Here is a 144,179-nt window from a genome sequence, read left to right on the forward strand (position 1 = left end):
ATTGCTCGGCGGGATTTGAAGCCAGAGGGGTCTGACTCAAAAATCCCTAACTCTTGACTTTAGGACACTCTCTATTATTCTAAGGCAGGTTCTGTCCGAACTGCCTACACATTCATACAATGTATACAAACGACAAACATCTAAAAGGGCTTGTGAAGTAAAATTCGTATTTTATGACAAGACAAGAGAAATTTAAACATAAAAATTTTTCTCTGCCCTTTGGCCTCCTCTCTCCCCACACTGTGCGTTGCGTATCTGCATTAGGCATCGACCAAACCTCTCCCATCGGCAGAAATACCTGCTCGACCATGAAGAGACGCATCCTCCTAGCATCAATAAGACAACTCCTTAAAAGATAACATTCCCGGGCTTCCCTGGTGGTACAGTGGTTAAGAATCTGCCTGCCAATGCAGGGGACACGGGTTCGAGCCCTGGTCTGGGAAGATCCCACATGCCGCGGGCAACTAGGCCCGTGAGCCACAACTACTGAGCCTGCGCGTCTGGAGCCTGTGCTCCGCAACAAGAGAGGCCGCGATAGTGAGAGGCCCGCGCGCCGCGGTGAAGAGCGGCCCCCGCTCGCCGCAACTGGAGAGAAAGCACTCGCACAGAAACGAAGACCCAACACAGCCATAAATAAATAAATTTTAAAAATTAAAAAAAAAAAAAAAGATAACATTCCTTCCTGATCTTGTAAGGGGTCACATGACCCACCACGATGACGCTTAGATCTGGATTATGTGAACTGTCAATAATACATCATTTGATGTACAGCCCTCTTTCTCAAAAAACTTATATAATGGACGGAACAGTTCTCAGAGCTTTCCGAGAAGCTCTTCTTGGGTCATAATCTTAAAACTGGGCTGGAATAAAATTTTCCATTTCTTTCTTAGATCGACGGATTAATTTTTCATCGACAGGCTAAAACACAAGGAGAAATCATGAGCCCTCTAACGTATGATTTGCCACATCTGTGGCTAAAAGAAGCCTCTTCCAGAATTGTGTGTGTCGGGGGAGGATCATTTCTAAATCTCATCACCCGTTACACTTCCTCACCTGGCCCTTTCTCAGAGTCGGGAACTACATGCCTCACTGCAGCAACACCTCCATTCTGGGCTCAAAAGAGGGAACCTTGAGGGAACGGGGCATTTGCCTGTTTCAGACTCTTGAGGAAGATCTCTGACGTTCATTTTCCCTTTCTAAGTGCTTCTACTGAGGTCTGGGAATGAAAAGCCCCAGGCTTCCCTGAAGTGTCACAGAGTTAGTCAGCCCTTCCTGAAAGCAAAAGGTACTCCCATTGAAGAGTCACTAGGCGGAATCACCTGCTATTAGCACTTTCTAAAAGGAAGTGCCTGCAGACAAGTGCCTTCATTTGCAGAAACCACTGGTGTTTGTTTTGGAGACTGCTTTCTCCAGAAACTCTGAGGAAACTAGCCTTGGACTAAACACTCTCTAACAACCTGTTACAGTTTCTGGTACACTGACTTCCTGACTTGGGGGCTGTGGTTTTGATGGCTTTTTTAACGTTGAAATCGGAGTGACAAAGTGGTCACATGTTTCCATCTTGCAAAGTTATTTCCCATGAATGGAACAATGCTACCCTTTACTTGCTTCTTACCTTAGAGACTAAGATTTGATAACCTTATGAGAAAGTTCATCACCCATAAATTTTGGATGTGTGATGGTGATTTCTGGTTTCATTAGACACTGACAGAAATTAGAATAATGTTTTTTTTAGAGCCTGGAAGTATATTTAAACTATAACAGTATCGGCTTTGTAGGCTGTCCATCTCCAATTAAAGTCATATATTTTATATTCTGACATCCACGTACTATGGTTAAGTACCAAAGCTGGTACTGTGTCTCATTCTGTGAAAGACTTGAGTCAGCTTGCAAAATTGCAAGGGAAAAATTTAGATTGGAATATAAGATTGAACTTGTGGGGAGAGTAAGAAAACAGCCTCGTGACTGATGGGGGTGGAAAATGTGTCTTGACTGAAAGCCTGTGCCCTGCAACGAGAGAAGCCGCGACAGTGAAAGGCCTGCGCACCGCGATGAAGAGTGGCCCCCGCTTGCTGCAACTAGAGAAAGCCCTCGCACAGAAACGAAGACCCAACACAGCCATAAATAAATAAATAAATAAATAAATAAATTTATTAAAAAAAAAAAAGAAGAAAAGATGGACATACGGGAAACTGGTCAAAAATGACCTATGGCAGTAAATAAAAGTTTCAGAATTGAAAGCAGTGACTTGAAGAGATATTTGTACATCCATGTTCATAGTGGCATTGTCCTCAGCAGCCAAAAGGTGACAGCAACTCAAGTGTCCCTGAACAGATAAATGGATGAATGGATAATCAAAATGTGGTCCTTGCACACAGTGAGATATTACTCAGCCTTTCAAAGGAAGGAAATTTTGACAAATGCTACAACATGAGCAAACCTTGACGTGCTAAGTGCAATAAATCAGTCATGAAAGAACAAACACTGTATGATTTCACCTATATGAGTAATTAAAGTCATAGAGACAGAAAGTGGAATGGCGGTTGCCAGGGCCTGTGGGGAGGGGAGATGGGGGGTTATTGTTTAATAGAGATGGAGTTTCAGTTTTGCAAAATGAAAAGAGATCTGTGGATGGGTGATTAAGATGGATTACTCAGCCATAAAAAAGAATGAAATAATGCCATTTGCAGCAATATAGATGGACCTAGACATTATCATACTAAGTGAACTAAGTCAGACAAAGATAAATATTATATGATATCACTTATATGTAAAATCTAAAAAAATGATACAAGTGAACTTATTTACAAAACAGAAACAGACTCACAGACATAGAAAACAAACTTACGGTTACCAAAGGGGAAAGGGGAGGGGAAGGGTAAACTAGGAGTTTGGGATTAGCAGATACAAACCACGATATATAAAATGAAGAGCAAGCACTACTGTATAGCATAGGGAACTAGACTCAATATCCTGTAATAATTTATAATGGAAAACAGTCTGGAAAAGTATATATATATACACTTTTTTAAGAATACTCATATATGTATATGAATCACTTTACTGTACACCAGAAACTAACACAACATGGTAAATCAACTGTACTTCAATTAAAAAAAAAAAGTTTAGGATGGTAAATTTGATGTGTGTATTTTATCACAATTTAAAAAAATAATTGAGTTCATAAAGCAAGGACAAAGATCTTGGTTGGTGTGAGGTCTGCAGGAGCCGTGGGGAAGGCAGCCCTGTGTCAGAAGAGATGCTTTGCTGGAGGTAGTTCTGGTTCTCCAGTTCCAGTGGTGGCCTCCCTGCAAAGCCATGGGACCAGGACAGTCACATCCATAGCCAGCTTTTCCTTTGTCAGCAGCCAAGGCGATTTTTCTGTGCTACAAAACAGAATTACGTCTCCTCTTTCTAAAAAAATGTCCTCGAGTCCCTCTTGCCCTCCAGATAAAGTCACACCCCCGATACTGCTCCAAGGTCTTTTGTCATCAGAACCCTGGGGACCTCTAGGTCCTGCCCTCTCCTGCCTTTCCCACCCCTCACTCCCTAACTCCTCACTCCAGCCCTCTTGGACTGTGTTCAGATCCTTAGTTATATTATGTTCCTTTAGATCTCTGCTGGGCCTTCGCAAGCTTCAGGTCCCCTCTCTCCCCACACCGCTCCATCAGCCCTTGTTGAAACACTCCTTTCCCTGTTCACCAGGCTAACTCTTCATCTTCCTGAAGGACTCCGCCTAGACATCGCGTCTTCCAGGAAGCTTTTCTTGAGCCCCCTCAAGCTTGAATAATGTGCTCCTATCTGCATGCCTATAGTACCTTGTACTTACTCCATCATGGCTACGCTTCTGCTGTAACTACACTCCATTAAACTTCCTTTCTTTTTTTGATTTATATCATCCAACAGACTACAAGCTCCATGAGAATGAGAACTATATCGGTCTTATTTACTGTCCTATCTTTAATGTTTAGCATAGATTCTGACATGTAGTAGGCAGGCATTCAATAATATTGGTGGAATAAATAAATTCAGTGTATAATACTGTTTGGTTTTATGCAGATATCTACACAAGCACTTTCTCATTTTGTTCTCTTAAAACTTCTGCCAGCGAGATCGAACAGATCTTACAGATTTCATTTCACAGACATGGAAATTGAGATCTAAAAAAACTCAGGCAACAGTGTAGAGCCTCAAAGAAAGAAAGCAGTGGAGTGACTACTCGTTACATCGCAAGCGCCTTGTTTATATCACAACACTTCTTGTCCTGGCTTCCTCTTTGATACAACAGAAATTCCTCCTCTCTGGGTATCTCTTCAAATGCAAATTTTGTGTGTATCTGCTGACGGCAGCAGACACTACTGATGGCACAATTCCCTGTCCCCATGGCCCACCTCTGAGTCCACTGTGGTGGCAGTAGACAGCTTCCAGAATGTTGAGAACTTTCCACCTCAAGCCCCTCCATGTCTCTTCCCCTCTGCCCCGGGATTTCTTTGGCACCCCATGTGCTCGCTCTCTGCATACCAGTGCAACCCAGCAGTGTGTGGAAGGGGTTTCAGTGACCTTGGGAGCAACCCCCAATTAATGGGGATGGAAGCTGCTGGATACATCATGCAAGCTTCCACACTCTGGTGGCACAGGTCTGAGGTGAGTTCCCTCCTCATGGTTCCTTACAGGGTCTCCATGGGGGTGGAGCCCAGCCGCCTGCAGAGTTGAACCCCCACAATAGTGCACCTCTTAATGGTCATCACTCTCTAATTTGTGCTTCTAGAGATTACTTCACAGATAAATCACTGGCACCCGAGCCTTTGCCTCAGGGACTTCTTTTGGAGAAAACCAATCCAAGATATTGATAAATCCGTAACAAGTAGGAAGGACATGGGGAAAGAAGGACACTATCCCACCATGTTCCCCACCTGCCTCCTTATCAGATGATCTTTCGGGACCCCTTTCATCTCTGAAAGGTCACCCATTCTACCCTGGGCCCTCCTTGTCCATCAAATGCCAAGCTTGGAGATAATTGTCCTTCCCCATGCGGTGTTCCTATAGATGCCCAGGCCCCCTCAGGGCACTGGCCTGTGGCAGCCTGGTAACTGGCACAGAGCAAGCAATTTCCAACCTCTGTGCCAGTTCTCTTTGTCCTTTGTTTATCAGAACTGGCTGGAATTACTGCCTAGATACCCGTGGGAGGACAGACATTGCAAACAGCCATGGCCATCACCACTTCAAGAGCTGAAGCAGACAGAGCCGGCAGCACAAGAGAGCATTAACTTCCAGACGTACACATTTAGTTGCAGAGAGTCTATGAACAAGGGTAGAGGATGCACAGGAGAAAACATCCCCACGCAGCAAAACGCCAAGCAGCGGCACACCAACCGTCCTGGGTCAACTCTTGCACAACGGGTTTCTGAAACCAGTGTTCCCAGAGTTGCTGAAATGTTTGTTTGTTCAAGGCGCCTTTCTCTAAATTCCAAAGGTCAATTTCGTTGATGCATGTCGGTGCCATCTCCACCACGAGATGTGTGCTTCTGACTTGCGTCCTCCTCTCCCCTCTCCCCGGGGATAAGGGTGGCTACCTGCTTAGCGCCACTGGGCACCAGCTTACTCTCTTCTTCACCCCCAACTACCTTAACTGACTCTTTGAACCCTGCTCCACCACGCACCTGGCCCCAGCAGGAAGAAATCGCAGGCACAAGGAGGCAAATGAGTTTTATAGGCAGTGCGTTACATTGGATCAAACTTTGGGCATCTGAGTAAATTTGTTTTCGTTATCTTCATATCCCTTTCGTAAGTAGAGGCTCTGGCACTTAGCAGATGCTCATTAAATACGTGTGGATGCACGCAGGAGTGGATTCATGAATATATGCATAATTCTTTCAGTTTGAAGGATTGGGGCTAATGCTCTGAATGTATTTCCTGAATAATTAGCTTTGTGCATAGTGGGTGCTCCATAAATGTGAATGAATGGATCAATAATGTGCCTAGAGAAGAACAAATCACTACGGACGCCTGTGGATATGCTCCCACCTTGCTGTTGGAGGACTTCACGCTGTACCCCCTGAGTGATTATAGTCTCGTGTAAGTGATTTTCATGGTAGTTTGCACTTCTGAGACTGGGAAAGCATCATTTGAGTTGGGCTTTCAATTTTGGCATATACCCTTTTTCCATATCCTGTTCTATATTAGTCTTTTGAGGCATCTAGGAAAAATTAGATAGTGGGGGAAGATCAGGGCTATAAAGGGCTATAAGTAGGTTCCAGACAAATTCCCTAATTGAATAAGAGTTTGTCTGTGATAGTAAGTGTAGGCAGTTAGTCCCCATGGGCAAGTACCAACTATGTTATCTATAGTACACTGTGGGCACACAATACATTTTATAAAACCATAATAGAGTAATGGGTACAATCATTCATTGTTATCTTTATCCATTTAAAGCTGTTTCAAAGTGTCATATCAAATACAGTTTCTTTTTTTCACTTTATAACAATATTGTAGAATTGAGATAAATTTTTCTCCTCTCATATAGCATTGAATATTTCCAGAAAGTTGTATAGCTTGAGTCAACCTCTCTTATGGAATAATAATAATGATAGTGCTAGCAGCTGCCATTTTTGAGCCTTTATTATGTGTTAGACTCTGTACTAAATGTTTTATATATGCATCATCTTATTTATTCCTTGAATTAAGCTTCTGAAGCATTTATCATAATTTTCAGTTTACGTATGAGGAAATGGAAATTTAGAGCAGTAAGTAATTTGATCAGTATCTTATAGTTGGTAAATAGAAGTCTGTTTGATTCGAAATCCTTTGCTGTTAATTACCTTACTAACATGCATGCAGGAATACGTTACAGAAGGCTGAAATTAGGACCATCATTTTAAAAACTGGCACTTGGACTAACAACAGCTGTCATAAGATGCTGTGCTATTATGTAACTTGTCTCAGTTAAAATTTAGGCTGTGTGCCTAATAAATTAGGTACTATAGCCCCTTTATACAGATGAGAAAATTGGAGCTCCTAAAGGTCATGTGATTTGCTACAGACAACCAGAAACTAGGTAGTAGAACTGTGACCTACGCCAACTCTGTCTGACCTTGCAGCTGTATCAGCACCCTGATAACACTCTACTGCATCTAATTGCCAAAGCATCTATCTAATAGACATCTGTCATTTTTTTGTCTGTATAGCATCTGTTCCCCCTTCTTATCAATGCCTTGATTTTGCATTTTATTTTTTTGTGGCGGATTACCTCTTCTCATGTATCTGGAGCTGTTGGGATAGTGAACCCATGTTTCTACCTTTTACTAAAGAAGCTGAAAGGACCAGATTTTACCTTCAATCAACTCATGTTGACAAAATGTGGACAGAAGATCTAACTTGACAATTGGAATACGTTTTGTTTGTTTGTTTGTTTTTTCAGGAACTTGAATCTTGACAGTCTGATGCAGGTAGTGGAGACATTGTTGGAATGTGTTAATCTCACGTCTTTTCCATCAAGTTTCCCTGCTATGAGATTATTCTTGTGATTCCCACATCACTTTAACTTCACTCTGGCATAGCCCTGAAGCATAATGAAAAAAAAAAATACTTCCATGAGCCGAATTCTAAAGAGCTCATTTCATCAGCTTTGATTAGGAGAGATGGTCTGAGACAAGACCCTGCCTTAAACATGGGCAGTGGCTAATAGTCTGCTCAGACAATGAGGACCTTGGAAGGATCCTGGTTAGGGAATTGATGACAAGGACCTTTTGAGAAGTATGTGGATGGATCTTGATGAATAGATCCTATATTACATATTTAGGATTAGTTGCAGCTTACTACAACAGAAAACCCTACAAAACAGTAACCAAACAACATGGAAAGTCATTTTTTGGTTTGCTTTGTTTTCTGTTCACATATAAAAGAAGTTGAAGGTGGGTGGCCAGGACTGATATAACTGCTCCACGGTCATCATGGTTACTTCCTGGTCCAAGATGTCTGCTGGAACTCCAGCCATCATGATGGAAAGAAAGAAGAGGAGAAAAGCAAAAAGGGAAGCACGTCTCAATTGAGTCAACTTCTGTTAAGCAATCTTCCTGGATATTCCATATGGTATTTCCATTTCCATCTCATTGGCCAGAATTTAGTTACATGGCTACACTTAGATACAATGGTAGCTAGGAAGTATAGTTTTGTCAGGTAGATGGTTTGATACTCTAAATAAAATCAACATTCTATTTCACATAAATTATCACCAGCAATTCACCACTGCAAAAGGGAATCTTAATAATCAGGTGGACAAACTTGTTTTGTACAATGCTAAGTTCCTTTACTGGTCACCCCAATTTGCTCAGTACACTCTTGAGCAATGACCAATTTCTTGAAAAGCATAAACCATCCAGTGGTTTAAGTTGAAAAGCACAACTCATCCAATAGAAAATATATTTTAAGGATAATTGAATATCCCTATAACTATTAAGGAAATCAGTTACCAAAAACAAAACAAACCACTCAAATAGAAATCTCTAGGTCCAGGTGGTTTTACCAGAGAATTCTATCAAATATTTAAAAATTTTATTTTCTACATAATCTGCTCCAGAAAATAAAATAAGAGGGAACACTACGCAATTATTTTATGAAGCCGGTATTAACCTAAAACCAAAATCAGACAAAGCCTGTACCAAAAAACAAAGCAAACAAACAAACAAAAAAGACCCTCAAATTATAGAACCTGTATAAAGATTGTTCCTAGCAGCTTTATTTGTAATAGCCAAGAACCAGAAACAGTTAACATCACCCACAATGAGTGGATGATTAAGCAAACTGTGGTCCATCAGTATAATGGAATACTACACAGCAATCCAAAGAAATTAGCTTTTGACAAACAACAACTTTGATGGATCTTAGGGACATTATGCTGAGTGAAAAAAGCCCATCTTAAAGGGCCACATAACGTGTGATTCCATTTATATAACAATTTTGAAAAGACAAAATTATAGAGATGGAAGACAGGTAAGTGACTTTGGGGGGTTAGGGATGTTGAGGGGGGGATGAGTGTGACCATAAAAAGAAATAAAAGGAATCCCTTGGTGGCGACTGAATAGTTCTGTATCTTAATTGCAGTGGTGGTTGCATGAATTTACGTAGTACCATACCAATATGCCAATTTCAATTTTCTGTTTCAATATGTTGTGCTATTAATTACATAAGATGTAACCTTTGAGGGAAACTGGGTGTAGGTTACATAGAACCTTTCTGTACTACCTTTGCAACTTTTTGTGACTCTGTGAGTATATACATAAAGTTTTGACAGAGCTGGTTATCTAGCCTTCCTTCAGTTCCATAAATTCCTAATATCTTTTCAATAAATCCCTCTTTTGCTTAATATAGCATGTCTTGCTTTCATCTGAATTATCCTGATATGCAACATTTATATAAGTGATTCATCTTACCCTTGGAAGGATGAGTAAGAAAAAAACTTCTAGAAGATATGCATTGGAAAAAGGGATCAGAAATCACCTGTCTCTTTCTTCTAAGTCAGGTTGTGTTAAATTTGACTTGTGTTTTCCTTTCTGCTGAACACAATTATACATTTCACGCACACACCCTCACCGCCAGTTCCCACCCCATGCCACTGTGTCTTCATCTGTTGGGATAATCAGAATCATCTTTATCTTTGGTAAAGAAGACACTACATTTTTATAACACTTACTGGACTTTTATGGTTGGTTGCAAGGGACAGAGAGTCACCAAGCTAGGTAAGCACCAGGAGCTCAGTAGGAGAATATTAATTTCTTTCGTGTAGAGTAGTTTGGGAAATGGACTTTCCATAGATATCCAAAATCAGGATCTTCAAACTGTATTTTTTGAGTCAAAGTGATTATTCACAGACTTTCTTTGAAATTGTCTAGTGTTCCTTCTTCAGCATGAGTTAAATATTCAAAATGTAGGTGCTTCTCTCTGTCTTTTCTACTGTCACCTGTTTGACTCTGGATCCCAAGAGGACAGGGTGACACAGTACAAAACATGGCCCGTTAGTTAGAAGGAACCATAGGTGGAGCAGATTTCCTTAGAAGGGAATGTGAACAGAGCAGGAAATGACCAACATCACACAAGTGGCTTTGCTTGGAGAAGCCTGGGAAAGCTTCCAACCCCGCTGACCTGTCGCACTGCTTGAAATCTCATCTGTACTCCTTTACAGTTTAACACATCTTGGGTTTCAGAATGCAGACGTACCGCTGGAGTACTAATGTGGACATACTCCTTCAATTAGGGCGTTTTCTTTTTGAGGGTTACCTGATATTCTCAATGGGGATTCAATCTCATCTGTCCATGCATAGACACAGTCTGTGTGCTTTCAGGACAAGTGAGAAAAGTAAAGAAAACCGGGAATGGGATGAGATAGAATGTGAGCTTAAATGGGCTGGTGGGCTTAAATGGGCTGGGGTCATGGGGGCAAGTGAGACTCGAAAGCATACTTATGAAGGAAAAACAGAGCCAAGGGCATGGTCAGCATGAGAAACCTGTTTACCACCAGGGAGGATATAAAACCTTATCCTGGAATCTGTGAGTGTGAAATTCTGTTGATAGCTTTGAGGTCACATCTAGCAGAGTTTAAGAAAGAAGCCAGGTACAAATTCCAGGACAGGTACATAGTGAGGAGAAATAGCTGTAGACAGTAGTTCATTGTGTCTAGGCTTTTTTTTTTTTTTTTTAATGTAATGTAATTTATTGGCTTAGGTAACTGGGAAGGCCAAGGGCAGAGCTGGCTTCAGTTGCTATGGCTTGGAAGGTGTTTTCTAGGCTCACTCTCTCTCCCTCCCACTTCTTCACGCCCTCCCCCCCTTGACTCCCCTCTCTGCTTTTGTTGGTTTTGTTCTCAGACAGGCTCTTTCCACAGCCATCCCCAAAGTGACTTTTCCATTAATTTCTCTCAGCACCCAGATATCTAAAGTAAGAAAAGTGTCCATTGACCCTGTGGGTCCCAGGCCTATCCCCATGGCCTGGGTAACAGAACACTCTGTTGAAATGTGATCACGTCACCTATCCGCCTCTGTGGGCAGGAGAATTGGAATTGGCTCCATTGTAATACATGAAATGGAAAAAAGCCACTCTCACCTTGACCTTAAAGAACTCATGGCACTGGAAGGTGCTCTTACAGGTAAGATAAAGCCAGGCTGGGGAACTAGGACTTGGGCGTAAAAGCATTAAAATGCTTGAGGGATGACATAAAAGTAAACATAGATGGGGGAGGGCACTGCAGACCAAAAACATTTCCTTCAGCGTTTTGTCGGAAAAGATGTGTGTGGGAGTGAAACCGTGCAACTCAGATTGGGACTTGAACCCACATTCTTTTAACTGAGATCACACACCTGGTCTCAGGACTTAATGAAGCTCAGGTTCTTGATGTCCAGTCTCAGAAAGAATTCAGTGAGAGACAAAGTGATAGGTAAGGAGTGGATTTATTTAGAGAGAAGCACACTCCGCAGACAGAGTGTGGGCCATCTAGAAGGCCCCCATGGTATGGGGTTGTCAGTTTTTATAGGAGTGGGCCATTTCATAAGCTAATGAGTGGGAAGAGTATTCCAGCTATTTTGGGGAAAGGGTGGGGATTTCCAGAAATTGGGCCACCGCCCACTTTTTGACCTTTATGGTCAGCCTTGCAACTGTCATGGCACCTGTGGGTATGTCATTTAGCATGCTGATGTGTTGCAATGAGCAGATACTATGGCTCAAGGTCTAGTGGAAGTCGATTCGTCCTCCATCTTGGACTTATTTGTTTCTAATCAGTTTATATTGTGTCCTCAGGCTATGTCATTCTTTTAAATGTTGTGCCCTGCCCCCTTCCCTCCTCTTTCAGGAGGAGGCCACACATGGAACAATTTTGACATACAGATGCCATATTGGGATAGTGACACAGAAGGTCAAAGGAGGAAACATGGGAGCTCTGTTTCCCTGTGTCCACACCAGGCTGTCTCTGCACTTAACAGTTACCCCTAGGGAGAGCTGACATGGAGTAAAAGTCATCCAACTCAGGAAGAAATGGAAAACAGATGTGCTAGGTCAGCCTGGAATACTCCTCAGCACTTAAGTGAAGAAACTGAAAATCTGGACCCTGGAATAGCTTTTAGCTATGCTTAAAACATGAGTGAAATAGCAAAGGAACAGGCCAGGAGTATAGCTCATATAGCAAGTCCTATTAAAATAGTACTCATGGAGTGATGGATGTTTTGGAGCTTTTCACCTGGTAACAACACCAAAAGCTAAAGCATCATTTTATGCCTGAATCTCATGGTTTTTAGATACAAGACAAGGCACAGAGTTAGTTCTGGTGTTTTGAAAGTTGCCCTGTAACACTAGTAGTTGATCCACAGTCTTTTTTTTTTTTTTTTAAATATATTAATTGGAGTATAATTGCTTTAGATCCACACTCTTTATCTGACTTTCTGTGTAGGATCACAGCTCTTTGAGGACATGTCTTGAGACTATGCTATATGTATAGAGTATAGAATGTATATAGTCTAGTGCCTGACATGTAAAAGGTGCTCTAATATTTATCATAAGATGATATAGAAATGAATGCTCTAACGACAGGCATCTGAAGTATGTCTTTGGTTTGGAAGCATAAAATCTAGTGTCTATTGTTTTTATCCCTTTCTAAAACCACAAAATGATTTTACTGGGCTCTATATGAAAGATTATATGCTGACACTGATTCAGCCCCTTAGCTGTAAACAGCACCCACATCAGACGGCTCTTTGACAGTGTGGCTGAGAATTTCAGTCTAGGATCTACCCCTCTGTGCTTGGGACAGGAAATCAAGCCTTCCTTTCCTCTTTGGACAGAATAATCAAGGTATATAGCTTTTTGATAATACCATTAGGGTTTCAGAAATGGGCACTAAATGAAACCATGCAGAACCCTGTGGGGCTCCTGGGCACAGAAGTCTTTCAAACAGTCACTAATCAGGAAAGGGAGGGGATGCAGAGGCAAGGGAGGAGCAGTCAAGAAACAATAGTGCAGGCTTGGGACAATGTCCTGGTTCCGCCTCAAGGGATACACATGACAATGTCTTGGAGCTCTTCTGTAGCACAAAACCCCCCACCAGATGGAAGATGTTCAAGAGAGAAGGTCACAGTTTGATAAACACAAGAAGCTCATCAGGAGACCACCTGAGGTCAGACTAAAGGAGTGCAGGCCCTGCACACACCCTGATCCTTATCAGCAACCTTGCCCTTGAACCATTGCTATGAAACTCCTCACCAAATCCCCCCAAGTTGGACACAGAGTTTTGAGAGGCACAAGCCTGCTGTGTCCCCCCTTTGCCTGGCAAAGCAATAAAGTTATTCTTTTCTACTTCGTCCAAAACTCTGTCTCCAAGATTCAATTCAGCTCTGCTGCACAGAGGCCGAGTTTTTGGTATCATAAAGAAGCACCAAACCAAATCTTGTTCTGCTTTCTCCACCCAGGGCAGCCCTATTGAAAGCTGGGGAACATATTTCAAAGCCACATCTGTGGAATTCCTCTGTCACTGCTGCAATAAAGGATGATTTATGGTTGATGCCTGTCCTTGGTTTATCCCAGAGCTAGGAGGACAGATTACAAAGGCACTTTGTATTACTACCTCTCTCACCATCGAGGAGTCCTGGAGGTGACCACAAGAATGGGCATGGTGGAGAAGATGCTATATTAATGGTGATTTTTATTGAGAACAAAAGGGGACCTTTGCTTTCCTTTTCTGTTCTCTTTTCTCTCTGTAAGGGGACTTCTGGCAATTGGCATTGTCATTGCTCCTGACTTTTAAATGAAAGACTTCTGAAGTAACTGGCACCATTTATGGAGTATGAATTAAAGATGGAGTTAAGTGGCCTGACTCACTGGCGATTGATGGGTGATTCACTGCAGGGGAATCACTCCCCAAAGCCCTTAGTGTAGAGTCACCAATTAGGGCCATCACGTTGGGACCCTGTGTCTCTGTGTTTTGGAGGCCAGAGCAGCACAGAAACTCAGAAATGGACATTGGGACAGGAGAAAAAGCTACAGAAAGCTGAGGCTAATGGACTGGGTTTAAAATAAAGAATGTTGCAAAAGACAAGGAAGGACAGTACATAATGATCAAGGGATCAATCCAGGAAGGAGATATAACAATTATAAATATATATTCACCCAACATAGGAGCACCTCAATACATAAGGCAACTGCTAGCAGCTATAAAAGAGGAAATCGACAATAACACAATAATAGTGGGGGACTTTAACACCTCACTTACACCAATGGACAGATCATCCAACAGAAAATTAATAAGGAAACACAAGCTTTAAATGACACAATAGACCAGATAGATTTAATTGATATTTATAAGACATTCCATCCAAAAACAGCAGATTACACTTTCTTCTCAAGTGCACATGGAACATTCTCCAGGATAGATCACATCTTGGGTCACAAATCAAGCCTCAGTAAATTTAAGAAAATTGAAATCATATCAAGCATCTTTTCCTACCACAACACTATGAAATGAGAAATCAATTACAGGGAAAAAAACGTAAAAAACACAAACACATGGAGGCTAAACAATACATTACTAAATAACCAAGAGATCCCTGAAGAAATCAAAGAGGAAATCAAAAAATACCTAGAGACAAATGACAATGAAAACACAACAATCCAAAACCTACGGGATGCAGCAAAAGCAGTTCTAAGAGGGAAGTTTATAACAATAAAAGCCTACCTCAAGAAACAAGAAAAATCTAAAATAAACAATCTAACCTTACACTAAAGGAGCTAGAGAAAGAAGAATAAACAAAACCTAAAGTTAGTAGAAGGAAAGAAATCATAAAGATCAGAGCAGAAATAAATGAAATAGAAACAAAGAAAAGAATAGCAAAGATCAATAAAACTAAAAGCTGGTTCTTTGAGAAGATAAACAAAATTGATAAACCTTTAGCGAGACTCATCAAGAAAAAGAGGGAGAGGACTCAAATCAATAAAATTAGAAATGAAAAAGGAGAAGTTACAACAGACACCACAGAAATACAAAGCATCATAAGAGACTACTACAAGCAACTATATGCCAATAAAATGGACAACCTGGAAGAAATGGACAAATTCTTAGAAAGGTGTAACCTTCGAAGACTGTACCAGGAAGAAATAGAAAATATGAGCAGATCAATCATAAGTAATGAAATTGACACTGTGATTAAAAATCTTCCAACAAACAAAAGTCCAGGACCAGATGGCTTCACAGGTGAATTCTACCAAACATTTACAGACGAGCTAACACCCATCCTTCTCAAACTCCTCCAAAAAATTGCAGAGGAAGAAACACTCCCAAACTCATTCTATGAGGCCACCATCACCCTGATACCAAAACCAGACAAAGATACTACAAAAAAAGAAAATTACAGACCAATATCACTGATGAATAAAGATGCAAAAATCCTCAATAAAATACTAGCACACAGAATCCAACGACACATTAAACGGATCACACACCATGATCAAGTGGGATTTATCCCAGGGATGCAAGGATTCTTCAATATACGCAAATCAATCAATGTGATACACCATATTAACAAATTAAAGAATAAAAACCATACGATCACCTCAATAGATGCAGGAAAAGCTTTTGACAAAATTCAACACCCATTTATGATAAAAACTCTCCAGAAAGTGGGCATAGAGGGAACCTACCTCAACATAATAAAGACCATATATGACAAACCCACAGCCAACATCATTCTCAACTGTGAAAAACTGAAAGCATTTCCTCTAAGATCAGGAACAAGACAAGGATGTCCTCTCTTGCCACTATTACTCAACAAAGTTTTGGAAGTCCTAGCCACGGCAATCAGAGAAGAAAAAGAAATAAAAACAATACAAATTGGAAAAGAAGAAGTAAAGTTGTCACTGTTTGCAGATGACATGATACTATACATAGAGAATCCTAAAGATGCCACCAGAAAGCTACTACAGCTAATCAATGAATTTGGTAAAGTTGCAAGATAAAAAATTAGTGCACAGAAATCTCTTGCATTCTTATACACTAACGAAAGATAAGAAAGAGAAATTTATGAAACAATCCCATTCACAATTGCAACAACAATAATAAAATACCTAGGAATAAACCTACCTAAGGAGGTAAAAGACCTGTACTCAGAAAACTATAAGACGCTGATGGAAGAAATCAAAGATGACACAAATAGAGAGATATACCATGTTCTTGGATTGGAAGAGTCAATATTGTGAAAATGACTATACTACCCAAAGAAAGCCTCAGATTCAATGCAATCCCTATCAAATTACTAGTGGCATTTTTTACAGAACTAGAACAAAAAAATCTTAAAATTTGTATGGAAACACAAAAGACCTTGAATAGCCAAAGCAGTCTTGCAGGAAAAAAAATGGAGCTGGAGGAATCAGACTCCCTGACTTCAGACTATACTACAAAGCTACAGTAATCAAGACAATATGGTACTGGCATAAAAATGGAAATATAGATCAATGGAACAGGATAGAAGACCCAGAGATAAACCCATGCACCTATGGTCAACTAATCTATGACAAAGGAGGCAAGGATATAGTCTCTTCAAGAAGAGGTGCTGGGGAAACTGGACAGCTACATGTAAAAGAATGAAATTAGAACACTCCTTAACACCATACACAAAAATAAACTCAAAATGGATTAGCGACCTAAATGTAAGACTGGACACTATAAAACTCTTAGAGGAAAACATAGGAAGAACACTCTTTGACATAAATCACAGGAAGACTTTTTTGATCCACCTCCTAGAGTAATGGAAATAAAAACAAAAATAAACAAATGGGACCTAATGAAACTTAAAAGCTTTTGCAAAGCAAAGGAAACTACAAACAAGAGGAAAAGACAACCCTCAGAATGGGAGAAAATATTTGCAAACAAATCAATGGACAAAGGATTAATCTCCAAAATATATAAACAGCTCATGCAGCTCAATATTAAAAAAACAAACACCCCAGTCCAAAAATGAGCAGAAGACCTAAATAGACATTTCTCCAAAGAATACATACAGATGGCGAAGAAGCACATGAAAAGCTGCTCAGCATCACCAATTATTAGAGAAATGCAAATCAAAACCACAATGAGGTATCACCTCACACCAGTTAGAATGGGCATCATCAGAAAATCTACAAACAACAAATGCTGGAGAGGGTGTGGAGAAAAGGAACCCTCTTGCACTGTTGGTGGGAATGTAAATTGATACAGCCACTATGGAGAACTGTATAGAGGTTCCTTAAAAAACTAAAAATATAACTACCATATGACCCAGCAGTCCCACTACTGGGCATATACCCAGAGAAAACCATAATGCAAAAAAACACATGCACCCCAATGTTCATTGCAGCACTATTTGCAATAGCCAGGTCATGGAAGCAACCTAAATGCCCATCAACAGATGAATGTGTAAAGAAGATGGTAAGTTTCATTAAGTTTCATTAGGTCCCATTTGTTTATTTTTGTGGTACATATATACAATGGAGTATTATTCAGCCATAGAAAGGAACGAAATTGGGTCATTTGTAGAGATGTGGCTGGATCTAGAGACTGTCATAAAGAGTAAAGTAGGTCAGAAAGAGAAAAACAAATATCGTATATTAATGTATATATGTGGAACCTAGAAAAATGGTACAGATGAACCGGTTTGCAGGACAGAAATAGGGACACAGATGTAGAGAGCAAACGTAAGGACACCAAGGGGGGAAAGTGGGGTGAGGTGGTGGTGGGATGAATTGGGAGATCGGGATTGACATATATACACTAATATGTATAAAATGGATAACTAATAAGAACCTGCTGTATAAAAAATAAATAAAATAAAATTCAAAAATTCAAAAAAAAAAATAAAAAAAGAATTAATTCCCTGTACACTGAGCACAGGATCATCAATTGCACACTCATTAGAGAATCATTGAATGTTAGAAAAGAAAGAAACCTTGTAGATCTTCCAGCCCAGCTCACTCTCTTCACAATTGAAGACCCTGAGTCTCAGTGAGGAGGGGTGACTGGCCTATGATGGGCAGACAGAGGGAAGTAATACAACCATCCCAGCATGCAGTTTATATTTATTCGCAGAAGAATCCTGATTTATATGGAATATTTTTCCAGTGCTGTCTTTTCTCACTAACTTTTTCTTTTTTAATTTTTACTTTATATTGGAGTATGGTCGATTTACAATGTTGTATTAGTTTCAGGTGTACAGCAAATTGATTCAGTTTTATATATATGTGTATATATATATATAATATATATATATATATATATATATATATATATATATATATATATATATGCACACATCCATTCTTTTTCAGAATCTTTTCCCATATAGGTTAATATAGAGTATTGAGCAGAGTTCCCTGTGTTATACAGTAGGTCCTTGTTGTTTATTTTACATATAGTGTGAATCCCAAACTCCTAATTTATCCCTCTCCCCCCTACCCCCCCTTTCCCCTTTGGTAATGATAAGTTTGTTTTCTGTCTGTGAGTCTGTTTCTGTTTTGTAAATAAGTTCATTTGTATCATTTTTTAGATTCCACATATAAGTGATATCATATGATATTTGTCTTTCTCTGTCTGAACTTTTGAAGGCGTATTTTATCCATTAATTTTAGCACCACTTAAGAAATATGCCAAATTTGTTTCAACTCAAGTCCCAGAATCAGTCTCTCCTCAGATACAATCATGGTTAGTCAGCAGTTGATTTGGAATTTTGCCATTTTGAGGAAACTCTTCATCTCCTTTCCTGTGTCTTTTGGCCCAAGCTGTCTTGCATTTTTTGCTATGTCCTTCGTTTAACAATAGTATTGTTTTTTTCTTTTTTTTCCTGAAACTTGAATTTGTGTTCTATTTCAATTGAAACTTAATGGTGCAAGAGAATGATCAGAAAAAATTGCCTTTTTATATCATAAAGACAAACACTTTTATGCAAGTTTTTGGAGAGGGATGGGTAGCTGGGCCATCAGAAGAGACTTGGGCATTTTTTGCTTCTTATTCGGATGTTGATAAAGAATTTATGTTTTCCCCTTCAGAAAGCAAAACTCTTTTTCATTAAATGTGAGGTGAATTATAGGTCATGGTTCATGGTATCCTTGCCAACAAGGGAAAGGGGAGAACGCCATTAACCAGTGGGTCTCAAACTTTAGCTTATAATGCCGTCACCTGGAAACTTGTTGGAAAAGCAAATGATCAGGTTGAACCCCAAATCTACAGATCAGAAACCCTGGGAGTGCTCCAACCCCACGTTTTATCAAATTCCAGGCAATTCTGATGTAAGCCTAAAGTTTGAGATATACTGGGTCAGCCAAAAAGTTCGTTCAGTTTTAAGTAAAAATAAAAGATGCATTTTTCATTTTCACAAAGAACTTTACTGAACACCATATTCACTAACCGAACGAACTTTTTGACCAACCCAATAGATGGCTGGAAACTTAAGGAATACAACCCATTTAAGAATTTACTCCTGACTATGAGAACAGGTAGAATTTCTTCCAATCTGAGAGCAGCTATTTTACCGAGGCAGGACCTTTTCCATATCAATGTAGCTGCAAGTTGAAGATAATATTACAGCCTTTAGTGCAGGCTGACTGGCCCGAGGGGAGGAGTGAGTCGTCGTTGTGCTGTGATTTCATACTCTGCTCCTAGCAAACACTGCCTCTGCTTCCTGTATTTGCCTCTCCCTCCCTTGAAAGTTTACTAGTAACGTTTAATAACTATACTTAAGGCTTTAATCCTATTATACGTCAAATACCTTAGGGAGGAATACTTTCATCCTTTACCAATCTCTTATACAATGAACTGAGTTTTGGACTCCTTTCTGAGGAAAAGTTTTGAGAACCATGAAAGACACAGAGAAAATTAGACTATTTAAGGAAGGTATAATAAAAATATGTCTTGTTGCCTACCTCAACAGGCATTCATGCCTTCTTCCTTTTTTAACAGAATTCTATTTTTTGCTAGGTATACAGCAATTCTGCCTCTGTTGTAGCTGGGAAAGCTATGAGATTACGATACAGTCAACAGAAAGTAAAATATCCATAGAAGACTTCTTGGAAGTCTTCTAAAAAAAGAAATTGTCTGTATTTCCCTTTTTCTTCCCATCACCTGGAAGGCAGATATAAAGGCTGGAGCTCCAGCAACCATCTTAAACCATGAGGCAGAAGAACCATCCTGAGATGTCTGAGTGGAGAGAGAGCAGCCTGAATTATTAATGACTGAATGGAACCACCATTCCATTCCTAGATATGTTAAAACATGAGAGAGAAACAAACTTCAATTCTTGGGATTTTGTTTTTGGATTATATAAAATACAACATGATAGAAGAGATGGCACCAAGATGGGGGTGGACAGCACAGAAAGGGGAGATTAGGAGTGTAGAAGCTAAACTTTCCTACTTACAGCTTAGCCAACCCTGTCAAGCAGTAGGGTATTAAATTCCTTCTCCCAGAAAATTAGCTCCCCCTTGCCAACAGGCTTATGAGTCTTTAACTCTGTAAATACTAGTTCTAGTTTTTCCAAATCTATAGTATCTCCACTTCCCTCAAAGAGTGTTGTAAGGTCTCACAACAACACTGACATGATTTTATTTATATGTTTTAAAGCTAGATATTTTATATCATTTAGAATATAGGAGTGTGATTGGAGAAGGTCTTTTATAGTGAACATGACAGTAATCAGAGTCAGAAAAATATTTCTCTAAAAAGATGACAATGTAATACCATAGAAATTTCTCAGTTTTCCCTGCGGCCTTCCTCTGGGGTTCTTAGGGCAAAAATTCCCTCCCAGGTGAACAGAAATGAACAGAACTCTTCTATGACGCTATGCCTCGGGTTTAAGAAAGCACGTTTCCTTCCATACTGTTCAGCTGTGTGTCTAACAGTCCCTGGAAATTCCTAATAGCACCAATCATAGCAGCAAGTAGTTACATGGTGTTTGCTCTTTGTAGACACTGGTCCAAATGTTTTATATACAGTATAGTAACTCATATAATCATCATACCCTATAACGTATGAATCATCATCACCCTGAAATTGACTCACAAAGATGTCACAAATACATTGAATGGAGGAACTGGAATTCGTACCCAGGCAAGTGACATAGAAAGGAGGATGTTATGAGGAGTTTTCTGTGGGTTTCATGCTCCGTATCGAAATCTCTAATCCCAAATTTGTTTACTACATGGCTACGGGGCATTTTGCAGCATAGAGTCTACATTTGCTTTTTTTCATTAGCTTCACATCAGAATTAATTCTCTGTTTTAATTCCTGTATTGGAAATTAATGGACAAGGGAGATGATAAATAAGGACTCTTTAAGTTTGTTTTCTTTTTATGCTTGTTTTGTATTTTAGAAGAAGGGTGAACGCGGTGACAATGAGCAGATCGGTTAGATGTCACATTGTCTGTTCCTTCTCCTGTCTCCGTCCACCAGAAAGTTCCCCTCCAGAGTCTGAATACAATTTCAGTGATTGCCCTGATAGGACATGTTTAAGTGAAGCGTCTATTTGCCTGTGCAGATTTCATCCCTGTGTTCTTACCACAGCAGGAATTCCGCAGGAGTCACACATGGCTCCGGATGCAGTGGATCGGGATGGGGGGTGAAGGAGACAAAGAGGAGAGAAATATGCAATCAGTGATGACATTTTTCTTTTCTTGTAGGCAAAGCCCAACTAGTCTCTTTCTAAACCCAAGGCAGTTATTTGGCTTTTCCTGTTTGTAGTATTTATGTGATCTTCCTTTTCAATCCTTAGTTGTGTTATTAATCTTCTTTTCACAATCTGCCAGCATTTAAGCTTCCCTGACAGTAAAGATTCTCATATAACAGTGGTCACTGAGGTAGGAAGAAGAATTCCTCTCCAACTTTCAAAACAACAGGGATTAGAGTTTTCTTTTTGATAAAGGAAACTCTTAAGAAGAGGAATCCAAGTTATCTACAGTTCTACCACCCAGAATATCCCTATTAAAAAATTTACAAATAAATAAAATAAGATTTGCTTTTATTTATTTTTATTTATTTATTTTTGGCTGTGTTGGGTCTTCATTGTTGTGCACGGGCTTTCTCTACTTGTGGTGAGCGGGAGCTACTCTTCGTTGCGGTGCGTGGGCTTCTCATTGGGGTGGCTTCTCTTGTGGCGGATTAAGGGCTCTAGGCGCACGGGCTTCAGTAGTTGTGGCTCGTGGGCTCTAGAGTGCAGGCTCAGTAGTTGTGGCGCATAGGCTTAGTTGCTCCGTGGCATGTGGGATCTTCCCGGACCAGGGCTCGAACCCGTGTCCCTTCATTGGCAGGCGGATTCTTAACCACTGCGCCACCAGGGAAGCCCTGATTTGCTTTTAGACACACAGAGAGCTGTCTGGATGGATTACTGTGGCTCTGTCTGGAGCCTTGGCCCTGGGGGATAACCTCTCAAAATTCCCCAAGTCCTACTGTGTAGAAAGAGATAATTCTAAAACATAGGAAAAGCTTTTGTGAGATAGTTGGGAAACCACCCTTGCTCGCGCTGGTGCTGTCTTGCCGGTCGCTGTTGCCCTCTGGTGGTGACAGAGCAGACTTGCAAGCAAAGTTTATACTTTTCAAGCCTGGGACAGAGCGAGGCAATCCCCACCCCTGATGTTTGCCAGGGACTTTGGGGTAAATGGACATCCACATTCCATGTCTACACATATGTAAAAGTGATAAATCAAGATAGCAAATTATTAAAAAAGGTTTCCATCACCCCACCTCGAAAAAGATACTTTCGTAATAAGCTGGGGGCCCATCTTCAAGTTAAAATTCCCAGACCCCTGAGAATCCCATTTGAAACCCGGAGGCCTGGAGACAGTGGGTGTCAGGCGTAGCTCACTCTTCCCAGCCCCGCTCTGTTGCACATCTCCAGGGACCGCACCATCACACCATGACACCCCAGCCTCCTGGCCAAGCACCAACCCCATCCCTGCTCTGGAAAGAGCCCCTCCTCCGCAAAGAGCCCCTCCTCCCCACGCACTTGCTGTGCGTCCACGGAATGAACAGCCCTGGCCCCATCAGGAGCAAACCCAGGAGAGGACTATGCAGGTTTCAGAAGCAGTCTTGGGACCCCTTGTGCAAGGATTCTGTGTTTCTCGTACCCAGAGCATGATCTAGAAGGTGGCAGTGGTGGAAGCGGTGTGGACCCTTGGGGGCAATTAGGGCGACCTGACTGGGGTCCTGCATCTGTCCTGCTCTCAACACTGAAGTTCCATGTCCTGAGAAACCCTTCATCGGGATGTGAAAAGTCTTGCGTCCAAAGATTAAAGGAGAAGGGCAAAATGCACATGACAGTCCCCCAAATAGGAGCTGAAAGTAACACTGTTTTCAACGTCAAAGCGATGTGTTGTAGATTATCCCTCTTCTACAGTCATGGTCACTGGTCACTGATGTTGGCAACTGTGGTTTGTGGTTCAACAAGGGACCACAACTCCGAGGGATGTGCCTTATAAACCCAAGTGTTCACAATCTGTCCAACTTTGCCTGTGGACTGACTATGGTGTCTTCTTTGTATTGAGATGGTAAGAGTTTGCTTTTTCACAATGTGACTGCTGTGATCATGTTTACTGAACCCTTCTGAAAAGTTTAGATAATTAAAGTGAGAATAATTACATATTATTGGTTTAATCAGTCCTACTCTTAACCACTACTATTGCCACAGTTAAGTGTATTTTTAATGATGCTTATGGTCAAGAACTCAGTTTTTTAATGTTGCAGGCAAGCAGATGCTAAACTGCAAAAATGAACTAGCGGTGGCATTTCAGAAAGCGATGATATCCGACTTCTTTATTAAGTTTACGGTTAAGTGAACAAAGAAAGAGAAAAACATTTCTCCCATTAGCAAAGCAAATAGGACGTCTGTGCACAAGGAAATGCAACCCACAATTCGGTGGGTGAAATTCATCGTAGTGGAAGGAATAATTGGCTTGTGGGTACAGAAAGTTTTCTATCCCAGATCTTAAATTGGATAAGATCTCACAGGCTTTAAACATTTCTTTGTTGTCATAGTTTAGTTTCATTTTGCTTTTAACCCTGGTTCGGAAACAACGGAAAGCAAATTACAGATTAACAGCGAGGAGAGGGGAACTCAGTCTCTGAACCTCTCTGTCTTGATATCCTATAAGTTAAGAGACCTTTGCATCCAAGTCTGACCTGAAGGCAGGCCAGGGATCAGGATGGCGTGGGGCTTGCGAGCCCACAGAGAGAGCGTGACATGTTAGCTGTGTTTGTTTCCTTGCAAAATCATTCCTGAGTCTTCAAGTCCTCCCTTTCAGGCACTGTTGCCGCTCTTTCTTCCGAAAAAGACAAAATTAAGTCTTGCCCCGAATAAATGCATCATTTTGAATGAAACAGTGGCTAATCCTTCATGTCCCTGAGGTCCTGTCTAAATAAAGACACTCATTTTTCAAAAATAAAAATAAAATTGTCATGACAAAAATAAATAAATAACCAACGCTTTGGGGGGATTACAAAACTTCCTGTAGTCTGAAAGCCTGAATCTTTAAAGTCTCTTTAAAAATTACCACATCCAGCCTAGCCAGACAAGGGCACAGGATGGAAAGGACTCAGTGCTTCCTTGTCACCAGGAGTGGTGGCTGGTGGCAGCTGTCAAAGGGAAGTTGAGTCTCGTGTACAAGGCTTAGCACTTGAAGGCCTCGTTCCTCCTCCTCAGGTGAAGACTTGTCCTACATTCTCAACCTCGGAGCAGTGGTTTTTTATTGTTATTAAGAGAAGCAATGGGGACTTCCCTGGTGGTCCAGTGGCTAAGACACTGGGCTCCCAAGGCAGGGGGCCCCAGGTTCGATCCCCGGTCAGGGACTGAGATCCCACACGCTGCAACTAAGACCTGGTGCAGCCAAATAAACAAACAAACTAACTAACAAGTAAATAAATAAGTAGAGGCAATGGTTCCATTCCACGCAGATCACCCAGCATATGGAGCCTTTAGCTGTGAACTAAGTCAGCTTTTTCTAGGTGGTGTCCCTTGCTTCTCCCTAGTGGCTTCTACCCAGTCCACTGCTGCATCCCTCCCTGGCATGTCTTAGAGGATAGCTCTACTTGGTACCATTTTTTACCTCCTTGCCATCATTACAAGGGAAGATTCTTCTGCTAATACAGGGTGTGGGGAGAGTGTGGCGTTAGACACCATAACTTCTCAAGGAAGCTGGAGATGGCTAATTTTATACATCCGCTTGGCTGGGCCATGATGCCCAGATATTTGGTCAAACACTCTTCTGGATGTTTCTGAGGGTGTTTGGGGATGAAATTAACATTCAATTCTGTGGACTTTGAGTAAAGCAGATTGCCCTAACCCTAGGTGGGTGGGCCTCATCCAATCAGGTGAAGGCCTGAATAGAACCAAAACGCTGATCTTCCCCTGAGAAAGAAGAAATTCTCCAACAGATGACCTTCAGACTTGAACCACAGCATTGGCTCTTCCCTGGGTCTTCAGCCTGGGATAGATATAGATGTAGATATAGGTACGGATACAGATATATATGTAGATGTAAGTATAGGTATAGATACAGATACAGATGTAGAAAGAGTTTCTAAGCCTACACTTTTGCCTCTTCTTCGAGCTTACATTAACTTCCTCACCTCATCAACATCATCATCAAATCATTTCTACCATTAGTTATTTTTCCCCACTGATATGGATTCCCTTTATCTCTAGAAATCTTGAGGAGAATGCATTCTCTTTTGTTCTGGAAGCTTTATTTTCACACTATGCCATAAAGCTGCAAATGGAACTCACTGGCCCTAGACATCAAAGCTTGAACATGAATTAGGAGTTGGTTCTTTGGCAAAGGAACTCTTTGGTTTGCATTGATTTCATTCTTGTGTAAAGACAACGAACAAACAAAACATTCTGAAAGCTTTGAAAGACTACACTTTGTTCACTTCCGTTTCAGCCCCCCTGTAATCTATCTGGTTTTCTAATTATTCAACATTTATTGAAAACCTGCTCAGAGTCAGGCCCTGTGGTCTCTTTGTGTGGACTTGGATCTGTTGAAAGGATACCAGGGAAGAGGAATCTCTGTTAATCCTGTCACTCTCAGGGAAAAAAATTTTTTTTAATTCATACGAACCTAGATTTAAAACCTATACTGAACTGGCCTCCTTTCTTAAGTTCTCAGTGAAAGGTCCTTATCATTATACTATTTCAAGAAAAGTCTATGTTCTGTCTCACTTTGCTTGCCTATTTTGAGGTCATGTTATCTCTTTTCTTTACCAAGTGCAGGGATAGAGACAACCAGGTCCAACTTCCCTTCTGGTTCTTAGGAAGCCCTAGACATGGTTCGCTCTAGTTCAAGGCCCCATACATGAGAATAAAAGTATCATAAGCACCATTTAGTTACTCTCTATATTAGCTCCCTTCCATGATGGCAAGGTTCCTTCTTTTACAAGTAAGTGAACCGCGGCTCTGAAACATTAGATAATTTGTGTCATGAAATGTGACAAAGCTGGAATACGAACCCAGGTTTTTTCAGCTCTTTAAGCCCACACTTTTCTTACTTTCTACTTTCTAGGATTCCCAAATGATAAATGGTCATTTTTTTGCCATGCAGACTCTGTGAATCCAAGAAGCTGGAGGACTGCCATGTTCTCTCTTGAACTGATGTCTGCACGATGCTCTGAGCCCAATCCCATAAACAAATAAACTTCTATTAATTTTTTTCCTCCAGAACAAGAACTATCCCTTCTGTGACTTATATCCTCCCCAAGACCGACCTGATCATCTTGATTGTTTAAGAAACAGGAAGCTGAGGATGAGGGATATTCTAAAATTGGTCAAAAACCACATTGTTAACAAATGAATGAACATAGATATATCCATGGATGTGTGTATGACTGAATCACTTTGCTGTACACCTGTAAATATTTACACAATATTGTAAATCGACTATACTTCAATTTAAAAAATAAATTAAAAAAAATGGAGAAGTCAGAATTCAAACACTAAATTCAGACATATTTTAAAGGTCACACATTCTTTTTACCCAAGAAGGACATCAAGAAGGGGTGATGTTTTGGACCTCTTTGGACTGTGGCGTACACACAGCCCAGGCAGTTAAGACAGCCTGGGCTTATTGATACCAAGTTAGAGCAGTTAGAAAAGCAAAGTAAAGAGAAATAAATATATCCATGCTCATTTTTTGAGTTTCACAGTCGACTTTTCAAACACAAGGACAGCCTGCGGAGTGAAAAGGCTTTTTGAGTGATGAGAACCTCGGTCTTCTGAGCTGAAACTCTGACTTAAACAGTAGGCAGAGAGGACCTCATCGGACCCAGAGTTTCCCTTGGTCCACTCAGACCAGATGCTCTTGGCCCCTTCATGCCCACCTCCCCATTTTTTTTACAAGGCCACGCCCTGGGAGAACGTGGGACAGTAGGAGCCTTCCTGGCACCCCAAGAAATATACTGGTTCGTGACTTCTTACCAAGGGTCCTGAGCATTGAGGAGAGTCCAGGAACCCCTGCCCCGCCCGCCATGGCACTGAAGAGTGGAGATTGTGCCTACACCACTGGGCAGATGCTCTGAGCCGGTCTGGTAGTCGCCCAACATTCCTGGGGGCTGTGGGAATAAGTCAATGCTTCTCCAGGTGGCGCGATAGGACCTTGAGGGCTGAGCATCTTTTCTGGCTTAGACAGGATGAGGCACGCTGAGGGCGCCATTAGACCACTACCCACGTAGGGAGGGGGCCTGCTTAGCAGATGCTAACTTGCCCACCTGCCCGATGATCAGTTGCCTCTCCCTGATGCTGTGATATAGATCAGCCCTCCGGAATTTAGAACCAGCCCAGGGACATGTGTGTGCACAGTGAGGGCAACCCTAAATTAATGGAATTCATCCTAAGATTAACGTTCTCTAGTTTTCTACTGCCAGGTGGAGTGAGAGCTTGAGATATAAACCAAGTCAATAAAAAGTGACATTTATTTGCACACGACACGTGTGGATTTCCCATGTATTCCCATTTCACTCATTTACTTCCAAAGGGTCAATTCGTTCATTTTACAAATGCAAACTTTCAGCGTAAGGAGAAAAAAATCATTCTTCTAAAAAGAAAGAAAGAAACCAAAATAGAAAGTACAAATTTCTGAACCTTGTGGCTAAGCCTCACCCGTTCCCATATCATTAACTTCTCGTTTCCACACTGGTGATTCTTATCATCAGCTTCCTCTTCCCTTCACGTCTCCACTGGAGCATCTCCAAACTTCTGTCCCCAAATTCTGCACACGTGGGGAGAGAGGACTGTTAAATCCCTGCTGTAACCCCTAAGCCAGGACTCAGTATGGGCTGAGTAAGTCAGTAAGTGAACCAACGAATGCAGGAATTTAAAAAAAATTTTTTTTTTTGAGAAATCAGCAAGGTGATCTGTCCACAAGCAATTTTATTTGATTTGTGAAATTATGTTGGTTTTCTATCACTTGACAAACAGAATAGGGGTACACTCACTCCTCTGTGGGGTTCTGAATGAGGGGCTATCCAGAACTGTTTGCTATTAACCAGTGATCAGGGAGGGAAAGACAAGTTCCTGGTCATGAAAATTCTCTCAACATAGGAAAAGATGGTGTTCTGTGGAGCGAGAACATGAACAGGTCTGAGGTCCCTTTCAGATTATTCCAGACTATTCCAGATTATTCCTGGTCCTCATTCCCCAGGCCCACCTGGTGTCCAGTGAAAGGAGGATAAGGAGAGACCTGGGTGGTATTGCTGGGGAGAAGGGCAGTCTCTTAGCCACTTTGGTGGAGGATCGCCTCTAAGGTCTTATCCCTGACACTCTTCAGGAATCTCACGACTGCCGTTCCACCTGTGCCCCTGTCTTCTAAGGCCTGAGGCGGCCCCGGGAGATGGCTCGTCCTCCTGCCCTTTGCTTTGGGTGCGGCCGTAATGAGGTACTTGGTCACCATGGCGAGGTGATAGCTGCGCAGGGCTGCCAGGGCCTCCACGCACTGGTTATGGGCTGTCAGAAGCTCGCTGTTTCCAGAGGACAGGATGTGGTCCCTCAGGGAAGGAGCGGAGTGAATTTCTTCTATGAAAGCCCTATGGGAAGGAGGCATGTAATCCCTCATTCTGTGCAGAAAATCAGCTGAAAGAAACAAGGCAGAACAATGTCATAAAACAAGGCAGAACGATGCTGTATCTCCACGTGGAAAGGTAAGAGAGCCTGTCCGCCTTTCCAGACATCAACACAGCAAATGCTGCTGTTCTTCTCCTAACTGTTCATCCTAATAGTGTCCAATCAACTTGGCTGGCTCTTTTGTGTACAGACATCAAATCCTCCAAATGTAGATCGGAGATGAGGAAGGAAAAGCAGCAAGCCCATCACAAATAACTAAGATGGAACTAGCTCTACCAGCCAAGGTATAAATATTTATCATCTACCAAATGTGGGCAACATATCTTGCTAGTGACATGAGGTATATCTACAAATGTAAGGCATGGACCCTTAAACTGCTGAGCTAAATACTCTGCTGAATTTTGTTTCCTGAGTGCTTCGTTTTGGAGGGAGTGCTAAGGAAGAGGAAAGTAATAGAGTTCCTAAGGACAGGAAGATAAAGAATGATCAACTGTTTCAGTAATAGCCTCTCGAAGTCAAATTGTTTAAAAATCAAATCAATAGATCTTTATGGGCAATACAGGTAGACGAGAGATCATTTATAGGAAACTCATTATGGGATTAATATTAGGCATGGTACGTCAACTACTAACCTCATCAAATCAAAAGTCCATGAAAAGTGATCATAGTTCTATAGAACAGACTTTTGTGGATGAGACTGGACCCTATGACACCGAATTCTAGTTATTTATTTTTTCTTAATCCAACTTGAAAACTCTGTACTAGGAAGTGCCTTTTTGCAGCTGTTGAACATTAGGCTTGATGCTGGCAGGTAAGGAAAAGAGCCATTTCAAGCTTGTAAAATGGCAGAACCCCTCTTCTGGTCTAAATAGCCTTGGCTTGAGGCCACACCATTTTTACGGAATGGGCTTCAGGGGAGGAGCCTATACCCATCCCCAGCTACATCCAGACGTGGCAACATAGTATCACAGCCCTGGATCTGCAGATCTCTCCCCCACTCCACAGAAGCAAGCTACTGCCTAAGGACCCAAACAAAGTTACAGGGAACAGCTGGAAATATAGGAATGTTTTAAGATTTGGAAATAAAACCCAATATTCAGCTGAGCTCTGATACTAATTGGCTTGACAGTCACAGATGGCAGGTGCACAGTCTCCTGGTTGATCTGGAGAAGTATAGACTTCCTGATAGTTTCATTTACACTTGGACGTATCAGTTGATAAAAACACCACTGTTCTTCCTCCCTGTTAAGGAAAAAACAAGAAAAAGAAAAACGTCCGACTTACCACTCTCCTTGCTGTGACGAACACCCAAGAATTCATCAAAGGCATGCAGCACTGAGCTCTGAGCAGCGCTCGCGCCAGAGTAATTCAGGGGCTCTTTGGAGACGCCTTCATATAACAACCCCGCAGGCATTGCTGGGTTATCCTTCCAGCTAGGCAAGAGTAAAAGTCAGAGAGAAGAAGTGGGTGCTAGGGGTTAAGAGTATATTTTCTGATATGGAAACAGAGATTAAGCAAGAAAGTGAACACAGTTTCAATGGCAACTTTAGGGCAAGAGGCTGCATATCTTTGTAGGATGTGTACTTAAGCATTATCTTGACCCAACTTCCTAACAGGCCAGCCCTTCTCTTTGCTCATATAAAGGACTGTTCCAGAGAAGTAAAAGATATTTAGAGAGAAATCGTTGGCATTGGTCCTACGACATATTTTTTGGAAAAATTCAATTATAAAGATGACCTCAGTGCTAATCAACAGGAACCATTAACATAGGTCACATTAAACTTCAGTTCTAAATACTACCTAACTTCATGGGAATGCCTTTATCAGATAGTTTGTTGATGGCAGGTGTTAATAATAAGAGTAGCAGCAAAGAGAACACAATACAGCTATGCAGGTCACCAGAATCTACAGTCAAGAACAGGAGGAAGGACCGGAATTAAGGCTCAGATTAAATGGTTTTTCCTTCCTTCTCTCTCCTCTCTTCTCTTCTTTTCTCTCCTCTTCTGTCGCCCTGATTCCATGTCTTCATCTTTTTGTCCTTGAGTCCCCCTCTTCCTGAGTCCCCAAGCCACTTTACTCAGTTCGCTGTCTGACTTTTTACAGGGTCTTGAACAGTCACAGACTGTATGTGGGTGACTCCACAATGAGGCAGTCAGCAGCGCCAAGAACACACCACATCTGCCCTCACGATGCTTTACAGTTTACATATCACATTCACATCCATTTTCTCGTTTGTCCTCTTTGGAGTAGATCAAGGCAGGCATTTTTAAATCCATTTTACAGATAAAGAAACAAAGACTCAAGGCACTAAGTCTCTAGGACCACGTTTTTAGAGAGAGAGGGAACCAGAACTTGACCCCCAAACTTGTCATTTTCTAGTTTCACTTCCCAAGACCACCGACGTGTACATTTCTACTTTTACTAAAGAACAGAATCTTTTTCTTTTATTGCCGGGAACCCTGCTGTTAATGGTTTTAAGTAACAGGCTTATGTTGATGTCTCTCCTTTTTCCTGTAATTCTACAAGTCATTCTGCTGGAGAGAAGGGAAATACACACATCACGCACACACAAAAGCCGCAGACAGACTGCTCAGCTCGCATCCATGACCTTTTCCAAATACTTCCCTGAGGTAGGAAATGCTATTGTTTTCATTGGGGGCTGTTTTGCGTTGCCTGTTCTGTGGTTTCACTGGATGAATATCGTAGTGGCCTTTGCAGTTGGAGCAATATCACCATGGAAAGAGATGACAGATGCACAGCAGGGCAGGGGACAATTTGGAGGAGACCAGGGAGGATTCTGAGTCTAAGATCACAACCTGCTGTAGCTCTTCGGAGAGGGCGCTCTATCTTAAGCAGATATGGAATGGAATCTCAGCTTTGATACTTAGTAACTCTGAGCCTTGGGTGAGTTAATTAACTTCCTGGAGCCTCAGTTTCCTCATCCGAGTAATATTAGTATCTACCTTACTGGGTTGTGAGAACGAATTAAAATAATACCTGCTCCGTGCCTGAAAAATATTAAGCATTTGATAAATATTAGCCATTTTATCATATTATTCACAGGGAATTTTAACCTCTGCTCCCTCCTTTCATTATTTTGTAACTTTGTACAAACCCTTCTGAGTCTCAGTTCTCCTGACTTGTACCTACTTCCTAAAGCTGCTGGAAGAATCAAGTGGATTCCACAAAGGTCTACTGACTCATCAGAGTTCAGGACACTGGTCCAATAAAATTTCTAAGCAACATTTTACGAGGCAGAAATATTGAAGACCAGACCACTGTTGTGTGGTTAGTGGACCAAACACAATGGCTGTACCGGTTCAGAGTTTTCTCTGTAATCCTGTTGATGGTCTCATAGAGTCACTCTGGTCTCCTTCTCTAGTTCCTTCCCTTCATGACCACTTCTAAGTGCTGGACACCCTCAGGACTCATTCCTTGGGCTTCTCACTACTCTCACTTCCCAAGTGATCTCATCTAAGTCTCTTGGATTTCAAAGCCAACTATATTAGGATTATTGACGAATGTGCACCTGGACCTGGATCTCTGCCCTATATTCCAGAGACGTGTATTCAACTGCCTACTAGACATCTCCATGGGAGGGGACACATCCCAAACTGACCTCTCGATTCCCCCCTTCCTTTTGCCAGACTTGCCCCTCCCCTGTCTCCACCTTCAGAGAAAGGAAAATGGCAGCTCCGTGCTTTCCATGGATCCGGACACACACCTAGAGTCCTCTCTGACGGACCTCGTTCTCTTCCATTCTACGTGCAATCCAAGAGCCGATAACTTCAATCCACAACCAGAACTGACTGTTTCTCAATGCCTCTGCTGCTCCTGCCCTAGTCCAGGCCACCACCCTGGATTGTCGTCAGAGTTTCTTAGGTGCTTCCCTTGGTCCATTCTATTCCCCACTCAGAAGACAGAGTGACGATTTGAAACGTAATACAGCTCATGTCATTCTTCTCAAAACTTGCCCATGCTGCTCATCTCACTCAGAAAAGGAGCCAACAAGCCTCTACATGATCTGGTCCCCCCATCGCTTGTATTTCTCATTCTCCCCACATTTACTCCACGAAAGCACTGCTGGGCTCGGTGCAACTCTTCCTCCAAGACTGCTCCCACCCCAGGGTCATTATGATGCTTGTTCCTTTCAGGCCGGGCAGGTAACTGGGTGTCTTGCTCCTCATCCTCCTCACCTCCTTCACATTTCTTCTTAAACATCCTTTAGAAACGTGGTATCCGCAGATCACAATAAATAAAGAAGAACTATGGCTACCACCTCTAACACTCCATAATGCTCTATGATCCTACTTTACATTTTCCTGTATCTCTTATTGTTGTAACACATAGAGTATGGTATTGCCTTTGTTATATTTATTTATTCATTATCTGTCTCCCGTGATTAAAATGTAAGCTCCACAGAAATGAAGTTGCTGTTTTTACTGCTCCATTCCCAGCACCTAGAACTGTGCCTGGCCTTTGGTCAGCCCTAGCTAAATATGTGATCAATGAATGAATGAAAAAATAGCATTCTAGAATTAGGTATTATAGATCTAGATTATGTAAATCCAAGTGTATTTGTTGAAAGGACCTGGCCAGCTTAAAAGAAGATGATAGAGAAAAAAAGAACGTGAAAGTTAAAAAAAATAAAAGGAAGGCATCTACTTTCAAAACCCATATTCTCCACCTATGATGAGATTAATATGAGGAAGAAAAATTGGGTTTCTCTGAATAGCCCAAGGATTGCTCCCATGCATTCCCAGGCCCAAACTGCTGTTTGTGAAGAAAAGGAATTATTTTCCTTACAAATCTCTGTAGGCAAGTTTATTTTTAACATTTCTTGCAGCATATTCCTAGCAAACCCCAGAAAAGGGGAAGTTTAAACAGAAAAAAAAAAAGAAAGGAAAAGAGATGACTTTTATCCATAGGGGCTAACTTCCCTGAGAAATTTGACGTGAGTGAGAAATAAAGTGACTATGTTTCATTTACAGATGGAATTTCGTAATGCTCCTAAATAAAAATGTTTTTTAAAAAGTCAACAAAAATAATAAGTCAAGCATAAGACAAATCAAGAACACAGGAGCAGATTTAGATTTTTTAAAACAACCCTACTGGGAACTCTCAACAATCCAGATGTTTTTGGCCACCAACACATTTAGGATTGGCTACTGGCCACTTAGCTTAGCTATGTGGGAAATAATTTTGAGGATCAGAAATAGAAAGGAGGCATTTATGTAGATCACAGATAAAATGCATCACTGACCCAGAACTTATCTTAATGAAAATGAAGTCACCCTTTGGTATCCATTTAACTATGATAGATGGAATTCTAAAAATGTCGTCCCAAAATTCCCATTCTAACTCCTAGAACTATTAATATGATAAGACAGCATGCCTGTCGATATGATATATTATAAGGCAAGGCAAAAGGGACCTTGCAGGTGTAATTAAGGTCACTAACGAGAGACCTTAACATAGGCAGTTATCCTGGATTATCTAGGGGAGCTTAATCTAATCACACAAGACCTTAAAAGCAGGGAGTTTTCTCTGGCTGATGACAGAAGGAGAACTCTGAGAGTTCTGAATTACCAGAAGGATTGGAAATATCATTGCTGAATTGGAAAGGATACTGGAGGCTTCTAGAAGCTGACAGCAGATTCTGCCAGGAAAGAATGAGAGACCTCAGTTCCCAACCCACAAAGAGCTGATTCTACCAAAGACCTGAATGAGTTTGGAAGTGAATTCTTCCCTAGATTCTCCAGATAAGAGCTCAAGCCCAGCAGATCCCGACTTCAGCCTTTTGAGACACTAAACAGAGAACCAAGCCGAGCTCACCCGGACTTGTGACCTACAGGATTGTGAGATAATAAATGAGCCTTGCTACGTTGTGGTAATTTGTTATGGAACAGTGGAAACTAACCCTAACTCAGAGAGCAAACTGAAGCACAAGGAGATTTTCCAGAATTAGGTCTTCCTAAAACGCAGTCTATTTAAAACGTTTTGGAAAAATGGCCTTTTTGTTCTCCCCTCTAATCCTACCAAAGCCTGTCTGCATGTTTTGCTTAATATTTGTTGCTAGAATCTCTATTTTACAATCAGATCTTTGTATTGACCCTGACTACATGCAAAAGATACGGAGAGCAAGAAGAGTTCTACAGGATGAATAATCCCTTTGTTGGGGTTTCAGGAGTGAAGGGTACATAGGAAGGTCTAAATTCTGAGATACGCTCTCAATTCCATTCCTTTGCTCTTTCCCTTTCCTTCTCTTTTCCCCATTAACCAGGTACCTGTTACTCTCAAGTTATTCTCTAGAAACTTTGCTTCCACTCACTACCCCTACAATGAGGAGTCCCCACCCAGGCTGGCCTCCCCTGAGACTGTCTCACACTACAGACCTACCCAATCTAGAGAAAATACTTAATACACATGGTCACTCCCTTCGTGCACCCATGGAATATACCACTAAATCTACTGATGAATCAATACATCTATTGATGTTGGAATTCGGCATGACTCTTGCTACATCCAGACACAGCTTCATATTCTTTCTACCAACAGCGTTTCAGGCACCTCCTAGTTATCAAGATGGTGCTCTAGATGATGTCTATTTCACATTTTCACCTCTTCCATCCATCACCTCCACCTTTCACTCTTCACCATTAAAACAAAAACAAAAACTTAGTTTCTCTCAGTTAATGTGAATAGGAAAGCAATCTCATTAAAACATGTCACATTATGACAAATGTATTTAAAATAAGACATGTATCTAAGAGTAGAGTTCTCTATCTGGAGAAATTGCAGGCCAGGTGACCAAAGAAGAATACCAGGAACATGAAAAAATGTCTTTGGGGTAGCTATTCCAGGAATGTTAGAAGGAAGCTTTTAAGCTACTGCCTATGCCTCCACCTGCCTGGATAACAGGCAGGAGAAAGGATATACATAATCGAGCTTTGTGGGTGGCACACCGGGCTTTTTTCCCCTCTGTCATCCAGTGGTTTTCTAAGAAAGGTGAATACATTGAATCTAAAGTGATGGCCTCAGGACAATTACTCTAAACTTAAATATTCATCCTTCAGTGTCATTTGTCATGCAAATGATACCCCACTTCTTTTATGCAAGAATGGATCCAGGTGATTCCTTTGTTAGCAAGGGTTACTTGGTGTGTTTCTTCCTCTGGGAAGTTTCTGTCTGTTTCTCCCCTCATAAATCTGGGAAAGGCTACAGATGCCTCATGCAGGAAAAGAGTTGAACTATACTTACCCAGAGAAGAAGATCCGGATGACTGAGTAAAATATGTCTGGATCTACATAATCTGGAGGAGCAATCAAAATGTGAACTTTACTACAGGCAAACTAAACAATTGGTTCCATATGCACGGGCTCTGCTGCCCTCCCGGGACACCCCCTCTATCTGATCTGCACAGAAACCTGGAGGGAACACAGCAGCAGGAGGGGGAGGAATGTTCCCTTTGGTCGCCCCCCTCACTGGCGGTGACGGGAGGGTTAAACGGTTCCAAATGCTGCCTTTTTCTATTTGTGGTTACTTCCCTCTTCTGCACTTAACAACAATCACCAAAAAGAGAGGTCAAGGCCATCTTCAAAAAATTAATATTTTAAACAGACAGAGAGAATGAAAGAATGTGGGAAGCAGAAAGGAGAAAAGCAGAGAGAAAGAATCTGCTCTCTTCAAGGCTTTCAGAAGACAGGACCACTGAAGCCCTGGGTGCATTTCTGTGTAGTCAATAAAGGGCAGAGAGTGGGGGATCCTCTGCTCAGGCTCTGCTACACTTGGTCGGACACAGGCTCACTCACCTGCATTCATTAGTCCGTGCAGCTCGTTGTGTGTGTGTGTGTGTGTGTGTGTTGTTGTTTTTGTTTTGGGGGGTTTTTCTTTTGACGGCGCCACATGTGGGATCTTAGTTCCCCAACCAGGGATCCAACCTGTGGCCTCTGCATTGGAACCACCTAGGCTTAACCGTTGGACCACAGGGAAGTCCCTGTGCAGCTCATTTTGAATCTAAGCCAATGCGTGGGGATAACTGATCCCACTAGCTTATTAACTTGTGTGTGTAAAGAACCACGTCCTCACATTTGCACCGAATTTCTTTTCATCCACTTTTGAACGTTATTCTCTCTTCTTCTTACAATGGGGCCCCTCTGGGAGCGGACATGTTTCTCTCATCCAGATTCCTGTCTCTGTCTCTTTGTTTCGGAGAAAAAAAGAAACATCTTTTTGATGAGACCTAAATAATGGCATCTCTATGCCATCAATTTACCTTTTCCACCGTCACACCTGGTCTCTGGTCCTCCACCTCTGTCTTCTCTGAAGCCCCCTGGGCTCAGGTAACTCACATCTCCCATCAGCCTCAGGGCTTCCCAGGGCCTCTGAGGGCCGTCACATCCTCCCTACTCCTTTGCGACAGCATCCCATGCGCTAGACTTTTCTCTGGGCCCTATTTCTGGGTCTTTCCCATTTGGTGCTCTGTTCCCACAAATATGCTAAGTACTGTGTACAAATTTTTGCTGAAGCAGTAATGACTGGAGATAATTTAATGTTTTACCCAACTTATCGTATTTAAGGAGGAAAAGCCAAATGATTATTTCAGTAAATGTGAGATAATTTTTTTTTTTTTTTTTGGCTGTACCACATGGCTTACAGAATCTTAGTTCCCTGACCAGGAACTGAATCCAGGCCCTCGGCAGTGAAAGCGCAGAGTCCTAACCACTGGACCGCCAGGAAATTCCCAAATGTGAGATAATTTTGATGTAAAATTTTCAATAGATATAAAAAATCCATTCATGATTAAGACAAACAAAACATTTTAGCTAATTAGGAATAGGAGGGAACATCCTTAAACTGATAAAAGGAATCCACAGAAAGCCTCCAGTACATGTTATACTTAATGTTGAAATATTAAAAAAGTCTTATAAAATGTCGGACAAAACCAAGTATCAGTAGGTCCATTCAACACTGTGTTAGGCATCCCCTCACCTGAAGAATAAGAATAAAAATTAAAAGAAAAAAGTTATAAGTATTGTAAATGAAAAAACAAAACAATGTTTTTGGAATTATTGGCTAGAAACAAAAATATAAAGTAACTATGAATAAAGCAAAATATATCTAAATCTCTTATCTTGAAATAAGCCAAAGTAATTTAAGAAAATGTGTGTTTGTTCACGGACAAGAAAACTCAGTATCAATATCTAGGAAAATAAATGTATCTAAAGAAGAGTTTTTTGTTCTGTTTTGTTTATTTTGTTTTTATTGTATATTCAAGTATTTAATGTAATTACTGATATATTTTGGTTATATATACACTTTTATTTATTTTCTCTTTGTCTCATACTCTCTGTTCCCTTTTTTCTTCTTTTTTGGCTTTCATGAATAAAATGTTTTAAATTATTTTATTTCCCCCCTTATTATCATTAGTTTCCCCCTCTTAATGCTATTCTTTTAGTGGTTATTCTTGAGATTACAACAGGTATCTTTGATTCAATAGATCCACTAAAATTAGTACTTTTACCACTTCCCAATCAATACAAGGTCTGTAGAATACTTTATTCTATTTAACCCCTTTGCCTTTTGTGCTATTGTTATCATTTATTTTATTTCTACATACATTTTAAACCTACATTATTATTGTTGTATAAAGTCAATAATCATTTGAATTTAACCACATAGTTACTGACCGTCCCTTGTTCTTCATTCTGTCCTGTATTTCTGTGCTTACATCTGGAATCTTTGTACTTTTGCCCAAAGAACTCAATTGAACATTTATTTTAGTGTGGGTCTTTTGGCAATAAGTTTTCAGAGTTTTTATTTGCCTGAAAATATCTTTGTTTTAATTTCAAATTTGAAAGATATTTTGGCTAGGTGTGTAATGCCAAATTGGAAGTTATTTTCTTTCTGCACTTCAGTGGTATCATTCCATTTTCTTGGTTTCTTTTTTTTCTGTTGACAAGTCTTCTTATTTCTTTAAACAAGAGTTTTCTATCTGGATAAATTTCAGGCCATGTGGGAAGAGAAGAACACCCAGCAACATGAAGACGTGATTCGGAGAGCACGTTAACGTCTTTACGTTAGTCTCCACCTGTCCATCTGCCCTGATCAGAGGACAGAAGGACCAGATAGAACATCAAAATCAGGTCATTTTTCTCCAAATTAATATACAGATTTAATGCAATTTGAGCGAAATTCTTAACAGAATTTTTTGTTGCGATTTAACAAGCTGATTCTAAGTTTATATTCAAAGCAAAGGGTCAAAGACAGGACGCGCGCCCCTGGAGAAGAGGAAGGTGAGGGGGATTTTCTCTACGTGAAAATGAGAAATACTATGAAGCTATGGTTCATTTAAGACCGATGGTTTTGGTGTGGGGAAAGACAAACAGATGATGAAACGGAATAGGGGGCCTGGAAAGAGATCCAATCATTTAAGAAAATCTGATGTAAGACAGTGTTAATATTGTAGACTACTGATTATTCACAGAAGGGAAATCGAATTTATTTCCTATGTCATACTGTATAGAGATAATAATCATATGTGTATTAAGGGGTGAAAGGTGAAAGACAGACAACATCAACTACAGAAAAAAATGTAGAAAAATATATCTATGACCTCTGATTATGAAATTATATCTTATGCCAGATTTCCTAAAAATAAACTGTTACAAAAGAAACGAGAAATACTTTGACTATATTCAGATTAAGAACTTCTGCTTTCAAAAGGCAGAATGAGACAAACCACAACGTTTGCAATCCATAACTAACAAAGATCACCCTCCAGAGTGTACCCAAAAACTCATTAAAGGCAATGAGTAAAAGATGAAAGACATTTCCAAAATTAAGGAAAGCCATGCATTTCACAAATCAGGGACACGCGTGATGAGCACGCAGGAGCACGGGCCCTTCCACCCCCATCCCAGACACACAGAGAGTTAACTCATTAGAAATCAGGGAAATGCAAGAGTGACATCATCAGCATGGCAGAATAAGAGTTTTCTACTGTCTTCCCCCCAAAGAACATTGATTTAGACAGTCACCCGTGGATAAGACAGCCTTTGTGGAAGTCCAGGAGTCCAGTGAAAGGTTCCAGAACACCGTTGGAGCAAAAAAAAAAAAAAAAAAAAAAAAAAAAAAATCTAAGATTGGATGCACTGAAGAGGGTAAGAAGAATATTTCACTTTACCCACATCACCCTTTCCCCAGGGCAGCACAGCACAGGGCCATGAGAGACCCTCTTGGCACACTCTTGAGGGTGGCAAGACTGAGCCTTTGCAGATAGGTAGCAAGCAGGTACAGTGGGACTCTGTGGGATTAGGAGAAAGCAAACACACTTGAGAGTTTAGCACTGCCCTAGGGGAAGCAAAGGAAGAATGTCAGCTCCTGGCCTGGCTTTGCAGGCTCAAAAGAAGGCATGCACGACGATGAGGACTAGGAATTCTGCCACTAGAGGGAGCAAGAAGACTGGAGCAGGTGTATCCATAGAAAGTGTGAAAAAGCCTCAGAATCCCTCCCTACCAGGGCTGACGGAAGGTATTTCTCTCCCTAAACCAGGTAGAGAACATCTATTAACGCGGGGCTGGTGAAGGACAAGAGCCACATAAAAACTCTTGCTTCTGGATCTGATGTGTGTACACTTGGGCTAAGAAGGGCAGTTCCTGAAAGCCAGTGTCATTATCCTACAGGGAGCATAGAAGATCCAAGCAGACACCTGAGTTAAGCCTCCCCCCTTTCCTTCCCTGTGCCTTCCTAGAGGAGTGGAAAAATGGCCCCATGGACGGCAGTTTCTGCCCCGATGGCCAAGCCCAGGTGCACTTAGTGGATGGGTCTAGATGTCTTCCACAGTTGCTGTTGCTATTGTTCAGAAAAACACAAAACATTTTGGTCAAGTATCTTGTTCTTTTAAATCTAAGTGACTCTCAAGAAAAATACAATGTCTGCTTTTGATTAGTTCACTCTCATCTCATGAACATTTTATCATAAGCATTATTTTTGTTTTGCTTGGAAAACCTAAGGAAACATGCTTTTTCAACTTTTCAGGGGTAGGGATTTAGGTTTTATACTGAGAAGTGGCCTTTAAACAAAACAAAACTCAGCAAATCCTTGCTTTGGGTCAGTACTAAAACCACAGACCCAGAATCACTGCAGTATTTTCACATGACATTATTAATGTTCATTATGGTCATCCCACTCAGGAAGGTAAGGCAGTCAATGCTCCATTACTGACACCTAAAACAAAGCACTGTAGGTGCATAATTGAACTATACATCTGATGGACCTGACCACCAAACTGTGTCTTTCTTGGGTAATTCCCACTTTTAAAGCCACATATTTCCACTGAATGTCTCACCATCACCTGAAATGTGACATGTTTCAAAGCAAGTATTGTTTCCTTTCCCCGTGTTCCCTATTTACGTTGAAAATCAATCTGCCAACCAAGCAGAACTTGATTCAGTCTTCCAAATAACAGATCTTTGCCAGAGGCCTCATGACTTTTTTCAACCAGCTTTGAAATCATACATATGTATATACCCTTGACCCCACCTCCTGCCTCGGCTCAGCCAATCCTCAGACCTTCTCCTTGGGGAGTCTTGTTTATTTCTCCTGTTGCAGTCACTGCTCCATCCCTTGCCCCATTCCTGGGTTTCGCAGCATTGCTGATAGGGTTTAAGCAGCTATATATGCCTGGATGAGACCAGGGCTTAAATCTGAGTGTAAACAGGAGTTAAGTAGGCGGAGGGTGAGTTAGGAAGAATGTCTGAAGCAGAAGGAATAGTGCGTACACAAGCCTTGAATTGGAAAAAGTTCTTTTCAGGAACTAAAAGCTAGTGTCAGAAAGAATAAGTGAAGGGAAAGATGATGTGAAATAAATTAAAATTAAAATAGCCTGGGGTCAGTTCATCTTGGGTCTTGCAGAATAGGTTAAGGATTTTGGCCTTATCCTTAGAATAATGGATAAACTAGTGCTTTCAGTTGAAACCTAATGTGATAGACACGTGTAGTTTTAAATTTTCTAGTAGCCATATTTCAAAAGGTAAAAAAAAAAAAAATGGAAAAATTAATATCAATACTCTATTTTAGTTAACTCCAAATATCCAAAATATTATCATTTCAGTATGTAATCAATATAAAAATTATTAATGTGGTTTTTAAAAATAATTATTTGAAATCCTGGGTATATTCTTATAGATTTAAAATTTATTTTATACTTAGAGTGCATTTTAATTCGGTTGCTGAATTTTCAACAGTTAAGTGAAAGGTAATCTTTCTAACAATGAAGCTGTGTCTAACAGAAAAGTATTTGACACTGATTCAGTTTTTTGACTTCAATTTCAATTAGTTAAATTTAAATACAATTAAAAATTTAGTTCCTCAGTCACACCGGCCATATAGCAAGTGTTCAGTGGCCGCGTGTGGCTAAAGGTTACCATATTGGACTGTGCCAAGAGGACAACTGGAGGGTTTTAAGAGTCAAAGTGTTGCAACCGATCTGCACTCCTAAAAGTTGATTCAGGCTTCTGTGCAGAGCATGGATTCGACTAGGTAAAGGACAGATGAGAGAAAGGATTGAGAAGGCCACTGCAGGAGTGCTGGCAGGAGATGAAGATAGCCAGGTGCAGAGGAAGTGATGGTGGAAACACAGGGAAAGGAAGAGATGCCAAAAGTACTCCGGAAAGAGACTTCCCTTTGTTGTAATGGAATGTTGTTTTACTTGGACCCATCCTTCCCTTGACAACAACAACAAAAAGCTGGATAAATGTGAAAACATCCTAAAGGCAATCAAAGAGCTCAAAAGACAGCAAGGAACCACCAAGCAAAAATTGCAAGGGAAAGCAGAAACCCAGGGAGGTAGAAAACAAGACCAGCAGAGAGAGTTTTCCCTGAAATCACTTGCCCATCCAGGTTCGCCAGGGCTCTGGTTTAGTGGCTTCTCTGTATGATGGGAGCCCTGGTCCCAGCTTTGGTGAGGAATTTTGCACCAGAACCTCCTCATATTATCCGCGGAGCCCCAAATGCCTATACTCACAACCTCCGAGTGAATCAGGGCCCCACTGTACCCCCGTTTGCCACAGGAGACAGAATTAGAACTAACTTTGGCACCAAGCCAAAGAGGATTAAAAAAATAATCTGTCCCTGAAAAGTTGTGACCTTTTCTTTGGCACATTTTTAGCCCAGGTTCAGTTGTCGGGTCCTTACTTGTTCAACATGATTTAAGATGATGCAGAATTTTAGAGTTCCAAAGAACCAGGAAGAACCAAATACAAATCTTTCTCTCTCCTAGTCCCCAAAACCTGCCTACAAATGATGTTTCAAAGGCAACGAACATTACAAGGTGAACACAAAATCAAGCATAGAAAAAAAAATGACAACCACCGTGAGGACTGAAAAAGAAAGAAAAGGTTAAAAACCAAGAAGGAAACAGAAACCAGTTTCAAATATTAGAATTACCACATCTTTAGGCGTGACTTTGAAAATTCCTGGAAAGGAGGGTTTATAGAGGAAGGGAGTACACAATTCGTGCTAAAGTTTGGCTCAGAAAGAGGAATCGTTGGGTAAGCTCCATCTGGGGGAGGAAAGCAGTGCAGCTGGGCTCTATTTATCAGGCAGAAGAAATTCAACAACCATACACCACAATCAATCACTAAAAAATCCGTGCGATTCCTTACACCTTGCAGTTTTTATTGTTTGTTATCATTTTTATAATTTCACCTTTCTGGTTACTGTGGCTGCATAAAAAACCACTCCAAACTCAGTGGCACAGAATAACCATCGTATTACGCTCATGGACTCAGGGCAGGAATTGGGGCGAGACACAGTGGAGATGGCCTGTCTCTGCTTCACAGTGGTTGGGTCCTCAGCTGAGGAGATGGAAGAGTAAGGATGCCTGGAAAGTGGGAACTTAAGACTCACCTGAGGGCTTATTCGCCCCTGTGCTAGGTGCTAAATGGAGCACCTACAGTTGGCCTCCCTGTGTGGTTTGACACCCTCATTCACAGCCATGGTGGCCACAGAGTAGATGGACTTTTTACACGGTGGCCCAGTATACAGGGTGGCAGCTGCATCACTTTTTCTAGCCTTGTCTGGGAGGTCACGCAGTGTCACTTCCGCTGAGTTCTACTGATCGTGAGCGTGTCACAAGCCCGCCTACGTCACAAGCCAGGACACAGGCTTTGACGAGAGGAATATCCAGGCCACGTTGTAAAGGAGCCCTGAGGATGGATGGTGTTGTGGCCATCTTTGAAAACCGCAGGCTGATACGTTCATCTATTTCACTGCAGTGACTAGTAGTGAAACCTTTAAAATACATGATGTCTGTGTGGGAAAATTTGCCTTTGGGGGACACAAGGGAAATCACCCCATCACCTGCCCAGGCCATCAGACCTCCTGCAGAGGATGATCAAGAAAGCATTAGGGTTGGCCTGCGCTGAATAAGTGACTTTGAAAATGAGTGCTAGGGAAGCGTGTGAGAGCCAGACAGGGCTGTGCCACTTTACTGGGACATGCCCCGTGACAGGGTGGAGGGCCTCCTGTGACCTTCCAAACCACTCACTTCTGCTTATTCGTACGATCTGAAGACCTTGCAATGTCCCTCTAGTGGTCTTGACATCCTGAGTAATAAACGCAGGGTATCTTGCAAAACTAAAATCCATCTCACTAAGCTGGGAGAGCTTGTTTGGCAGGAGACCTATTAGTGTGATCGGGAGGACTTTAAAATTAAAAATCAGGGAAATGGGGAGATGTGAGTCAAACATGTGAAACAGAGGCATTGAAATGGAAAGAATACATAACCCTGTGACTTCAGATGGACTTCCCAGAGAGTCTGGGATGACAAAGAAATCTATCCTTTTAATGAAAAGTCATAAAGCTGAGCACCATCCCGTCTCCGGCTCCCTCCCTCCTGTCCTGTTTCCTATAAGCACTCTCTTTTTCCAGAATCTGTTTTGTTTTCCAGTGAAGAAGGACTTAGGGAAACTGATACTTAGCTGCTTTTCCCTTGTTAAACCGATCACACCTATTTTCCCCCTTAAATTTTTGAGATTCTTCTGCTAGGGGAAGTTGAAGAGCTGCCCAGACATTGGAGAGGAAGGCAGTTGCCAAAATAATATGTAACCAGTTGCAGGAAGGGTGGGCCCCTTAAGTGGCCACAGTTGTGGTGACCCATCCTGCACCGGCCACAGAGGAGAACTGAAGAAGCCAAGGTCAGTCATGTCCTCCGGTACCAGGGTCACTGCTGGGTAAAGCAGGTACAGGCCATGTTGTGTGCCCCTCCCCTCCTCCCAAGCTTCGTGCAAGACCTCAACACACAAAGAAATACATGACAGCGGAAGAGAGGAAATTAGCCTAATCACAAGAAAATAGAAAGAAAGACTAAACCAGGAGAATATCCCTGCCAACTTAGAGATCATTTTCTAATAGTATGAGCGGCAGTTACCTAAAACAAAGCTAGCACAGCAGTGCCATCTCATGGACATTGCCAACCTCCAGGCCCTTTCTCCCCTGCAAGCGATCCCTCAGCCTTCAGGAACCCCTTACCATGCATTTGTCCCAAGGCTCTGGTGATGTCCTGAATGGAGATCCTCAGTCGCTGCAGGGCTTGGAGCAGGGAGTCTGGGCTGGGCAGCAAGACGGCATTCACTGCCTGAACAAGGGCCTGGGGATGACATTCGGTGTCACAATGCATTAGCTTTCACTGAAGGCCCATTGAGATGCAGTGAGCCTCAGAGATGGGGAATCCAGGAAGGGCAGCCCTCAGCCTGCCGGACTGTGTGACAGGGCTCCCCAGGGAGTGCTCCTAAACTACATTTGCCATGAGGTCCTTCTCAAAGGAGAATCTTCCTGGTCACCTCCCAGATGGACCTGGTTAGGTCTTTCTGGATCTTTCCACTGGCTGATCCTTCTTGTGCCTCTCAGGGGCCTCACTCTGTCATTTTCCTCCTTTCTGCTTCTTGAGTTATTACACATGAGGCTTCTTTCTACTCCTGCGTCTTGACTCAGGACGGCCTCACCCCTGAGCTCTGTCTCACAGAAAATCAGAATCTGTGGGGCCCTCAGCTCAGACCCCCCATTCATTAGCAGTCTCGACCTTATCTGAGCTATATTTGGAAGACCAGTATTTTATTCTGTATCTTTCTATGGAATAAACACACGGATGAGAAGTCAAGTGACCACATAGTTTCACTTCTCAGAGTGCAAGAGGGAGCTCTGATAATTGTAGCCCAATCTGGTCACCCTACAGTAGATAACAGTAGGCACCCAAACTATGCTTACCAGGGAAGGCGGTGAGAAGGACAGAAATCGAACTTCACTATCTTCAGGCAGGGCACGGATTCTCTGACAGACACCTGACCTTCCTGGGACCTGCCTGACCCCTAAAGGAGTTCAAGTTTACAACCCCCAGGGCTAGGTAATCTCAAGGATGGTTCACTTTAACTCAGAGCCCTTGTATGGTAGTTGCAGGCATCTGCATCTCTCTCTCTCTGTCTCTTGTCTCTCTGTCTCTCTCTCTCTCTGCTTAATTCCTTTACATTACTCAGGTATTAACTTTCAGACCTGTCATTTCCCTTGGAAAGCTTTGCCCGACCCTTCAAGTCTGAATTAGGTTTTAGACGTCTTTTCATGAAACACGGCACGTTTTTTTCATGTTACTCCCTATATCGATGCACCCTCCTCCACTGGATCCTGAGCCTTTGTGGAAGCCAGAGCAAGGTCTGTCTTATTCCCCCAGATCTCCCATCGCCTAGAACAATGCTTGTTTGTTGATGGGCAAACGGTCGACTGCGTGTTTTCAGTAGTTGAGGAAAGGTAGATACCTCTGTGGGCCAGAACTTAAATCTCTTTGCTCAACTAACCAAGTAAGATGAGGCCTATATTGATGAATTCACTGCAGGGAAAGGGCCTGGGTGGGAAGCAAAGCTCAGACTGACTTTTCATTTAGAAAAAAAAAAAGTCTGTGAGTGGGAAGATACCTTAATCCCGGGTACAGCTGCTTTCTCCACCAAAACAGTCACCAGTATAAAACCACGGAGGCTTTCTCCCCCAGGGAATAAGAAAATGGGGTCCAAGTTCCTTGGGAGGGAGATGACCATGTGGTTAGAAAGGTCTGGACACAGTGAGTACGCAGGGCCCAGCGGTGGCCTCGAGTCAGGGGGAACTGTTAGTCCAAGGTGGAACCAGAGGTTGACGTTCTCCTCTCCACAGGGCAGCCCGAGGATGGGCATGTTCCCTCCAACAACATTCAGGTAGGAAAGAGACAGATCTGCTCCAGCCCAGGTTCACCTGAGGACTCCCAAAGTCTAGCATGGCCCAGATGGTCCTAGATCATCGCCCTTCACCCCGTCCCCGCTCCTGCTGTGGAACTGCTAAAGCACGAGCGGACAAGTAGGGCTGATTCTTTACAGGGCCAGTCCGGGGCCCATCACACCCTTCCTGTTAGGAACACAGTGTCTTAATGCTGCAGTGACCACAGGCAACAGCTAATTCCATGCTCCTTTTTGCCCAAAGAAGCAAAATCGCTTCCCCATTTGCACCCAGCTGGTTAGTCACTGGACCTGGTCCAGAACAGTTTCATACCTCAGGCTGGTGCTCTCTCTAATTAGTCAATTTTTCCCCCAAATTCTGTATTATAATAGTGACAGGTGAAGACTGTTATAGAGGGATCATTCTTAAATGACCTGTTATCACACGGATTCAAATAGCCCAGAGGTGGATCCCTTCTACAAAACATAAAACCTCATTCCGTAAATCACTTCTGCCTCTAAAACGTGAGAAGACGTGAAAAACAAACACAAAAGATAACTCAGTCAGGGACCCCCGTAGTTTCAGCAGAGTCACATTAGTGTGGGAAATGGGGTCTTCATGCTTCATCTCTCCATCTTCTGAGCTACACCTTTTATACTGAGCCCCTTTATTGAGCTGAGGTTTGGTGACCGGAGAAGCAGTGTCAACTTAGAGGTTAACGGTGCTCCCTGGGGAAACAGGAGCCTAAGAACATCTGCACCAGACTTGCCCCACGAGCTCCAGTCTATGTAATATTTCAAAGGGATTCTGTAGCTGTAGCAACCACAGCCTGCAATTTGGCCTTTCAGAGAAGTTATAGTGAGACCAGAGATCTTTCTCAGATCATTAGACTTCAAAAAATCACAGAGAATTGGAGAACTGGTGAAGTTTTGGTGTTTGGGGGAGTTTTGGTTTGTTTTTTTGCTCTTCTTACATTGCATTTTACTTGTTTTATTATGTACAAATAGGAAAATGTAGTAAAGAAAATTAATCCCTTAATCTCTACAAAGCAGAGACAACTACTGTTAACTTTTGGGCTGTTGATTTGGGGCACATTTCCTTCTACTATTTTTTCATGCATTTTTATATGTTTTATGTACTATACATACAATGTGGTATGCTTTCTCTTTTTTTGCTTGTTGGTTTTATTGTAAGCTTTTACAGTTAGCAAGGATCCTAAAGTGAATGAAGGATTTCTGAGAACTTACCTGATTTCCAGGGGTCTAGTCCAATTTCAGTTATTGACAAAAGGAAAGAAAAAGAAAAGAACAAATCAGTTTGCAAACCTGATATGCCTTCTAGGGTCACGTGGACACAGGCATGCACACTTGTGTGCAAATGCACGTGCAGACACACACACATCGTGCACAGTTTGGATGTCGCGGGTTGTGACTAGACTGTGGGCCTGAGGGGAGCAGAATAGACCACCCCAAATATGCCACTTAGGTGTATTGATTATTTTGAATTAAAGGTACTTGAGAAACAGCAGGTGCCAAAAGGACACTCGGACCTCTTTGTGCCCCTGAAAGTAGGAAATAAATCTCCCATGTGAAGGCGCCCTCCCTGTACCAGGAAGTAGAGAGACAGCCTTATCACCAGAGACAGGAATTCAGGGCTGAGAAGCCTGTATAAACAAACCTTGTTACTTCTTCCCTAGTTAGCTAACCCAAGCCCAAAAGCCTGTGTCTTGTCAATTCTTCATAAATGCATTGCTTCCTCATCTAGAAGATATACAAGCTTCCGGCTTTAGTCGCATCTTCGAGTCTCATATTTTTGTGGGGCTCTAATACGTATAAAATTAAATTTGTTTTTCTCCTGTTCACCTATCTGATGTCAATTTGATTATTAGACCAGCTAAGCAGCCTAAATGGGAAGAAGGGCAAGGTTTTCCTCCCCTACAGTCCTCGGAGTGACAAAGAGGGAGATAGATCTCAACTTACATATCAGCCCCAGAGCATTTAGCCTGTGGCCATCCTGACCATTGATCGTGCTCCTTTTATATACTTGTAATTCACTGCCCCAATGTTTTCAGAGTGGGTTGAGAGGAAACTCCTGGGAACTGTGATTTTTGAACTTGTGTTCAAGTTCACCCCTTCTTTGGCACCATAAATCAGGTAATAAATATGAACATCTCTAATCACAAAATAGCTGACAAAGCCTGGCTTTTTCCTGCAGAGAGAAGGAAAAGTCAAGACTCTCCCTTACTCGGTTTTAATCTGTGCAAATCCCAAGCACCCTCTCCCGCTCTTACCTTCCCGGGTTCCTAGTAGCCCAGTTGGCCAGAACCAAGTCCGAGTGAAGCAGGATAGGAGGGAGCCCCAAGTTCCTGGAGACCTCGACCAAGGGAAGGGCAAGGGTTCTCGGCAGAACCTTGCAGATATAAATCCAGACAATTAGCACATTCTAGAAAGAATGCAGCAGAGGAAGCAATCTGTCTTTTATTCTGGCAATCTTGTGGTAGAGCAACGAGCCGGGGATAAAGCTGGAATTATGAGTGATCCATATGCACACACCTCACTCTCATGTTTATTCTGTTAACAACCTGGTGGATATATTGTTTATGAGTATGGTCTGAAATATATACGAAAATTACAAAACTGGAACACACACACTTACACATATAGTATAAAATAATCTCTGAATATTGTGCAGAGAAGAGCCTGAGCAAATGTTTAAGCATAAATGGGGGCTGAGTTGATGAGCAGTGGGAAAAAATCTCTCTCTCTATGTATACATATATCTCCAGATAAATAGATACATACAGATATGTAGCTATCTAGATATATGTGTGTTTTTGTGTATAGTCTTAGTTTTAGGAGCATATGCGTATGTGTTTGTATACACACGCGTGCGTGTGTGTGTGTGTATGTGTGTGTGTGTGTGTCCTCTCCTCAGGGAGAGGGATGGGAAGGATAGAACGCTTCATCAAACCCAATAACAACTTCAAGTAAGTCACCTCAAGACAGTCCCCATTCAACCCCTGAGTTATCCTAGGACACTCTAAAGAACCCTATATGCCCCCAAATCCAGAAAAACTAACCCGACCCATGGGGGTGCCAGTGGGAGACTCCAACCAACCACGAACAAGGCTAAATTAGTCCAGATCCAAAAGAACATTCTTATGCTTCCTGTCTCCCACTTCCATTTTCCTTCCCCTTAATCTACTCAGAGAAGTCCAGCTTCTGCCTTTGTTTTCCCTTAGATTTTTAGAGAGAGTTGGGACAGAACTGTTTCTCAGGTAGAAAACAATAAAGAGCTTTAAAGAGTTTTCAGATTCAAACCTAAGGCCAACTTCCCTTGGGGGGGCAGTGGATGAGGAGGGCAGCGCAGAAGTGAGGTGTCTCCACAGTGAAGAAGTTAAAGGAGGAGATACAAAGAAGGTAAGAGATGGCCCGAGGTGGGGGTGGGGTGTGACAGGGGGCTCCCACCCCTTCCCCTGATTGAGGATTGTGGTTTGGAGAACAGAAGGAGGAGGGAAGCCCATTGGGATGTCCTGTCACATGTGCCTAGATCTCAGACTTTCCAACATCTGACACATGACTCTTTTTAAAGAGTCTGAAGCAGCTCTATGCTTTCCTCTTCTCTCCTTTCTTACTTTGCTTTCTTTTTCTCACTGGGAGTCTCCTGTATTTACTTGAGAGAGAAAAGGCAGGATCAACCAAGCAAACAAAATAAGCACAGGCTGCTGACACAATCAGGAAGTACTAGAACAAGGGTAACACCCTAATTTCTGGAGAATGTCCATTTATAAGAAAATAAAACGAATAGGAATTTATACTGCAGTTAGTGAAACAAAGATTTCACATTTCAAGTTTCAGATTGAAACTAAAAAGTTATGAAAAGATTCAGAAGAGACTTACATGAAGTATTAAGAGACACAGACCAATATTTGGTAGATAGCAAGCAACATTAAAGAAAGTAAGATTAGTGTTATAAATGGCAATGTGTGCTTTTCCCCTCTGGGGAAAGAAGGTTACGTTAGTGAAATCAGAAGGTCTGAGTTGTGGTCCTGGATTTTCCACGAACTTGCCGTCTGACCTTGGGCAAGGAATTTAACTCCTGTAGTCCTCAGCCATCTGTAAAATGGGCACAGCATTGCTGTACTTACCTTATGGGATTGTGAACATTGACTGTGATTACGGGTGTGTATAAGAGCACAAACTGCTGTAAAATGGAAATCATTAAGTTTTCTAGGACACCTCAGAACTTGCCTTCAAATGCAGCTCTTCACAATTCTTGGAAGAGGGTGGGTGCCAGAAAAAACAAAATTCAAAAACTAATGAGAGGGCTACCAGTTCTAAGGAAAATTAACCTCCTGGCCAGGGGAAAAAGGTGTTTTCATTTAAATGGGCCCTTTGCCCTTCCTTCACCTCATACCCAAAGGAAAGAACAAGAAAGGACCCACTTTCCAGGCAAACAGTGTAGACAGCGTCCTCCAGGTGCAGAAGGCCTGCCAGATGACAAGACAGGTGTCCCTTTGTCCCTACCTCTTTGGGCTGTGCCTCTCCATCCTGCCAGACATATCCCATGGTAATAAAGGTTAGGACCAGGTGTGCCAGCCGCTGTTCCCGGTAACCCGTGAGGAACTGACAGTTCAAGAGGGGCATCTGTTCAAGAGAATTTCCAGAGATTACCAGCGGCAGGGGTGTGAAGGGTGTAGGGGTTCTGTGGCTTGAAGGGGTTATATTTCAGTGACACCCCCCTTTCTGCCCTGATCTTAGGACACTGTGGTAGAGGAGGTATCCCAGATGATATTGTTCACGAAGTACCTACACCAAATTGGCCCCATGGTTGTACCGGACACTGGCCACCATCACTGACCGCTTGGTTAGAGTGTTCTAGAATAACTCAGTCCCGAGACTGACATCATTTATTAAACGGGAGTCTCCCGGGGCAACTTTTACAATCCTGCCTTATCAAAGCACCTCTGCATAACGGGTACAATTTAACCCTAATAACAGCCCTGCTGCTGTGGGCGTTACTGTCTCTGTTTACTCTGTTTAATTGGTAGGTAAACGAGTACACGGATGCCAGTGGAGTTAGGAATCCGATCAAATCCCTTACCAAGAGGTTGTTCGGTTCTCGTCCGAACACTCTCCGTGACCCTGTGACCTCTCCACGCCCGCTCCCTCCCTGTCAAGATGCATCATAGACAGGTGTAAAGTTGATGTCGTTGAAAGCAACACCCTGTACACAAGTTGGTTATTACTGACAGCCTTGACTAAGCAAATATTACCAGTTTCTCAGTTTTGCCCCCGCCAGCCCTGGCTGTCTCGGTTGCCATCAACTGCCTCTGAGCTCCAGCTTCCCTGTACCTCCCCCTCGGCTTTCCTCCGTCCCCTATCCCTTTCCCAGCTCTAGACACAGTCTGATCTAGTTCTTCCCAGGTGCCCCTCTCCAGGGTCCGAAGCGCCAGAAGGGGCGGCGGTGGATGTGTGTATCTCTTTAAGCTCCGGGCTCTTAAACGATGAGTGACAAGTGGGCTGGGACCGCGGTTCCCTAAGCCCAGCGCCTGGCATCCGGAGCGGCAGCCTCCCCGATGGGGATCCTTCCTCCGCTGGCCCCTAGGGGGCAGCCTTTCTGAGTCTGTCCTCACTGTGCCAGACTGCTTATTTCGCCCTTAAAATTGGCTCTGAGATAGAATCGCGAAAGTTCTGTGCCTTAGGGTGTGTGTGTGTCTATTGGAGGGATTGCTGAGACGTTGCATTTTAACAGGAACTAGCCTGAGAATTATAACCACAGTTACAGTATATTCAGTTATTTCTTCAGTACTTATTCTAAGGCAATTACTAAAGTGTCCAAGGCATGGTGCGAAAAGCGTCCCAGGCAGGTTGGTACTCCATCTTCCCCCAAACCCACAGGCCAAAACTGAGGGTCAGAGAGGGTAAGATGTTTGCCCAGAGCCACAGAGCCAGGAAGGGACTGAGCCAGGGTGCTAGTTCAGTTCTGCTGACCACAGCCCTGCCCTCTGAAGTCAGCACTGCCCGAAAGAAATATGAGAGCCGTACTTGTCATTTTACATTTTCTATCAGCCACGTTTTAAAAATAGCAAAAAACAAAAAACAAAAAAGCCCCAGGTGGAATTAGTTTTAATAACATTTTATCTAGGCCAATGTATGCAAAATGTTTACACATAATCAATATTAAAAATATCGAGATTTTTGCCCTCTCTTTTTATAGTAAGTCTTCAAAATTCAGTGAGTATCTTACATGCCAATTTATCCTGGCCACATTTCAAGTGCTCAGTAGCCAGGAGTGGCTACTGGCTACCTACAATGCAGCCTCAAGGTAAAGGAGTAAGGTCCCAAGATGTTCTGGGGTCACCTTCTATTTTTCCCTGTTCTGGATTTATAATCAGCTCTTTCTCCGAGAAGCCCCAGTTCCATTTATTGGAAAAGAGTTCCAATAAATGGACACTGGGTTTGCTCTTTGCTACTGGAATGCCACTGTTTCTAGATCCTCACAGTGGGCAAAGCTAGGAAATGTGTGTGTGTGTCCTCTGTGTGTGTATACACATATTATGTACACATACGTATAATGTTTGTTTATCCATCTATATAGCCACAAAATGTGTGTGTGTGTGTGTGTGTGTGTGTGTGTGTGTATATATAGACGTTTTAGCATCATATGTATATATGATGCTAAAATGCTAAACGTCAGACGTCTCCAACTCTAATCTGGTGTCACAGGTTGATCTTATCTTTCGCCCCTTGCTAATTTCTAACTTTCATCTCTGATGGTGAAATATTATCCACCATTCGTTTACTTATTTACTTATTTATTCATCCTAACATTGGGTTGGCCAAAAAGTTCGTTTGGTTTTAAGTACAAATAAAAGACATTTTTCATTTTCACAAAGAACTCTATTGAACAACATAGTCACTAACCGAACGAACTTTTTGGCCAACCATATATTTTATATCTATATATAAATGTCACATGAATGGAATCATACAATATGTAGCCTTTTGGTTCTGACATGTTTCATTTAGCAAAATGTATTTAAGGTTCATCCATATGGTTGAATAAATCAATAGCTTATTTATTTTTGTCACTGTATAGCGTTCCAATGTATGAATACAGGAGTCTTCGTTCAGACTGCTGTAACAAAGTACCATAGACTAGATGGCTTATAAACAATGGAAATTTGATTCTTACAGTTTTGGAAGCTGCAAGTCCAAGATGAGGGTGCCAGCATGATTGGGTTCTGGTGAGAACCATTCTGCTGTCTTCTTGCTTCATCCTCACGTGACAGCAAAAGAGGGCCAGAGAGCCCTGGGGTCACTTTTATAAGGGCATTCATCGCATTTATGAATATCCCATTCCACTTTCATGACCTAATTACCTTCTGTGTTGGTCAATTTGATGTGTCAACTTGACTGGGCTAAGGAATGCCCAGATACATTATTTTTGGGTGTGTCTTTGAGGATGTTTCTGGAAGAGATTCCGGAAGAGACTGGGAGACTGAGTAAAGCACATCACCCTCACCAGTTCGGGTGGCATCATCCACCCTGTTTAGGGCCTGAATAGAACAAAAGAGTGGAAAAAGGGTGAATTTGCTCTCTGGTTTAACTGGGACAGCCATCTTCCCCCAACATTAGCACCCCTAGTCCTTGGATCTTCAGACTCGGACTGGCAATTGCACCACTGGCTCCTCTGGTTCTTGGCTTTCCTGGGCCTCCAACTTGCAGGTAGAAGGAAGATTGTGGGACTTCTCAGACTCCATAATCATAATCATGTGAGTCAATCACTCCTAATAAATCTCTTTCTATATATCTCTGTATCTCCCATTGGTTCTGTTTCTTGGGAGAACCCTGACTAATACACCTCCCAAAGGCCCCACTCCTAACAACATCATGTTGGGGATTAGGATTTCAACATATGAATTTGGGGACCACACAAACATTCAGGCCATTGTACTCAGTTTAACCATTCCCCTGTTGAGGGACATCTTGGTGGTTTCCGGCTTACGGGATCATTTACACACAAGCTTTTCCATGAACAGAAATTTTCAGTTTATTTGGGTAAATACTCAGGACTGTGATTGCTGGGTCATATGGTAAGTCGATGTTTGCCTTTAAAAGATTCTGCCAGACTATTTTGCATTCCCATCAGCAAACTGAAGTAGAGTCTCTTTTGGTATATAGCCTCACCAGTGTTTGATGTTGCCAGAGTTTTAAAAAAATGTTAGCTGTTCAAATAGGTTTTAAATTGCCTTTTAGTACTTATTAACATAGATACATAGTCCTATGTTTCTCTGGAAGTCACCTAGTTTCATTTTTCTTCCTTCCTGATTAAGACTTGCAAAACTTTCCTCTTATTCTAGAAACTCTGGAGTTTCACCAGGATATCTATGGGTGGTCTCCCGCCCCCATTGTCTTTCTGATAGAAATACTCCAATCTTTCATAAGATCTGAAAAATTTTGTTTTTATGTGTTTAAAGCTTTGCTTTTTCTTCACCCACACTAGTCTACTTGTGGGACTTCTATTTTGTGGAATTTAGATGATCCATTTCTCTTTTTCATATACTTTTATTTTTCTGATGCTGGCATTTAATTTTTGCTTTCTGATTTATAAAACCGTTTCAAGGAAGTCCCTAAATCACCATTATTTTTCTATAATCAATGTTTCCCTCATTTATTCGGGTTGATATTGAGCTTCTTGTTTATTTCTTTGCTTTCCAATAATTCCTTTTACAGAGCAACTTTATTTATTTTTATGAAGTACATATACTGAAGACATTAATTCAATTTTTAAAAGCACTGATCTCATCTTTTGGCTTCTCTCGGAGACCAAATGTCCTGTCTCTCCCTCGTCCTTCTTGACTTGCTTATTCTCTTCACATCGTTTGGTCATTTGGGGTTATCCATTCGTGTTCAGGAATGGAGGCCAGGGTTATCAGAATTAGTAACTAATAGAGCTTCCCTTATCATGTTTCCAGAATACTTGTGAGCTTCCTGTGAGCCCATCAGTTGTCTGTAGTGTTTTGTCCCAGAAGGCTGGAGAAGGGGGACCCTTCCTGGAAGAAGATGGTTGAGTCTAAGCCAGTTAACAAGTTTTTGTCTGTCTTGTTTTGTTTTTTACCAACATACGGATAGGGGCCTTGGGGGCTTTCTTAAGAGTAAGGTGGTTGGCCTGGAGGTACTGTGAGATTAGAAGTGTAAATTCACTTTCTGTCTTGTCTGTGCCAAGTAAAGGCCTCAAAAGGACAAATGTCTTAGTCTGTAGCTCTATGTGTGGTCCTGGAAGCCATAGTGTTTGCTTCTCGTGACGGTTTTCCAATTGATTCAGTCTCCATCTGTGGTGGTGAAGTCTAAAGAGTGGTTTTATCCAGTTAGTTGTTTTAGAACTAATTAGAAGCATAGAGACTGGCCACGGATGTTATATTAGTTTCCTAGGGCTGCCCCAAAGAAGGAACACAACAGAAATTTATGCTCTCACAATTCTGGGAGATGAAAGTCTGAAATTAAGGTGTTTGTGAGGTTTGTTCCTTCTGGAAGCTCTCGGGGGACAATCTGTTCCCTGTTTCAGTCCAAGTTTCAGGTGGTTGCCAGCAACTCTTGGGATACTTTAAGGGACCATAGATGCATCACTCCAGTCTCTGCCTCCACCTTCACATGATGTTCTAACCTGTGTATCTGTGTCCAAATTCCCTTCTTGCTCTAAGCCAGTCCTAGCGAACTTAGAGTGCACCCTAATACAACACACACGACCTTATTTAACTTGATGACATCTGTAGAGACCCTATTTCCAAATGAGGTCATCTTCACAGGTTCCAAGACACAATTTCTGGAGAGAAACTATTCAACACAGGAGGAGTATCAGGGGGATTAATTCCACTGCTGTACTGAGCTGTATCACCCATGCCCATGTTTACAGTGACCAGAAATTAGCTGGACACTCCTGGCCTTTCCTCGTTGACACTTAACATATGAGAAGCACCAATTCAACAAGTTCTTCACTTCGTGTGTGGAGGTTGAGTTACATAAAGCCCGAGGAAAGCCTTGTACAGAGGACTGTGAAGTTCACATATTGAACTTGAATCTACCTTCCTGCAAACTGCCCCTTGCCTCTGTGCCCTCTTACTCTGAGATGGGAGAGGGAGCCTCAGGTGTCTTCCTTTTGCTTTGGTTGAATGCTTGGCATGGGTACAATAGACTCATTTCTGGATCTGATATAATTTGATTAATATGGTACAAAAGTCCTTAAGGGTTTTATTCCATCATTTCTCTTGTTTTCCCTCACTCAGATATCTCCTTTTTTCTTCTTTTTGTATTTCTTTGGTCATATTAATGAGACTTTAGGCAGCAGGAAAATAAATTCTTAGGCTTAGTTTCCCATCTTCATAGACACTGAAGACAGTGTCTTACATCTCTTACAGGGTTTTAAACCTTGTGCTTGCACTTAGCAGACATTCCATAAGTATTTTTAAATGAATTTGTAATTATAGACATGAAATATGCATAAGTCAGTGAAGGAGAATTTTGGAGGGGAAAACCTCTTATATGTCTAAAATCACATGGCACGCCAACTGGTGAGATTAAAACAGATGAAGAAGAGACGAGAGGGAAGTGTAAATATATATATTGAACATGGTTGTGTGGCAGGAAATACAAAAGCACTATTGCAAAAGTCATTTAGTTTTCACAACAATTCTAGGGGCCCCGAATTTCTCCCATTTTATAAATATGGAAACAGAATAAGTAACTCGTTAAGTCAAAGTTTATAGCGACTACGTGATAAAACCAAGAGTCCAACTCAGGTCCTCCTGAGTCAAATCTATGTTCTTCCTATAACACCTTCTTCTTATTCCTGTGGGGTCATGTCAGTTCTCCCAGGATCAAGGAGTTTCACTGTTCCTTACATATTTTGGGGAAACATTGCTCATCTTGTCTCATATGTGGCATTTACAGACTTATCAATGATTTCTGAAGAATCCGCCAACTCTGACTTTATAACTGGGAAAGTCTCTTGACTCAACTATTCTGTGAAATGCCAACAGTAAATCAATGTGGCTTCACTCATGGGGAGGGGAGCCCTGACCACGTGGCTGGGCGTGAGGGCACTGAGAATTTTCACGCCTGTCCTTCCCCAGCTAGGTCTCATTCATCGGTTTCCTGACACCTCTCGACCAGACTGTCTTCCTTTTTTAAACACATGCTTGTTGAGTGCTCAGTAGGTTCCAGGAACTGTTCTGTGCAGGCTCTGGAAATTTTAGGGAAACACACTTGTCATACCAGGAGCAAGTGTCACTCTGCTCATCAGGAAGGGTGAGATAGTTTTAGTTTTGTGGATTAAACTCAACAGCAGTGATTGGTCAGCTGACCCACCTCCACAATGCTGAGAAAGGAAAATGGCGTGAGGATGAAAATAGGGTAGTGAGAAGGGGTTAAGGAGAAGAATACAAAAACGAGTTTTACCTCGTTCACTTGAGCTCGAAGCTGGTGACTCCCAATCAAGTGAGGAAGTCGGCTGGCAATTTCCATCCAAGGTCTATAGTGATCAGGGAGTTTTTTCTGCATTCAAAAAATAAAAATGTCTCAGTATTTTAGACCTCTCTGGGAAGCAGCTTCGTGTAGTAGCTGTTTTCAGATTTCAGTCTTAAGGCAGAATTCAGGTCAATTCCAATCAACAGATATTGAGAATTCACTATCTGCTGTACCCTATGCTAGGCACTGCAGATACACAGGTGACTAAAATACAGTCCTTGTAGTGAGGCAGCATGTGGTCTAGTAAGGGATAAATAAAATGTAATCAGACATACCCAATGCAGTATAATACGTTCAATTAAGGATATGTGTAAGCTTAGCAACCAGCTGAAGAGGAAGTGGTTAATTCCATCAACTGTGCTAGGGAATTAAAGGGAAATGTTCATAAAAATATGATAGTTGGGGCCAGTCGTAGGGTCTGAAAGTGACTTTTCTAGTAGGAACTTTTAAGATGGGAAGGCAGTGAAACAGAGGAGATAGTGGATAAATAGAGATAACTGCGCTTCTTGGGATTACAGATGATTCAGTGTCCCTAGAATATAAAGTTCAAGAGAAAGGATGATGGAAGATTTGACCAGAAAATCAGATCAAATATGCTTTTTATTGACTACATAAGAACTTTATTTTTATGTATGTTGGTGACATGGTTCAATCTGAATTTTAAGAAGATAACTTTGCTTTGGGATTTTAAGATATAAAGTCAGATTAGGAAGCCTTTGAAATATTGTCTAAAAATTAAGCTTAGGCAATGGCAGTGAATTTGGAAAGGAGAAGGTATGTATCCAAAAATATTTGGAAAATAAAATTGAAATAATTAAATTTAGAGGCAGGGATGGGGCTAAAGGCAAGATGATCCCTAGCCCAATAACACAGTTTATTTGCCCACTCTGGGTCCTTGGTTTAGCCAAGAAGAACACAGGTTGGATTTCAGCAACCCTGACTCTATCCCAAGAAATGGCAAACTGCAGCAAACTACACTCATTGTTGTAAATAAGCTTGTATTAGGACACAGCCAAGTTCATTTGTTTCCACATTGTCTACAGTGGCTGTCACCTTACAATGGCAGAGTTGCATAGTGGCAACAGAGACAATATGGTCTGCAAAGCTTAAAATATTTACTATTTGACCCTTTACAGAAAAAGTTTGCCAACTCATGACCTGTCCCCACCCTTTTACAGAGTACAGTCTGCAAGACTGAAATGTTGTGTCTCTGGGTTAAGAAGGAGAAGCGGTGAGGATGATTTCCATGTTTCTGAATCAGATGACTGAATGAATTGGTGAGAAGACAAATTGAAACAGAAATGCAGGTGCAAGTCAAAGAGAGGACATACAATAGTGAATTTGTTTTTAGATATGTCCAACCTAAAATATCTGTGGAATGTCAAGATATGGCTATATACTGGGCAGTTGGATATACAATTGGAAGCTCAGGAGAGAATTAATATTAGAAATATACAATCGGGAGGCATCACAGTAGTGCAAATTCCGCATTGTGGTAAAAACCACAAGTGGGGACAAGATCATTTGGGAGAAGTTTCCAAGTGAAAGGAGAAGGCTTAGATCAGCGCACTGGGGGGATACTTACAAGGCAGGCAGAGGAACTGAATCGAGCACAAAAAGACAGGTATAGAGGCTAAATGAGCCAGAAGAGAATCACCCTATAGAAGTCAAGACATTAGAGGATTTCTCGGAAGTAGGGATTCATCAGATGGCCAAATGCATCATTTAAGTAAAGTTACCCCTTTGGAAGACAAAACTAAATAGTCACTAATATATCAATATATACACCAGTCTTTCCACGTATATGGCATAGAAATTCAGGTCAGGGTCATGGAAACAGGGTTCAAATTTTAGTGTGCTGAGGAGAGAAGAAAACAGAGATTGAAACTGTGAATTACTTTTTTGGGAGAGCCATAAGCCGTAACAAGGGGACAGTTTGTGTTTAAGAGCTGTTCCCACTTTCGAATGGGAAACTTGAGCGGTTTACAGCCTGCTAGTGTAAGAGGCGGAGATTGAAGAGAAAGGAGAGAGGGAATAATTAAAAGTAAAGGGTCATGAGGCAGAGGAGGAGGAGAGGAAGAGCCCAAATGGAGCATCTGGCTGTGAAGAGCTGGAAGGAGAAAGTCTGGAGTTTGAGGGATTCATTTCTTATGACCTCAATTTCTCAGCAAATGGTGAAGATTCAGGTTATATGCCTTGGGGAGAGAGGTGGGTGCTAAATTAATTATCGGAGGGAAGGGAAGAGGAAATTAAACATAAAAAATGCAAATAAAATAATATATTGCAATATATAATATGTATATTATAATACATTATAATGACTTTAAAAACCCAGGGAAGTTTGAAAACTATAAGTTTGGAGTGCTGTAGATCTGTAAGTTACCAATAAGTCACTTGTTGGAGATCCTCTGTCTCTCAGAATCTAAAATAAAACTGGGTGAATCTAACATCCAACACACAATCTTTGAAAATTATAGACTTTATTTAATCCTCTGCTTCCTATCTTTGCCTCTGAATCAATTTAGGACAAATTGGGCACCCTTTACTAGCTTTCCCAACAAATCAAATTACACCAAACATCACAATTTAACATCTTTAATATAGATATTGTGCAGAAGGGGGACATGTTACCCTCTACTCCTCTTGAGTTCTTGCGTCAGGAGTCAATAAAATTGACACAAAACAGATTAACAGGAGAAAAAGAAAGAAATTTTAGTTTGTGTGTACAGAGGTCTCATAGAAATGGGACCTAAGAAGTGGCCAAAGCAGGCTTTTATACTTTGTAGACAAAGAGCCAATAAATCTGTGAGGAATGGACAAGACAAAGAAACTTAGGCTTCAGGTGCTTATCTAAACAGAGTTTGGTCTTGGGGTCATCAATTAAAGAAGTAACAGGGTTTTATTTATTCAGGCTTCTCGGCTTGAATTCCCTACCTCTGGTGGTAAGGGTGGTGTCCTATCTCCAGATGCGGGGAGGGTACCTTTCATAGGAGAGATTTATTTCCTGCTTTTAGGGAGACAGAGAAGAGGGTCAAATTTCCTCTTAAATTGACTGTTTCTTAAGTAACTTTCACCCAAAATAATCAATATGCATTGAGGCATATTGGGGGGTGACTTGTCCTGGGTCCCAACAATACAGATATTCACAAAGAGGAAATCACACCCTGTTCTCCTCATGCATTCCTCATCCAGTACCTCAGCTTCTGAGAGGTAGATAGAGTCCACTATGCTTCCCTACTCTTCTCCCAGAGAGAACATTTATAAGCATAATGGCATAATTTTCCCTAGCAGAGCTCAGCAGTCGTGCAGAATTGAAGAAAGCGGCTAATTGACCCAAGTTTGGGGATTTACAGAGCAGTGGCCCAGCTGAGAACGCTCGCACACATAAAGGCAGAGAGATTTATGGTAAACTGACTCTGAACTGGCAACTTGTTTTTCCTCTCATCTATATGATGCATATGTTTTATGAACAAAAACTGAATGCAGCTACAGAGACAAAGGAATATAATATTTATAAAAGAAAATCACAGAAGCAGACTCAGAGTATTCAGAAGGGCCTTTTAAAGTGGGTTTGTAGAAAAGCTGTAACTAAATCTGTCCTTCCTTCTTTGATGCCTAGAGAGGGGATTGTATTCTGAGAATTAAATTAGAGCATCCTGGGGAATTCCCTGGCAATCTAGTGGTTAGGACTTGGCACTTTCACTGCAGTGGCCCAGGTTCCATCCCTGTTTGGGGAACTACGATCCTGCAAGCCATGATGAACAGCCAAAAAAAAAAAAAAAAATTAAAGCATCCTGGATTTCTGCTTCCTGGCTTGCATGGGAATCCTTAAATACTACATTTTGCCTCAATCTAAGCAACACTCTATTCTTGAATATCTCTTTTTCTTTCCCCTTAGATTCCTAGAGGCTTCTTTTCCTTCCTCCTCTTCATCCTCTCCCTTCTTTAAACAGTTCTAGTCTTTGGACTCTGGTATCACCCCACAAATGTAAGAAAACCATGAGCTTTGAGAACCTCTGGGTTCTCCGAGTATGGTTCCCATCCAGCAGCAGCAGCATGATGTGGAAACTTGTTAGACATGCAAATTCTCGGGTTCTACCCCAGACTTACTGAACCTGAAACCAGCTGCCTGTGCTTTAGCAAGCCCTGTAGGTGAAGCTAATGTACCCCAAAGTTTGAAAACCACTGATGTGGGGACCCCGAAGGAAAGGGAGAAAGGATTTTAAAGCTAGTTCATAATCCATTAAAAATGTATTCACCCTAAGTGTCCATCGACAGATGAATGCATAAAGAAGAAGTGGCACATATATACAATGGAATATTACACAGCCATAAAAAGAAACGAAACTGAGTTATTTGTAGTGAGGTGGATGGACCTAGTGTCTGTCCTACAGAGTGAAGTAAGTCAGAAAGAGAAAAACAAATACCATATGCTAACACACATATATGGAATCTAAAAAAAAATGGTTCTGATGAACCTAGGGGCAGGACAGGAATAAAGACACAGGCGTAGAGAACGGACTTGAGGACGGGGAGGGAGAAGGGTAAGCTGGGACAAAGTGAGAGAGTGACATGGACATATATACGCTACCAAATGTAAAATAGATAGTGGGAAGCAGCTGCATAGCACAGGGAGATCAGCTCAGTGCTTTGTGACCACCTAGAGGGGTGGGATAGGGAGGGTGGGAGGGAGACACAAGAGGGAGGGGGAGATATGGGGATATATGTATACATATAGCTGATTCACTTTGTTATACAGCAGAAACTAACACAACATTGTAAAGCAATTATACTCCAATAAAGATGTTAAAAAATAAAATGTACTCACCCTTCCAATGGGATTTTCCTCTAGAGACTGAATAAAATATTGAATTATGTTACTTACTTTTTGATTGCCAGATTTTGTTTTAAGTTACAGTATGGGGGGACAGGATCAGCTGATGAGTTTTTCACTAAATAGCACCCCTTTTGGTATTAGTTAATACTTATCTATCACAGCTATTTCAAAACCTATATACAATTTCAATATTCTATTAATGAATATTGGTAATTGCTTACAATTTTTCACTATCATTAACAAGTTTGAAAGAGTCATCCTTATACATGTGTTTTTAGATGTTTTCTCATTATTAGGACAAATTTATAAACGTGGATTTACTGGATTAAAGATTTTGCACATGGAAAGGTTAAGAGCTACTTCTTGGTTATCTTACAGAAAAGTTACATGAATTTATAATCACATTTATAGTATGTAATATATAATGGGAGTGCCAGTTTATATATGAATCTAACAATAGAGCATCACCAAACATTTTTGTTATTTTTAAAGATATAATATGTATTATCTGCACTGAAATTCTATAATTATTTCAATATTTAATAACAATAAAAGAACCATCCAAAAATATACCTTTCTCAGAAATGATTAAAATAATGTAATCAGGGCTTCCCTGGTGGCACAGTGGTTGAGAATCTGCCTGCCAATGCGGGGGACACGGGTTCGAGCCCTGGTCTGGGAAGATCCCACATGCCGCGGAGCAGCTGGGCCCGTGAGCCACAATTACTGAGCCTGCGCGTCTGGAGCCTGTGCTCCGCAACAAAAGAGGCCGCGATAGTGAGAAGCCCGCGCACCACGATGAAGAGTGGCCCCCACTTGCCACAACTATAGAAAGCCCTCGCACAGAAATGAAGACCCAACACAGCCATAAATAAATAATTTTTTTTAAAAAAAAATAATGTAATCAATATTTATGGCAAGACAGTCAAAAAGCACAAAATTTATAAAGTGGAAAGTAAAATTATTCTTATTCTCATCCTCTCATCTAGCAATGATGACCCTTGGAAGTTTGAGTGGTTTTCCAGAAATTTTGTATGCTATCATTTTATTGTTTAAATGTACATTTCTGTGATTATTAATGAGTTTGAATATCTTGTCATGCTTTGGTCATTGCGTTCTGTGTGCGGGTGTGAAATGCCATTCATACCAGGGTAGTCAAATGAACCAACATTTTCATTTATGCCATTGGGTTTTCGATTATGCTTAGAAAGTTCTTCCCGTCCCAATATCGTTTCTTTTAGAGAATTTCTAGTTTAATTGTTGGTGCTTACATCTTTCATCTATCTACGCTTGTGTTGTGAGTTAGGATAGATTATCTCATTATTTCCATTTCAAAATAGAGGAAGTTCAAGCCAGAGAAGTTTTATAACTTTCCCGAGTTTACACATCTGGTCGGTGGTCAGGTCAAACCTCTTCTGACTCAGAGTTCAGTGTACTTTCCAGTACCTCCTGAGAGTAAACACATGGAGAATGGTGACTGCGGAGATGGTTAGTACAAGGGGACAAGAAATTGAAAGAAACTTTACATGTTTTTCTTCTCCTCATTCCAATAATCAGAAGACCCAGAAGTGGGATGGACACAAATAATAAAATCTATGGCCTTCTTTTCTATTTTTTCAGTTTCCTATTTGATGTTATTCTTTTTCTGCGCTTTTATATCTGTCAAAGTACAATTTTCAAAAAGTTAAAAAAAATGACTCATGCAAATATGGAATGTGTGTCCAAAATATATTTAGTTTATTAATGAGGAACTCAGAGGATGGTCCAGTTTGTTCAAAAGCACTTGATAAACTGAAGTGTTTAGAGTTTTGAAAAAAGAATGTTAAAATTAAATTGCTAAGGTAAAGACATAGTAATTGGTTAATGTCCTATACGGCAGAACAATCACAAGCTTTAGGGTTTTATTTTCTACTCAACAGAAATCACTGGCAGCTCTTTTGAACAAAAATCTGCAAGTTAATATGCAGCTTCAGAGATTCGGTCCTAATCAATAGTAAGCAGCATGTCAAAAAAGGAGCATCCCTTAGGTAATTAAGTCATCCTAAGGTGAGACTGCTTAGTTGGACAGGGTTCCGGATGGTACTAAATAAAACTCAGCCCTCTTTTTGCTCTATTTTGGATAATTCTTCTCAACACATTTATAATCTAGAAAAGAACAGACTTTTAAAAAAATAATGTATTTTATAGAAACAATAAACTGTATTAGCACTGATTAAGTTAATGAAACCAGCTTCTGGTTAAGAAAATAAAGTTTAAAAAATGAAAGTTTAAGTGAAATTAAAGCAGGCAAACGTCAACAAAGGAAAGTTGGGTGACAATATTATGATCATAAAAATTAGAATGTAAACTATGGGACAGAGTAGAATGTGAAGGAGAGGGTTTTAAGTGAAATAAAAGACAAGTTTCAATGGAAAGAGGCTGATGTGTAATCGCTGCAAACTAAAGAGGAGAAAGATATTAGATGACTTTGAAGAGATGGGTAAGCAGCATGAGAGGGCCTTGGAGGCTACACTAAAACATAGGATTTTGTTCTAAAGAGTGGAGTGATGTGATTTGATTTTTGTTTTAAAGGGTCACTCTGACTGCCATGCGGGGACTGTGTTATAGTTGGGCAAGAGGGGAAATAAGAAGACGGGTTACAAGGCAATAGTCCAGGGAGAAATAGTGGTGGATTGGACTAGGGTGGAAAAGAGAAAGGTGGGTAGCTAAAAGACAGTTTTCAGAGACAGGGCTGAACTCCTTAATTATCACATGAGTCATTTGAGAGTGAAGATTACTGTGAGACTCAAATGGGAAATGTGCAGTTAACACAAGGCCTAGCACAAAGTGAGCACCTATTAAATAATAATTACTACTCTTATTATATATTATAAGAAGGTTACCATAGGAAATAAGAAAAACTCCATTCTTAATGAAATATAGGAGAATGCTATCAATAAATTTTGCTAATACTTTGAAAATCTGAATTAAAACCCCACTTGGAAAATTTTAAAAGATGAATTTTTTTTTTTTTTTTTGCCTAGAAGTATGAAATCTAAATAGACCAATAAGCACAGAGGAAATGAAAAATATAATTAAAAACTTACCACCTAAAATTTTTCCAGTCTTAAGAATGGTGATATATTATCTGTTCCAGAGCATAGACACAGAGGACAAAGCACCTAATGCATCTTGTGAAGATAACAGACCCCCAGGACTAGCCCTTGACATAATAACACTACTGTGGTGTAAGAATACAAAAAGGCAATTCTTAAATAAAATAGTATCAAATTGAATTCAATAGCATATTGAAAGACAAATCCATATTGAGCATTACTATGAGTATATTTTGATATCGGGAAGTTATTACTATACATAAAATCAGAAAAACCCAGAAAAAGTATAGGAAAGGTTTGGAGAGAATATTTTGATAAGCTGCTTGAGGGCATACCAAAGTAACAATAAATGGTTGCTGAAATGCCTGCTAAGATGGAACTTGGCAATGATAAGGTTTTCTTTTCTTTACTTTTCCTCTTTTTTTGCTTTTTCCTGGGGGATGTAAACAGATTTGGGACTGAAGTTCAGTAGCTTTGGACAGCAGCTGTTACAGAGAGGGGTTCATCGCCTCTGCCACCACTCCACCCAGAATGAGAGCTCAAGTGTTTCTATAATAAAGCCTGGACAAATATTAAAAACTCTTCGTTGACACCAAATTAATTCATCCACCTAGGGGGCCCACATCTTTTGTTCTGGTCTCATCCTCTTTCAAAATTTTCTTTAGTCTGGGAGTACAGAGTTCACATTAATTCACATCTGTAACCTAAGTGCCCTTAAACATACAAAGTAGTGAAAAATATGCACTAGATTGAAACAATAAATAAAATTCCAGTGAAAAAATTGAAGAAATAGTAGATCGGGGCGGGACATTAATTTGACACTAGAGAAATAGAGTGAATGTCTGGAGGTTAGAATGAAGAATGGGGAAACATCCTAAACAAATGCCCTCAAAATTAGCTCATGATTACAAGTTACTTTTAAGAAGGAGATATGCAATTTTTGTGAGAACTATTTGGTTTGAATTAAAGCATCAGAAGTTTTATACATCAGCTGTATTCATAAAGCGAGAAAATTGAAATTAACTAAATGTCTAATGCCATTTAAATTGCAATGCTTTATCATGCAAGTGGGTTTTAATGAAACCATTAAAATTATATTATTAAGACTGATTAATTTCAGGCAAAGTTTTATTTTATAGCATTGAGTTAAAAAACGCACAATGCAGGTTTGGATATGCAACAGAATTACAATTTTGTAGCTTTGCAAACACACGGACACACACACATACACAAATACATACCCAAACATACACACCTTTAGATAAATTACCCCCAGACAACTAAGGTATTTTGATTTTGTGGTGGAGCTATGAATAATCAGTTTCCTACTTAAAAAATTTTTTCTACTTTGTATTTGATGTGAATTTATTAAGTTGGTAAGAAAATAGTCACATTTAGAATGTTTTTCGTAAAAATCTTGTGACTCATGGCGAGCCACCATATTTTAGCAGTCTCCCAATTTCTAAAGATTAATAATAAAGTAAATAATCGTAAAAAGAATTCTGAAGTAAGATTTCAAGCAGAGGATAGTCAATTTATGGTACACATTAACCTGATATTATATATAATGGAAAGATTTATTTTCATCAATAATGGGGTCATAAGATGTGATTAAAAGCAGTTGGGAGATATTTACAACAATTGTATGTTTCAAAATCAAATTAAGACACCTAGTATGATAAATATTGACATTATAATATGAAATGTGATAAAATATTCCTTCTCAAATTGGTCATGGTTTAGAAAATCTAGGTTGTATAGTAATAACTTATCCTCTTGTCAATAGGACCCAGAGCTGGACCTGACCTAGTATTTAGTTCTAGACTCAAACCACAGAGTGTCAGAATTATAAGGGGTTTTACGTGGTAGATTTCCTACTTTGATCTTCCTAGTATGCCTGTGACGTATTAGCCTCACACAAGGAAAATAGGTTAAAAGAGATCAAATATGACCTGTTGGTTTTAAAACTGGTAAGAGATTTAGCTAGACTTCCAATCAGTATGACTATTACAGTGTTGTCTATGCCATTAACCAGAATTTGTCATATTAACTATCTACTATTTCTCAACTAGAGTAGTGTATAGAATTGCCTTAAAGGAATAATTTTCATGGATCCCAGAGAATAATTTCCCAAGAATCCAAAGACCTCAGTTGGAAAAAAGGAAGAAAGAAACTAAAATCTTATTTTATGGAAAATGTCTTTCAATTGCAAGTTATCTCTGTGACATTTCTATATTGTGAAATTGTGAAATTTCTATATCTAGTTATAAAATAAAAACACAAAATTAAGAATCTTAGTATTTATGCACCCTCAGGAGTGTATCTTTGCTCCTCTTCTGTCTCCCCACTCCATAGGCCACAGTTTCAGAAACGTGATTCTAGATTATCCTTTTATATTTATGCAAGAGAGAAGACTCCTTTCCTCTGCAGCTGTGGTCATGTAATTACTGTGCTGACATTTAAAAAACAAGGCTGGACCTTGAGCACATGTGGGCTAGCTTAGCTGTCTACCCTTTGCCCCTATGATGTTTTCTCATATGCTAGCTTTTCTCTGACCTCAACGCTACAGTTTTACAGCAGAGCGTGACTTTTCTTCAGAACATCGAGGTCATACTGGTGAACATGAGTTAACAATATGGGACAAAGCCAGTCATTATTTAACTGTGTCCTCACGTTTCCTTTACCATTTTGTGTTTTGCGCCCTCTCGTTTTGCTACCTTTCACCCTCCTGTATGGTCAGCTTTGGGAATCTCAGGACAAGACAACGCTTCGGTTTCCATTGCCCAGGATCTCCCTCCTTCTAATTCTTTATCTTTCCGCCTCACTGTCTGTAGGGGGTTGAATGGTGCATGCCAACCCCCTTCCGCCCCCAAAGATATGTCCACTTGGAGACTGTGAACGTAACCTTATTCGGAAAAGGTTCTTTGCTGATGTCATTTAGTTGATCACAAGGTGAGAACATCCAACATTAGGATGGATCTAATGACATGTGTCCTTATAAGAGAAGACAGAGAGAGAGAAGGGGAGAAGATGCAGTCACAGAGAAGAGGGCCATGTGAAGATGGAGGTAGACAGTGGAGTTCTTCTGCCAGAAGCAAGGAATGCCTGGAGCCACGAGAAGATGGAAGAGGCAAGGAAGAATTCTCCCCGAGAGACTTTGGAGGGGGAGTTTGCTGCTGACACCCTGATTTCAGACTTCTGCCCTCGAGAGCTCAGAGAGAATACATTTCTCTTGCTTTAAGCCACCAAAATTTGTGGTAATTTGTGACAACAGCCCTAGGAAATTAATTCATTCCCGGAGGCTCCTTTGGACTGAAAATAGCAGGTATGTATTTTCCGATGCGTGATTTTTTCGTCCTTTCTTAGATCTCTCAGCTCACCTCTCCGCATGTTGTCTTAAGTTTTTCTACAGCTTAGATATCCTGAGGGAGAAGACTCTAAGGTGTTTCACTGCTTCAAATCCCAGTTTCTAGAGGACCCTCTTGGCTGTCTCCATTCCCACTTTCTTATCTCCGTCGTCCACCCATTTCCCCATTGGCTCGCCTCACCTTTTCTCTCGGTTCCTTAACTTTGGCATGGAAATCCACGTACCATCCAACCGTTCCCACCCACAAACACATCTTTCTTTATTGATCTCCACTAAGTCTTCTGAAATCTGATCTCTTTGTGTCTATCTCCACAATATAGTAGATATACTAATATATATATTAGTAACATAACCATCATTGCCTCAAATCTCATTTGACATGATCAGGCATATATACCCCAGACACTAGCAGAGATGGCAATATTTTCTCAGGGAAATATCAGATTTCTTCCTACCTATACTTTCTATTTGAAAACTATAGCCTCCTGGGAATTCCCTGGTGGCGCAGTGGTTAAGAATCCGCCTGCCAATGCAGGGGACTCGGGTTGGATCCCTGGTCTGGGAAGATCCCACATGTCATGGAGCTACAAAGCCCGTGCACCACAACTACTGAGCCTGCGCTCTAGAGCCGGCGAGCCACAACTACTGAGCCCGCATGCCACAACTACTGAAGCCTGCGCCCCTAGAGCCCGTGCTCCGCAACAAGAGAAGCCACTGCAATGAGAAGCCCGCACCCCTCAACAAAGAGTAGCCCCCGCTCGCCGCAACTAGAGAAAGCCCAAGCAGCAACAAAGACCCAAAGCAGCCAAAAATTTTTTTAAAAGATTTTAAAAAAATTAAAAAGAAAACTGTAGCCTCCTGTGTTAATTATTTTTCTACTCTTCCTTCTAAGCAGCTGGAGTCCACTGCTCCTCTCAAGTGCTTTGAATTACGACAGGAGAGTATATATGACTTTATTTTTCCTAAATCGTTGCTTGGCCGCTATACAGAACAAGGTTCCCAGCATCCCGATTCCTTTTCTTCTGCTCTATGGCACCCTTACAATTTGCTTTTGTTTTGTTTTTCCCTTTCCTTTGTTTTAGTAGTTAAACTACTTCCAAGCTCTTCTCACTGTTTCTCATAGTTATGACACCTTTCTTTCCACAAACAACCTCCTATGTGTAGCCCCTCATCCCTCACCTGGACCTGCATTGTCCTTTATGTATTCTGTCATTTTCAAGTACCGAGCTAGTTAGGCTAGAGGTTCTGAATTAACTCCTGGCTGGGGTTCTGGCATCAGTAATTTTTAAGCTTCCCAGCTAATTTTGATATGCAGTTCAGGAACCATTGCTGGAACCCACCCTGCACTTAACTTTCTGCTAGGAATAAATTCACACACCAGGGCATTGTTGCTTACCAGACGCATGAAATCCAAATTCCTGAGCCTAACGTTTGAGTTCCCTTGGTCTCACTCCAATCTAATCTCCTGCTATAAACGATCTCGGTTCCTCCCTTCCTGCCAAGCAAATTTCCTCACATTCTTTATGTCTAAAGAAAAATTACTCCTCACCCACGCACCCACACGAACACACGTACACAACAGACACACGATCTGGCAAGGGATTTCTGTGGCTTCCTTATGGACGTGGGTCTGAAAGGTATACATTTTCCTCACTGAAACATTAGACCCTGGAGATGTTTGAGAGTTTATAGAAACAGTGGGATAGAGTATTTGAAACCAAGTCAGCCCCTTCCCCCAAAGCCAGAATGATTGCTTATTCATTAGTTTGACTGTGTTTTCTTTTCTTTTCTGTTGTTATTAAAAATCAGAACCGTTTCCGATATTTGTTAGTTTTGGTCATAAAAATGCTATTAGAAATAGCATACAGATTGGTCCAACATCCATAAAATCATTGAAATATAACAAAATATTTACTACCTGTGGTACATGATTACACTCACATGCTTTAAGTATTTATGGTAAACAACCAAGCTTGCTGAAAGAGTATGTCTGGGCTCATTGACATGAAGGAATAGCCACCCCATCGCTTACGTAAAGGCAAACAAAGCCTACTCATGCCCTTAGCAAAGTCAGTGGCTGGTATTTCTCAATTTGCGATCTATTGCGACACCACTGTTATCTGGTCATGGGTGAGAGATTCTCTCCTGATCAGTTGAGTAAACTGAGGCAGATTCTGATGTAAACTCTCTTTCCTTACCTCTTCCCAGAAAGGGAGATGTTTAAAATTCTTCCACAAGTGAGAGAAAATTAAAACTGAAACAAAGAGTTGCATTCTTTAGAACTCTGACACATGACTGTGAGAGTAGACCCAGTTTGCCAGGAAATTCTGAGCTCCAGAATGGAAATTTCTTCTAAGGAGTATCCATCAACCAATCCACAGGACAGATAGAGTCCTGTGTTTTCTCAGAAAGTCACAAACACTTGATGTTGCTTTCGTTTCCCGTCTGGTTTTCTTATTTATAAGAAAGGAAACAACAAAGAAAGAAACACAATCATGGTGGCCCTACCCAATGTTTACATACTTTTAATATTATTTTTCTCAGCTCAGTGTATATATTTAATCCCAATAATTGAGTGTTGGCCCATTGACCGACTCTTCCTTGTGAACTAGGGATGATGGAAATATTCCTGAATCAAGTTATACACACAGAATGGAATTTTGAATAAGCACTGGACTGAGGGTTGTGCAAACTGGCTTCTAACCTTCCACTGGATTTATGGAAGTGCTTTCATACTCCATAGCAATCCAGTGGCAGGGGGTACACTAAATCTCTCCAAGTACATGTGAAAACTGAGGGTCAGGAGATGCTGGTGGTTCATTCTAGGTCACAAGAGTTAGTAAGTGAAACTTAGGGTGACTAAATAATTCTGTTTTGCCCAGGACTTTCCTGGTTTACCATGGAAAGTCCTGCATCTTGGAATCCCCTTCGGCCTCTAGCAAATGGACATTCTTGGTCACCCTAGTGACAGGGTCAGAGAACACAGTCCAGTGTTCTGGGCCACAACCCTCCTCTGCATAACACCCTAGAGTCATTACTTTTAATGCTCAAGTTACTTGCAGATCTGTGACTTGGTCTCACAACTAACAGCTCTACAGAGGGCTTTTGGGATCAGCAAATAGATCCTATCTTCATTTTTACTCTTCTATTCACACTCAGAAGAAGGTATTCCATAAAAGCTCATTAAACACCAGATCATTCATTAATCACAGTTAAACCCCCTATTAGACCCCTAGAAGGAAAAACTGGATCTAATAAATGACTGCAGTGATTGTAACTTTGGATCCCTAGATTCTTAGCTGAGTAGGCTTGGCTCTTATTTAGAATGTAGTAGAAAAAAGGTGTCAAGAGTCCTGAGTACTACTTCTGCTTTTTCCAGTAATATAACTTTGGGCAAGAACTTCTGGCCTTCAGCTATGGTTTCTAAGGACTCTTGAGGTTTTGACATTTTAGACCTGACCATTAAAGTGTTGACATTTTAGACCTGATCATTAAAGTGTTGACATTTTAGACCTGACCATTAAAGGAATTGCATTACAGGTTGAGCCTTAAGAACAATTAAGGAATAGGTACTGGGGCTTCCCTGGTGGGGCAGTGGTTAAGAATCCGCCTGCCAATGCAGGGGACACAGGTTCGAGCCCTGGTCCAGGAAAATCCCACATGCCGCGGAGCAACAAAGCCCATGCACCACAACTACTGAGCCTGCGCTCTAGAGCCCGTGAGCCACAACCACTGAGCCTGTGCGCCACAACTACTGAAGCCCACGCACCTAGAGCCAATGCTCCGCAACAAGAGAAGCCACCGCAATGAGAAGCCAGAGCGCCACAGAGAAGAGTAGCCCCCACTCGCTGCAACTAGAGAAAGCCCGTGTACAGCAACGAAGACCCAACGCAGCCAAAAATAAATAAATAAATAAATTTTTAAAAAAAGAAATAGGTGCTGTTTGTCCTCGAAGGTTCTTTCCTCTTCTCAGCAATTTCTGTGAATATCTAATCCCTCCTACGAACCTCGAACACAGCCAGGGTCCCTTGTGTTCTCTTTTCTCTCCCACTAGCAAGTCAAGATAAACTGATTTACTCATATAATTGATCTTTATCTAAATTCTCTCTCTTTCTCTCTCTCTCTCTTTTTTTTTTGATAACTGCACATTTGCTCATGAATTTGCTGGAATGATTGACAATCCATTAAAAAAAAAAAACTGACATTAAAACATTCCATTTGCTCTATCCCCTGCTGTAGCGGTCACTTCGCCTTTGTTGGTAATCACACTGTGCCTTATTTGTATTATCTGTCCCAAATCAATGACTTGGCATTTATACTGCATCTCTCTTAATGACCACATCAATTAAACAAACAAACACCCAAGTCAGCCTCTCAAGAAAGCTATACTGACCTGCTTTAAGACCCTATCCTTACCAGAGGATTTGGAAGAAGAAAGCCATAATCTTCAGAAATATGAAATCTTCCTAAAGTCAAAGGTGGTGCTGTCTTCAAATTCTGACTTTCAGGCTCCATAATTTTGTTTGAAGTATCTGCACAGAGGCTGCTGCTGAAGAGACAACTGCTCCAAATACATCAAAGACCCAGGGTAAGGGAGCTTCAAAACAGCATCTCTTCCGCGCAGTTAGCTGTACAGTTGTCTCGGGAACAGGGGAGAACCTTGCTCTAAGGTTGAATTCCACACTGCCACAGACTTTCTCTGACATAAGGCTGAGTAAATTATTAAAGACTGCTGATTAAAACAAACAGGCAAACAAAATCACCTCGGGGGGGGGAAAAAAACTCCTTTCTTTTCATATATGTGAATATAAGAAGATTGATTTTTAAACCCAGAGACAAATCTGTTCTATTTTAGAAAATGGGAAATGAACAAGCGTTTTGGTTGTGGATGATCCCAAACACCCCGACGGGAACTTGGTCCATGATGAACTTTGACAACTGGGTCTTTATTCCAAAGGTGTAAACATTAAAACTAGAAGTTAGTTACATTCAGATATTTCAGTGGATTGGCCATGGGTAGAGTGGGGATGAGGTCTCTAAACGCATATCAGAACCTCAGAAGTGTTCTGCACGTATTTGAACAGTGTATTCTAAAGATTATTATTGCTTTGATTTACCTTAAGAAATATTATTGTTTTTGAAACCTTCCATGACATTAAAGGAGAATATATACTTTTGTGAAGTTTAACAAATGAGGTATAGCAGATACTAATGAATTTGAGAAAAGCCTAACAGATCATTTGATTTAACCTTCTACTTTTATTAAACATCTTTTGAGAACCGACCACTAAGATGGGAGACTTTACCTATGAGCCAGGTACAGATGAGTAAACTGAGGCACACGCATGTGAATAATCCTGCCCACTGTCACTCTACTAATTATGTACTAGAGCTGAGGTAGCTTGATCTCCAAGCCATTCCTTTGTTCACTCCATCAGGCTGCCAGGCTGTCTGTCAAAGGCGCCATCATGGTTTGAATTCACATCAGTATGGAGCTCACTGATAAGTTCCAGGCCATAGATGTGCACTGTGAAAATTCCGAAGACTCTACCTTTTGCCCAGTTGGACCCTGAACTTAGGTTGTCAGGTTGTCAACAAATTTATTTGGAAGCTGATTTGTCTATACACATCTTCTCCTCCCTCCCTTTCTCTAAGATAAGTATAAAACCTAAAGCAGGAAGTGCTCTGATAACTCCTGTAACAGTTCCCATGGAGCATTCAACTTTGAAGGTAGTATGTCAAAAGTAGCCTAATTGATTTATGGTTCATTAGACCCTAAGAGCCATCTTCAATTATCCACTTCCTCTTAGCCCAGCAACCAACCAGTTTTGAAGATTAATTTCTTATGCCTCCTAAAGGCAGTTTGTCAAACTTAATTTGTTGAATCATCTTCTTGTTTTTTCCTTCAAACTCAGGTGAAAAGAAGTCACAGTTATTTTTGTTTATGCTAGTTCTGTTATTTTTTATCCATTCCCTATGCACCCTCTTAAGAATTTACTCTAACATTATAAGAGCGTGGCATCAAAATACCAAAACTAAAAAGAGTGTGACAGAATAAGTGATCTAGTTCAATGCTCTCGGTAAACTGTGAAAAACCTGAGGTTGATGGGAGTGAAATGACTTACCAAATGTCACCCTGGGTGTTACCATCAGAATTGGACTAGAATTTGGACGTCTCAGACCAGAACTTTCCACTCAGCCCACTCAGCTTGGCTTACCCGAGTGTGAATTTCTACTCTGTCTCCTATTAGCTATGTGGCTTTTTAAACAAGTGGCTTAAAATTCTAAGCTTCTGTTTCCACATCTACAGGAAATAGTAATATTTATCCCAGTGAATAACTGAGGAACATTAAGTAAAACACTTATCAAATGGGTAACAGTAAATACTATTTTTCTCATGTTCTTTTCCCCTCATTCTGGAAAAACAGTTTTAATATCTTATTTTTTCTGATATTCTTCCCTATCATTCTGAATATATCTTTTCTGTTTCAGTCGCTGACTCCTTTCCCTACTTCAGACCTAAATATATAGATATTTGCAGCATTATTATAACCATTTCCCCACCTCAGTATTCTTATGTATTTCCACCTGATCTTAACCATCAATTCTATGCGCAGGTACCCAAGCCTGCATATTCAGCCTTGACTTTTCTTACTTCCAAGGTCTAGGTCCATGGAACTTGTGGGTCAGTGAACATCTCAGATTCTGCCACAAAATCATTAAGAACTCCTCCCTGTAAATTAAATAAAGTTCAAATTTCTTTGCCCTGACATTTAAGGATGTCCATCACCTGACCTCTAAACACCTCTAGCTGTGCAAAATTCTTCTATCACCTTGAACCTGTTTTACATCGTGTTTCAAGTTCTACCTAGTCGACTGTTACTAACACTCAAACATTGTATTTATCTAATCTTTTCTTTTTTTTTTAATAAATTTATTGATTTAGTTATTTATTTTTGACTGCGTTGGGTCTTTGTTGCTGCGCGCGGGCTTTCTCTAGTTGTGGCAGAGCGGGGCCTGCTCTTCGTTGAGGTGCGCGGGCTTCTCATTGTGGTGGCTTCTCTTGTTGCGGAACACGGGCTCTAGGTGCACAGGCTTCAGTAGTTGTGGCATGTGGGCTCAGTAGTTGTAGCTCGCGGGCTCTAGAGCGCAGGCTCAGTAGTTGTGGTGCATGGGCTTAGTTGCTCTGTGGCATGTGGGATCTCCCCGGACCAGGGCTCAAACCCATGTCCCCTGCATTGCCAGGCAGATTCTTAACCACTGTGCCACCAGGGAAGCCCCTCTAATCTTTTCTATTAGATTGTAAGTTCCTTGATGAACCCATATTTAACGCAACTTTGTATTTTCCTTTATCAGCAAGTTCAGTGTCTGAAGTTCAATAACTGCTGGTTAAATGAATGATCTCTCTCAGCATCTCATTTTTAGATTTGGGGTCTTGATGCCAGGTAGAAGTTTGTGCTGTTCTCTGTTACACCATTGTAGCCCTAGTCCCAGAGACATATTCTGAAGTAGGGAACACAGTGGCCTCATGAAGCTTTGCTTGGCATCTTTCTTATTTACCAAGAGGAAGTTGGTTAAACATAATTGTGCCCAAGAATTTCCTCTCCTAATAGTAAGGTTTGTCGTTTCAGAGTCCTGGGTTCTATAATCAGCTTTCCCATGAATTATTGTAGTTTCAGTATACAACGAAGGTTCCCCGTCTCTTAAACTGGGCATTAGGGTCTTTTGGAAATGTACAAAGAAGTATTCAAAAAAGAAAGAAAAACATTCACAATGGAAATTTTTCTGTGTGTGATCTCAGATATACTTAGTTTTAGTTTCAAATTGATAAAGTCCCAAATCTGAATTGTCAAAAGCAATCAGCCCAGACAGCACTGGTACACTGAAGTTAATCTGGTACAGCTCATTCATTACACCTTTGTTCATAAATTCAATGGGAATTTCTAGTCCTTTCTAATTGTTCAAGCATCTGGCATTTTGCTTTTTTTTTTTTTAACTCTCTTCTCTTTTTGACCTTTCCTATGACACGTATTCCTTCTGGTTGGACTATACTTAAAACTAATAAGAAAAAACTGATAGTTAACACTCACTGATTTTTTCCTCTGTGCCAAGTCCTACGGTAAGCATCTTCTATGGAGCAACTTACTTAACGTTCACAACAGCCCTGTGAGTTAGGTGCTATTATTATCCCCAACATTCAACTGAGGAAACCGCAGCTTGGGAAAGTTAAGTAAGAGCCCAAGGTCATACTTTTTGTAAGTGGTAGAGTCAGGGCTGGAGCCATTTGACTTGAAAGTCATCACTTTTAACCACTAGAGGCATGGCTTCCCTTCTTTGGTTTTTCTCTCTCATTGTTCTGGTTACAGTTTACCATTGGTGCCCTCCCTAGTTCAGGTCCTGACTTCCCTCTCGCTGGGTGATTGCCTCTGTTCAAAGACTTTAGCCATCATCTCTAGGCTAAGGACTCCCAACATTTTGTTTGTAGTTGGGTCTCTCCTACCATCTACTAGACATCCTTACTCAACTGTTCTGTAGAGGCATCATAAGAAATACCTTAACACATCAGTCATAGACTAGACACCTTCCATTAAGACCAGGGCAAATGCTTACAAAACCTCCAGCAACTAGTTCAAGCTCTTGAGCAGAGAGCCCACTGCCAAGCAACAAATCCAAGGTTTACTTATTACTTATTCTCTGAGAGTAAGAACCAAGCTCATCTCCCCCATCGATGCCATGTCTTGGTGAATGGTATCTTTCGGAACTAGCAATATAATTTGTGGGGTGCAGAGAAGAATAAAAATGTAAGGACCCTTGTTCAAACTTATTCAGAATTTCAAGACAGTGACAGTAGAGTATGAAGCCAAGTGTGGGCCCTTCTGCATGCAAGACCCTACCTGACAACATGGGCTGGTCCTAGTAACTCTGTTGACGTAGCTGATCATTAGAGACCTAAAAGTCATCCCTTATCACATCCAACAGAACACCAGTCTTGCCACTCCTACTGCCATGATATTTCTTATATTTCTTATATTTCTTATATTTCCATGATCTCCAATGCCACTGCCATTGTTTTCAATTCCTCACCATTTACTATTGGAAGAGTATATATTCCAATCCTTAACTGATCTCTTTGCCTCAAATCTAAGCCCATGATACTTTTCCATCGTTGCAGGCTTGGATTCCTTTTACAACCTCCAAACTCATCCCCCTGCCTTCATTATCACTCCCCATTTTATCCCACCCCTACTCTTTTTTCCCCAAATACTACCAGAGTCATTTCAATGCATATTTCTTTACAATGGGCAATGCTTCATTTAAATATGATTCAAATATACGAATATAATAAAGTCATTTCTCTGCTTAAAAACATTCCCTCTGTTTTCAGGATAAATTGAAACTCCTTTATTGCATGGCCCTTTTTATTCTTTAATGTTTCAGCCATATTGAGCTGTGTGTACTTCCTCAATAGACCTTGTTATGCTGCTAGTCTTTGAACACCCTTCTTTCTCTTCCTGGAATTTTCTAGCCTTTGGTTTGCATATTGTACACTAATCACCCTTTAAAACTCATCTCATGTATTGCCTCATCTAGGAAAATCTATTCTTAGCGCGTACTTTTTTCAGTACCCTCCCCTTCCCTGTTTTGTCCCTGGAAAGCCCCACCCCCTCTGCTGCCCTCTAGTCTGGGTTGGGGACTCTATACTTCTAAACTGTCTGCTTATGTTTATATAGCCCTTATTTCATTGTGCTGAAACAATCCATTTGTCCATTTCTCCACTAGTGAGCTCCTTGAAGGTAGGGTTGGTGCCCTTAATCTTCCTACTATCTAGCTCAGGAGGTAGCATCCTAGGTTTGCTTATTAAATGGTTATTGAACAAATGAGTCATTAGAGCAGAGATTCTGGTGCTTACAGGGTTAGGTCTAACCTGGTTAATGAAACAGTACTTGAGTCAACGCAGTATTCATCTACAAATGATCCTTGAACAACATGTGTTTAGACTGCATGGGTCCACTTACACGTGGATTTTTCTCCATATTAAATACTGCAGTGCTACAGTGTTCCGCAGTTAGGGTTAGGATTAGGGTTAGGGTTAGGGTTGAATCCCAGGATGCAAATTTCAAATACTGAGGAACCACATATACAGAGGCCTGATCAAAATTTATATGCGGATTTTTCACTGTGGAGAAGGTTGGTGTCCCTAAACCCCAAGTTGTTCAAGGGTCAAATGTATTTCTTCTCTTAACAGATGATATTTTAAGTACACTGCTAAGTGCTGTAATGTAAAAATGAGAAAGCCATGGATCTTTTCTACAGGGAACTGACAAATTAGCAAGTGAAATAAGATACACACACACACACACACACACACACACACACACACATACACACAGCCATGATCATTACATAAGAGAAAAGCGACATGTACTAAAAGAGAATAAAAAATCTGTGGGGACAGAGTTGAGAGAGAATTCCCTACCTTCAGGTGGTTTGGGTAATGGCCTAAACTAGTGGGTCTCTAATAGATATGGGTGGGAAGTGGTTGTTTTGGCATGATCATTGGAGATCTTCCCAGGGTCCATGAGGCTTTGACTGTCCTTGGAGAATTAGACAGCCTGTTATGTGTACTCTTCAAACAACACTCTCTTCAAAGGACAAGTTTTCCTGGCGTTGCCCTTTACTCATTCACCGTGCCTCCACCATGTTAGAAAACCACCAGCAAAAAATAAGAAACATAATTCCTGTTCTGACTTACCAACAGCGTTATAGACAGGAAAAAAATGCCATTGAGGGAAAACCCGTTGTAAACTTTGAAAAATTATAGATATATAAAATGACTGTTACATCAAAATCATTGTCTTTATGATCTGGAAGAAATAGAAGAGCTATTCTACTTTTGAACACATGTTGTTTAAAATCTCCATAGATTAACGTAGCCTATCAATTGATTTTTTTCTGGATGAATTTGCAGATCACATACAGGATTGAATCATAGCTGGAAAGCACCTTAATCTATTTATCTCTGATTATTTTTAGACGTGTGAAAACAGACGAGAGAGGTAAGTGAATTACTGAAGGCCGCAGAGCAGTTTTCTTTTTAACAGACTTTATTTTTTTAGAGCAGTTTTAGGTCCATAGCAAAATTGAACAGAAAGTACAGAGTCCCCATGTATCTTCTACCCAACACACACACATCTCTGCACACCAGAATGGTACCCTTGTTACAATTGATAAACCTACATTGACACATTATGAGCATCCAAAGTTCACAATTTACATTAAGGTCCACTTCTGGTGGTGTACATTCTATGGGTTTTGGGAAATGAATGGCATGTATCCACCATTATACTCTCATACAGAATAGTTTCACTGCCCTAAACATCCTCTGTGCTTCTCCTGTTCATCGCACCCTCTGCCCTAACCCCTGGCAATCACTGATCTTTTTCCTGCCTCCATGGTTTTACCTTTTTCCAGAATGTCACATAGTTGGAATCACGCAGTCTGTAGCCTTTTCAGAGTGACATCTTTCACTTAATAACATGCATGTCATGTTTCTGCAGGTCTTTTCATGGCTTGATCACTCATTTCTTTTTAGCCCTGAATAATATTCTACTGTAAGGATGTGTACCTCGGTTTATTTCATGCTTCCAAGTTTTGGCAATTATGAATCAAGCTGCTATAAACATCCATGTGCAGGTTTTTTTTTATGGACATTAGTTTTATTTTCCTCTCCTCAAGTTATGAATGTTAATGTTATTTCTGATATAATGGGCAGTGACATTACCACATGTGGTAGCAATACAAGCACTTTCTTGGATGACCTTAATCTTCCTTCAACAGGGAATTCACAGTTGTACTTCTTACAGTCTTTAGAAAACCCATGATATCGGTGCCTCCAGTTCCTTTACTTTTTGGTTCTGAAGGCTCTTTCGAGGTTTGTTTTTTCTTGGATGGCCGGCTTGCAGGAATCACAATGTACTTAACTACTATTTGCAAATGGTAGTCTCTCAGAGAGACCATGGCTTGCACACATTCATTATAAATTTCCTGCAGGGTGGCATCACCTTTTGAAAGGACAAACTTACGGACCGAGGGGCCTGACTCTAACGAGCGAAGAAAGTTCTGGTGAGCTGATGGCATATATGTTCTCATTTCCTGGAGGAATTTAGCAGCAGAGTCTGAAGGAACTAAAGACAAAGACGGATTAGTAAGGAGGTCAAAGCATTCTCCAATCCAGGGAAGAAGGGCAGAGTGAGGTCGGAGTGGGTGGCCATGAATTTACGACCATCTTGTTAGCATATTACTAGGCTTGCTACTAGTAATGGTAATTATTGTAAAATATACTTAATTCTGAAAACCACATGAACTAAACTCATATTTTTGTTTTGCTTCCTTTCTCACTTTCCTACTGGATTTGATCCTTCTAAGAAGGACAGAGTATATGTACTATACCTGACAGATCATGATGCTGAATCCAAGAGAATATAAGGGATCATTTTTAAATAAGCGAATGAGCTCAGGAAAAAGCTTATTATCATGCAGCCCAAAGCCTTCCCCTTTGACTATTCAATAGAAGTTTAGGAAGACAAAGAAAAGTAGAAAGAAGTTCTTCCTGGAGCTTCTTCCACTAAGCCCCCTTAATCCTCTAGAAGGAATATAATGAGTGTGGCTCATCTTTAAACTTTGGTGCAGGCATTGCCCCGGGACCCCCAAGGCAGTAGGATGGCAGAACTAGACAGTGCCAAGCCTCTCCACTCCCCAGTTTCAACTCATGGTCTTATCTCATCTGCAGGAGACTTTCTTTTTCTGAATCTGGTCTTACATTTTCAGAACATGTGATATTGGCTTCACCACAGTCAATCAGACCTCATAGACATGTTCAAAGGTCAAGATCACGACAGTGTTGAACTTGGTCTAAATTCTGGCTTCACTGCTTTCTAGCTGGTTAACAGGGAGCCTGTCTATGATGCTCTTTAAGTTTCTGCTTCTTCATCTGTGAAATGAGATAATTGCAATAAAGTCTCTACTATTCTCCTAAAAGCATCAGATAAGCTCAGATAAGATGCTGATGGGAAAGTACTTTTTAGATACTATTCTATTAGCATAAGAGATGATGATTATTTGTCATTTGCCACTCACCTCCACCAACAGTATGCTGAATGCCCAGCAGAATATCAAAGCACTGAAAGATGCTGCTTTGGGCTGCACTGCCCCCGGCAAACTTCTTTGGGGTGTCCCAGACACCTTCATACAGCAGACCCTCTGACAGTAAAGGGTTGCCTTTCCAGCTAAACCAGGAAGGAAAGAATAATTGTTATTTTATGAATTGCCAAATTTTCATATGTCAAATCTTGCAACAGAGGATGAATGGAAGGTGAAATGAGATAGATTTCATTATACTTCTTCCACATTCTCCCTTCTACTCATGTTCGTGCATGAGAATAATAAATAATACGGTTCTGAGCAAATCTGGCATAAGTATTCTATGCGTGAAACCTTACCTTTGCACTACCAAAGATTATTCCACTCTCCTTAAAATGATTAGCTTTCGGGTCCATATTCCAGCGTATGCCTGGCCAAGTAATAACCCAGCGAATAGTCTTATTGCTTCTTACCATGTGTATGTTAGGATATAAATTGTTTCTGAAACTGGATTGATAGTAGGGACCATCAGTGGAAACATTGTCTTCTTTATGTTAATTGTCTAAGAGAAAACAGATTCAAGCATAAGGCTACATACCCAGATAAGTATATGCGAAGAACATTGAAAAATAGGTCTGGGTCCACATATTCTGAAAAAAAGATGAGATATGTTTAATTAAGTAGCATCAGCTAGATTGGGAAAAATCAAGGTGTTATAAACAACTGATCATGGATTTCAGCATAGGATACGAGAAAGGCGTTAGGTCAGCCTGTGCAGAGAAATTCCCTGAGGACAAGCTCTCCCTCACCTGCCCATTCTCATCACCTGTGTCCACTGAACGGGGTCTACCTTGGGGCTAACACACAGCTTGTGACAAAGAGCCTGGGCCCGCCCACCACTCATCTTCAGGAGACCAATTAAGCTGCCAATATTTACTTAAGACTACTTCATGTGTTTACTGATACAACAGATAAATTACTTACATAAAGAAAACAACAAGCCGAAACAAAAAGAAAATTGAAAACAAAACCTCCAGGAGCCCCAGTGGACCACGGGTGTCCCTCCCCAAAGGTTGCTAATGTCTTTGGTTTGAAGGTCAATCTTCTTGCCAAAGCTCAGTGATACACAGTCACATATTTGTTGTAGCAACCCAGTAGGGCACATTTCCTTTTGCAAATCCTTGTTTCTGTACTCTTTTGGTTATTGTTGGTTTTTAGCTGTTAATTTGCAATAACTTTCGAGCTCAATGGCTTTTCTATTTTTCTTATTTTTTCCTTTTTTAGTTAGCTTGTGAAAAAGCAGAATTCGCAGACGGTTCCTATCAAGCAAAAGCTAAGTTTTTCAGAACTTAAAACATCCTGTACTTTTGGGAAGTTTCTCCACGGTTTTTAGTGGGAGACAAGGATGTTCCTTAGAGGTAAATAGCCCTAGCTTGGAATTCTGGCTTCACTATTTACTACTTATGTAATCTTGGGTCATTTATCTTATCCCTCCAAATTTAGATTCCCTTATATGTAAAATGGACATAATAAAACCTGCCATATGGAAAGTATAATGATTTAGTGAGATAAAATAAAGCGCAAACACACCCACTACGTGAGAGTTGGTTTTGCTTCTGTTTTCTCTACAACTTACATCTTAGATAACTAGAAACATTTGACAGTGGCCTGGCATGTTGTAAGGCATACAATACTTGCCATGAATTTGGTGAAATATTTCAAGGGCTTTGTGCAGACAAGAAGTTATATCAAGCAATGCCTTTTGCAAAGTATCTGGGTCTTCACGTTGTATTGCATTAAATATAATGGGGATCACCTTTAAAAAAAAAAAAAAAGAAAACAAATACTTAAGATTTCCTAACACTAAATATTGGCATAGAATAAAATTCTCCTAAATCTTAATCCCTCAATTAAATTTCATATTTCCATTTCTTTCTTGGGCTGAGTACCCTCTGATTGTTTGACTAATTTCCATATATTTAATTAAGCTTGGATTTGTCTTTATTCACTTATCACTTAGAGATAAGTTTATATAATTCTATATATTTCTATTTCTGAGGGACAAAACCATTATATTTATGTCACTGTGTGATAGAGTTCCAATGCCAAGTTGCATTGAAAATACTTCTCTCTTACTGGGGTTTCAAATTTTATTCTAAATATATGGCTCCTACATTTTATCTTTTAGGTAATACACAAAAACAAATAAAATATTTATTTCTTCCAGATGATCCCTAGTTTCCAATTCAGTCATCAAATGCTCTATTCAGTCAGGATAAAGTTATTTCATGCAGAATATAGTTCAGCTACTAAGTGATTGCTCTGCTTACGTGAATCAAGATACACATTTTCCAGGATGGACGGACATACTTTGATTGCAGAAGCAGCTGCTGTTTCCACCACCAGAGAGACCAGGAAGAACCCTTTACCACAGTCCCCGCCAGGGAACGAGAATAGGATGTCCATGTTCCTAAGAAAAGTAATCCAGGAAGTCAAGAATTTAGAAAAATATAAAACATAAACACTGAAAAGAAAAAAAAAAGAATTTAACAAAAATATTGATATATTTGTCGAATATTTATTAGTTTTCAAGTCTTTTTATTTATCCTACATTTTCAAAATAATCTTGTGAAGTAAGTATGGCAGGTTTTACCATATCCATTATGTAGTTAGGAGTAGTGGTGTTAGGTCTATTGTCTAAGGTCATATAATTAACAGTAGATTAAGCTGAGACTTGAAATTCCTTTCTAGAACTTGAAACTAAAAACTTCAAGACTAGTTCTTTCTCTACTATCCCATCAATTTTTCACATGCACATGTATTACTGTATATATATGCACACATACATATATATATATAAGCTCAATGTTTATAGACATATCTGTGAGGTATGGTTTTTAAAAGTAGAATTTTGGCTTAAATAAATGTATTCATATCCATATTTTTATCTGTGAGCCTGATTCAATTTCTCAGTGATTTATCTGCCTAACAAAGGAATTGACTGGGAAATTCAAATCACTGATTACCCCCTATTTTCTTTTACACTGAAGTTTTGCATTGATGCAAACGTGGTCTCAGTATCTGTATATCTCTGAGTTTCATGGCAGTTACATTTATGGTCTCAATCCAGACCACTTCCTTACTTGCTGTGTGACCTTGAATAAGATTATTTCATCAGTTTCAGCCTCAGTGTTCTCATCTGTCAAATGGGACTGTTGATATCATTCTCCCATTCGAAAACCTTCCATAACTTCCCATTTAAGATACTGTTTAAACCCCATATCAGAGCCAAAAGTCCTACATAATATTTTTAAGTTTATTTTTTCATCCATTTCCTGTACTGTTACTTTCGTCATTCATTACTTATCAGCGACACTAGAATTTTCGGTTCTGAAATGCACCAGGATTTTTGTCACTTCAAAGCCCTCACTCTTGCTGTTTTCTCCACTGTGAACATGCTCAGCTTTTCCTTCTTCTAACTGATGCCTAGTCACTCTTCAGGACTCAGCTTCAATAACTTGCTATAAGGATTCTTCCCTCATGCCTTTTGTTCGGTTAGAACTCTTAGCACTTTACTTTCTTAATCCTTCTCTTAATCATATAGTAATTTACATAATTTTCATATATCTTCTTTCCTCCACATTAGCCCAGGTTCCTCAGGGCAGGCTTATTCCCATGGTACTGACTTTTGTTTCCTTAGCTCTTAGCCTCTATTTAGTACACAGGCCAAAAATAGTAAGAACTGGGTCAAAAAGAATAGATTTATATTTCTGGCCTCTGAGGTCATTGAGTCATAGATACATAGGTGTATGTGCATTTTGTATATATGCATATTAATTAAATTTATTGACAGATCTTCCTCAACTTATGATGGTGTTACATCTCAATAAACCCATCTTAAGGTGAAAATATTTTCAGTTGAAAATTCATTTAGTACACCTAACCTACCAAACATCATAGCTTAGCCTAGCCCACCTTAAATGTGCTCAGCACACTTACATTAGCCTACAGTTGGGCAAAGTCATCTAACACAAAACCTATTTTATAATAAAGTGTGGAATATCTCACATAATTTACTAAATACGCTAATGAAAGTGAAAAACAGAATGGTTGTCTGGGTGCAGAATGATTGTAATTGTATCAGTTGTTTACCCTTGTGATCGCGGGACTCCTGGGGAGCCCTGACCATTGCCCAGCATCACAAGAGACTATGTACTGCGTATCTATCTCGGGAAAAGATCAAAATTCAGGCTTCCCTGGTGGCGCAGTGGTTGAGAGTCTGCCTGCCAATGCAGGGCACACGGGTTTGAGACCTGGTCCGGGAGGATCCCACATGCCACGGAGCAACTGGGCCCGTGAGCCACAACTGCGGAGCCTGAGCGTCTGGAGCCTGTGCTCCGCAACAAGAGAGGCCGCGATAGTGAGAGGCCCGCGCACTGCGATGAAGAGTGGCCCCCGCTTGCCGCAGCTAGAGAAAGCCCTCGCACAGAAACGAAGACCCAGCACAGCCATAAATAAATAAATAAATAATTAAAAAAAAAAAAAAAAGATCAAAATTCAAAAAAGTACGGTTTCTAGTGAATGTGTACTGCTTTTGCATCATATTAAAGTCAAAAAAATCTTAAGTCAAACCATCCTTAAGTGGGGTATCATCTGCATATGCAAGTATATATATTAATAGCTATAATATCAAACAGACACAGTCTAATCACAGTCATAGATATAATTCAGGACCAGAACTACTTGCTCTTTCCATAATTATTTGAATTACTTTTTGCCTAAAATCAATTGGTGTTTCAAAAGAACGCATTTGGAAGGTATTGATGCACCTATGTTTACTCTGAATAACAAACAATTCTTAGAATAAAAAAGAGCGAATACTCACTCATAAGTCATGGGCCTTAGGAAAGCAGCCAGGAAGCAGCGGGTCAATTGGAAGAGAGAAAGGAAACCAGTGTAAAAATTAAATGCTTTTGAGTTATTGTTATTCCATTTAATACCACTGATCTAGCAAAGGTAAAAACAACAGATAAAATATAGAAAAAATATGTTTTCTGATATTTATCAAGTAGGCATCACAAACGCCTAACTTAGGACTTTTATAAGTGAAATAAAAAATTAAATATGCAAGGAGCACACGTGGAGAGTCAAAACTAGTTGTTACTCGTAAGAAAGTTTTCTAGATCAAATCATTTCATTTTGTGGTATTCCCACATCTAGAATACTCCTCTGCAGATACACACCGAGAGCCTCTGACCCTTAATTGCAGCAGGTTCCATCACTCAGTGCTTAGGAAGTGCCTAGTTTCAAGCAGGCTGCTTTGAAAGCCCAGACATTGCCATCTATACAGCCAGTCAAATTAATCAAACTGAACACTTAGGATGTGTGCATTTCACTGTATGCTAATTAGACACCTCTCTCTCACATGCATATGCATTTTACACCTTAACAGCAGAAAAGAAAGCCCCGCTGCCAAAGATTAAACCAATGACTAACTCCCCTTGATTCAAATAGTGTGCACGCCTTTCATTCCTGTTGTAATCACTGTTTACATACCCACTGGGATCCTTTTTCTTCCAGTTTGCCAAGACACAATCTGCATAAACCAGGATAGGGGGCAGTCCTAGCTTCTCAGATACCTTGCAGTAAGGAACAGCAATATTGCTTGGCAAGACCTAATTAAAACACGATATTTAGTGTTCACATTTGAAATGTCTCACCTTTTCTTCTGCTTTCTGGCTGTCAAAAAATTAACTGTTACTCCTAACGGCACTGTGAAACCAAACAAATGTCATTTTCTCTTCCTCATTTCGTAACTTAATCCCAGTACTTGTTAAATCCTTATGTTTTAGATTTGTGACGACGCAGACATAATCTGGGCATAGACAGAACAAAGCAGTAAGAGGGCGAGAGGAAACAAAGGCTGTATCTTGATTTTCTAATGCCCTGTGAACCATTCGCAGCCATTCGCTCATGCATCCATCCATCCCACAAATATTCGTTAGGCAACTCCTCTGTGCAAGGTACTCATTCTGTTTCCCAAGCTTCACAAAATGCAGTTACACTACTTTTAGAATTGTTTACATTAACTGTAAACTGGATATAAATCTGTTCTGTTAGCCTAAGAAATATGAGAAAATCTCCAAACCTTCCGGACATCTCCATCACCTTCACCCCACACGTACGCCATGGTGATATATCCCAGAACCAGATGTGCAAGGCGCTGTGACTTGTGTCCTTGGAGGCCGTCAATGCTGAAGGTTGTTAACTGAGAATAAACAGAGAGGTTGGCCCAACTCAAAATGCATGTTGTGATAGCTGCAAAACCAAGTTAACACTTTGAAGACGCTAAAACAGAAAACATGTCATATTTTTTTCAAACCTTCTCAACTTCTGCACGTAGTTGGCCATTCTTAATCAGTTCAGGCAGATTTTTAGCAATGGAAATCCAGGCATCATAAGGGTGAGGTAGCTCCTCCTTGAAAAGAAGAAATAGGACTTTGATTTACTAGTGGAAGGTATTATAAAATAGTTTTGCCTCCGCTAATGGTCCGTCTTGCCTCCTTCTCAGTGCTGTGCAATGCTGACACTCTCTTACCTGTCGAGTGACACCAGCCCATGCATTGTCATCTGCACACTTAGGGCACAGGACCTTCTCTGTGCTCTTCTTCTTCCTCTCATCTGCTTCCTTTTCAAAGGTCACTTCAAAAGTTTCACTGAAATCTTCCTGACTATTCCATTCTATTCTTATACCTCCAGTGAGGAATCCTATGGATTATACCTTTTCACATTAAGTAATTTATTGCTATCTGCTATTATTTTTTCTCTCCTCAGCGAGATTTTAAGGTTTTTTGAATGGAAGAGAAATGAGATTTATTAAATGTCAGTAGGAGACTAGGCAGTTTTACTCAGTAATTTCTCATTTAATTATAATAATGGCCCCAAAAGTTGATTGTTATCTCCATGTCATAAATAAGAAAAGCAAGTGTTGGGCAGTTTTGGTAACTTGTTTTGTACGTACGGTTTATTGTGACTCAAACATGAGGGTTTCCAGCTTTTAAAAAACCTTGCTCTTTTTACATCTCACTACCTGATGGCAAGGATTTTATCATGCTTTTAATCCTATTTTTCTTAGCACAGTACTGGACATGTACGAGGTGCTGTATAGATACATGTTGATTGCTTCCTTTGGTACTACAGGCTAATTTTTTTGCCCAGTAAGTAAAAATGAAATCCAAATAAAAGAGTGTTAAAAACAAGACAACAGGCCCAAAATGGAGTAACTTAAGTCCCATGTCACCAACTCAAGACAATACTTATTACAGTTTCTGCCTCTCCCAAAATGGAATCCTAAAACAGTCAATCCAGAATTACCTGGCCGACAAGTAGTGAGGTCATCTGCACATAGGCCGCTGCCATTCCCTAAAGGAACTTGACCTTGACACTCCAATCCACTTTTTGCTGGTATAACTTCCTTGTTCCTGCTCTCCTCTGCCTAGAGAAGTCTTTCATTTTTGTACAGCTCCTGAGACCCCCTTTCTTTCTGCTGGTTGAGATGCTGCCTGATTCATGAATCCCTGAAGGAAGCCAATGGCATCTTTAAAACTTACTCAGTTGGGTTTTGTTTTTTAACACGTGTCTCCCTGGATCTTATATTTATAATCACATCTCAAGGGAAAACATAAAAACCAAAGGCCTAGGCCACACCCTGAAATGAGATTCAGATCCCTGAACAACTCCCCTAGGCCTTCTTCATTAAGCTGCTTCCAGACATGCTCTTAGTAGCACCAATACTGAACTATGGGAATGGAGGACACATCAAGAGTTTACCTGAAACCAAGGTGAGTGAGGCTTTAAGCTTCAAAACCAAGTTAATAGGGCTTCCCTGGTGGCGCAGTGGTTGAGAATCTGCCTGCCAATGCAGGGGACACGGGTTCGAGCCCTGGTCTGGGAAGACCCCACATGCCGCGGAGCAACTAGGCCCGTGAGCCACAACTACTGAGCCTGCGCGTCTGGAGCCTGTGCTCCGCAACAAGAGAGGCCGCGATAGTGAGAGGCCCGCGCACCGCGATGAAGAGCGGCCCCCGCTCGCCGCAACTAGAGAAAGCCCTCGCACAGAAATGAAGACTCAACACAGCCATAAATAAAAAATAAAAAAATAAATAATTAAAAAAAAAACAAAACAAGTTAATATTATAAAGAAGCAATAAAACATGAAGACAAATGTAACAAACTTCAAACATGTTCAGGGGCTGCAGATAATTGGCCAGACTTAACCTGTCAGGGCAGATTTTTAGGAATGAAAGATCCAGGCAGTATATTCACTAGATAGTCACCTTTCTTGTTTGCTCTGAATTTTTCTCCCTAACCACACAAATACTGTGTTCTGGTGTTTTTAGTAATACATATACATTTTCTTTGTTGTGTATTTCACTGTGTAGCATGCCCGACTTTTTGATTATTGCTATTTCCCCAAAATAACAGAGATACTCTATTATGTGTCAAGATTAGTGTCTTATTGGACAGAACTTTCAACACATGTAAAATTCAATCAGTAATATCCTTCTGGTTCAGAGGATGCCTAAATGATAGAAAATAAATTAATAAAGAGTAACACAGAGGGCCATTCAACTCCCGCTAGATTAGAGAATGTATTTTGCATCTACATGGAATCAGAAGACATATTATTTTCCTTTAGAATAGGAAGCTGATAGATTATAAGAGATGAAATAGACATTTTTGAATACATAATGTCCAGGAAAGATCTTCAGTGAGGAAATAAAAGTAACCTTTTTTTTTTTTCATCCTGTTTCAGGATATTGAATCTAACTTCCTAAGCATCTCAAGTAGCAGCATTATTTTTTAAGGAGCTCAGGAAGAGTTTTGTTTTACTTTAGGTTTCAGGTTTTGCTTTAACCCTTGGAATCTGTTTTAGAGGTCTACATAATTACTGTGATTTTTTTATTTTCTAAAAGAACCAACTTTTTAGGAAAAAAAAAAGAATAAATTTGATATGAGGCTTTGCAGTTTCTGAAAAAGTTTTTTTTTGGTACCATTGATAAATACATCCTTGAAACATCCAATCCTGGCACTTTGGCATTTGTGTGCTTGTATGAAGGGGAAGTAAGTCTGAATATTATTGATTTGCAAATATAAAGTAAACCAGTGCTTTTAGCAAAAAAATTAAAACATACTTCATTTTCTTCAATTAACTTAATTATGTGAAAAGGAAGATTAGATTGGGAAAAAAAATTGTTTGAGATTTGCCTGAATTACCCAAGGTAGTTACAGGATGTGATTTCTAAGTACAGTTAGATTGGAACCTCTGACTAAATTATATATACGCTGCCTTTAAAGGTTCTCTCTAGAGTGTGCACTCTTATCCATTTGAGCCACAAACAAATGAGACATTCTGGTATACAGCATTGTCACAACATGTAACTGGTTCCTAGAAATCCTCTCCTGGAATCTCATGTACCTTGTTAAACCCAAGAGTAGGGAAAAAAAAACAACCAAAAAATGCCTTGTGATCTCTCCTTCTCTTGAGTGAGGCTGTGTAGCATAACTGATAACGGTTTTAAGAGCACAGAGTCTGCTGTCATACAGAGCGAAGTAAGTCAGAAAGAGAAAAACAAATACCATATGCTAACACATATATATGGAATCTAAAAAAAAAAAAAAAAAGGTTCTGAAGAACCTAGGGGCAGGACAGGAATAAAGACGCAGACCTACTAGAGAATGGACTTGAGGACGGGGAGGGGGAAGGGTAAGCTGGGACGAAGTGAGAGAGTGGCATGGATATATATGCACTACCAAATGTAAACTAGATAGCTAGTGGGAAGCAGCTGCATAGCACAGGGAGATCACCTGTGACCACCTAGAGGGGTGGGATAGGGAGGGTGGGAGGGAGACGCAAGAGGGAGGAGATATGGGGATATATGTATATGCATAGCTGATTCACTTTGTTATACAGCAGCAACTAACACACCATTGTAAAGCAATTATACTCCAATAAAGATATTAAAAAGAAAAAAAGAAATCACAGACTCTGGAACCAGACTGATTAGGCTCACATCCTATCTCTGCTATTACTAGCTGTGTGAGTTTGGATAATTACTTAAATTCTGCATTCTACATTTCTCATCAGGGAAACAAGATTAATAATATACATACCTTTCAGGATGATTGTAAAGATGGAGTAAGTTAACATTTGTAAATTTGCTTTAAAAATGCGATGTGAGTGTTTGATGGTTACAATATTAATGATAAGATGCTTTTCATGACGCTCTTGGGAAGATAACTTAGGAAAATGTAGTTTTAAGGCACACATTCACTCTAATGCCTTGCCCTTTGTAGGCAAAACTTGTGGAAATAAAAAGGTAGCTCTAATTCTCTCTAAGCCTGAATCTTAGGCTCAGTAAACACCGAGCAATATTAATACAACACAAAGTTGCTTGGTGCCCCAACTCAAAAACATTATCAAAGCAGGAACACATACTTTGTACAATCTAAGGTATATCAGCTGAGAAAGGGGGTTCTTTGACTCATGGGTCATTTATTACTTTATTTTTTTTTTCAAAATACCCTCTGAAATGCAATTGCCTTAAACCAAAATACTTCTGTAGTCTCCTTATCTCATCACACTCTGTGCCTGTGTGAGATAAGTAAGAAGTGCCTCTAAGGCTAAGTTTCTAGGTAGAAAATTTTAAGGAAGTTGAGACCCCTTTATTCAAACTCTGCCTCCAACTTTGGTACTGCTTTATCCACTTGTTCAGTAGAAATTACTGAACCACGTTTTTTCAATAGAAGTTACCTTGTCCAGGTAAATCATGATAAGAAAATATTTTTGCCCAGATTTCAGTGCCCTCGCTTACCAGTGGATTGGGCAGAGCAAAGCCCACATCTTCATCTATGTGGTATTCTTCAAAGATCTTCCAAGAATTTTCCACAGGAGATGATTTGTCAGGTGCCATTCTTATAGCCTGCTCCTCTGGTACTTCTCAGTCTCTTGAGTAGTTTCAGATCATCTATTTATTACAGAGGTTGCCATAGCCAATGACCACAACTCACCTCATAGGCAGCAAGAAATGACTTCCACTTTTAGAGTAGTTTCATTTTCTACTTTGTTTTCTTGTAATCTGATGAAAAATAAAACCACAAAAGCCTCACTACTCATCACATGAAGAAACTGAAAGTTTATACTCCTGGCAAACATTTATTACTTGGAACACCTACCCTTTCAGGAAGGGCCTGAAACAACAAAAACCATGAAAATAGGTGACCAGAAAGAACATTTTTATTTTATGGGAACTTTTGAACCTTTGAATTAAAATAATGAATTTAATCATGGCTAACGTCCTAAACCATCATTTAGTTATTACAGTCACTGGCTTTCTTTAAACCCCCAGGGTTCTTTGAACATATTAGTGTCTTGTTTCAGTAGCCATGAAAGAAAATCTCTGGTACCCAGAGTCAGTGCGTCTGAAATAGAAAAAAAAGAAAAAAGAAAAAAGCAAGCACATGAAGAATTTAGAAACATAGCATCTCTTCACCCCCTAGCTCCATTTTTCTTACCCAGTCTTTTATGTGCATTCACAATGATACTGTTCTTTCTTCTTCTTCGTATTCCTAATGAGTCACTTTTAAGGAAGATTTTCCTGCATCTCTACTTTATCTGATCTCTAAGGGACTGATAAGGAAACAGTCCACATTTGGAGACTCTGGAATATGTTCATAGTTGAAAGAAAGGATAAAACACCTTGAAAATTGTTCTTTCAAAATGCAATTAAGACTGCAATTTGGTAAAGGTTTTCAGGGTTTCTGCAGGTCTGTGGTCACTTACAGGCATCATGTGATCTTATAATCTCATACAAGAAGCTGAAGCAAGAGAAGAAGCCATGTTGTTCCTTATGACGGTCAAAAGGAAAAAAAAGAAGAAGTTAGTGTTCAGTATATTAAAAGACAATGCAGTGTTGTCATCCAGCTTGTTAGTACTTAAAATACATTTCAATGGTACATTACATTGGAATGACTACATTATAGAATGGTTTTCACACCATTCTTCCCTATTACATTATGGCTTTTTTGTTTTAAAGATGTAGTGTTTTGTTTTGTTTTGTTTTGTTTTGTTTTTTATTTTTTTTTAAAGATGTAGTTTTGCAAGAGTAGTTTCTCTTTACAGTAAAGATAAAGAAAACTGAAACTAAAATTACACAGCCAAGAGAACACAATGGCGACGCTTCTTTAAAGTGAATTACTCATCCTCCTACACTGTTGGTGGGAATGTAAGTTGGTACAGCTACTGTGGAAAACAGTATGGAGGTTTCTCAGAAGACTAAACATAGAATTACCATATGATTCAGTAATCCCACTTCTGGGCATATATCCAGACAAAACTCTAATTCAAAAAAATACATGCACCCCAATGTTCATAAAAGCACTATTCACAATAGCCAAGACATGGAAACAACTTAAATGTCCATTGACAGAGGAATGGATAAAGAATATGTGGTACATATATAATGGAATACTACTCATCCATAAAAAAGAACAAAATAATGCCACTTGCAGCAACATGGATGCAACTAGAGATTATCATACTAAGTGAAGTCAGAAAGAGAAAGAAAAATACTATATGATATCACTTATGTGTGGAATCTAAAATATGACACAAATGAACCTATCTACAAAACAGAAACAGACTCACGGACGTAGAGAACAGACTTGTGGTTGCCAAGGGAGAGTGGGCTGGGGGAGCGATGGAGTGGGAGGTTGGGATTAGCAGATGTAAGCTATTATATGTAGAATGGATAAACAACAAGGTCCTACTGTGTAGCACAGAGAACTATATTCAATATCCTATGATAAACCATAATGGAAAAGAATATAAAAAATGTGTATATATATATATATATAAAACTGAATCACTTTGCTGTACAGAAGAACTTAATACAACATTGTAAACTGACTATAATTCAATAACAGATAAAAATATAAATAAAAATGAATGGTTCATGAGGCTAAAACTGCTGAAATCAGACCCAAGAGAGAAAACAAAAAATATGATGTTGGCCTATCCATATGGAAGCCAAAAATACCAGCAAAATTTTACTTATTTATTTAGATAGATACATGATAGATAGAATTAAAATATATCACAACAATAGCATGAATATGAGAACAGATATAAATGTTATTAAAATTCTTGCATTTTCTGGAATGATAAATGAGAACTAATTTATAAGGGTTTTGAAAAGTTACAGATGTTTGCTATAATCTTTAGGGTAATCAGTAGATAAATGCTGTTACAATTATAAGCAATAAGCCAATAGATGGAAAAACTGATTAATAAGTAAATCTTAATCAATACAAGAGAAGACATAAAAAGAGAAAGAAAGGATGCTAAACAGAGCTATCACAAAGAAAATAGTTCAATGGTAGATTTAAAATCATGTATATCAATAAATACATTATATGTAGCTTGACTAAGCATTCCAATTTAAAACTACAAAGATTGTCAGACTGGGCTTTTAAAAACATCGTATTTATATGTTATTTAAAATATAAAAATCCAAAATATAAGGATGCAGAAAGGTTGAACAGTAAAATGATAAAAATATACGTCACAGAAAACAAATAAAATTAAGTAGCATAGCTATGTAAATATTTAGTGTAGACTTTAAGGCAAAAAGTATCATTAGATACTGTATCACTCAGGATTCTCCAGAGAAACAGAACCAGTAAGTAGGAGATACTTCAGATAGATATGACTAGATTACAGATAGATAGATACATATCAGGGTATGGGTTTATTTGATATGATTGTGGGCACTAGGAAGTCTGAAATCCAGAGGGAGAGGCAGAAAACTGGAAAATCTCTGACAGAATCTCATGTTGCAGTTCACAGGCAGAATTTCTCCTATGTTTTTGCTCTTAAGACTTTTCAACTGATTGGATAAGTCCCACTCAAGTTATTAGGCTTAATCTCCTTTACTCAAAGCTAACTGTAGATGTTAGCCATACCTACACAATACCTTCACTGCAACCTAAATTAGTGTTTAATTGAAGAAGTGGGTACTATAGCCTATGCAAGTTGACATAAAACTAATCATCACAGTGATAAAAGGGGAGTACTTTATAACATAAAGCATTCAAGTTACCAGGAAGATATGCCGATTTAAAATTTCTATACATTCAAAAACATAACCTCAAAATGTGTAAAGCAAAATGGATGGAGATGAAACAAGCTAGCCAAAAATCACTGAATATATGTGCAATTAAAAAAACAGAATTAATGAACTTGATCTGTTTAAGAAACAGAGGATATCAAACTCAACAATTTCAAGATACATATTATATTCAAGTACACTGGAACATTTACAAAAATTGACCATATATGTGCAGGCTCATAAACAAGTCTCAAAAGTTTCATAAGATTAAATCATACAGAAAATATTTTTTAACCAAGACAAATTAAGATAGAAACAAATCACAAAAATTAACTGAAAAATCCCCATACGTTTGAAAATGAAGAAACATATTTTTACATAACTCACAGGTCAAAAAAACCCTAACAAAATGGAGACTAGAAACTATTTTTGACTTGAATAATGGTTTAAAAGGACATAAAATGTCTGGGACACAGCTAATGGCATACTTAGAGGAAACTATATAGTCTACAAGGCATAGATCATTTAAAAGAAAGGCTATGCTTCCATCTCATGATTTTGGAAAAATAAACACCACATTAAGCTCAAAGAATATAAAAGGAAGAAAATAATGTCAGAGGAAGTAAATAAGTGAAGACATTAGTGGAATAGAAAAGTATATACCTATATTTGAAAACAAAAATTCTAAGCCCCTAATAAGACTAATAAAGAAAAAATAAAGGAGCAAATACCTAATGTCAAGAATGAAAAAGGGCACATCACTGCAATGCTACAGTAATTACAAATATATTAATATTCCAGTGAGAGTCTGAGCCACTTTTTTGTTGTTGCAAGCTTTAACCAAAAAGAAGTGCAAGGTATTTAGGGTAAATATGTTTTCCTTAATAGCTACATTTCCCTAATTTGTCTTTGAAAGAATGCCACGCACACCAAATAATTATCAACATTTTCATTATCAAACACTTAAATAGCATTTTACTAAACAATTTACAAATGTTAACCCATTCCATTCTTGCACACATCCTAAAAGGTATATATGTTATCCTTATTTTCCTTATGATAAATGTAAGACATGTAGAATTTAAGTAATTGTCCAATCTCACAGTTAGTAAGTGGAATGACAGGATTTCAGCCTAAGCAGTCTGGTTCAAGAATCATGATCTTAAGATCATTATGATGGGCAGCCTTTCTTAAGAGAAGAGATTAAAAAAGCACTGCTTTTTTTTTTTTTCTTTTTTTTTCTTTTACTCTTGGGTTTAACAAGGAACATGAGTTTCCAGAAGAGGATTTCTACAAACTAGTTACACATTGTCACAATTCTGTGAATTTTATGCTAGTATATCTTTATTTGTTTATAGTTCAGATAGTCCACACTCTACAGAGCACTTTCAAATTCAGCAAATAGATTTTTAGTCAAAGAACCCAACATAACTGTACTTAGAAATCTCAGCATATTACATAGTAAAAGGAAAGGTGAAAAGCAACATGCAATAAGAACAAAACAGGGAAAGAGAATAGGAACAAAGCACAAATGTGTTCAGGTCCCATAGTCAGCCTTCCACTTCTGTGGTTCTACATCTGCAGATTCAACCAACCAACCAACCAACATAGTTTAGTATTGTATGTATTTACTGAAAAAAAAGTCTGTGTATAAGTGGACCCATGTAGTTCAAACCTGTGTTGTTCACAGGAAAAGAAAACTACAGGTCAATATTCTTGATTGAATATAGATGCAGAAATCCTCAACAAAATACAAGCAAATCAAATTCAACAGCACATTAAAAATATCATAAACCATGACCAAGTGGGATTTATCCCAGGGATGCAAGGATGGTTTAATATATGAAATAAGCTAACATGATATACCACATTAAGAGAATGAAGAACAAAAATCAAATGATCAACTGAACTGATGCAGAAAAATAATTTGACAAACTTCAACACGTATTTCATTATAAAAAGACACAGCAAATTAGGAATTTCAGGAAATTATCTCAACAAAATAAAGGCACTGGTGAAAAGCTCACTGATGACATTATAGTCAATGGTATAAAACTGAAAGTATTTCCTCTAAGATCAGGAGCAAGGCAAAGTTGCCCCACTTGCCCCTTCTATTCAGCGTAGTACCAGAAGTCTAAGCCAGAGCAACTAGTTAAGAAAAAGATAAAAGGCATCCAAATAGGATATAAGGAAGCAAAATTATTTTTGCTCACAGATGACATGATCTTATACATAGAAAACCCTACAGATTCCACACACACACACACACACAAATCTGTCAGAAATAATAAATGATTTGACTAAAGTTTCACAATATGAAATCAATATACAAAAATCAGCTGAACTTCTATATATTCATAGAGAACAATCTAAAAAGGAAATTAAGAAAATAGTTTCATTTTTAATACATCAAAGAGAATAAAATATATAGAAATGAACTTAACTAGGGAGGTGAAAATCTTATACTTTGAAAACTACAAACATTGTTGTAGAGATTTTTAAAAGACACAAATGGAAAGATGTCCTGTTTTCATGATTGGAAGACTTAATATTGCTAAAATGTCTATAATACCCAAGCAATCTACAGATCCAATGCAATCTCTACAAAAACTTCAATAGCAGTTTTTACAGAAACAGAAAAAAAACCCAACCCTAACATTTGTATGCAACCACAAAGGAATAGCCAAGAATGTTCTTGAGAAAGAAAAACAATTCTGGAGGCCTCACATTTCCTGATTTCAAAACATATTACAAAGTTACAGTAATTAAAACAGTATTGTCCTGACATAAAGATAGACTTGTAGAGCAATAGAATGGAAGAAATAGCCTAGAAATAAATCCACACATATCACCTGATCTTGATAAGGAGGCCAAAAATACAGAATGAGGAAAGGAAAACCTCTTCAACAAATGGTGTTTTGAAAACTGGATATCCACATGCAAAAGAATGAAATTTGGGCTTCCATGGTGGCGCAGTGGTTGAGAATCCGCCTGCCAATGCAGGGGACACGGGTTCGAGCCCTGGTCTGGGAGGATCCCACATGCCGCGGAGCGGCTGGGCCCGTGAGCCATAATTACTGAGCCTGTGCGTCTGGAGCCTGTGCTCTGCAACAAGAGAGGCCGTGATAGTAAGAGGCCCGTGCACCGCGATGAAGAGTGGCCCCCACTTGCCACAACTAGAGAAAGCCCTCGCACAGAAACGAAGACCCAACACAGCCATAAATAAATAAATAAATAAATAAATAAATAAATAAAAATAAAAAATAAAAAAAAATAAACAAAAGAATGAAATTCGGTGCTTATTTTACATTTTCTGTATCTATTCATCCACTGATGGACGTTTAGTTTGTTTCTGCCTCTAGTTATTGTGAATAATGCTGCAAAGAACATGGGTGTGCATGTTCATGGGAGATCCTGATTTCCGTTCTTTTGGCTACATGCATGGAAGTGGGATTGCTGGATCATATAGTATTTTTTAAATTTTTTGAGCAACCTCCATAGTATTTTCCATAGTGGCTGCCCCATTTTACATTCCCACCAACAGTTTACAAGCAGCTAATTAGCAGCTAATTCTCCAATGTTGAACCTCTAAAGACACAAGACATAGGTACAAACCTCTCCTGGCTGATCCACAAGTTTACAGACTGAATTAAACCCATTCCAGGCAATCCACAGTCACAGGAACTAGAAATGAAACACTGTTTCTGAGTTTTGTGTCTGTTTTGTGATATTATTGTAACAGCTCACTGATACATACACTATGACCCATCAAGTTAATTTCTTTGTACTTTCCCAACAGAAATGCATGTAAATATCCACCAAAAGACATGAATTAGAATGTCCATAGTGTCACTATTTGCCCTAGCTCTCCATTGGAAGCTCTCCACTGGAAGCTCTCCATAGGAAACTACCCAAAAGTCCATAAATAGATAAATGGACAAATACATGTTGAGCAAAAGATGCCAGATACAAAATGATAGATACATCATCATCACATTACAAATGTAGCAACATAAGAAAAACTAATATATAGTGATAGAAGTGAAATAATGGTTACTTCTGAGGGTAATGAATAGAAGTGAGCATTATAGTGGGATTCTAGGGGTGATGGTAATGTTCTATTTCTTTCTCTGAGCTCTATTTTTACAGCTAAGCTTTGTGTATAAAAACTGATTGATAGTGATGTCAGCATAATGGCAGAGTGAGTCACTAATTTTTTCTCTCCCCTTTGATTTACAGCTAAGTAAACATCCATAACCAAACCTAAGTACCTCTGTACATTACACCAGGAGGCCAAGGAGGTTTCAACTCATCTGTGCATCTGGAAGTGGGAAGACAGGACTTTTGTGGTGGCTGCAGAACCAAGGGAGCTGGAGAGCCTGCCCCACCCCCACTTGCCATGATCAGAGGGAAAAGGAAACCTGTAGAGAGCAAAACTGGGCAGATACCCACAGCCGAGAGAGAATTTAGAGAATTTGTGGAGGTCCAGGCTGCCTGGACAGTGGGACCTGGCACACCATCAGAGTGGGATAGAAATGAATTTTGAGGCCGAAGAGGTGGAGAAGCCCTCCAAGTGTGTCCCTGCTCCAGAGTGACACTGCAAGGACCGGGTTTTGGGGAGCATCAGAGGTGACCACTCCTGGCTGAGGAGGTGTAAGGTGAAAGCAGTGAGGGACCACTCAGCTGCCCAGTAGCGTGAGTTGCAGCTGCAGGGACCTGTTTCTCTCCAGCAGCACCCAGATTTCTGATGAGGGGCCTCTGTGACTAGTGGGGGGAGAAGAAAGAGGAGGGGGCACACAGGAATATCAACGGGCATTGATATTCCTGAACAGATTTCCTGCGGTCCACTTTGAGATTTCAGCAGGGGGCACACCCACAAAGTGCCCCAGTTGAAGTTTAAGCATCTTCAGAGCCTGAGGTGCTAGCCCAAGCCTCCTCCCACTCTGATGCCAGCTCTGTGTGCGCAATTCCCAGTGCATCCCGAAGAGACGGCTCCTGTAGGAGAAACCACAAACTTGAGCTGTAGTGCCACCTCCTGGAATAAATAAAGAAAGAGTTCTAATTGCCAGTCTGTTGAATCTTGAGATGCAAAGTAAACATAAATTCTTAATTAAGGAAGGTGTCAGGCTACATCAGATGAGAAAGTAGAAGCTCATATCACACACTATGAAAAATCAAGGAAATATGGTATCACAAAAACAAATTAATAATTCTCCAGCAACTGAACTCAAAGACAATGGAATACTGTGATCTACCTGATAAAGAATTGAAAATAGCTGTCATGAAGAAATTCAATGAGTTGCAAGAAAATTTAGAAAAACAACTTATTGAACTTAGGAATAAAATTAATGAAGAGAAGGAGTTATTTACTAAAAATTAAAATTATGAAAGAGGACCAAATGGAAATTCTCAAGCTGAAAATTCAATAAATGAGATGAAGAATGCAACAGAGAGCATAGGTAACAGGGCAGATCAGATGGAAGACAGAATAAGTAACTGGAAGAATAGAAATATAGAAAGAATTCAGTTAGAAAAGGGTAGAGAACTTAGATTTTTTTAAAAAGTGAAGAAACCCTATGAGAGCTGTTGGGTCCAGTCAGAAAGGCAGATATAAAAATAACTGGTGTACCAGAAGGGAAAAAAAAGGGAGAAGGGGGCAAATAGTTTATTTAAAGAAAGAAAAGCTGAAAACTCCCCAAATTTGAAATAGGAATTGGACATACAAATCCATGAAGCTAATAAAACACCCTATTATATCAATGCAAAAAGCCCTTCTCTAAGACTTATTGTATGAAACTGTCAAAAATCAATGATAAAGAATCTTAAATGCAGAAAAAAGTAAGCAACTTACAAAGAAACCCCAGTCAGGCTGTAAGCAGATTTCTCAGCAGAAACTACAGACCAGGAGAGAGTGGAATGACATATTCAAAGGGTTGAAATATAAAAATTGCCAGTCAATGTATTCAGCAAATTTCTCCTTCAGATATGAAGAAGAAATAAAGGCTTTCCCAGACAAATAAAAGCTGAGAAAGTTCATCACCATTAGGCTGGCCTTGCAAGAAGTGCTACAAGAAGTTCAAGATTAAATAAAAAGATGCTACTCAGTAACAAAAAGCATGTGAAAGTACACAACACTCCGGTAAATGTCAAAAATAAAGAGACTTAGAAAATGTAACTCTGTATTAAAATGGTGTGTCAACCACTTAACTATAGTATAAGGGTTAAAGGAAGAAAGTATTTAAAATATCTATAGCTACTATAATTTGTTAAATAAAAAGAAATAAATTGTGACATCAAAATATAAAAGGAAAGGAGTAAAAGGGTGGAGCCTTTATGGGTGAACAAAGATACGCTGCTATCAGCATAAAATGGACTGTCTTATCTATGAGGTGTTTTATGTAAGCCTCATGGTAACCACAAAGCAAAAATCTAGAGTGGATTCACGGAACATTAAAAAAAAGGGGAGACTGATCATATCACCAGATGCAATACTTTCTCTGTTTCTTTGAAGACCTTATGGATAATTTCTTTCTCTCCTTTCTTCCTTCAGCTCTGCAGATTGTCTTTCTTTCACTTAAGCTTCTTTTTTGTCTTGGTCTCTTTTTGTCATCATCAATGCTTTCCTCAGATGTCTTGTCATTCCTAACTGTCTGCTTGTGATCAAAAATGAGTCATTACAAATCTGATTGGAAGCTCTGTTCACATGGTTGAAGCTTGCTAATTTGACACCTCACCATGGAGTAATTTTTCTGGATTCTTTCATTGGATAACCTCAGAAGTCTCTGTCTTAACATCTTTTCTCTTGGACTGTAAGGTTAACAAAAGAACATTCTTTTCATATCCCACTTGAAAAGTAGATCTGGATGTAGTGTAGGGGAATAAGACATTTTTAAACTTAATGTCTGTGTTTTCGATATGATACTCTAGTCTTCAAGGGTCCCTGAGTCCTGAGAACCCTCATTTTCCCTTCCCAGAGAATGGTTCTCCAAGTGTTCATTTAGACCAAAGAAGGGGCATGTGTGCGTGTGTGTGTGTGTGTGTGTGTGTGTTGGTGGGAGGAGAGGGTATAACTACTTTTAAAACAGGTTTTCAAACAATCTTCTATTTTTAGTTCCATGTTTACTTCTACTTCCAGTGTAATAAATGTATCAAATCCCTTAATATTTCATGGTTCTCCAAGTTGTTTGACTGCTTCTACAGGCTCCTGGTGCAAATTTTTGTATCTACTATATCATTCATCTATTTTTCACCTTTCAAATTTTACTGCTTTTGTCTTCATCTTCGTTTTTTGTCCTTGTGAGGTTTTTGCTTTTATATAAATACCTTTGTCATCAAGACCATGAAAAGACATCTACAGAATGGCAGAAAATATATATATACATATACAGTATTTATATAGTATACAGAATACACAAAAAACTTGCAATTCAACAACAAAAAACCCTACTAAAAATGTGTAAAGGACTTGAATAGACAATTTTCCAAAGAAGATATAAAAATGCCTAAATATGCACATGAAAAGATGCTCAGCATCTTACTCATTAGGGAAATGCTACTCAGAACCATATGAGGTACCAATTCACATCCACCAGAATAGCTATAATAAAAGAATAAAAGAAGCACGTGTTGGCCAGATTGGAACCCTCATACATTGCCATTGAGGATGTAAAATGGTTCAGCCACTGTGGAAAAGAGTTTGGGTGTTCCTGAAAAAGGTAAACATGGAATTACCATATGACCCAACAATTCCACTCCTAGGTATATACCCAAAAGAATTAAAAACAGGTCCTCAAACATATACATATAAACACATATTCATAGCAGCGTTATTCTCAATAGCCAGAAGGTAGAAACAGTTCAAATGCCTATCAACGGACAAATGGATCAACAAATTATGGCATATATATGTGGTATAAGTGGAGCATTAATCAGTCATAAAAAATAAATGAAATTCTGATACATGCTATAAAGTGGGTGAACCTCTAAAACATTATGCTAAGTGGAAGAAACCAGACACAAAAGGTATTTTTAATTCTATTTTTATTACTTATCTAGAATAATTTTATTTATAGAAACAGAATGCAGATTAGTGGTTGCCAGGTGCTGGTGGGAGGATGAAATGGGATGAGATTGTTTAATGGATATGGGGTTTTGTTTTTGGAGTGATGGAAAGGTTTTGGAACTTGATAGAAGTAGTGCTTGCACAACATTATGAATGTCCTAGATGCCACAGAACTGTTCACTTAGAAATGATTTTATGTCATGTGAATTCCACCTTAATAAATAAAAAACAACAACTGAGTGTACAATTAGCCTCACATCTGTACAGCAGTCAGAACACTACTCTGAATTGGAACTGTAAGTAACAGATAGACCACATTTTATTGGTGTGATTTAGTGATTGGTACATATTTTCAAGGATCTATTCCTTTTTATCAGTAGCTACATTATTCTTTTCTTATGTTGCAACAGTATGACATCAACAATTAATCCTTTTAATCAGGAAAATTATATTTTGGAAATAAGTTGGTATAACTGTGTCACGAAAGTGTGTTGCATTTCGTCAAATGCTGTTTTTGCATCTTTGACATGCTCATGTGGTTCTTTTCTTTCATTCTGTTAATGTGGTGTACTACACTGATTGCTTTTGTATGTTAAACTCCATCATGGAATTTATATTTGCTACAAACTGTATAGGAAACAAACCAATAAAATATTTCTTTTAGTATCTGTCGTGGCCCAAGCGCAGGTTGGAAGAAGAATTTCCGGACACGAAGTATTTTAGAAAAGAGTGAGTTTATTGAGAACAAACAGCAGAGTTAGTGAGGGGCACACTAACGAGAGGCGAATCCAGCAGGCCCACTTCCTGATGGACCAGGGAGAGCCAACCCCCTTTGTGGGCTAGTATCCAACTTTTATAGCCTCAAGACAAAATTCCTGCTGGCAGGATGGCATTAGGTGATTGGTCAGGATGCTTCAAGGTTACTACATGGTGATTATTTTGCCTAATATGGAGTCGGGGGGCTGTCCGGTTTAGGTCAGGAGAGCCCATGGCAACAGTTGCTATGGGGGCTCCGTTAATTCCGGGATTTTTGTCCTGTGTCCTTGATGTAGGGTGTCCTTGATATAGGGCTCCACATTCCCCCCCCCCCTTTTTATTTATGGGCCAAATCTTTGGCTCCTTAACACTCCACTCATGAGTATCTGCCTATCCCCATCTCGGGCCATAGGAACCCGGGTCACTGCGGAAAGGGGCGATGACCGTTCCTAGCTTCTTCCTGCTGGACGGGGCATCGTGGCGCCCTGGGTCCCAATGCCCGCTCTCTGTCAGGGTGTATCTACGGAGGGAAATGAGAGCCTGTGGAATGGTAAGGCGGCTTGTTCCAACGTGGTCCCTGTGCCAACTGGCTGGTATCCTTGTTGTAGCACCATCTGGAGTTGAATCTTTTGAACCTGCCGGGAGATGAACTTAGATAATGTGTTAATAATGCAGGGGCCAAGCAACAAAACAAAGGCTATCAGGATTAATGGTCCCAACAAGGGCAATAGCCATGTCCATATCTGGATCCCCAGACAGGAGAGGAGGCTGGAAAGCCATCTGGGGCCCTGTCTTGCTCTCTCTTTTAAATCTTCTATTAATTTGATGTTTTTCTTTAGAATCTGAACATCTTCTTCAATGTGGCCGGAGGTATTAATATAGAAGCAGCATGTCTCATTTAGTACGGACACAGACACCCCCGCCTCAGCTGTTATAACATTAAGGGCCCTCCTATTTTGTAAAACCACTTCTGCCAGAGGGCCTAGGGCTGACTGCTATTCCTCAGTGGCTGCTACCGTAGCCTTCCAAGGTTCCTGGACCACGATGGTGGGATGGAGAACGCTCCTCTTTAAGAGGGGTACGCCTGCAAACCAGGAGAGCCCTCTAAAGACACTGTGTATTATTTCGGGGCCGATCAAGAATTGGGTTATCATAAGCATGTCCCCGCCAATCAGCAGTTCGTTTTTGTCTCTCCCGGACAGGTCTTAAGGCCTCCTCGAGGAAGGACCTAAGGTTGGGAATGCCTCCTGAGGAAGCTAAATCCTTTGTAGTCATAATGGTCGCCTCTGGGACCACAGCAATAATTGTGCAGGAGCCCCTCCAAAGTGTGGGAAGATCCAGATAGACCCCGTTACCGCATAGAGATGAAAATCCGGTTCCCCTCAAGGATACCCCCGTGTGGGTCCCCAGAGCCAGGCCCTGACCTTTTGGGAGTTTTCCTCTGGAAATAGACTTGGGTCCCATGGCCTAGGATTATACTAGGAAGGCCAAGCTTCGAGGAAGTAATCATCTACACGTAAAGGGGAGAATCCGGGCTCTGACTGATGATGAGTGTGACGGGGGGAATTGGCACAACAAATTTCTGAATATTAGTTGAATTATGTTGTATTTTGGAGGAGAGTCTTGTCGGAGGTTAAACTAAGTAAGTGTCCGGTGGTCACACCAATTCCCACATATTTAGTTCCCAGGGCCGAGCTGTTTATGGGGATGTGGTCTTCATTAACGTATTTCCTAGTCACAGCATTTTTCCTTGAATTTCCCCAACGCAAAGTGAAATTATCTTCATGTACATCATCCTTCTCTGACCAGGGATCCCACTCTAGGCTAGTCTGATTAAAACTGAGGGTGTAGTCTCTGACCAGGGATCCCACTCTAGGCTAGTCTGATTAAAACTGAGGGTGTAGTTACAAAGAAAGTCATTTAGCCAGCCCAAAATGGATCCCCATCCATCCAGGTTGGAGACAGTCCTTTAAATTATGTCTTTTCCAGTATGCATAATCCCCACTGTAGGTCGTGGGTATCTGATCTTCATCCGAAAATAGATTACTGAGATTAGCTTTAGAAAAAGAGTATCCTTTAATAATTGAATTAAACTTTTTAGCAATATAACATAACAGCAAGGAACTATCTGGGAAGTGAGTCTTGGTAACACAGACCTTAAATAACAAAACCAGAATTTAATATTCAGTGAAACGTAATTTTTTTTTTCATTGTGAGGGCTTTAACCCTGCAGCCAGGGAAGCCTTATCCCATCAAATAAAAAAAAATGAGCTTTGTCAGGGAGCCATAAAAAGCCAAGTGGCCGTCTTGGATTTCCCGTAGCCCCAACTCTTAGACTTACAGCTATTGTTTACCCATTTTGAATTCCCTGATTTAGGAGTAGACTATTGCCATGTTTTAAGGACATCAGGATGGCAAAAGTCTGGCAATGAGGGGTTAATTTTTGTAAAAGCAGAATGAACTTTATCTACATGCGCCATAATCTTCATAGATCATTGTGAAATACTACTTATTTACTCAACCAAAGTAACAAAAGGATTTTAAAAGCAAATATAAATCACTTAAATGCAAGGTAGTTCACAGTCTGTTATCAAAAGCAGCATTCCAAGAAAACTTTGTTCTCTTACCAGAGAGACAGAACCAAATTCCAGTCTGGTAACAGCTTACTGTTAATAACAAAATTTATTTACCTAATTAATTTTAATTCAATCTTAGAAAGTCCTTTCTATAAATCTTGAAGAGGTAGTATTTTTGCAAAGGCAGTTCAACATCTTAAGAAAACTTGTACCATGTATAAAACTCTCTTCTCAGGGGTCCATTTTCCACAAAGCTTTTTTATCACTTTCTGTATCTATCACTTTATTTTCCCATTCAGAAACAGCCACATGTAGGTCAGTCCTACTTCCTTTTTCCTTAATAAAATGCAATTCCATTCCTCATACCTTTTTTACTAAAAACATGCATCCTACTTTCCTTAAGCAACCATGAACTGTCCTTTATATCAGCACTCTGTAGATCGGTAAACATACATCCAAATAATTTTTGAAGAATGTGCTTTCTTACAGAAAATATCTCAGCGTGGCACCAAACACATTTTTTTAATAGTTCCAAACCTTTTGTTTCTCTGTAAAAGGAAGCCAATGTTCAGTAATTAATGTTTCAGTATCTTATTTTATTTGGAAATGGACTAGTTATTTAATAAACTTCCATCCTCTAACTTAATTTAGCACAACTCTAAATGTTTTCAGTTGTCGAGTATCTGGAGAGATTATTCTTAAGTAGACATTCCTAAAACATAATTATTCCTAAAAAGGAATTTTAGCTTTCCTTTCACCCAAAGCTCTTATCTCATTTGTATTTTCTTTTGTCAGAAGTTTCTTCACATTGAGTGATTTTTATTGCGGACAAATTTGACAAATATAATAAGATCTTATTTAGTTTATATTAAACCTAAGCACAATAAAAGTATTATACTTAATGTTGATGGCTCAAAAGACATATCTATATTAATTAGATCAAGAAATGTAAACATTAACACAGGTATTAATTTAATATTGAATATTTCCCGGTTCACCTGAATCTGAAATTTATTTAGCTTAATTTTTCTTGTATTTAGAATTGTTTGATTTGTAAGCGCTTACTTTTCTGTTAAGCCAATTAAATAGAGCTCATTTACAAATTAACCTCAGCAATATTATCCAAAGACAAAGACACATACTGAGACATAAACATATATCCAGACCGTCAGAGATCTCATAGTTGCCACTTGAAATTTAAAATGTCTCTTTGACTCTTTTTTTTTTTCCCCTTGGCTTGAAGTTCTACTAATTAATCCAAGGCTGAAGTCTCAGGCAAAGTCGGCTGTGTTTGTAGCTCAAGGACATGGTTAAGAGTTAACTTCAAGCTTTCTGCTAGGCATAGTTTTGTTCTCTCAGGGTCAGAATTCTGAAAAAGATATTTCAACAAGGTAGCTTTCTCTAATTGCATATGCAAAAAGAACCAGTTTTGCAATTTCAAAAAATTTTTTATCTTAACCAATTTTCTCTGGAGTCTAAAGAATATTGTGGCCATCCTGACTGAAGGAACCTAACTTGTTTTGAATTTGGGAAACGTCAGACATGGGAAAGGGAACATTGACTCTAATAGTGCCCATGTCTCCATTTGCTACTTCCTGGCGTTGGGCAGTCCTCGATCTTGTGTGGGGAGGGGAGGGGGGCTTTCGCCCTGATAAGGGGGTACCTGTTGGGGAGCTGTGGGTTGAGGTGGGGTCGGGGGCTGAAGCAGGGGGTTCATGGGGTGGGGGACAAGAAAGGTCGAGTAGAGGGTCGCCTAGGAGATCTGATGGAGAGGGAGACAGAGGGGGTCGGGAGGAAAAGACGGCAACAGAAAGACACAGGCGGCATGAGTCCCTCAGCTCCGGATTCTGACTAAGGGCCATAAAGGTCTGGACTTAAGGAACCTCTGAGCCCTTTCCTTGTTTCCGGCAAAAGAGATCAAGTTGGAGAATCGTGTTATAATTTAGTGTGCCATTAAGAGGCCATTGTTCTCGGTCCGTCAGTTTATACTGGGACCAAGCCGTGTTACAAAAGAAAATGAGCCTCTTCTTTTTGAGATTTTCAGGGTCAAATTTTCCCAGTTCCTGAGGATACAGCCGAGGGGTGAGTCCGCGGGAGGCTTCCGAGACGTACCAGAACCCATTCTTAGCCTGTATGCCGTAGAACGGGGGTCCTGAGAGCCCCCGGCTGACAGAGAGGCGCTCCCTTTGCCCCAGTGATCTCTCATTGCGACTAAGCCACAAAATGGGCCGACTGTCCCAACAATCGCATCCGACCGTGAGAGGTGACCCCTGAGCGTGCTACTAAGGCACAAACCATGCGACTAAGGAACCGTGCGACTCGGGCAGAGAAACAAAGGAAAGAGAGATTGATTCCCGGGACCCACCGGGGGACTCACCGCTTGGCGATGCCCTGAAACGTGAAACGCACTCCTGGGATGGCTCAGAGGCAACGCCTAGGCTCCTGTAAATCAATCCGGACCGAGAAAAAGGTGAAAGCGACAGAGAAGACAGGCTGAGGAATCAGCCTCGTAGTCCTGCCGGGAAGGCGGCGGCCAAGGGGAGGGGGCTCAGTGTTCTGCTTGAACCAGTGTGTGCCTCACGGTGCACGGAAGTTGCCTTACTGGGGGCAGATGCTCTAACAGCCTGGTCCGTTCCGTGACCCCCTTATCCTTTCACGGGAGTCTTCAAGCGGCAGGCGCCCTGATGGCTTTTAGATGCCTGACCCGTGCCCGCACGATACCAATCGGCCCAGTCCGCAGTCAGGAGGAAGACAGAGGGACCCTCACCCGTTCTGGGCGGCAGTTACTGGGGCGAAGTGAGCCGTGGAGCCTTCGGAGCACACCGGGATGTGGCCCTGGCCAGAGTCCTCTGTTGCTTCCCCGGCAGCTTGCCTGTTCACAGAGGGTCCCAAGAAATGAGGAGAGGAGGTCGGGGGAGGAGATCCCCCCGGAGATGTCCCCGTACGGGGGCCACCAAAATGTCGTGGTCCGAGCGCGGGTTGCAAGAAGAATTTCCGGACACGAAGTATTTTAGAAAAGAGTGAGTTTATTGAGAGCAAAAAGCAGAGTTAGTGAGGGGTGCTGCGAATCCAGCAGGCCCGCTTCCTGATAGACCAGGGAGAGCCGACCCCCTTCGTGGGCTGGTAGCCAACTTTTATAGCCTCAAGACAAAGAAAATTCCTGCCGGCAGGATGGCATTAGGTGATTGGTCAGGATGCTTCAAGGTTACTGCATGGTGATTATTTTGCCTAATATGGAGTTGGGGAGGGGGGGCTGTCCGGTATATATTAGGAGAGCCCATGGCAACAGTTGCTGTGGGGGCTCCGTTAATTCCGGGATTTTTGTCCTGTGTCCTTGATGTAGGGTGTCCTTGATGTAGGCCTCCACAGTATCCTTCCCTTCCTTTATCCTGTTGTTTGAGAATAAAAATGTAGAGTTTGCCTTCCACATTCTGCGTATCACATAATGGTACCACCATATACCATTATTTGAGGCAGAAATCTGTTTCAACAACAAAATATTACCTGTACCTTCTTGGTAAAAATGAAATGTAAAAAATATGTTCTTTGCATTATGGCTAAGCACTCTTTAAATTACCTCAAAGTCTCACAATATACGAATGAGCGAGGTATTGTTCTATTATACCCATTTTACAGCTAAGGAAACTGAAGAACTTATTTTGGCACCGAGCTAGTGTGTGACGGAGACTTGGAAGCATCACCTCCCTCGACACCTTGCAGCTTTTTCATCATTATTACACATACTAATCCATTCTTCAGTGCCCAGTTATCCTTTGTTAAACTTTCTAGTTAATTCTGAGAATTTGTATGTAAAATTGTAACAGGGAAGAACAAGTCTGACTCTGCATTAGATCTGTTTCTTTTACTTTAGCCTTGGTGCTCTGTTGCCTGTGCTTAGTTATGCTGGCTCTGTGCCTTTTGTAAAAGAATGTTGCCTGTAGCCTGAAATATACAGGAGAGCCTATTTTCAAGGCTCTGACCTTTAAGAGTCTATTCATATAGAGATAAAAAGTTGCAGAACAGAGAATATTATTTGTTTTGTTGGAGGTTTACAGGAGCATGTGACCTGACCTACTTGGACAGCTGCAAAGAGGTTTGTAACAACCAACCTCGCCCCTCCTTCACCTTGCCTTTAAAAGTGCTTTGCTGAAACCCTTCGAGGAGTTCAGGGGTTTTTTTGGGCAGGAGCCACCTGTCTCCCTGCATGGCCCTGCAATAAACTTTTCTCTGCTCCAAACTCCTACCTTTTGGTTTGTTTGGCCTCACTATGCGTTGGGCACAGGAACTGGTGTTCAGTAACAAAATGTCTCAAGCTTTCGATCTAAATAACAATACAATCTGCAAAAAAAAATAGCTGGTATATGTATTACCTTGCAAATCTCATTGAGTTTATATTTATTTTTAAATTATGTTTCAAAATATTCAATCATCATTATTCAATTATTCCATACCTGCAAATTTGCCTATTTGCTCAGATTTATTTGTAAGCCCCCAAATCAATATTTGTAGCTCTTTTTGGATCATTTGAGTTTACCAACAAATGGCCAAAAATTCATTTGTAACAAGGCTCACACGCCCAGCTGAGATTGAACAGCTGATACTCTGCCTTCTTATTGCAGCTCTGCTGCAGAGATGACCAGAAAATGGAGTTGGCATTGTATTGAAGAAGCTTGGGTTCTGAGGCCAGTTGCAGGGTGTTTGAATCTCAGCTATGGTACCTATTGCTGACATGGCCCCAGGCAAGCCACTATTCACTTCTCCTTTGTAAATTAGGGAAAATAGAATCTTCCAGGATGAGATGTTTTCAGGATTTAAGATCGCAATCTCTATGAGATACATACTTATTTCCCCTTGAAATGCTGATTCAGCAATAGCTAATTCAGCGTTTGGGGCTTTATAGAACATAGCTATCACAAGAATTGAATGTATTAGTATGATCTCACTAATATAAGAATAAATATTAAAACTACATATTTTTTTTAGAGATAAAAGGTCCAGTAGACTTTTTGTGAAATAGAAACTTGGTCAATTATTTTTTTTTCCTGAGTCTGTAATTTAAAAATATGTGTGTATGTATGTTTATGTATTTTACAATGTTTATGTATTGCTTGTGACATAATGAAAAAAATTAAATATTAAAACATTTGCTCTTATTCAGACAAAATGGCTATTTAACAAAATAAATATAAACACAAAAACAACTTTACAAATGATATGTATGAATTGATTTGGGCCATGTAGTCCAGAAAGAATACCCATAAAACACAAAGAATGATTCCTTAATGACAGGAGTTTCTGAGACCTTTGTCCCAGCCTTCTGTGGCACTGTAATTTGTAGAAGTGATGTTTCAGAATCTACAGTGAGCAAAACAGGTGTGAGCGTTCCCCAGCGCACAGCAGAATCCTTATCCCCTTCTCTTGTCCTCTCCTATCACATCACTCGTGGATCTTCCAAGCCCCAGCGCGCGCGCGCGCGCACACACACACACACACACACACACACACACACACACACAATCACACTGCGCAGGGTTCCAGGAAGAGGCTCCTCTAGAAGCGGGAGTGTTTCTACCCCACCACCGTCCAGAGACCCTCGGGGCTGGCTGACCTCAGCCCTGGGTAGGTGAAGAAGGGCTGCTCCCAGGACCCCATCCAGGTTCCCTCCTCCCCCCACCTCCCTGGAAGACAGGCGCCCCCTCCTGCGGTGCAGGGCCCCGGAGTGAGGGACAACTATCCCAGTCCTGCTCGGAGCCCTCCGACCAGCGGGCCCGCCAGGACCCTGAAACTGGGCGGGCTCGGACCCGACGACGGACTCTCCCCAGCCCGGCCTGGGCTTCTGGAGCAAGGAAGGCGACGTCCCCCGCGCCAAGGGCCCCTGCGACGACGGGCCACCCTCCTATCCAGCAGGGTCCTCACTTACGATGGCCCGCGGAGGTCAGCCGGCCCAGCCCTGAGAGGAGCAGCAAGAGAGACAGCATTGCGTGGCCGGCCGGCCTCGCCACCGGGAGGGCGGTTCACTGGAAACGGTGCAGCGAGCGCGTAGGGGCCCTGCGCCCTAGGTCCCGGCGGGGAGGGGCTGGGAGGGAGGGCAGAGCGGAGGGGCTGGGGGGCTGGCCTGAGGCGGGGGTGGGGCGGGTGGAGATGGTGGGGCTGGTTGGGGGGGGCTGAGTGGGGTGAAGGGTGGAAGTGTGGCTACGGCTCCGTGGACCCAGACTCCACCCGTGGCCAGGTGTATGCCCGGAAGCATGGGACAGCCTTCCTCCTGCCCAAGTGCGCTTTATTTTCAAAAATTTGACATTTTAAACGTATTCAGGGGTATCATAAGGGTTACAAAACACTTTCTCTTCTGCATGTAACCCACTCGATGATGAAGTTCTTGGCAACATTAATAGTCCACGTCATAACTCTCTGGTACAATGGCTGAATGACTAGTGAAAGAAAAAGAAAATAGAAATTCACAATATCTTTAGTAGCAGGCGGTTTCCTACTTTAACTGTATCTACTGCCAGATTTCTGTTTTAAGTCTGAGATCAAAACACTCACGCAAAGGAACACAGACAGTAAAATATAAAAAATCAACTATAATAGATTAACTGAAATATTCATTATAGGTAAGTTTGTTTCTTAGAAAACTAAGCAGTCCAAATAAAAAGCTAAACATTAAATGTATGTATTCATATATGAATATGTATTTAGATATGAATATGTATTTATATGTATAAATATGTGTGCATTTTTTAGGTTTTTTTTTTTACAGCAGGTTTGTATTAGTTATCTATTTTATACATAGTAGTGTATATATGTCAATCCCAATCTCCCAATTCATCCCCCCCTCCCCCCACCTCCCCCCCTTGGTGTCCATACGTTTGTTCTCTACATCTGTGTCTCTATTTTTGCCTTGCAAACGGTTCTTCTGTACCATTTTTCTGAATTCCACGTATATGTGTTAATATACGATATTTGTTTTTCTTTCTGACTTGCTTCACTCTATTACAGTATCTAGGTCCATCCACTTCTCTGAATGAACCAACTTCGTTCATTTTTGTGGCTAAGTACTATTCCATTGTATAAATGTACCACATCTTGTTTATCCATTCTTCTGTTGATGGGCATTTAGGTTGCTTCCATGACTTGGCTACTGTAAATAGTGCTGCCATGAACATTGGGGTACATGTGTCTTTTTTTGAATTGTGGTTTTCTCTGGGTATATGCCCAGTAGTGGGATTACTGGGTCATATGGTATTTTTAGTTTTTTAAGGCACCTCCATACTGTTTTCCATAGTGGCCATGTCAATTTACATCCGGGGGACTGTAACACGGGGGTGTGAGCCTGCCACGGACGATGGGGCCCTCCCGAGCCACCTTCCCCCTGCTGTCCCACCAACGGTGCAACAGGGTTCCCTTTTCTCCACACCCTCTCCAGCATTTGTTGTTTGTAGATTTTCTGATGATGCCCATTCTAACTGGTGTGAGGTGATACCTCATTGTAGTTTTGATTTGCATTTCTCTAATAATTAGTAATGTTGAGCAGCTTTTCATGTGCCTCTTGGCCATCTGTATGTTTTCTTTGGAGAAATGACTAGTTAGGTCTTCTGCCCATTTTTTAATTGGGTTGTTTTTTTTAACGTTGAGCTGCATGAGATGTTTATATATTTTGGAGATTAACCCTTTGTCCGTTGATTTGTTTGCAAATATTTTCTCCCATTCTGAGGTTGTCTTTTCATCTTGTTTATAGTTTCCTTTGCTGTGCAAAAGCTTTTAAGTTACATTAGATCCTATTTGTTTATTTTTGTTTTTATTTGCATTACTCTAGGAAGTGGGTCAAAAAGGATTTTGCTGTGATTTATGTCAAAGAGTGTTCTTCCTATGTTTTCCTCTAAGAGTTTTACAGTGTCCGGTCTTACATTTAGGTCTTTAATGCATTTTGAGTTTATTTTTGTATATGGTGTTAGGGAGTGTTCTAACTTCATTCTTTTACATGTAGCTGTCCAGTTTTCCCAGCACACTTATTGAAGAGACTGTCTTTTCTCCGTTGTATATCCTTGCCTCTTTTGTCATAGATTACTTGACCATAGGTGTGTGGGTTTATATCTGGGCTTTCTATCCTGTTCCATTGATCTATATTTCTGTTTTTGTGCCAGTACCATATTGTCTTGATTACTGTAGCTTTGTAGTATAGTCTGAAGTCAGGGAGTCTGATTCCTCCAACTCCGTTTTTTCCCCTGAAGATTGCTTTGGCTATTTGGGGTCATTGTGTCTCCATACAAATTTTAAGATTTTTTGTTCTAATTCTGTAAAAAATGCCATTGGTCATTTGACAGGTACTGTACTGAATCTGTAGATTGCTTTGGGGAGTATAGTCATTTTCACAATATTGATTCTTCCACTCCAAGAACATGGTATATCTCTCCATCTGTTTGTGTCATCTTTGATTTCTTTTATCAGTGTCTTATAGCTTTCTGAGTACAGGTCTTTTACCTCCTTAGGTACGTTTAGTCCTAGGTCTTTCATTCTTTTTGTTGCAGTGGTGAATGGGATTGTTTCCTGAATTTCTCTTTCTGATCTTTTGTTGTTAGTGTATAGGAATGCAAGAGATTTCTGTGCATTAATTTTGTATCCTGCAACTTTACCACATTCACTGGTTACCTCTAGTAGCTTTCTGGTGGCATCTTTTGGATTCTGTATGTATAGTATCATGTCATGTGCAAACAGTGACAACTTTACTTCTTCTTTTCCAATTTGTATTCCTTTTATTTCTTTATCTTCTCTGATTGCCATGGCGAGGACTTCCAAAATTATGTTGAATAATAGTGGCAAGAGTGGACATCCTTGTCTTGTTCCTGATCTTAGAGGAAATGTTTTCAGTTTTTCACCACTGAGGATGATGTTTGCTGTGGGTTTGTCGTATATGGCCTTTATTATGTTGAGGTAGGTTCCCTCTATGCCCACTTTCTGGAGAGTTTTTATCATAAATGGGTGTTGAATTTTGTCAAAGGCTTTTTCTTCATCTGTTGAGATCATATGGTTTTTATTCTTTAATTTGTTAATATGGTGTATCACATTGATTGATTTGCGTATATTGAAGAATCTTCGCATCCCTGGGATAAATCCCACGTGATCATGGTGTATGATCCTTTTAATGTGTTGTTGGATTCTGTTTGCTAGTATTTTATTGAGGATTTTTGCATCTATATTCATCAGTGATACTGGTCTGTAATTTTCTTTTTTTGTAGTATCTTTGTCTGGTTTTGGTATCAGCATGATGGTGGCCTCATAGAATGAGTTTGGGTGTGTTTCTTCCTCTGCAATTTTTTGGAAGAGTTTGAGAAGGATGGGTGTTAGCTCCTGTCTAAATGCTTAACAGAATTCACCTGTGAAGCCATCTGGTCCTGGACTTTTGTTTGTTGGAAGATTTTTAATCACAGTTTCAATTTCATTACTTGTGATTGGTCTGTTCATATTTTCTATTTCTTCCTGGTTCAGTCTTGGAAGATTACACCTTTCTAAGAATTTGTCCGTTTCTTCCAGGTTGTCCATTTTATTGGCATAGAGTTGCTGGTAATAGTCTCTTATGATGCTTTGTATTTCTGTGGTGTCTGTTGTAACTTCTCCTTTTTCATTTCTAATTTTATTGATTTGAGTCCTCTCCCTCTTTTTCTTGATGAGTCTGGCTAATGGTTTATCAATTTTGTTTATCTTCTCAAAGAACCAGCTTTTAGTTTTATTCATCTTTGCTATTGTTCTCTTCATTTTCTATTTCATTTATTTCTGCTCTGATCTTTATGATTTCTTTCCTTCTACTAACTTTGGGTTTTGTTTGTTCTTCTTTCTCTAGTTCCTTTAGGTGTAAGGTTAGATTGTTTATTTGACATTTTTCTTGTTTCTTGAGGTAGGATTATACTGCTATCAACTTCCCTCTTAGAACTGCTTTTGCTGCCTCCCATAGGTTTTGGATCGTCGTGTTTTCATTGTCATTTTTCTCTAGGTATTTTTTGACATCCTCTCTGATTTCTTCAGTGATCTCTTGGTTATTTAGTAGCGTGTTTTTTAGCCTCCATGTGTTTGTGTTTTTTACGTTTTTTTCCCCCTGTAACTGATTTCTAATCTCATAGCATTGTGGTCAGAAAAGATGCTTGCTATGATTTCAATTTTCTTAAATTTACAGAGGCTTGAGTTGTGAACCAAGATGTGATCTATCCTGAAGGATGTTCCGTGGGCACTTGGAAGAAACTGCTTGGTAATCTGCTGTTTTTGAATGGAATGTCCGATAAAGATCAATGAAATCTACCTGGTTTATTGTGTCATTTAAAGCTTGTGTTTCCTTATTAATTTTCTGTCTGGTTGATCTGTCCATTGGTGTAAGTGAGGTGTTAAAGTCCCCCAGTATTACTGTGTTACTGTTGATTCCCCCTTTCATGGTTGTTAGCATTTGCCTTATGTATTGATGTGCTCCTTTGTTGGGTGCATATATATTTATAATATTATATCTTCTTCTTGGATTGATCCCTTCATCATTATATAGTGTCCTTCCTTATCTCTTGTAACATTATTTTAAAGTCTATTTTATCTGATATGAGTATTGCTTCACCAGCTTTCTTTTGATTTCCATTTGCATGGAATATCTTTTTCCATCCCCTCACGTTCAGTCTGTGTGTGTCCCTAGGTCTGAAGTGGGTTTCTTGTAGACAGCATATATATGGGTCTCATTTTTGTATCCATTTGGCGAGCCTGTGTGTTTTGGTTGGAGCATTTAATCCATTCACATTTAAGGTAATTATCAAAATGTATGTTCCTATTACCATTTTCTTAATTGTTTTTGGTTTGCTTTTGTAGATCCTTTTCTTCTCTTGTGTTTCCCACTTAGAGAAGTTCCTTTAGCATCTGTTGAAGAGCTGGTTTGGTGGTGCTGAATTGTCTTAGCTTTTGCTTGTTTGTAAAGCTTTTGTTTTCTCCATCAAATCTGAATGAGATCCTTGCTGGGTAGAGTAATCTTGGCTGTAGATTCTTCCCTTTCATCACTTTAAATACATTGTGCCTCTCCCTCCTGTCTTGTAGAGTTTCTGCTGAGAAATCAGCCGTTAACCTTATTTATGGGAGTTCCCTTGTATGTTATTTGTCGATTTTTCCCTTGTTGCTTTTAATAATTTTTCTTTGTCCTTAGTTTTTGTCAGTTTAATTACTAGATGTCTCAGTGTGTTTCTCCTTGGGTTTATCCTGCCTGGGACTCTCTGTGCTTCCTGGACTTGGGTGGCTATATCCTTTCCCATGTTAGGGAGGTTTTCAACTATAATCTCTTCAAATGTTTTCTCGGGTCCTTTCTCTCTCTCTTCTCCTTCTGGGACCCCTATAATGAGAATGTTGTTGCATTTAATGTTGTCCCAGAGGTCTCTTAGGTTGTCTTCATTTCTTTTCATTCTTTTTTCTTTATTCTGTTCCGTGGCAGTGAATTCCACCATTCTGTCTTCCGGGTCACTTATCCATTCTTCTGCCTCAGTTATTCTGCTATTGATTCCTTCTAGTGTATTTTTCATTTCAGTTATTGTATTGTTCATCTCTGTTTGTTTGTTCTTTAATTCTTCTAGTTCTTTGTTAAACATTTCTTGTATCTTCTTGATCTTTGCTTCCATTCTTTTTCCGAGGTCCTGGATCATCTTGACTTTCATTATTCTGAATTCTTTTTCTGCAAGGTTGCCTATCTCCACTTCATTTAGTTGTTTCTCTGGGGTTTTATCTTGTTCCTTCAGCTGGTACATAGTCCTCTGCCTTTACATTTTGTATATCTTTCTGAGAATGTGGTTTTCTTTCCACAGGCTGCAGGATTGTAGCTCTTCGTGCTTCTGCTGTCTTCCCTCTGGTAGATGAGGCTATCTAAGAGGTTTGTGCAAGCTTCCTGATGGGATGGGAGGGACTGGTGGTGGGTAGATCTAGGTGTTGCTCTGGTGGGCAGAGCTCAGTAAAACTTTAATCTGCTTGTCTGCTGGTGGGTGGGGCTGAGTTCCCTCCTGTTGGTTGTTTGGCCTGAGGCGACCCAACACTGTAGCCTACCCGGCTCTTTGGTGGGGCTAATGGCGGACTCCTGGAGGGCTCGTGCCAAGGAGTACCTCCCAGAACTTCTGCTGCCAGTGTCCTTGTCCCCACGGTGAGCCACAGCCACCCCCCCCACCCCCTCTGCAGGAGACCCTCCAAGACTAGCAGGTAGGTCTGGTTCAGTCTCTTATGGGGTCACTGCTTCTTCCCCCTGGGTCCTGATGCACACATTACCTTGTGTGTGCCCTCCAAGAGTGGAGTGTCTATTTCCCCCAGTCCTGTCGAAGTCCTGCAATCAAATCCCGCTAGCCTTCAAAGTCTGATTCTCTGGGAATTCCTCCTCCCGTTTTCAGACCCCAAGGTTGGGAAGCCTGACGTGGGGCTCAGAACCTTCACTCCAGTGGATGGACTTCTGTGGTATAATTGTTCTCCAGTTTGTGAGTCACCCACACAGCGGATATGGGATTTGATTTTATTGTGATTGCACTCCTCCTACAATCTCATTGCAGCTTCTCCTTTGTCTTTGGATGTGGGGTGTCTTTTTTGGTGAGTTCCAGTGTCTTCCTGTCGATGATTGTTCAACTGTTGTGATTCCGGTGCTCTCGCAAGAGGGAGTGAGTGCACGTCCTTCTACTCCGCCATCTTGAGCTAATCTCCTATGTGTGCATTTTATTTACTTTACTGTTGATTTATAATTTAAGTATGAGGCAAAATAATTACAGCCTTGACAAGACTGAAAACAATCGAAATCCATTTATTTATTTAGTTTTGTACACTTTTGGTTCTTAGAAAAATCTATGGTTTAGAAAGACTACGGTGAAAGGCTAAATACAATTTTTTCCCAGTCACTGTGGAGTTCACACATTGAAAGGCTACAGAGTTAACTTGAAGAGGACTTTCATTTCATGTTTTAATTTATGGGTTGGGGGAAATTTATTTTTTATAAGAATAATTTTTATTATGGTAAAACACACATAACATAAAATTTACCATCCTATTTTTTAGTGTACAGTTTATTGCTCTTAAGTATATTCAGTGTTGTACAAACATCACCACCTACCATCTCCAAAACTCTTCATTTTGAAAAACTGAAACTCTATACCCATTAAACAATAACTCCTCATTCCTTCCTATCCCAAATCCTGGCAACCACCATTTTATTTTCTCTCTCTAGGAATTTGACTACTCCGTTTACCTCATGTTAGTGAACTGATACAGTATTTGTCTTTTGTGACTAGGTTATTTCATGTAACATAATGTCCTCAAGGTTCATTCATCTGCCTTGTAGCATGTGTCAGAATTTCCTGCCTTTTTAAGGCTAGATAATAAATATTCCATTGCATGTTTAAACCACATTTTGCTTTATCCATTCATCTGCTGATGGACATTTGTGTCGCTTCCATCTTTAGCTATTGTGAACAAAGGTGCAATGAATATTGGTGTACAAGTAGCTCTTGGAGAAACTGCTTTTGATTATTTTGGTTACATACCCAGAATATTATCTGGCTATATACCCAGAATATCACAAATAAAAAGGCAATCAAAAAATGGGAGAAGTTGCAAATCATATACCTGATAAGAGATGAATATACAGAATATGTAGAGAACTCCTAAAACTCAACAACAACAAAAACCCAAACAATCTGATTCAAAAATGCCCAAAGGACTTGAATAGACATTTCTCCAAAGAAGATATACTAATGGCTTATAAGCACATGAAAAGATGCTCAAGTTATTAATCAATCATTAGGAAAATGCAAATAAAAACCACAATAAGCTACAACCTCATACCCATTAAGATGTCAGAAAGTATATATATATATGCATAGTTATATATATGATATATATAGTTACATACATAAAACTTCTCTCTATATATCAATATTTAGGTTATATATATGTATGTATATCTAGGTATATATATTTGAAATATATTCCTTCTGGAAGCCCAAGTAATTTGTGTTGTATTCCTGGCTTCAACCCTAATGTATATTCACCATAACTATGATTTTTCCTCTTGGTCTTGCAGAAAGTGATTAAATGGAGTTCTTAAGTGTGTGGTCTGTGAGTTTGTGTTATGGTCCACTCTAAGAAAAGTTAGTCTCCTACTAAGTCTCCCATGTCTAGCCCTCTGCCTGCACAATTTTTAGTGTGAGTTAAAAGCAACAACAGCCAAAAAGTCTCTTTCAAACCTTGCCAAATATTAATACATTTTAATGCAGTTTAACTACATTATGAAGGCAGAGAAGACCAATCTTCATGAAGCAATATTTTCTTCCCATTCTGCTTTCTAAGAGACAAACTTCAACGTAAAAGAGGATTTTAAAGGAATTTGTACCTTTATTTATTTACTTAACCTGTGGCATGTGAAAAAGATAACGCACATCTTTCCTTTAGGCAAACTTATTTGCAAATGTGAATTAAAGAGAAAATCACATTCTAATGTTTGAAACTTGGAAAAAGATACATTACAGAAAAAAATATCATTATCCTATAAATAAGCAGACTTGCACTGTAAAATTAACCATGAAAATAAAAAACAACTTATTTCCTTCATTCAAAATTAGACCTACATATATATTGGTCAGATGGTTTTCAACAAAGGTGCAAAGGCATTTTGATGAAGATATGATAGCTCTTTCAACAAATGGTGCTGGACCATTTGGCATACATATGCAAAAATACAAACCTTATCATATACTTCACACCTTACTCTAAATTTACTTCAAATTTTACACAAAAATTATCTTAAAATGGATCATAGATCTAAATGTGAAATGCAAAGCTATAAATCTTCAAGAAAGCACAGGAGAAAATCTGAGTGACCTTGGGTTTGGTGGTGAGTTTTTAAATATAACAACAAAAGCATAATCCAAGAAGGAAAATAATGATAAAATTAAAAACTTTTCCTCAGCAAAAGACACTGTGGTTTGAATGAAAATATGACACATATCTGAAGAAAACATTTGCGATTTTTATATCTGATAAAGGCCTTATCTGCAGGATATATAAAGACAGGTGTGTGTATGTATGTGTTGTACACATATATTGAACTTATATATCCGTCTATTGTGAGGATCTAGATGCAATGAAATCCAAGAAGCAAGGAGCACACCTAACATCTAGATCTGTTTCTAATATTGTTCTCCAATAAAAGAAACCAAGAATCCTTGAAGAAATGCCTGCTTCTAGGCCTGTGGCCAGGGATATACAAGATGATTCTGGAACATCTTATAGAGCCCAAAAGTGACGAGCTGCTCAGAAAACAAAAACATATGGGGTACATTTAGTCACTTCCTTTTATAGATTTCAGTATAAAAAGGGAGAAAAATAATCTTACAGGTGTTTTCATGTTTCCAGGAAATACCTGACAAACACTACTTCCTCCAGGTAATCAAGGTTGATATTAAGTTATCAGTTGGTAGTATTTGCCTTTGATATTGATGTGATGAGAATGACATTCCATCTCTGTGATCTTCCTACCTAAAACCCATAGCCCCAGCCTAATGCATGATGGAAATAAATATGTGGCTACAAGATGATTTTTCCCATCTGATGAAAATTATGTTTTCAGTGGCTCCAGTATATACACTTACAGAATAAACAAAGATGGAGGGCCGAATGGTACACATCCCAGGCCTGGTGGGAGAGTTTATAAAGGAACAGTCTTTAACGCTGGGGCAGCAGAAATTTTTGGATGTGAAGATGTATTGAGCATGTACTTTACTCAGGTTCCCTCTACGATATTACCTGTCAGGACTTTCTTTGAATTCTCTTTTTCTCTTTTCCTCTGTAAAGCCTCGTGATAGGCCCATCAAGTCACTTCCTCTTTCAGTGAATATGATCCATCACTTCCCTGAACGATATGCATGTAATGTGTGTACAATTGAGCGTGTCTTCATAAAATGGACCAGTAATAATAGCTTTCAAAGAAAATGTAACTTTGAAGCTGAAATCCTCATTCGTGATGTTACATTTTGGGATTAATTTGAGGGTTTCTTGCCTTCAATGAGTTAAATGTTAGGTCATCAGAAGAGAAGACGCACAAATATAAGAAAATAGTCTGCACAAATGTGTAAGAAACAGTATCTAATTTCAAAGGAATTCTGTAGAGATTTTTTAACAGTATTTGAGACTACTAAAGACATAGAAATATTATGAGGTTCAAGGGTTTATTAGTGACATGTTTAACACAAATTCTAAATTGGAAAAAACGGTTTCCCCGAAGGAAACACACTCATACTTAATTTAGATCCAACTAGAAAGGAACTTAAAATGATACACCAAATATATTCTTCTCTGACATATTAAGTCCCTAGTACAGTGTGGAATATTCATCAGGAGAACAGTTTTGGAGCAGTCAAAATTTTGACTTGCCTTAATATACTAACAATGAACTACTGGGAAAACAAAACGGTTAAAATGCCATTTACCTTAGATTTAAAATAGCACATATTTAATAATAAATATAACAAATGTTACGTAATTATGAATTTATGACACTGGTTAATGACCAGCACAATTTAAAATAATAAATTATTTGTAAAATCATATTTACCCCTCATATTCTACACTCTCTTTGTTGCATGATTTTCTCATTTCATTTCGCTTCATGATCATAATGGTGAAAATTATGAAAAAGGGCAGAACAATGTAGAAACTCAAAATAAGCCAGTTCTGATGTGCATTGTAGCCTTTTTTAGTAAAGATTGTAACTAGAAATGAAAAATAGAGCATTTGAATAAATTTATATTTATTTCACTCTAATCATATGTGTACATATAAAATCATATACCTAATTGAAAGTTTAATACCTTGCAAACTCTTATAGGAGAAAACAAAAGGCCTTTAAGCTCATAGCCAAAACTACAATGGTACATTTTTCATAGATTTACTAGTCATTTTTATGCATATTTGTTTAATTATTATGATACTGTATACATATTTTGAGGTATGCTTACTACATGCAGCTTATTTATGGCATCATATTTTAAAAGGTGATATATTAATAGGGCTTCAGTTAAAAATTTAGCAAAATACTGTGAAAAACCGCCATCCCCCTCCCTTGCCAAGTCACATAGCTTCTCTCCTTGGAGGAAACCATTTTTAAATGACTCATGTTTCTCCATCTAGTATTTATATTTTATACATATGAATAAAATCCATATCTATACCTATCCTTGTATCTGTATCTACCTATATATAAAGTGTGTGTTGTGTGTATTTTTCCCCTCTCGTTGACGTTCAACGACGTATTTATGCCCTTTCGTTATTTCTTACACCTAAAAAATTGAAGTATTACACAATTCAGAAAAGTACACAGTAAATAAATATGTTAACAAAGAATTAGCAAAATCATCCAGATCTCAAAACATACCCTGTTAGACTCCCCAAAGCGTCCTCAGGACATTTTCTAATCACCATTCCTCTCCAAAGGTTACATGTGTATTGATTTCTTCCATTATTATTTATTTAGTAAATTTTTTACTGAACTATAACATACTAACAGAAATGCATGCATGCCATAATTTTACAGCTCAAAGAATTTTCTAAGTTGAACATATCTATGTAACCAGCACCAAATCCAGGAAACTTAATATTACCAGCATCCCATGACCTCCAATCGGCTTTCTTTCAGCCACCGTCCTTCCCAATGAGAATCACTAATCCATGGTCTCTAAGAGCACGGATCATTTTTGACAGATTTTAAACTTTATATAAATAGAGTTATATTGTGTGTATTTCTATTCTATCTGATTTTTTTTTTGGCTCAATATTATCTAATTTAGGGATTCACCCAGATTATTGCTTATAGTTGTAAAATATTCATTCCCCTTACTGCATACAATATCTTTATGTAGAAATAACAGCTATTAATGCATTCTATTTCTCATGAGCACTGGGTTATTTGCAATTATGGATGTTATGAATAGTGCTGCTATGAATATTATACTACATGTCTCTTAGTCAATGTATGTGTGCATATCTCTCAGGTATATGCCTTTGGGAGTGGTGATGCTTTTTCACAGCATGTGCCTAAATTGAACATTTGTAACTTTTCCAATGATTTTCCTAAGTGGTTGTAGAAATCACATTCCCATTAGCAGTGGGTGAGAGTCTTGGTATATTTGGTATTTTCATTCTTTTTATTATAGTTATTCTTCATATACAATGAAATGCAAACATTATAACTGTACAGGTGGATAAGATTGAACAAATGTGGCATACATTTAAAAGATTATTTTTTTTTGACATCTGTGGATTTTTCTTCATTTAATGTAAAATTCTTATCATTTTTTTGATAAGTGAATAAAATAAGTTTAACTAACGCCTGAGATTTGACAATAAAATAGTGTGACTTTTGTCTTAGATGTCATTTAAATTTTGCTATTTTAACAGCTTTACTGAGTTATTTTAGACACATAATACATGCACCTATTTGAGATGTACAATTTTACAGGTTTTATTATATGTATATATCTATGAAACCACCACATCAGTCAAAAGACAGTTGACCCTTAAACAATGCAGGGTTTAGGGGAATCCACTCTGAGCAGTCTAAATCCTTGTTTAACTTTAGCGTTGGTCCTCCATATTCTAGGTCCCTTCTTAGCCCAGGTTCCACCGTATCCGCAGTTGCCCTTCCATGGATTCAATCAACCTCAGATGCTGTAGCACTGTAGTATTTATTGAAAAAATCTGTGTATGAGTGGATCCGTGCAGTTCAAATCCATGTACTCCGAGGCTCAACTGTAGTGAATATATCCATTATCCACAAAAGTTTCTTCTTACCTATATATGATGCTGCCATGATGCCACTCCCCCAAACAAGTAACCACTGATTTGATCTGCATTCTCTCCCTATCAATTAGTTTGTGTGTTCTACAATTTAATATAGAGTCAGACAGTCTGTATTCATTTTAGTCTTGCTTCTTTCACACAGCGTAAATGTTGACATCCATCCATGTTGGTACTTTTAACAATAGCTTGCTCCCTTTTTACTGTTCAACATATGCTATTGTTTGGATATACCACACGTCGTTGATCCATCACCTGTTGATTTGTATTTGGGTTGTTTCCAAATTTTATCTATTACATATAAAGCTGTTATGAACATTTGTATACAAAGTTTGGTATGGGAGAAGGCATTCTATTCTCTTGGGTAAATAAAATAGTAAAGTGACTAGATTACATGGTAGGTAAAAGTTTACCTTTTTAAGAAGCGGAAACTGTACAATTTCACATTTCAACAGTAGTGTATGAGACACTATCCTCACATCTTGGCAAAACTTCATGTGGTTAGTCCTTTAAATTTAAACAAATTTTAAAGGAATATAATGGTATCTAATTGTGATTTTAATTTGCATTTCCTTGATGAACAATGATGTTGGGCATCTTTACTTGTGCTTATTTGCCAATCCATATATCTTCTTTGATAAAGTGTCTGTTTAAGTGTTTTGCCATTTTTATAAGGCTGTTGTTTTTTCATTATTAAGTTTCAAAGATTATATATTCTGAATATAAAATTTGTACATATTCTGAATATAAATACTTTATTAGGTATACACCTAACAGTGACTTTTGAAGAGTAAAAGTTTTTAATTTTGATGATGTCCAAGTTTTCACCTTTTCTCCTTGGATTGTGCTTTTGGTGTCATATGTAAAAAAATCCTTATTTAATCCAAAGTCACTAAGGTTTTCTCATATATTTTCTTCTGGAAGTTTTTTTTTTTTTGATTTTATTTATTATTTATTTATTTAATTTTGGCTGTGTTGGGTCTTCGTTTCTGTGCGAGGGCTTTCTCTAGTTGCAGCGAGCGGGGGCCACTCTTCATCGCGGTGCGCGGGCCTCTCACTGTCGCAGCCTCTCTTGTTGCGGAGCACAGGCTCCGGACGCGCAGGCTCAGTAGTTGTGGCTCACGGGCCTAGTTGCTCCGCGGCATGTGGGATCTTCCCAGACCGGGGCTCGAACCCGTGTCCCCTGCATTGGCAGGCAGATTCTCAACCACTGCGCCACCAGGGAAGCCCTCTTCTGGAAGTTTTATACATTTAGGCTTCACATCTTGGTCTGTGATCCACTTTGAGTGAATTTTTGTATATGATTTCAGATCATGTACAAAACGTACAAAATTCCTTTTTTTTTTTTTTACATGTGGGTATGTAATTGTTCCAGCACATTTTGTTGAAAAGACTATCCTTTATTCACTGAATTGCTTTGCACTTTTACGGAAAATCAGTTTTCCAGGTATCTGTGGGTCTATTTTCAGTTCTTTATTCTGTTCCATTGCTCTACATGTCTATGTTAATATCAGTGCTACACTGTATTGATTATTGTAGCTTGATAGAAAGTTTTGAAATTGGGTGGTATACTTTCTCCAACATCACTCTTTTCAAAGTTATTTGGACCACTCTAGGTCCTTTGAAATTCTGTATAAAGTTTATAGCCAGCTTGTCAATTTCTGCAAATGAACCTGCTGGATGATTTTTACAGGGATTTTCTTGAATGTATAGATAAACTTGCGGAGAACCGTCCTTTTAACAATAGTCTTCCAATCTATGAACATCATTGTCTCTCCATTTATATAAATTTTCTTTAATTTACATCAGGAATGGTTTGAAATTTTCAGTGTACAAATCATGTACTTTTTCGCTAAGTTTATTTCTAAGTATTTTACTTTTTATGCTGTGGTGAATAAAATTGGTTTCTTAATGTCATTGTTGGATTGTCTCCTCTTAGTTTATAGGAATACAATTGCTTTTTGTACATTGATCCCATATTCTTCAACCTTAGTAAATTTTTTGTGGATTCCTTAGGATTTTCTGCATATAGGATCGTATTACCTATACATAAAGACTGATTTTCTTTTTCCTTTGCAATCTGTATGCTTTTTGGTGTTTTTTTTTTTTTTTTTTTTGGTCTTTTTATACTGACCAGACTCTCTGATATAATACTGAGCAGAAATAACCTGCAGCCCCAGGTGAATGCAGAGCCAGCCAGCCTGCCTCCTCTCCTGCCAGCCACAGCTGTTTGTAGGCACAGTCAGGTCCTGCCTTCTGTCACTGGCCAAGATCACCATGGCCGCCTGTTGACAACCCCTCCAGCCGTGCACTTGCATGCTCCCAGCCTGATTCCTGTCACTGGCTTCTACTGCAGTGTGCATGCCAGTGGGGAGTGTCCAGCCACAGGAGAGCACACTGACATCCATGGACCCTGCAGCTGTTGTCAGATCCAGATCAGGCTCAGCCTCTGTCATTGGCCGGTACCGCCATGCCCACCTGTAACTAGCCCCGCCCCCCCAGCTATGCACCTGCACACCCCCAGCCAGACCCCCATCACTGACCTCCACAGCAGTGCTCTCTTTCCAGGGGGTAAGAGTACAGCCACAGGAGAGGAGCACACTGTAGCTGCTTGTTGGATACAGATCAGGCTCTGCCTTCTGACACTCGTTGGCATCACTGTGCCTACCTGTAGTTAGCCCATCCAGTTGTGCACCCCGAGCCTGACCAACCCCCATCGCTGGTCTCCCTGCAGCATGCATACCCTGAGGTAGAGCCTGAAGCAGTAGGAAAGCACACTGACACTCAGGAACACTGCAGTGGCCAGTGAGCCTATAGTTGGCTCCAGCCCATCACTTCAAGCACGTCTGCACTTGACCTCTGCCACCACACGGGCACCTGCAGTTGGGCCCCACGGCCAAGTGTGTGCATGCCACTATCTCCAGCCACCACCGCTGCCTGGCCTTGTCCTTAGCTACTGATCCTGGAGGTGCTGCTTAGAACCGCAACTGTCCTTGCAGCCACTATGGACCCACGAAGTGCTCACAAGGACCACACAGTTGATAATATGGACCTCAGTGGCCTGAGCCGAAGAGACATTACATCCCTTTGGGCCTGGTATCACCAGGTGCTCCTGCACTTGGCGCCCTGCACCAGTTGTCCCAGGGTCACAGCACGACCAAGTGTGCCTCCATCCACAGGTGAAAGGCTTCCCTTAGGAAAGAGTTTACAAAGTCTGGAAGGGGTGACTGTATCTCCAAATGTATGGACACCTACACAAGGCTACAGGAATCATGAAAAATCAGGGAAAGATGTCTCCACCAAAGGAATGCAGGACATTTACAGTAACTGACCCCAAAGGAATGGAGATCTAGGTATTGCTCAACAAAGAATTCAACGTAATCGTTCTAGAGCTGCTCAGAGAACTACAAGAGAGCCCAGATAAGCGCTTTAACATTGCTCATTTTTAAACTGGGCTGTGCATTTTCATACTGTTGAGTTTCAAGAGTGCTTGGTATATTTTGAATACCAGTCCTATATCAGATATATGTTTTGCAAAGACGTTCTCCCAGTGTCTGGCTTGTTTTTTCATTCTCTGACTGTCTTCTACAGGACAGAACTTTTACGTTTTAATCAAGTGCAAGTTACCAATTTTTTCTTTTATAGATCATGCTCATGCTGCTGTATCTAAAATGTCATTCTCTAAGGGCACTTAGATTTTCTTCTGTTATCTTCTAGGAGATGCATATTTTTGTATTTTACATTAGGACTGTGATCCTAATATTTGAAAGTCATGAGGTCTGTGCCTAGAATAATTCTTTTGCTTATGGATGTCCAGTTGTTCCAGCAAAATTATACAAACACAAAAATAATTTTATAACTGGATATGTATGAAGTGATTTGGGCCATGTAGTCCAGTAAGAATAAAATACCCGTAAAACACAACTTGGATTATCTTTTATTTGTTTTTATGGTTTAATTGCCTTGACTAGGACTTCCAATACTATGCTGAATAAAAGTGGTGGGCGTGGACATCCTTGTCTTGTTCCTGTTCTTAGAGGAAAAGCTTTCAGCTTTTAACCATTGAGTATGATGTTAGCTTTGGGTTTTCCATATATGGCCTCTACTATGTTGAGGTATAGCCCCTCTATACCCACTTTGTTGAGAGTTTTTATCATAAATGGATGTTGAATCAATGAACAGCCACTTGCTGTTCATGGAAACAAGAGAAAGTATAAACCTGTACTTCATCACTCAAAATGTGATTTACTGTTATTTCCTAATAAATGTGTATACTTATATTTTGTCATATGTTTTTGTCTAAATTTCATTCAGAATAAATACCTTATCCTACAATTATTTTTTAATAACCTACAAAGTTTTTAATAGCATGGGATGCAAACAACTTACATAGTGTTCATTCGTCCATATTTGAATTTGTTTTGCATTCATGCTATGACATTTATTGAAACTTAAGAGTACCATATTCTATCTTAGTAACTGAGCTGATTAAAACTGGGTTTCTCTGAGGAAACCACATTACAAGTATTATTTAACACTAATTTAATGAAAGCCACTATTCAAGGTAACTCTATTAATTACTCAGGAGATCATGAAAGATTTGACTCGGCAGTATATTTCTTTAATTATTTCATAAAGCATTCTATTTTGTTTTAAAAGTTTAATTTCTACTCACCAGATTTATGGTCATTACCATCATCAATACTTCCTCCTGGTGAACCAATTTGTAATTCACAATCTGGAGGCCTATACCCAGGAAGGCAATGACAATTGCCTAAATTATTACATATCTGAAACAGAAAAACATATAATCACTATAAATCATGGTAGTCTTTATATGTCATATAGAAATACTTACATTCAAAAGAACAAAATCACTGTTTTTCTGAGTTGATTAAGACTACATAATGTGAGAAATAGGTTAGAAAAAGTAGTGAAAGTTTTGGCAGTATACTAACAGTTAATGCCAAAATCACTACCCTGCCTGATAGTATGTTCCTGACCTTTAATATCGTGATAGAATTACCATCAATTGACTTCGCCACTTTAATTTATTATCCTAGCCCTTTCTTTCAAAATTTAATACTATTGATCAACCATTTGTATTTCATTTTTAAGTGAAAAATTTTCCAATATAAAAAAAAAAAGATGTCAAAAATAATTAAAAAGGACAGAAAAAAAAAACTTTATGATAAGTTTGAGTTGCTAGCAGTTTATATTCAGTGCAGTTTCCATGTTATTTATGCTTTTACATTTCAATAGCTTAGTGTTAATTTTCATTTTGAGTAAAATTTTGTAAAATTCAAACAATTAAAATGCACAGAACTAAACGTGTCTTCACCCACTAATTAAGTCCCTCTCCACTGCTAAGCATATTCTGTGTTATGTATATTCACAGATAAACATGTACACCCACATCCACAAACACACATTAACACTTATTCCCAGCTTTTTGCCAAACAAATATCACTAATGTTATATTATGAACGTATTCCCATACCTGAAGGTATAAATATAGGACTGGCAAATTTTAAAAATAGATGTAATATTCAAAGATATGGATATTTCCTATAATTCTGCTACAGATATTGTGTCCTGCCCATGTACACTGACAGCGTTAAATTCTTTGTGTTTAACGATTATTGAAATTTTAAATCTCTTTTCCCTACATATCAAAAGTGATTTCAATAAAATGAGTTTGAATTATAACCTTGAATTCCATAAAGTGTTCTTCTATTGTACATATCAATATCTCTGTTTTTTGATATTTAGTGCACAGGTGATAAATATTTTAATATAAAGTTTTGAAATTAGGACTAGAGAATCATTTATTTATTATTTCAAACCTAATCCAAAATTTTTCCCCCGTCCTGAATTAATTTACAATTATCTAAGCCACATAAAGCAACAGAGGTTACCATCACTGCATTTTGACTAACTTAATGAAAGAAAAAGATGGTCAGCTAGAGCAGAAGCAATAACCAAATAAATAATATTATTAAATTTTATATTATTAAATTTTATTAAATGAAGAATGACATGCTATTTCAGACTGGATGTGTAATTTGACTTCCTAGTAGAAAAAATGAAATGAAAAACACATACCTTAGACACTTGTCAGCAATATTCCTAAGCTCAGAAAATAAAGAAAAGTAATCTCACAACATTCAGCACAAGGTAAAAGGAATTAAACTAGCATCACATTTCTCTCTGGCAGGACTGAAAGCAATAGGACAGTCCAACAGAGCTTACAAAGTTTTGGGAGAATGGAATTAAAATTTAATAGTCCTGTGACAACAGAGGGATTTTTAATGTGGAAAGGCAACATTTTTCCCTTGTTGATACGTGAGACCTCCTCTAAATGAATACCTCCCACATACATTTTTCTTTACTTTTTGAAAAAAGTGGTATTCCAGTACCCTACTCCTCCCATTAAAGTAGATGGACAATATCATGTTAGAAAGAACATTTATCTATAATATCAAATCTAAATAGATTATAATTTCCCTATAACATAAATTTTAGAAAAAATTAACATAATGCATAGAATATCTCAGGAACATCAAAGTCAAAGTAGCTACATTTTGGATGTGCTTTTTTTTTTTATAAAACTTTGTATTGTAAAATAAGACGTACATAAAGCTGGTCTTACTGTCGTGTTCATTTCATAATGTATAAAAATATCAAATCACTGTGTTGTACACCTGAAACTAATATACACCTGAAACTAATATAATATTGCATGTTAATTATTACTAAATAAAATGTATCAATAATCTATAACTTTGGTTTGAGATTTTATAAAAAATATTAAGGCTGAAGGCTTAAAAACAGATAATTGAACAAAAGAAACCAAAAGATCAGACCAATAATTATAAGTATAGAAAATAAAAAGACAAAACATGAAAATGTAGCTATCCTTTTTGTTTACAGCTCATAGAAAATTAAAGACAATGCAGAAGCACTTTATATCTTCTAAAACCAATCAATTAAAAATTATAAAATTGAATACTGATAAATTTGGTTAATTTGGGATCATTCATATAATGTTGACTAAATCATACACTAATTTTCTTTTAGGAAAATAGTAACACAAAGAGACCCAAATTATACATTTTAAGAAGTAAAAATTAAATATAAAAGTAACTACAAAGCTGTATTACCAGATTAAAACAGATAAACAATTGAGAAATAAAATATTTTTTGCAGGAGGATATATTTTCTATTAGAAACCTCTTCATAAGAACATCAGAAATTCTCTAACATGTTTTTTAAGTATACCTTCTGTAAAATATTATATAGCCATAAATTTTAATTATGCAGAGTATGAGGGAGAACAAATATGTTCACAATATAAGTAAAATATGCATTTATTTGCATGAGAAAATAATAAATGTTTTTTATTTAAACATGTTACTAATTCATAAGTTGTGAGTGCTTACAATAAATTCAGTACACACATAGGACAATTCACGTAATAGTGTTTGGATTGGTTGGAAATCAGCTGATTTTCTTTATATTAGTTAGCTATTCTTAGGCCAGGTCTGTTTAAAAGCAACCTAGATTTTCAATTCTCCCAAACAGTATAGATTTTGACTTTGAAATACCCACAAAAATAACATGAAATTTAGAACTACGAAAACAAAAGTAACTTACCCCATTTCCTCTGCATTTTGTAGTGGCATTACAATTATACCCCATTAAAGGAACTTCTTTGCAGGTTTTATTTATACAATACTAAAACAGAGCAAACAATACTTCATAATTATTCACAAATTTGATGTGAAGAAAGAATTAACTATTTGTTATATACGTACGAAAGATGCTCTTGTTGAGACTTTTTATTATGTATTACTCTGATTTTGGTACAAAGATTCTGGCATTCCAATACAAAAATCTAAACAATAATAACTTTAAGAAAGCCCCCCTGAGAGTGCTTGCCTTAACACAGTTTATGTAATAATGTCATATAATTTTGGTTTTGAAACTCACAATTGGGAATTGAATTGAGAATCACCATCAAGGGAGTTAATGTTCTATTATGAATAATTGGTTAGATTAATATTAATGATTTGTCCCCTCAAAAACTGAAACTGGAACATAATTTATTAATTTAGTTTGGGTTTCAAATATAAATTAATATTTTGGATTATAAATTATCATGAATCCCTGTTATAATATTGACCTGAATAATCCAGCAAGAGAAATATTTTAACTTAATTTGGATCCATTGCAAAACGCTTCTTATGTCAAAGTGGGTAATCCAGTGATAAATTACTCACTTTTTCCCTCATTTACCTTTTTCTGTTTTTTAAACTAGGCTCCTAGCTTATGTTCTTTTGACTTCTTTAAAAATATCAGCATAACATATGATGAAATCATTGAAAAGAAGAATATATCAAATAAGAATGAAAATTAGCATTTTGCAATTATTTTCTGAAAATTAACACAGAGCCAATGAGTAAAATGACATTGCGTATGCCAGTCTACTTTTGCCCTTTCTCTTCAATATAATACTGGAAGTTCTAGCCAGAGCAATCAGGCAAGAAAAAAATGAAAGGCATACACATTGTAAAGAAAGAAGTAAAATTATCTCTTTACAGATGATGTGATCTTATATGTCAACTCTAAAAGCTCTACATACACAAAATGCCTGTTAGAACTAATCAAGGATTCAGTAAAGCTGCAGGATAAAATATTAACATACAAAACCCAAAGACATTTCTTTAACAATGAACGTTCTAAAAGGGAAATTAAGAAAACAATTCAGTATAGAATAACATCCACTATTATTAGACAACTAAACTTAACCAAGGAGCATACACTGAAAACTAAAAAGAAATAATGAAAAAAATTTAAAAAACAAAAACAGAAAAATAGAAAGCTATCCTGTGTTCATGGACTGGAAGACATAATATTGTTAAGATATCAATACTATCCAAAGCATCAATAAATTCAATGCAATCTATCAACATTCCAAAGACATATTTTTTTTCATAAATAGAAAAGCCCATCCTAAAATGCACATAGAATCCCAAGAGACTCTATATCAGGGGTCCCCAACCCCCAGCCTGTGGACTGGTACTGGTCCCTGGCCTGTTAGGAAACGGGCTGCACAGCAGGAGGTGAGCAGCGGGCGAGCGAATGAAGCTTCATCTGCCGCTCCCCATCATTTGAACTACTGCCTGAACCACTGCTCAAATTACCGCCTGAACCATCCCCCCCATTGCTTGCATTACCTCCTGAACCATCCCCCCACCGCCTCCCCCCATCTGTGGAAAAGTTGTTTTCCATGAAACCAGTCCCTGGTGCCAAAAAGGTTGGGGACCACTGCTCTATATAACCAAAACAGTGTTAAAAAACAACAAAGTTGGAGGACTCACACTTCCTGATTTCAAAACTTACTATAAAGCTACACCAATGATAACCATGTGTTTCCAGCATAAATTCAGACAAATTGACTAACGGAATAGATTATTTATGGTCAAGTGAATGTACTTAATGCCACTGAATTGTAAACTTGAAAATGTTTAAAACTGTAAATTTTATATTATGTATATTTTACCATATTTAAAAAGTTAAAAAAAAAAAAAACTTGCACAGAGGTGTTTGGCACTCTTAAATCTCCTAGATAGTCATGATCAAAGTCTCTAGCAATTTTGAACCATTTTCCAAAATTCTCCACCTAAATTTAATCATTCGTGCTTCCTCATTCCTATCAAGCTACACCAGCTAACACAGAATAAAGGAAAATGTACTATCTACAAACACTAGTTTTTCTTATGAATCTAGACTTCTCAAATACCATTAATGTATTTCCACATATTGTTTTTTAGATGATCTGGATGAAATAGAACTATATTCTCAAAAAGGAAAAATCACATGGTTATATCAATTAACACAGAAAAAGTATTTGACAAAATTCAGCACCTATTTATAATGAAAAAAATCTGAGTGAACAAGGAGTAGAAGGGAACTTTCTCAAGTGGCTAAGGGTCATATTCAAACCTACAGCTAATAAAATAGCTGATGGTAAATGATTGGAAGTTTTCCCCTAAGATCAGGAAGAAAGCAAGGGTGTCCACTCTCAAGACTCTTATTTAACATAGTACATGAAGCTCTAGCCAGTGCAATAAGCAAGGAAAAAAAATAAAATATGTGTAGACCATAAAAGAAAAAAAAACTGTCTTTATTTGAAAATGAAGTGGTTGTCTACATACAAAATTCTAAGGACTCTACCCAAAAGAAAGTTCTAGAACTAATAAAATAATGCAGCAAGCTTTTGGGTACAAGTTCAACACATAAAAATCACATTTCTATAAACATGTGAAAGGTGACATTAAAAACACAATATCACTTATACTTACTCCAAAGTGAATAAAGTGCTGAGATACAAGTCTAACAAAAGATGCACAATGCCTGTACCTTGAAAATTATAAAATGCTGATGAAAGAAATCAATGAGCACTTAAATAATTGAAGAGGCTTACCACATTCATGGATTGGAAGATTCAATGTAGTAAAGATATTCGTCCTTCCCAAATTCAACTATAGCTTTAACACAATTCTTATTAAATTTCTGAAAAGTTTTTTGTTGTCTCATATAAGTTTATTTTACAATCTATATGGAAAAGTGCAGGGCTAAACTAGAATAGCTAAAACTATATTTTGAAAGAAAAATAAAATGAGAAGAATCACTCTGCTTGTTATTAAAGCTTACTAAATTGCTAAAGTAATCAAGAGAATATGATACTGGTGGATGGATAGACATGCAGATTAATTTAACAATCTAGGCAACCCAAAAATAGACCCACAAAAATATACCCAATTTATTTTTGACCAAAGTACAAAAAAAAGAACCTCAACCTAAACCTCACACGTTATAAAATAAACTTAAAATTAAACAAAGACTTAAATGTAAAGCACAATATTATACATTTTTAGAAAAAAAACTGGGAGAATATCTTCATGACCTATGTTTAGATGAAGGGTTTTTAGACTTGACACAAAAAGCATGCTCTATGAAGGGAAAAATTGATAAATTGACATCATGAAAATCAAAAGCTTTTGCTCTGTTAAAGTCTGTGAAGAGGGTACAAAAAAAGCTATAGGAGAAAATATTTGCTTTTCCATATGAGTTTCTCCATCACGTACCTTGCTTCAGCAAAGCAAGCAATCTGAGAAGGCAGGAGAAAGACAGAGAGAGAGAATGCAAAGCAGAAGTCACTGGCTTTTTTAAACTAATCTTGTAAGTGACATTCCATAACCCTGCCATATTATCTTTCTCAGAAGCCAGTCACTGTATCCAGAGCACACACAAAGGAAGAGTATTACACAGGGGTGTGAATACCAGGAAGTGGGAGCATTGGAGCATTTTAGAAGCTGTCGACCACAAGAAGCAAGTTTCCGAGGGAATAAAATTGCTGAACACAGATATAAGAACTAGCTAATTGAGTAACCATTTTAAGGTTTTGTTTTATTTTTAATCCAGCAAGTAAGTACTAAATGTCATTTACATGAAACACACTGATTTACAACTGCTGCCTTATGTTTTCTGAAATGTGTGCACTCATACTTCCAGACTGACTCACTATGCCTCTGAACGATTTTTGTTCTCCCTTTATTTTTTGACTGCATGAATAGTACTACATGCTTGTACATCACTATAACTGTGGTCTCCCAGTACAGACTTCTTGTTTGGTTCTCCCAAATTTCTCACACTTATATTTTGGCCATACACATAAGCAGAAGAAATATGAAAGCTCGATTATGTTTCTTTGTGAAGCAGGAAAAATTAAAAACTCAAAATTAGAATTTTATGATTTAAAACCATCAGAATTCAAAGACCTAAAAAGAAATCACCTGTCAGTTAGTGGAATCTTGTGCTTAAAAACACATCTTCTCACATCAGGACTGATGACAGATTGACCCAAAAATCAATGTTATTGGATAACTGAGGCTTAGTTTAATTATCTTTTCAATATCATATGGGAAATAAGTGGCAGCACCAGGTTCAAATCCATTTTGTATGATTGTGATAGTCATCATGGAATATAGTGTCTGACAATTACATAATTTAGCACAAATAAAGATAAGTGAACATGTTTCGTTACCATTTGTGAACCACACACAGTGCCATCAGCCACATAGGCATAATCTCTTCCACCTGATCTCACTGATGACCCAATAGTTATGCATACATGTCCTTGAGTAGATGAGTAAACTGCAGATTGAACATCACTTTTGTAAGTATTATTATGTGGCCAAACACAAGCCAATTTTCCACAAAGAACATCCCTGGAAAGGGAAAGCAAAAAATGTCTTATCATTTTGTCTTTTAATGAAACAAAGTTTTAAATAAGTATTGTATTACGTAAACTGTAATATGTTGTTTAATGGATAGTAAAAAACCAGAAAAATGCCACAATGACATTATTTTATGGTGCACAGCTAAATGTGATACAATTAATTAGCACTGTAGCAGAATTGAAAACTACACCCTGAACTCAAATGTTCAGACATGCCTTCATTTCCTATTTTAGAACTCAATTAGGAAAATTCATCGCCTGCTCCCACTTTGCTAAAGCTTGACTAGTCTCCCTATTTCTTACGCAGCATTTGTTGAGAGTGGCTGACTGCATCTATTTACACTTTGTGCATCTTTTGAGCCCTTTCTGATTATGCTCATGGTACCTGCCATGATCTTTAGTCAGTAAATCTATTTTGTACACAGACACTCCGTTTCAATCCCAGGATTCTTCCAACCTGCTGATATTTCCAGTCATTCTGCACTCCTCTCTTGAGAATTCAGAAACTTTTAGATCCCAGTTTTGGCAGAAGCGTACCAAAGTTTATCCCATAAACAGTTTATTTAGCCATTTATAATCTATCATTGGGTAGAATGCTGGCTTGTCTAAGAGACTTCCAATGCTCCTAGTTTATGCCCTGGAAAATCATCGATGTCACTTCTTGCTCTTCGAATCACTCAAATCTATCAATTCTCATCCTCAGTGGAAACAACGATTCTTAGTTATTGATATGTGTCTGTGGAGCATGCCATTATTATCTCTCCAAAAGTCTTCCCGTGAGAAATTTCATCCACTTGTCCTAAAAGACCACGGGAGGGCCTTTTTTTTTTTTTTTTTTGCCTTGTGGCTTGCAGGATTTTAGCTCCCTGAGCAGGGGTTGAACCCACACCCTCAGCAGTGAAAGCACAGAGTCCTAACCACTGGACCGCCACGGAATTCTCCATGGGGCGGCTCTTTAAAATTACAGGGATTAGCTTAATAGCATCAAGAAGTGAAGATTGAAATGAGAGTGGGATTCAATACCCAAATTTCTTTCCAAGATTTTCTCCCCTCCAGCCTAATTTTTCTAGGTTTTCAGATCGAAATAATTCTTTTGATTGTTGCTCTATTCTCTTTCTATGGAATATATCTTAAACCAAGTTTGCATGGTAGGTCTTTTTCTAGTCTGGCTATTGAAATACAAACTCTTCCTCCAAAGTCCATTCTCTCAAAATTTGCATTTATGGTTGAATTCTTGGAACTGGCACAGCAGATGAATTGAGCTACTGAATTCCAGTCTCATCTAGTGATTTTATTTTGGGAAAATTCATGTACTATTATCATCTCAGATGAAGTCCAGATAAGTCATGCCTGCTAACTTTCACAGTTCTTTCCACCTTTCCTTTTCCTTCTTCCATGGTAGTCTTAGACCAAGGATGGCACACATGCCTCTGGCCATCAGAGAGAGATTAAGTGTGGCTGATTTGCCACCATCTCCTGTCTCTGTTGGCATCCATTGTGGTGCAACTCAGTCTGCCTGATCACTGGTGCTCTCAGTTGGTATCTAACAAAGTGTGGCTGATTATACTTTGTCTTTTAGAGATAATCAGGGTCTCTTCATGAGATCTCACTTCATTCATTCATTCATTCATTTTGTGATCCCAGAGCTCCTCTTTTAATCCATTAGTCCTCCTGTGTTGGAGCATGTGGAAAATTCTGCATTCTCTACACGTCATACTTAACCCATAGTAAACTCATGTGGAGGCAGGTGGTGGAGGACACTCAGTCCCATTGAACTAGACACCTTCTTCAGCCATTTATAATCTTCATAAAGGAACCAAGTTGTTTTTCAACCATGCTGAGTGTGGTGCTTACCTAAGGATTTTACAGTTTTTCTGACTATGTCCTGGAGGTTAAAGAAAGTCCTACTTCTCCCTGGATCGCTTGACTTTATCTGAGTCTTTTTATATTCTCTTCCCACTCTTTTAGTTCTTGAATTTGGCTCTGTTACTATTTTTTAAGCCACTTCAAGGTATAATCACCAGCAAAAAACTGTACCTATGTGTAAAACTTGATGAGTTTGGGGATAAGGACACGCCCATGAAATTACTAGCATCATCAAGGACATAAACATATCCATCACTTCCCAAAGTTTCCTCCTGCCCTTTGTATTATAATTATTATTATTTTGTGTGTGCTAAGAACAATTAACAAAAGATCTACCCTCTTCGAAAATTTTAAGTATACAGTGACATATTTTTAAAGCTATGGGAACTAAGCTGTATAGTATCTCCAGAACTTATTTATCTGCTACTGTCATTTTCTAGCTTTATTGAGGTATAACTGAAAATAAATTGTTATTTTAAGTGTACAAAGTGATGATTTGATACATGCATACATTGTGAAATGATTCACCCCACTGAGTGAATTAGCACATTCTTCATTTCACATATTTATCCCATTTTTGTGTGTGAATATGTTTAAGTTCTACTCTCTTAGCAAATTTCATTTATACAATAATTATATAATAATTGTATTGTATAATTATATAACAATTATATAGTGTTATCAACTATAGTCACCATGTTATACCTTAGATCCTCAGGACTTATTCATCTTATAACTGAAAGTTTGTACCCGTTTACCAACTTCTCCCTAGTTTCCACTGGCAACAGATTTTCTACTCTGTGTTTCTACCAGTTCATTTTTTTTTGAATACACATATAGTTGATACTATTCAGTATTTGACTTTCTCTGTGTGTCTCATCTCACTTAGCATACTGCCCCACAGATTCATCCATGTTGTCACAAATGTCAGGATTTCCATCTTTTTTAAAGCTGAATATTCCATTGCATGTATTCCACATTTTTGATCCATCCTTCCCTTGATGGACACTCATTGTTTCCATACTTTGGCTATTGCTGGATCATAAAGTAGTTGTATTTTTAATTTCCATACTGTTTTCCATAGTGGTTGTACCAACTTACATTTCCACAAACAGTGTACAAGTGTTCCCTTTTCTTCACATCCTCACCAGTATTTGTTATCTCTTGTCTTTTGATGATAGCTGTCTCAACAGGTGTGAGGTGATATCTCATTGTGGTTTTGACTTGCATGGTACTCATCATTAGTGACATTAAGCACCTTTTCGTGTACTTGTTGGCCATTTGTATTTTCTTTGGAGGGGGGAATGTCTATTTGGGTCCTCTGCCCATTTTTAATAAAGATTATCATTATCATTTTAAAAATATTTTTTGCTATTGATATGTAAGAGTTCCTTGTATATTTTGGACATTAACCCCTTATTAGATATGTGATTTGCAAATATTGTCTCCCATTCCCTTTCATTTTGTGGATGGTTTCCAGTGCTAAGCAGAAGCTTTTTAGTTTGATGTAGTCCTAGTTGTCTAATTTTTCTTTTGTTGCTTTTGCTTTTGGTGCCTATCCAAAAAATCATTGCCAGGACCAATGTCAAGAAGCTTATCTCCTATATTTTATTCTGGGAGTTTTACAGCTTCAGGTCTTACATTCAAGTGTTTTTTATCTTCCACTTTGAGATGATTGTTGTATATGGTGTAAGATAGAGGTCCAGTTCAATTTTTTTTTTTTTCTGTAGCAATACAGTTTTCCTTACACTATTTATTGAAAAGTCTATTCTTTCCCCATTTTATAATCTTGACCCCTTTGTTGAAAATTAATTCACTGTGTATGTATGTGTTTGTTTCTAGGCTATTCTGTTTCATTGATATATCTCAGTTTTATGCCAGTATCATGTTCTTTTGATTATTACAGCTATATTTTATTAAATAGAAATGACAGGAGAAGGCATTATTGTCTTTTTCTTAATCTTAGGGGTAATACTCCCAGCTGTTACTGTTAAGTATACTATTAACTGTGGGTTTGCAATATAACTTTCATTATGTCAAGGTACAGTCTTTCTACTCTAATATGTTGAGAGTTATTATAACGAAAGGATGTTGAATTTTTTCAAATGCTTTTTCTGTACCTACTGAGATGACCATATGATTTTTATCCTTCATTTTATTAATGTGGTGTATCACATTCATTGATGTGTGGATATTGAACCATCCTTGCATCCCTGGAATATCTCCCACTGGATCATGGTGTATGTTCCTTTTAAAGTACTGTTAAATTTACTATTTAAAAAAAATTTTTTTTGCATCTATGTTCATCAGGGATATTGGCCT

General features: G+C 39.4%; 2 protein-coding genes across 6 annotated transcripts; both read right to left on the reverse strand.

Annotated features, from left to right (window-relative positions):
* Positions 1 to 27,923: 27,923 nt before the first annotated feature.
* Positions 27,924 to 74,841, reverse strand: IDO2 (indoleamine 2,3-dioxygenase 2). 5 transcript variants are annotated; one of them, XM_036838558.1, is made up of 10 exons: positions 74,574 to 74,841; positions 58,790 to 58,885; positions 51,857 to 51,976; positions 49,621 to 49,739; positions 48,578 to 48,592; positions 47,060 to 47,159; positions 45,627 to 45,744; positions 36,354 to 36,405; positions 30,378 to 30,526; positions 27,924 to 29,102 (listed from the first exon to the last, which is right to left on the reverse strand). In XM_036838558.1, the coding sequence occupies exons 1-10, from the start codon at positions 74,670 to 74,672 to the stop codon at positions 28,747 to 28,749; spliced, it is 1,224 nt and encodes a 407-aa protein (XP_036694453.1). In that variant the 5' UTR covers positions 74,673 to 74,841; the 3' UTR covers positions 27,924 to 28,746. The 5 variants fall into 5 exon arrangements, with proteins under 5 accessions (XP_036694453.1, XP_036694455.1, XP_036694454.1 ...); XM_036838560.1 differs by having other exon boundaries at positions 74,551 to 74,638; XM_036838559.1 differs by lacking the exon at positions 51,857 to 51,976 and having other exon boundaries at positions 74,574 to 74,840.
* Positions 74,842 to 81,281: 6,440 nt separating this feature from the next.
* IDO1 (indoleamine 2,3-dioxygenase 1) lies at positions 81,282 to 94,314 on the reverse strand. The gene is made up of 10 exons (XM_036838467.1): positions 94,172 to 94,314; positions 89,680 to 89,775; positions 89,446 to 89,565; positions 88,854 to 88,972; positions 88,183 to 88,197; positions 85,668 to 85,767; positions 84,996 to 85,113; positions 83,896 to 83,947; positions 83,295 to 83,443; positions 81,282 to 82,342 (listed from the first exon to the last, which is right to left on the reverse strand). Exons 1-10 carry the CDS (start codon positions 94,268 to 94,270, stop codon positions 81,978 to 81,980), a joined length of 1,233 nt encoding a protein of 410 aa, XP_036694362.1. The 5' UTR covers positions 94,271 to 94,314; the 3' UTR covers positions 81,282 to 81,977.
* Positions 94,315 to 144,179: the final 49,865 nt, after the last annotated feature.

Source organism: Balaenoptera musculus, chromosome 21 (genome assembly GCF_009873245.2).
Source record: "Balaenoptera musculus isolate JJ_BM4_2016_0621 chromosome 21, mBalMus1.pri.v3, whole genome shotgun sequence".
Classification (NCBI taxonomy): domain Eukaryota; kingdom Metazoa; phylum Chordata; class Mammalia; order Artiodactyla; family Balaenopteridae; genus Balaenoptera; species Balaenoptera musculus.

Excerpts from the sequence above, each read along its gene's own strand:
- IDO2 (XM_036838558.1), bottom strand. The coding sequence starts at position 74,672 with ATGGAGCCTGAAAGTCAGAATTTGAAGACAGCACCACCTTTGACTTTA. Across the intron at positions 45,745-47,059 it reads CAGCTGTACCCGGGATTAAG|GCCCTTGTTCAGGCAGTGAA; the intron begins GTATCTTCCCAC and ends TGTCATCCCCAG. Across the intron at positions 30,527-36,353 it reads ATCCGGATCTTCTTCTCTGG|CTGGAAGGATAACCCAGCAA; the intron begins GTAAGTATAGTT and ends ACTCTTGCCTAG.
- IDO1 (XM_036838467.1), bottom strand. The coding sequence starts at position 94,270 with ATGGCACCTGACAAATCATCTCCTGTGGAAAATTCTTGGAAGATCTTT. Across the intron at positions 85,114-85,667 it reads CAGCTGCTTCTGCAATCAAA|GTGATCCCCATTATATTTAA; the intron begins GTATGTCCGTCC and ends TTTTTTTTAAAG. Across the intron at positions 83,948-84,995 it reads AATATTTCACCAAATTCATG|AATATGTGGACCCAGACCTA; the intron begins GCAAGTATTGTA and ends TCTTTTTTTCAG.